Source organism: Schistocerca serialis, chromosome 4 (assembly GCF_023864345.2).
Source record: "Schistocerca serialis cubense isolate TAMUIC-IGC-003099 chromosome 4, iqSchSeri2.2, whole genome shotgun sequence".
NCBI lineage: Eukaryota > Metazoa > Arthropoda > Insecta > Orthoptera > Acrididae > Schistocerca > Schistocerca serialis.
This window is the reverse complement of record NC_064641.1, coordinates 854,388,720-854,524,538: the sequence shown is the minus strand read 5'-3', so window position 1 is coordinate 854,524,538 and position 135,819 is coordinate 854,388,720. Positions and strand designations below refer to the sequence as shown.

Here is a 135,819-nt window from a genome sequence, read left to right as displayed (position 1 = left end):
CGGTATAGTTTGCGTCTATCTTCAAGCGTTTGCCAGTTCAGTATCTTCAGCATCTCTGCGACAGTCGCCCACGGCTCAAACAAACCTGTAAGCTTTTGTGCTGCCCTTGTCTACATACATTCAGTATCTTCTGTTAGACTTTTTAGTACAGGTGACACACTTGAGCAATATTCTAGGATGGTTTGCGCGAGCGATTTGTAAGCAATCTTCTTAATTTCATTTCGCTGGTATTCAACCAAGGAACAAAAGTTTCCCATCTGTTTCACCTTAAACTGAGGCTATATGATCGTTCCTGAATTACTCCCTGGTATTTGTATGAGTTGACAGATACTAACTGTAACTCGCTGAGAGGATTTTTTCGTTCTGTGAAGCATACAGTTTTACATTTTTCATTATTTGAAGCAAGTTTCCAATCTTTGCACTAGTTTGAAATCTTATCAAGATCTGGCTGAATATTTGTGCAGTTTTTTTCAGATAATACTTAATTATCGATAACTGCGTGTTCCTGATTTCTTTGTTTCACGGGTCTCAGGATGTGACGTGAGAAAACCACAATTTGAGTTTCATGTGGTCATCTTTTGGGGGCTCCGTGTTGGTTGGCATGGAGGAGGTCGTTCTGTTCGAGGTACCTCATTATATTTGAGGTCAGAATATGTTCTAGAATTGTCCGCAGCTCGTGGTCGTGCGGTAGCGTTCTCGCTTCCCACGCCCGGGTTCCCGGGTTCGATTCCCGGCGATTCCCAGGGATTTTCTCTGCCTCGTGATGACTGGGTGTTGTGTGATGTCCTTAGGTCAGTTAGGTTTAAGTAGTTCTAAGTTCTACGGCGATTCCCAGGGATTTTCTCTGCCTCGTGATGACTGGGTGTTGTGTGATGTCCTTAGGTTAGTTAGGTTTAAGTAGTTCTAAGTTCTACGGCGATTCCCAGGGATTTTCTCTGCCTCGTGATGACTGGGTGTTGTGTGATGTCCTTAGGTCAGTTAGGTTTAAGTAGTTCTAAGTTCTACGGGACTGATGACCATAGATGTTAAGTCCCATAGTGCTCAGAGCCATTTGAACCATTTGTTCTAGAATTTTATAATAGGTGGCAGTCAATGAGATTGGGCGGTAATTTCGTCGATTACATCTGTTACTCTTCTTGTGGATGGCTGTGACCCATGTTTTTTTTTCGGTCACTGGACACAGTTGTTTGTTCATTGGATCTACAGTGTATGATGATAATAATGGGAACTAACTCAGGTGGAGATTCTATATAGAATCGGAGAGGAATCCCATCGGTGCCTATGTAGCTTGTTGAAATAAATGGATGGCAGACGATCACCAGATAAATGTTTGAATGTTTCTTGATGATTCCTCAGCTAGAGTAGCAGCTTACATCAATTGAAACATTACGAAGGCAAGTCAAAAAGTGAAGACAAATATTTAAAGAGAAACATTTTTATTGGGAAAACTGCATCCCAAGTAGCATCATTTTTCGACATTTCCTCGACCCCTTCAACCTCTAAGCGCTTTCCCCATGTTGTGAAAAGCTTCTTGATTCCGTTCCCGAGGAAGCTACGTGACATCATTCACGTCCATCCCTGCACCACCTCCACATCCTTGTCATCCAATAAAAAGTTGGATTCACAAAGGTACTGCCTCATCGGACCAAACATTTGAAAATCACATGGAGATATCAGTCAAAAATCATAACTTAGAAAGCACTCCCTTTTTCCAAGCGGTAAGAGACCAGGCGTTGCCCTGGAGCAACATCATATCTACATCTACATCTACATTTATACTCCGCAAGCCACCCAACGGTGTGTGGCGGAGGGCACTTTACGTGCCACTGTCATTACCTCCCTTTCCTGTTCCAGTCGCGTATGGTTCGCGGGAAGAACGACTGTCTGAAAGCCTCCGTGCGCGCTCTAATCTCTCTAATTTTACATTCGTGATCTCCTCGGGAAGTATAAGTAGGGGGAAGCAATATATTCGATACCTCATCCAGAAACGCACCCTCTCGAAACCTGGCGAGCAAGCTACACCGCGATGCAGAGCGCCTCTCTTGCAGAGTCTGCCACTTGAGTTTATTAAACATCTCCGTAACGCTATCACGGTTACCAAATAACCCAGTGACGAAACGCGCCGCTCTTCTTTGGATCTTCTCTATCTCCTCCGTCAACCCGACCTGGTACGGATCCCACACTGATGAGCAATACTCAAGTATAGGTCGAACGAGTGTTTTGTAAGCCACCTCCTTTGTTGATGGACTACATTTTCTAAGCACTCTCCCAATGAATCTCAACCTGGTACCCGCCTTACCAACAATTAATTTTATATGATCATCCCACTTCAAATCGTTCCGTACGCATACTCCCAGATATTTTACAGAAGTAACTGCTACCAGTGTTTGTTCCGCTATCATATAATCATACAATAAAGGATCCTTCTTTCTATGTATTCGCAATACATTACATTTGTCTATGTTAAGGGTCAGTTGCCACTCCCTGCACCAAGTGCCTATCCGCTGCAGATCTTCCTGTATTTCGCTACAATTTTCTAATGCAGCAACTTCTCTGTATACTACAGCATCATCCGCGAAAAGCCGCATGGAACTTCCGACACTATCTACTAAGTCATTTATATATATTGTGAAAAGCAATGGTCCCATAACACTCCCCTGTGGCACGCCAGAGGTTACTTTAACGTCTGTAGACGTCTTTCCATTGATAATAACATGCTGTGTTCTGTTTGCTAAAAACTCTTCAATCCAGCCACACAGCTGGTCTGATATTCCGTAGGCTCTTACTTTGTTTAACAGGCGACAGTGCGGAACTGTATCGAACGCCTTCCGGAAGTCAAGAAAAATAGCATCTACCTGGGAGCCTGTATCTGATATTTTCTGGGTCTCATGAACAAATAAAGCGAGTTGGGTCTCACACGATCGCTGTTTCCGGAATCCATGTTGATTCCTACATAGTAGATTCTGGGTTTCCAGAAATGACATGATACGCGAGCAAAAAACATGTTCTAAAATTCTACAAGAATCTCGTAGTTTGACAAAGCATTACTTGGTAACAGTGTGATGAAGCTTTCAATAGTTCTGATGATGGTCGGTACTGGTCAACCGATATTCAACGTTTTCTGTGACTGTGTAAATTAAGGTGATAAGTATACAATTAAAGATTCAGTCATTGACTCGGCTATAAAATACGTGTTTCTCCCAGAACTCATCTGTGCTACTTATGTCTAAAATTCAGAGCGGTTTTAGTAAGAATTTTGTCCACTGTATACAATCTTCATATTGCTAAAATCGATTCCAAGACCTAAGTCGAAACAAGGCACCGGGAGTAGACAACATTCCATCAGAACTACTGACAGCCTTGGGAGAGCCAGTCGTGACAAAACTCTACCATCTGGTGAGCAAGATGTATGAGACAGGCGAAATACCCTCAGACTTCAAGAAGAATATAATAATTCCAATCCCAAAGAAAGCAGGTCTTGACAGATGGGAAAATTACCGAACTATCAGTTTAATAAGCCACTGCTGCAAAATACTAACACGAATTCTTTACAGACGAATGGAAAAACTGGTAGAAGCCGACCTCGGGGAAGATCCTACGACTTATCTTAGAAAATAGATTAAGGAAAGGCAAACCTACGTTTCTAGCATTTGTAGACTTAGAGAAAGCTTTTGACAATGTTGACTGGAATACTCTCTTTCAAATTCTGAAGGTGGCAGGGGTAAATTACAGGGAGCGAAAGGCTATTTACAATTTGTACAGAAATCAGATGGCTGTTATAAGAGTCGAGGGACATGTAAGGGAAGCAGTGGTTGGGAAGGGAGTGAGACAGGGTTGTAGCCTCTCCCCGATGTTGTTCAATCTGTATATTGAGCAAGCAGTAAAGGAAACAAAAGAAAAATTCGGAGTAGGTATTAAAATCCATGGAGAAGAAATAAAAACTTTGAGGTTCGCCGATGACATTGTAATTCTGTCAGAGACAGCAAAGGACCTGGAAGAGCAGCTGAACGGAATGGACAGTGTCTTGAAAGGAGGATATAAGATGAACATCAACAAAAGCAAAACGAGGATAATGGAATGTAGTCGAATTAAATCGGGTGATGCTGGGGAATTAGATTAGGAAATGAGACGCTTAAAGTAGTAAATGAGTATTGCGATTAGGGGAGCAAAATAACTGATGATGGTCGAAGTAGAGAGGATATAAAATGTAGACTGGCAATGGCAAGGAAAGCGTTTCTGAAGAAGAGAAATTTGTTAACATCGAGTATAGATTTAAGCGTCAGAGGTCGTTTCTGAAAGTATTTGTATGGAGTGTAGCATGTATGGAAGTGAAACATGGACGTTAAATAGTTTAGACCAGAAGAGAATAGAAGCTTTCGAAATGTGGTGCTACAGAAGAATGCTGAAGATTAGATGGGTAAATCACATAACTAATGAGGAGGTATTGAATAGAATTGGAGAGAAGAGAAATTTGTGGCACAACTTGACTAGAAGAAGGGATCGGTTGGTAGGGCATATTCTGAGGCATCTCGGGATCACCAATTTAGTATTGGAGGGCAGCCTGTAGGGTAAGAATCGTAGAGGGAGACCAAGAGATCAATACAATAAACAGATTCAGAAGGATATAGGTTGCAGTAGATACTGGGAGATGAAGAAGCTTGCACAAGATAGAGTAGCATGGAGAGCTGCATCAAACCAGTCTCTGGACTGAAGACCACAACAACAGCAACAAATTATTTATTGGAAACTAATATTTATCCAACGTGATATACCGCAACCACAATTCCTGTAACTATATTGTTGTTGTCCAAACTGGTTAGATCCACTACTGCAAGCTAGTTTATCCTGTACAAACTTCTTCATTTCAGAATAATTATTGAAACCTACATCCATTTGAACATGTGTGCTATATTCTTTATGCTTCGGTCTGCTTCGACCCCCCCCCCCCCTCCCCATCCCCAATGCCTCGGAATGTGTCCTATCAACCAATCACTTCTTTTATTCAAGGTGTGCCATAGATTTCGTTTTCCCCAATTATCTCCAGCACCTGTGCATTAGTTACCTGAACTACCCATCTAGTCTTCAGCATTATTTTCTAGCACCACATTTCAAAAACTTATGTTCTTACTGTCCGAACTGTTTATCGACTACTTTTCGCCTCTGAACAAAGATACATTATATACAAGTACTTTCAGAAAAGATTTCGTAACATTTAAATTTATTTTCGATGCTAAAAAAAATTCTCTTTTTTAGAACGCTTTTCTTACTGTTACCAATCTGTGTTCCATGCCTTCACAGTTTCGACCATCATCAGGTACTTTTCTGCTCAAATACCAAAACTTCTTTATTGCTTTCATTGTCTCACTTCCTAATCTAATTCCCTTAGCATTGCCTGATTTAATTTGACTACATTCCATTGCCCTTGTTTTACTTTTGTTGATGTTCATCTTACAACCTATTATCGAGACACTATCCATCCTGTTCAACTCCTCTTCCAAAGTCATTTGCAGCCTCTGACAGAAATAGTGTCATCGGTAAATCTCAACCTTCACAGTTTTAAAGATTGTGTTCCAGTCAACATTAACGTGACATTTGTTTAAATATAGAAGTGCTTCAAACGTAGGATTGCACGTCTTGGCCGGCCGCGATGGCCGAGCGGTGCTAGGCGCTCAGTCCGGAACCGCGCGACTGCTACGGTCGCAGGTTCGAATCCTGCCTCGGGCATGGATGTGTGTGATGTCCTTAGGTTAGTTAGGTTTAAGTAGTTCTAGTTCTAGGGGACTGATGACCACAGATGTTAAGTCCCATAGTGCTCAGAGCCATTTGAACCATTTTTTTGCACGTCTTGTCCAATAACTGAACCTACCCCCTTAAGAGATTCCTGGTGATGGGAAACCTGTTACACAAAAAAATTAATAATGACAATGGAAGGTCTAGGATCATCTGGAAGAAAAATCTCTGTGAAGATAAGAAATTCATATCTTCTTCTTCGTCTTCTTCTGGTTCCTATCCGTTCCGGATGTTGGCAACCATCTTGGCAGTGCTTTTCCTGTCACTTGCAGCTCTAAATTGCTCTGTAGTTGTTTTAGAGGTCCACGTTCTGATGTTGTTAAGCCATGATATTCTTCTCTGGACAACGCTTCTCTTCCCCGGTATTTTTCCCTGCAAGATGGTCTGGAGGTGATGGTATATGTTGTTGTTCCGCATGATGTGTCCCAGGTACTGGATCTTTCTTGCTTTCACGGTGACCAATACTTCTTTCTCTTTCTTCATTCTTCGTAGAACCTCGACATTTGTGACACGCGCTGTCCACGGTATTCTTAAATTCTCCTGTACAGCCACATCTCAAAAGCCTCCAGTCGCTTACCCAACCATTCTGCCAGAGTCCATGTTTCAACACCGTAGAAGAGGGTGGAAAATACGTAGCGGCGTAGAAGTCTGATCTTCGTCGTCATTGCTAGGCCATGATTCTTCAAAAGGTTACTCATCTTATTGAAGACAGCCCTGGCTTTTCCAATTCGAGTTCTCACTTGATCAGAAAGATCCCACTGGTTATTTATTGTAGTGCCAAGTTACGTGTATTTATGTTCCATATGATTTTAGCCTTTCTTAATGTGACATGCAGGGACTCTGTTTTTACTGATTATCATTGGTTTCGTTTTTTGAGGGTTGACATCTAGACCATATTCAGAGCTTTTATGCGCCTCCCCAGGTGGCGGATAGGGGAAAGCCTCTCAGATATGGGTGGCACCGGGGAAATGAAGTAGCCGGGGTGGACCAAAACTATCAGCGTGGTGGCGTCTGTACTCTAGTGGAGCGGCCTACCAAAGGTGTCTGTACCCCATGTCAGGGGCGGCCTGGAAATTATATCGCCAATCCGTTCTGAAGCAAGCGTGGCGATTATGCTTCTCACCTTCGAGTTATGTTGTGTGACATTAATGTTAAATTTTCCGGAGTAATAGCCCCACAGTCGGATCTCCGGGTGGGAGCAACTTTGATGTCCCAAACACCAAGTGGTGCTGAGAAGAAGATACAGACTCTTCAAGTCTGTACATATAACTGTCGCTCTCTAATAGACAACGACAGACTAGAAGAGATCGAGAAAGAGCTTACAAAAATCAACTGGAGTATTGTCGGTTTAAGCGAAGTACGCCGAAAAGGGGAAGACTGTCTCCGTTTGCAGTCTGACAACTTGTTTTACTTTTGTGGCGACCCAGAAGGAAAACTCAATGGAGTTGGGTTCTTAATCAACAAGAATATTGCTGATAGAGTATCTGTCTTAGAAGGAACTTCCAGCAGGACAGCTCGAATGGTCCTGAAGGTGTCGAGTAGGTACAAAATACAGATTGTTCAGGTGCACGCTCCCACCTCAAGTCACCCTGACGAAGAAATTGAATCCTTTTATGAAAGTCTGGATAACACCTGTAAAAAAGGTAGCGATTGTCACTTCCAGATGGTCATTGGCGATTTCAATGCAAAAGTTGGCACCAAGAAACAAGGCGACACAGTGGTGGGCAACTATGGGATTGACGACCGAAACGATAGAGGTGAGAGATTAGTCCAGTTCGCTGAGTACACCAGTATGTCCATCATGAACACGTTCTTTAAGAAGCACCCTGACCGAAAATGGGCTTGGAGGAGCCCAAATTTCAGTGTCAAAAATGAGATAGACTTTATTCTGTCAGACATTCCACAGATTATAAAAGACGTATCAGTGCTAAATCAGTTCAACACTGGCAGTGATCACCGTCTTGTGAGAGCAAGGGTCGAACTCAATGTAAGAAATGAAAGGAATAAACTTATGAAAGGGAAGAGAAGGGTAATCAACCTCAAAAATCTGGAAGAACGTTCCGCGAAATTCCATGAAGTCCTCCAAAGCAAGTTCCACGTAACTAAAGATGGTGATTTGGCAGAACTGATTGTTTCAAGTGCACAAGAAGTCGGTGGCCTACGCCAAAAAAATAAACAACCAAATAAATTCAGTGCCAAAACTGAAACCCTTTTGCAACAGAGGAGAGAAATGAAAATCCAAACCGATCGTGACATGGTAGCGTATTCTGAACTATGTAATGCAGTGCGATGAGAAATGAAAACTGACATACAGAAATTCACTGAAGACACCTTACGGGCAAGCTTGGAGAACAAGACAAGGTTAAAGTCAGCCAAACGCAAACTCACAATCGGTAAAAAGCAGATTATCGCACTCGATGGAAATGACAGTCGAATCACTGAAAAGGAGGAGGTTTCGAAGTTCATCAGAGACTTTTATAGCAATTTGTATAGCAATCCTAGGAAAAATTTGAGTGTATCTAAATTAAATGATGTACCTAGTCTTCCAGATATACTCCCATCGGAAGTCAAGTGTGCTCTAGATACCATGAAGAAGGGAACAGTGCCGGGTGATGATGAGCTCAGCGTTGACATCCTCAAACTGGCAGGAGAGGTAACAATAAACCACTTGGCAAAAGTATTTTACTTCCTGCCTGCACTATGCTTCAATCCCATTATCGTGGAACAAGGCTAAGATTATATTGATACACAAGAAAGGAAGTAGTCACAATATTAAAAACTACCGTCCTATCAGCTTGCTCTCAATTTTGTACAAAATTTTCACAAAGATCTTGTTAAACCGAATTAGTTCCACCCTAGACTCAGCCCAACCTATAGAACAAGCAGAATTCCGAAGCAATTTCAGCACTATTGACCACATTCTGACCGTTAGTGAAGCGATAAGCAGAGCGAATGAATACCAACTGCCTCTCTGCATTGCCTTTGTTGACTCTGAAAAGGCATTTGACTCCGTTAGCCATGTAGCTGTCCTCCAAGCTTTGAGTGAGCAAGGAGTGGGAGCAGCATACATTGAAGTGCTCAGGAAAATCTACGAGAATTGTTGAGCTTTTGTTAACATCGGCGAATCAACTAAAGAATTCCGCATCATGAGGGGTGTCAAGCAAGGCGATCCCATCTCCCCAAAACTGTTCTCTGCTGTATTGGAAATGGCTATGCCAAAGCTGAGCTGGGAAGGTAAGGGAATTAGAGTTAATGGAAGAAGGCTTACCAACTTGAGATTTGCTGATGATATTGCCTTACTGGCCAAAGACTTCGCAGAGCTCCAAAACTTAGTTATAGATCTTGCATCGGAATGTCAGCTGGTTGTCTTGAACATGAACCTTTCCAAAACAAAAGTAATCTCCAACAAATGGGTCCCAGCTGGAGATGTGAAAGTCAAGGACAGTCTACTAGAAGAGGACAGTGAAGATGTCTACCTTGGCCAGATTATAAATATGAAGGGAGACATAAGGCCAGAAATCTATCGACGCATCAAGCTTGGCTGGCAAGCATTTGGGAAGAATTCAAAAGTATTCAGATCAAAAATGCCAGTAAATTTGAAGAAAGCAGTATTTGATCAATGCATTCTTCCTGTGATGACGTATGGCTGCGAGACATGGACACTGAACTCATTTACAAAAGGGAAACTTAGGACAGCACACAGAGCCATGGAGAGATCAATGCTCGGCTATACAAGAAAGGATAGGAAAAGGGCAGATGACATCTGGTCTGTGACGAAGGTTAATGGCATCTTAGAGAGAGTAGGTTCCTTGAAATGGCTGTGGGCTGGCCACGTTGCAAGAAGAAAAGACAACAGATGGACGAAGCTAGTACTGGAGTGGAGTCCGAGAGAGCACCGGAGGCCTAGAGGAAGACCACCAGACAGATGGGACAAAGACATCAAGAAGATCGCTGGTAACACCTGGCAGAGAACTGCCCACGACCGTCCCACTTGGAGAAGACTGCTGAAAGCCTACCTGAATCCACGACTCGAAGAGGCCACATCATTTAATGATTGAATTGGCTGATGATGATGATGATGATGTGCAAGAATATCAACAGGCTACTGCAAACTATTCTCACTGTCAGAAAATATTACTGTGTCGTCAGCATATCGGATGTTGTTGATATATTTTCTTTTTAAGAGCACTCCCATCTCTACTTCATCAAGAGCTTCCTTAAAGATGTGTTCTGAATAGATGTTGAAAATCAATGGGGATAATATACAACCCTGCCCTACACGCCGTAAATTATCTATGTCTTCTGTACTTCCTCTGTCCAGCCTCACAGAAGCCGACTGGTTCCAATATAGCTTCATTATTATACGTAGGTCTTTACCATCCAAACCAATGCTTCTTAAAATGTCATAAACCTTCTGGTGTTTTACTCTCTCGAAACATACATATGATAAATATGTAATAAGAACACGTCCAAGGAGATATTATTTTTGCAAATAAGTTCTAAATATCCACAATGTCGGCTTTCACGGGATGATTGTAACAACAGAAAATTGACACTTAAATGATTATCGCATTTCTGCAAGTTTTCTCCGTATTAACATGCCAGATGTTACAGAAGATTTTGGAGAGAAGTTACCCTGTTCGTATATGTGCAGTGCATTACCTTTCGACATCGATGAGCGCGATTGGTTGACAGGAAGTTGTCTAAATACAATATAAAAAAATAACCAAACTAATTATACTTCACAGGCTACTTCTATTATAGGTCGTATCAACTTGGGCTCTTTTGGTCGCAAAACTAAAAGAAAACGATGCGGAATACGGCGCTATTTCATACAGAAGGGACAGGTACTGTCTATTAGTTTTACACAGCTCATTTATTCTCTAAGAAAGTACCACAATGTGTCTGGCAACTTAACTGTGCTCACAATGCGTGCTAAGAGCAGCTGATATCTCATGCGTGCGCACACAACTAGGGCCTGTGTGAGCATGAGATTCGTCAAATGGCGGCTTTAAGAGCTTTCATGCCACCACTCATAATAGGTGGCAGTTTAGTCGGAAATTAAAAGCATTTTACTAGTGTTTCCGGATCGATGTATTGTGTTCAATGATATGCATTCGTTTGTTGTAAGCGCTCTCTATGACATTAAGGAATTTCTTAGGGCCAAAGCATACTTACCTGGCACAGGGGATACCGTGATCATGAAGGCGGTTCCTCTAGGACGAGGCTCCTCCATTGCTCATCGGTTTTGCTGACCCCTGCGTGCTCTTGATAGATTGGATTGCCTTCGCGCAGACCCGGTCTAATAATAAATAAACATAGTTAATTCCACATTATGGAAAATCAAGGATTGGTTATAACAATGAAACGAAGCGCAATGGAAGAGCTTCGTCCTTGAGGAACCGTCTTCGTGATGACGGTATCCCCTGTGTCAGGTAAGTATGCTTTGACCTCGAGAAACTCGCTCCTTTATGTCATACAGAACGCATCACAACAAACGAGTGCATGTCATTTTACACATTGCGTGTGGCCAGTTGTGCAATACATCGAGCCGGAAACGCTAGTAAAATGCTTTTACTTTCCGACTAAACTGTCACATATTATAGTCGTGGGATGAAAGCAATTAAAGACGCCATTTGACGAAACGGCGCTTACACAGGCCCTAGCTGTTTGGTCAAATTGGGCCGCGTAGTTCCCTATAACGATAGCAGATGGCTCCCATATCGAGGGATGCGCACGCATGAGATATCAGCTGATCCCAGCGTGCATTGTGGGCACAGTTAGGTTAGAGCTCTGTCTTCGCCAAGCCAGACACATTGTGGTACTTTCTTAGAAAATAAATGAGGCGTTCTTAATGGCTGTGTATAACAAATAGATTGTACGTGTCCCTTCTGTGTGACACAGCGCCGTATTCCGCATTGTTTCCTTTTACTTTTGCGACTAAAAAGGCACAAGTTGATATGAACTGTATTAGAAATAGCTTGTGAAGAATAAGTCTTTCGGTTTTTTTTAAATTCTATTTAGACAACTGTTCATGTTAACCAATCACGCTGATCGGTGTCGAAAGGCAATGTACTGCACAGATAAGAACAGGGAAAATTTTCTCCAAAAACGTCTGTAGCATCTGGTGTGTTAATATGTTGAAAACTTTCACTAACGTTTGCAGTTAATGTCATGTTCTATGGAGATGTATTGTTTCGTGGTGGCTCGTTAACACGTATCGCGGCAACTTTATTTTCTAAGACTGGTGTAATAATGAGAAACGGAAGTGCAGTGAAACATTTCTTAATATTTTGATGAAGTGGAGAAAATATGGAGCAGCTAAGGGCGAAACATGTTACTTCTTACGATCCATGCAGCATTATGATGATTGTCACTTTAGGACGACACTTCTCAATATAATGGAACCATGTAACAACCATAAAGCCCAACACTGTAAAAAAAAAAGGATTATGTAATTGATACGTGTTACAGCATTTTGACACTTTTTTACTCAGAAATTGGTTTGGTTCACGTCCTACACAACTTGAGACCAAATAAGTAAAAGACATGTCATGTATGATGATACATAATTAGTTAAATTACCACACTGTGTGTTCAGCCAGCACAGTATAGCTGCTCAGGTGTGTGTGTGTGAGAGAGAGATTACGCCAGCTCATTTAAGAATTTGTCCAAAAGCTAGCAACGTTTCCTTTCTTTCTTTGTGCCCCTGTCGACGACTCAATCATCCTACTGTATGATGGGTTATCTTCTTTACTCGTAAATTATTTAAACTAACATGTACAAACAAATAAAAAGAATATTTGTGGTACCATAATAATTCAAGAGGAACAAGTCATTTGCAGGTTTTTGTTCTGCATCCAAGATTCAATAATGTATACAGAGTAAATGTGGCTTGATTTACAATGGAGTGAAAGAATACACATTACAGAATAATCAGTAGTAAAAGTGGCTGGATTTACAGAGGAGTGGAAGGATATATACTACGTAATAATTAGTAAGAGTCACTCTGTGTGTGTGTGTGTGTGTGTGTGTGTGTGTGTGACATAAGCCTTTGATGAACTGACAGATGGCTATGATTCGGTTGTTTCTTCTCTTGATAGTATGTCGAGTCTTCATAGAATTGTTTTATTTGGTCGATGTAACGACGAGTTAGAAAAGGTTATCCACCACTGTAAGTAAGTGGACAAGTAAACTCTTTGCATGCTGCTTACATTAAAACGCCATGGTCGTTTCTTCAAGCCTGATGTTTGCCCTTGTAATGCTTCGTTATTGTACAGAATAGGACGCAAGAATAGTCACACCGACGATTCGGAATTCTCACTGTAGAGCACATATCAGTAAATCGTTACGTGGATGAGTATGTCAGGTGCTGTGAAATGGTCAGGACCACCACAACAAGAAGGTGACATGATATGGATGATTTAGTAACTGTTTAACATTACTTCTGCGAGCTGTATAAATGCACTGACAAGACAGCAATATTGTTTAGTTGAACTATAAAAAAACTTTGTATGGAATTTCTCTCACTGTTATATGAACACTATTATATGCATACTGTCTTAAAGTATCTTGAAATTGTTCAGTGATATAGTTATTTTATAACAATATTAAGGTAAGGGAAGAGGAAGCAGATGAGATGGCACAGTTCGGTTTATTTATTTACCTTAATTATCGAGTGATCATCTAACAGTGATATAGGAATTGTCAAGGTAGTGCAGTGCACATCAATAGCTCTAAATACACATAGAATATATAACATGATTTAGAAGGACAGGAACAGCTGGTCATCAGGACCGGACAGTAGTCAGCTGTGGCCTTGATTAGAAAACAATCTCGGTATTCGCCTGAGTTATTTAGTACTACCTCAGAATACCAACATCAGGAAGGTCCAACAGAGTAACACCATCCTCCCAAATATGGGGTCAGTGTACAGTAGAATTGATACGTAAGGACATGTAGGATGCAAGGGGCTTGTGATGGAAGGAAATAAAAGTAAAATGAGAAAAAATATTTGTGCACCTGGGAAGTTTAATGACATGTAATGGAAGCTGAACAGAAAATTTAAAATGAAGGAAATATATGGGAAAGAGAGCTTCGCAAAAGGTGAAGTTGTTACTAACATTAAACGGAATTCCAATGGAGCTGAGGCAAAGATTAGCTAAAACTTATGTCTGAAGTGTAGTACTGTACCCAAGCGAATCATATACAGGTAAAAAGAAATATAATATGTGTTGTCTGAAGAAGGAAGATATTTAGAAAGTTTCGAAATGCAACTACAGAGAAGAAAGTTTTCAGGTAAAGTGGGGTGACAGATTTAAGCCTGGAGAAGTAAGGAAGACAATAGGGGAAGAAAGATGATAGTTGGAAGCTATCAAAACAAGGAAAAAATCTTGATGGGGCATTTACGGCATAGGAATTGTCTGCATCAAGGAGTTATAGAGGGAATAATGGAAGAAATCAGAGGAAGAACATTGGAATGATGAAGACATTTCAAGTGACTGACAGATAAGGGAGATCTTCAGATCTGGACAAGAAGGAGAGAATTTGGTAGACTGTTCCTTATAATACAACTATGTTCATAAAGCTATCTTTACGGGTGATAATCTGTTTGTTGTGTCTATCAGCGACTCTGCTTCCCCGCTATATAGCGAGCACGAGCAGCAACTTTCTTACTCAAAATGTTGTTACAATCCACCCCAGATTTACCATGATTTGAATTTAACTACGTTAATTTAATATTACACCATATGTTTATTTATTATTAGACCGGGTCTGCGCGAACGCAGTCCCGACTACCAAAAATTATGCACCCGAGTTACCCACATTAGGGGTAATCGCAGGGGTCAGCCCAACCGAAGTGCAATGGAAGAGCCTCGTCCTGGAGGAACCGCCTTCATGATCACGGTATCCCCTGTGCCAGGTAAGTATGCTTTAACGCCCAGAAACTCGCTCCTTTATGTCGTACAGAGTGCATCACAACAAACGAGTGCATATCACTGTACACGTTACGTGTGGCCAGGTGTGCAATACATCGGGGCCGGACACGCTAGTAAATTGCTTATTTTTTCCGACCAAACTCTCCCATATTGTCAGTGGTGGCATCAAAGCTCTTAAAGACGGCATTTGACGAAATGACGCTTACACAGGGCGTAGCTGTTTGGTCTAATTGGGCCGCGTAGTTCCCTTCAGAGATAGCAGATGGCTCCCATATCGAGGGATGCGCACGCATGAGATATCAGCTGCTCCCAGCGTGCATTGTGGGTACAGTTAGGTTAGGTCTTCGGCAAGCCAGACGCGTTGTGGTACTTCCTTAGAAAATAAATGAGGCGATCTTTATGGCTGTGTAAAGCAAATAGATTGTACCTTTCATTTCTGTATAACATAGCGCTTTATTCTGCATCGTTCCCTTTTAGTTTTGCGACTGCAAGTGTACAAGGTGGTACAAGCTATATTAGAAATAGCCTGTGAAGAATAATTCTTTCGGATATTTTATTTCATTCTATTTAGACAACTGTGCCTGTCAACCAATCAAGCTGATCGATGTCGAAAGACAATATACTGCACGGAAAGAACAGGGTAAAACTTTCTACAAATACTTCTGTAACATCTCGTATGTTTATATGTAGAAAAATTCCACTAACTACTGCAGCAATACGATAAACAATTAAGTGTCAGTTTACTGTTCTTTACAATCATCCTGTTAAAGCCGAACTTGTCAATATTTAGAATTTATTTGCGAAAAGAATATCTCTTTGGACGTGTTCTTATTACATATTTATTATATGTATGTTTGTAGCATACTGCGAGTGTTTGCAGCTGTCGATGTGTTGATAATTAAGGTTTACCTTACCATATTCTATTGCAATAAAATACGTGTATATATGCAACAAAACATAGGTGTTAGGAGTTTCCGTGTTCTGATGTTCCATATGTAAAAAGTATGGTACTTCAAAACAAACATCTTTAAGAAATAAACCGGCCTATTACCCCTTGTTAAACGATTATTTCTTTATTCCAAGTCTGTGAAGGAAAATAAAAACAGTTGTTTTTATATAAAACTTAACAGTATACAAATTGCTTGGTATATTCATTTTCATGTTCACAACTATAATAATGTAAAACTAAAGTTGATTATAAAAGATACAATCTAGTTTCCTTTCCTAGATCAAACAATAAATAAGCAATAGGGGCATTTCTGTTTAGAGCAAGCAAGGTTGACTGTAGGATAAATATGATGACCATGTGTTCACTGTGCACTAATTAAGAAGAATTATACTGTGATTCGTTGATTCTAGTCGAAAAAGTCCAACACTGACCAAGTTACTTCCAATATTTTAAAATGTCACCTCCTTCCCACGTCCTCTTTAGGGAGTGAAACATCCTGGATATGTTACTGATTAAATTAGCTACCCCAGAAACTAATAATTTTGTCTGTTTATATGGATTTCTTATCCTCACAGAGATTTAGATAAACCTAGACCTTCCAAGCTGATGATTAATTTGTTTTTTGTAACCAGGTTCCCGTCACCAGGAGTCTTTTAAGAGGGTAGGTGCTCATCACACAATATAGTTAGGGTACACTCCAGCTTTATTCCTCAGAAAATGTGAGAGGTAATTCCATGAGGTAATATGCATACAGGCAGCCAGGAACACATCCACTTGTTTAGATAACTAGTTTGCAAGTATCTTAAATAACAATCTGTTATCAACATGCTAAAATGTTGATTTTCATGGTTTTCTTGATAACTCAATAACGAAAAAAGCGTAGTGTGTATATTCTAATTGGATTTTATTGCTATAAAACATAGATAGAATATTCACTAGGTCGTCACCACACTCCATGTAGAAACTGATCTATAATGAGTCGAGTTATTTAAACCCTTACTGTACCATTTTTACTTGATGAAAAATTTATAACTTATAATTTTTCAGTCTTCAACAGAAATTGTGATGTATGTTGTAGACCATCGTAAGTAGAATATCCTCTGAAAATTATTAGAAGATTCATGCATTAGACATAAATTTATCACTGAGTCCAATTTGTAAAAAGGCGAAATGATAAAAAGAGCGTTAAAGTATGTAAAATGCTTTAGTATACCCTATGATGTCTTCTATGAACTAAAATTCCCTGGTGAATACTATATTCCATGATCTTATTCATTCCTTGCTTCATTCTGTGCTTTCAGTTTCTTTCCCATTTTCCTTGCCTCCTTGGTGAATCATTCTGCCCATCTTTTTCTCTTTTTTGATGAGTTTAATCTTCACATGTATTCCTTCTTCAAAAAATGTATTGTGTTTTGGTCTTCGGGTATTTTAAGTCTGTTAGTTACTTTTAATTTGTCATTGATTGCTGAAAGTAATCACAGATTCATAAGTTTGTATTTGCACTATTCTTCTCCCAGAAAACCAGTCACCAGACATGTCTTCCCATGTTTGGAATCTAATGACTCAATCATATTGTGTGAATCCATCCACACACATTTTAATTTTCTTAAATATTAAATCTGTATTATAAATTGCATATAAACGACATACCTTAGATTCTATAGGACTAAAACATGTTTTTATTTTTTTCATCGAAGAAATCGGTGTATGGTATTGATTATTAGCACTCCGCTGTAAATTACTATGTCTGTTTTCATAGAAAAATCCCTCGTTATTTTATAAAATGTTTTGAGCCCTCCCCCATTCCTAAAAAAAATAATCACCTCAGAGCCATGTGAAAACTCCAATTGAAACTTGTCTGCACTGTCAATAACACAACACAATTCAAGCAACAAACAGTTCTAAGGCAAACAATCGAAGCACTGAACTGGGCCTAACTAATGTGAGAAATTAACAATGCTCTTCTGTGACACAGAAGTATGTGAAACAGATGCCAAAGTGAAACTGACAGTTAAGTTAGGAACTAATTGATGAAGTGTGTGTGTGTGTGTGGAGTGTTCAGCCCACACACACCAACATACATATTTCTCTGTAAGAGGTAGAAGGATTTTATCTTGCCATCTTCACTTGTGTAAGGCTAAAGAAATGAGGAATTATTTGGGACAAGTTTTGTAAATTGCTTTTTTGGAGCCCAGCTAATCGTGTCCACCCTCTTAATTCAACAGTATTTTTCAAAGATATTTAAGTCTATACTAGCTGGAATTGCTCAAAGAGAACCCATCAGCAATCAGAGAAGAATTACTCATCTTAATTCGCCATTGACCCTATGTGTAAGAAAACAGGCCTGATGCCTTGTACCTAATATAGATATACTTAATGGCATGGACAATTAAAGACATCCCACTACAGAAATTTTTACAGAAAGTTAATCGTATGTTGGACGAAGTTTCTTCAGAATTCTTAGTCTCAAATGACTGCAACTTGGAGTAATCTTTTAAGACTTGAAGACATTAATGAAGGAACATGAGAATACATGAGTATATCTTCTTTTTGCTTCACAAGTTCAGAAAGTCTGATGATGAATAAGCAGTATATGGTTTCTCAGCAGGAAAGACGCAGTGGTGTACAAGATCTGGACATTGGTCCAAAAAGGATTAGAGACTGAAAAGTGTGTTAGGTCTGTAGAAGTCACCTAAGCGTTAAAACTGTAAAAGTATTTATGGTAAAAACAAGGTTGCTCAGTCCAAATGTACTATGAGTCGATTAAATCGTGTATTCTAGATCTGCCCTTGTGAGATGGTTCACTCTCACACTGAGCAGTGGGCATCCAGCTGGCTCATGGTGATATTATGATGCGGAAAGGTGGGATGAGTGAGTGGGAGGCAGGGGCGGGATGGGTCAAAAGAAGACAACTTTGCTACGAGTCTTAGCTCTACTGTCGTTAATGTCATGTTCTATGGAGATGTATGTTTTGTAGTGGCTCATTAATGCGTATCGCGGCAAATTTCTTTTCTAAGACTGCTGTAATAATGCGAAAAGAAACATATCTTAATATTTTGATGAAACAGCGATACGATGGAGCAGCTAAGGCCGAAAAATGTTGTTTCTTACGATCCATGCAGCATTGTGACAAATGCCATTTAAGGACGACACTTCTCAATATGATGGAACCATGCTGCAAACATCAAGGCCAATATTATGAAAAGGGATTATGTAATTGATACGTGTTACAGCATTTTGACACTTTTTCACTCAGATAATTGGTTTGGTTTAAGTCCTACACAACTTGAGACCAAATAAGTAAAAGACATGTTATGTGTGATGATACATAATTAGTTAAATTACCACATTGTGTGTTCTGCCAGCACAATATAGCAGCCCAGGTGTGTGTGTGTGTGTGTAAGATTACTCCCGCTGATTAACGAATTTGTGCAACAGCTTGCAAAGTTTCCGACAGGAGAACTGTCGACGATTCAATCCTCCTACTGCATGATAGTTTATATTCTTTACTCTTAAATTATTTGAACTAATATGTACAAATAAATAAAAAAGCCATTTTGTGGTACCATAATAATTCAAGAGGAACAAGTCATTTGCAGCTTCTTCTTCTGGATCCAAGTATCAATAATGTATACAGAGTAAATGTGGCTTAATTTACCAAAGAGTGCAAGAATACACATTGCAGAATAAGGCAAAGATTAGTTAAATATTACGTCTGAGTGTAGTATTGTACAGGGGCGAATCATGGGAAGGTAAAAGGAAATATTATAGGTCTTGTCTGAAGAAGGAAGATATTTAGAAAGTTTCGAAACGTAACTATGGAGAAGAAAGTTTTCAGGTAAAGTGGGGTCACAGATTTAATCCTGGAGAAGTAAGGAAGACAATAAGGGAAGAAAGATGATAATTGGAAGCTATCAGAACAAGGAAAAAATCTTGATGGGGCATTTGCAGCATAGGAATTGTGTGCATCAAGGAGTTATAGAGGCAATAGTGGCAGAAATGAGAGGAAGAGCATTGGAATGATGAAGACATTACAAGTGAGCGACAGATAAGAGAGATTTTGAGATCTGAACAAGGAGAGCATTTGGTAGACTATTCCTTATAATACATTTACGCGTGAAAACCTGTACGTTGTGTCTATCTGGGACTCAGCTTCTCCACTATATGGCGAGTAGCAACATTCCTTCTCAAACTGTTGTTAAATTCCATCCTGCATCTTCCATAATGTGGATTTAACTATGTTTATTTATAATTAGACCGAGTCTGCGCGAACGCAGCCCCGACTACCAAAAATTATGCACCCGAGTTACCCACATTAGGGGTAATCACAGGGGTCAGCCCAACCGAAGTGCAATGGAAGAGCCTCGTCCTGGAGGAACCGCCTTCATGATCACGGTATCCCCTGTGCCAGGTAAGTATGCTTTGACGCACAGAAACTCGCTCCTTTATGTCGTACAGAGCACATTACAACAATCGAGTGCACATCACTGTACATGTTATGTGTGGGCAGTTGTGCAATACATCGAGCCCGAAACGCTAATAAAATACTTATATTTTGCGACTAAACTCTCCCATATTGTCAGTGGTGTCATCAAAGCTCTTAAAGACGGCATTTGACGAAACGGCGCTTACACAGGCCGTAACTGTTTGGTCTAATTGGGTCGCGTAGTTCCATTCAGCGACAGCAGATGGCTCCCATACCGAGGGATGCGCGCGCATGAGATATCAGCTGCTCCCAGCATGCATTGTGGCCACAGTTAGGTTAGAGTTCTGTCTTCGCCAAGCCAGACACTTTGCGGTACTTTCTTAGAAAATAAATGAGGCGTTCTTTATGACTGTGTATAACAAATAAATTGTACATGGCCCTTCTGTATGACATAGCGCCGTATTCCACATCGCTATCTTTTAGTTTTACGACTAAAAGAGCACAAGATAGTACGAACTATACTAGAAATATCCTGTGAAGAATAATTCTTTCGGATATTTTGTTACATTGTATTTAGACAACTGTTCCTGTCAACTAATCACGCTGATCGATGTCGAAAGGCAATGTACTTTCACTAACTACTGCAGCAATGCGATAATCAATTAAGTGTCAAATTACTGTTCTTCACAATCATCCTGTGAAAGCCGAACTTGTCAATATTTAGTATTTATTTGCGAAAAGAATATCTCTTTGGATATGTTCTTATTACACATTTATAATATGTATGTTTGTAGCCTACTGCGAATGTTTGCAGCTGTCGATGTGTTGATGAACAGAAAAATTATCTTGGACATAATTAAGATTTACCTTACCATATGCTATTGCAATAAAATACGTGTATATATGCAACAAAACAGAGATGTTAAGAGTTTCTGTGTTCTGAAGTATGGTTCCATATGTAAAAAGTACGTTACTTCAAAACATAACCATCATTAAGAAATAAACCTGCCAATTACCCCTTATGAAACGATTATTTCTTTATTCCAAGTCTGTGAGGAAAAATAATAACAATTGCATTTATACAAAACTTAACAGTACACAAATTACATAGTATATTCACTTTCATGTTCACAACTATATTAATGTAAAACTAAAATTGATTATAAAAGATACAATCTAGTTTCCTCTCCTAGAGAAAACAATAAATAAACGATAGGAGCATTTCAGTTGAGAGCAAGCAAGGTTGACTGGAGGATAAATATGATGACCATGTGTTCACTGTGCACTAATTAATAAGAATTATCCTGTCATTCGTTGATTCTAGTCGAAAAAGTCCTACACTGACAAAGTCACTTCCAATATTTTAACATGTTACCTGCTTCCCACTGCCTCTTCAGGGAGTGAAACATCCTGGGTACGTTACTGATTAAATTAGCTAACCCAGAAACTAATAATTTTATCTGTGTATATGGATTTCTTCTCTTCACGGAGATTTTGGCGATCCTAGACTTTCGAAGGTGATGATTAATTTTGTTTTATGTGACAGGGTCCCATCGCCAGGAATCTTTTAAGAAGGTAGGTGCAATTATGACACAGTAAAGTTATGGTTCATTCTAGCTTTATTCCTCAGAAAATGTGAGAGGTAATTGCGTGAAGAAAAATGCATACAGGCAGCGAGGAAGACATCCACTTCTGTAAATAACTAGTTTGCAAATATCTTAAATAACAAGTAATTATCACCTTGCTGAAATGTTGATTTTCATGGTTTTCTTGATAACTCCAGAAAAAATTAGTTTTTGTGTTTATTAAAATTGGATATTATTGTTATAAAACATAGATAGAATATTCACTAGGTCGTCACTACACTCCATGTAGAAACTGATCTATAATGAGCCGAGTTACTTAAACCCTTACTGTATCATTTTTACATGACGAAAAATTTATGACTTAAAATTTTTCAGTCTTCAACAGAAATTGTGATGTGTGTTGTAGACCATCATACGTAGAATATCCTCTGAAAATTATTAGAAGGTTCATGTGTTAGACAGAAATTTATCACTGAGTCCAATTTGTAAAAACGGGATATAATAAAAACAACGTTTAAGTTTGTAAAATGCTTTGGTGTACACCTATGATTCTTCTATGAACTAAAATTTCCTGGTGAATACTATATTCCATGATCTTATTGTTTCTTTGCTTCATTCTGTGCATTCAGTTTCTTTCCCATTTTCCTTGCCTCCTTGGTGAATTATTCTGCCCATTTTTTTCTCGTTTTTGATGAGTTTAATCCTCAAATGTATTCCTTGTTCAAAAAATGTATTGTGTTTTGGTCTACAGGTATTTTAAGTCTGTTAGTTACTTTTAATTTACCATTGATTGCTGAAAGTAATCACAGTATCATAAGTTTATATTTACTCTATTCTTGTCCCAGAAAACCAGTCACCAGATGTGTCTTCCAAATTTTGGAGTTTGTTTATTTCATACGTGTTCTGTAGACTCATTAGCGATAAATCACTTGCGTGTAGATCGTGTCATTTACATAGATTTGAGACATTTGTTTATAGTAATAGGTTGAACAATGAATAATGTATTTAAAAAAAAATGTTTACAAGAATTGTTTTTTGTAAAAAGTTACAAATTGAATTGAGCAGACTTACAATAGATCAAAATCAGTTCGCATATTCTCATACATAAATTCATCCAGCGAGTAAATGGTTTTACTTAGAAGATACTGTTTCAGTTGATCTTTAAAAGTAGGTGGATGAGTAACTGACATTTTTATTGCCTGAGGAAGAGCATTGATTATTTTTATGCAAGAGTAATGTACTCCTTTTTGCACCATATTTAGATTCTTTTGCTCAAGATGTAGAGCATTATTTACCCTAGTGTCATAGTTATGATACATGCTGTTCATTTCAAAAAGGGAATGGTTTTTACACAAGAAACACATGAGAGAGAAAATATACTGAGATACTGTTCTGAGTATTATCAGTTCTTGGAAGACTTTCCTGCAGGAATGTCTGTAATGGACACCACACAGAATCCTAATGACTCTTTTCTGGGCTATGAGGATTTTATTTTCCTTTGGCTGGTTTCCCCAGAATATAATTCCATAGGCGATCAGGGCATGAAAATAACGAAAATAGGCAGCTTTCAAAGTATTTAAGTCACTGAAGGAAGCAATCGCACAAATAGCGAAAATTGCTGAGCTTAGTTTTTTATATAGGTAAGGAATGTGTAAGGACAAGTTTAGATTGCTATTAACAAGTAGACCCAGGAACTTTATTTGACTCCACTCTTGCTAAATTCCCATCATTCTATTTAACATTAATCTCTCCTTCGATACTTTGGCTTGTATGGAGTTGAATCAATTGAGTTTTTTCAAAATTTAGTGATAATCCATTAGAGGTAAACCAGTTAAAGGTCTCCTGAAAAATTTCATTTAGATTGATTTCAAGATTAGTATTTGTTGAATTGTCTACCAGAGTCGTCGTGTCATCGGCAAACAAAGTAAATTTTATCTTAGCTGTTGTACATGTTGGAAGGTCATTTATGAAAATAAGTAGAGGAGCCAGAATACAGCCCTGTGGGACTCCACAGTTTATTGTGCACCAAGAAGACGCCACTGGTTCCCCATTAGTGTCGTTTATCATGACTTTCTGTTTCCGGTCCTTTAAATAGGAGGCAAGCCACATCCCTGCTTCTCCAGTTAACACTTAAAATTCTGCCTTTCTCAGAAAAATCTCATGGTAATCGCAATCGAACGCCTTAGAAAGGCCACAAAAAATTCCAGTTGGAGCCATTTTATTATTGATTGATTCAAGAATTGAATTGGTGCAAGAATATATTTCATCTTCTGTTGAGATGTTTTTCTCGAAATCGTGTTGTGTGAATCCATCCACACACGTTTTAATTCTCTTAAATATTAAATCTGTATTATAAATTGCATTTACACGACATACTTTACATTCTGTAGGACTAAAATAAGTTTTTACTTTTTTCATCGAAGAAATTGGTGTATGGTAATGATTATTAGCGCTCCCCTGTAAATCCCTATGTCTGTTTTCATGAAAGAACCCGTTTTTCATTTTATAAGATTCTTTGAGCCCTCCCCCATTTCTAAATAAAAAATAATCAACTCAGAGCCATGTGAAAACACCAATTGAAAGTTGTCTGCACTGTCAATAACTCAACACAATTCAAGCAACAAACAGTTCTAAGTCAAACAATCGAAGCTCTGAACTGGGCCTAACAAGTATGAGAAATTAACAATGCCCTTCTGTGACACAGAAGTATGTGAAACAGATGCCAAAGTGAAACTGACAGTTACGTTAGTAGCTAAATGATGAAGTGTGTGTGTGTGTGTGTGGAGTGTTCAGCACACACACACACCAACATACATATTTCTCTGTAAGAGACAGAAAGATGTTGTGTTGCAATCTTCATTTATGTAAGGTTAAGAAACGAAGAATGTTTTGGGACAAATTTTGAAAATTGCTTTTTTGTAGCCCAGCTAACCATGTACACCCTCTTCACTCAACAGTATTTTTCAAAGATATTTAAGTCTATACTAGCTGGAATTGCTCAAAGAGAACCCATGAGCAATCAGAGAAGATTACTCATCTTAATTCACCATTGACCCTATGTATAACAAATCAGGCCTGATGCCTTGTACCTAATATAGATATACTTAATGGCATGGACAATTACAGACATTTATCCCATCACAGAAATTTTTACAGGATGTTAATCGTATGTTGGACAAAGTTTCTTCAGAATTCTTGGTCTCAAATTGACTGCAACTTGGAGTAATCTTTTAAGACTTGAAGACATTAATGGAGGAACATGAGAATACATGAGTATATCTTCTTTTTGCTTCGCAAGTTCAGAAGGTTTGATGATGAATAAGCAGTGTATGGGTTCTCAGCAGGAAAGACACAGTGGTGTACAAGATCTGGACATTGGTCCAGAAAGGATTAGAGACTGGAAAGTTTTTTAGGTCTGTGAGAGTCACCTAACCATCAAAACTGTAAAAGTATGTATCGTAAAAACAAGGTTGCTCAGTGCAAATGTACAGTGAGTCGATTAAATCGTGTATTCTATATCTGCCCTTGTGAGCTGGCTCGTTCTCATGCTGAGCAGTGAGCAGCCGGCTGGCTCATGGTGATATTATGATGGGGAAAGGTGGGATGATTGGAAGGCAGGGGTCAGACAAACACAACTTTGCAACGATTTACAAAAGAGTGGAAGAATACACATTATAGAATAATGAGTAGGAAAGGTCGTTGAATTTACAGAGGAATGGAAGGCTACACACTATGTAATAATTAGTAAGAGTCACTCTGTGAGTGTGTGTGTCATAAGCCTTTGATGAACTATCAGATGGATAGGATTCAGTTGTCAGGGCTTTCTTCTCTTGAGAGTATGTTAAGTCTTCATAGAATTGTTTTATTTATTCGATGTAACGACAAGTTAGAAAATGTTATCCACAACCGTAAGTAAGTGGACAAGTAAACTCTTTGCATGCTGCTTACATTAAAACTCCAAGGTTGTTTCTTCAAGACTGATGTTTGCCCTTGTAATGCTTCATTATTGTACAGAATAGGACGCTAGAATAGTCACACCGACGATCCGGAAATCTCACTGTAGAGCACATATCAGTAAATCATTACGTGGATGCATATGTCATATGCTGTGAAATGGTCAGGACCACCACAACAAGAAGGTGACATGATATGGATGATTTAGTAACTGTTTAACATTACTTCTGCGAGCTATATAAATGCACTGACATGACAGCAATATTGTTTAGTGGAACTATAAAAAAGCTTTATATGACATTTCTCTCACTGTTATATGAACACTATTATATGTATACTGTCGTGAAGTATCTTCAGATCGTTCATTGATATAGTTATTTTATAACAATATTACGGGAAGGGAAGAGGAAGCAAATGAAATGTCACAGTTTGGTTTATTTATTTACTTTGATTATCCAGTACTCATCTAACAATGATATAGGAATTGTCAACGTAGTGTAGTGCACATCAATAGCTATAAATACGCAGAGAATATATAACATGTTTTAGGAGGACAGGAACAGGTGGTCATCAGGATCGGAGAGTAACCAGCTGTGGCCTTGATTAGAAAACCATCTTGGTATTCGCCTGAGTTATTTAGTACTAGCACAGAATACCAACATCAGGATGGTCCAACAGGGTAACACCATCCTCCCAAATATGAGATCAGTGTGCAGTAGAACTCATAGGTAAGGACATATAGGATGCAAGGGGCATTAGATGGAAAGAGATAAAATAAAATGAGAAGAATCGTCTCCGTACCTAAGAAGTTTAATGACATGTAATGGAAGCCGAACAGAAAAATTAAAATGAAGGAGATGTTTTGCAAAGAGAGCTTTGCAAAAGATGAGGTTGTTACTAACATTAAACCGAATTCCAGTGGAGATGAGGCAAAGATTAGCTAAATCTTATGTCTGAAGTGTAGTGTTGTACAGGAGCGAATCATGGACAGGTAAAACGAATTATGTGTTGTCTGAAGAAGGAAGATATTTAGAAAGTTTCGAAATGTAACTATGGAGAAGAAAGTTTTCAGGTAAAGTGGGGTGACAGATCAAAGACTGGAGAAGTAAGGAAGACAATAGGGGAAGGAAGATGATAATTGGAAGCAGTCAGAAGAAGAAAAAAATCTTGATGGGGCATTTACAGCATAGGAATCGTGTGCATCAAGGAGTTATAGTGGAATAAATGACAGGGAGAGCATTGGAATGATAAAGACATTGCAAGTGAGCGACAAATAAGAGAGATTCTGAGATCTGGACAAGAAGGACAGCATTTTGTAGACTTTTCCTTATAATACTACTATGTTCATAAATCTATCTTTACCTGTGAAAATCTGTTTGTTGTGTCTATCTGCTATTCAGCTTCCCTGCTATATGGCGAGTAGCAACTTTCCTTCTCAAAATCCTGGACCTTCCATAATTTGTATTTTACTATGTTGTGTCTATCTGCGATTCAGCTTCCCTGCTATATGGCGAGTAGCAATTTTCCTTCTCAAAATCCTGGACCTTCCATAATTTGTATTTTACTATGTTTATTTGATATTAGACCGGGTCTGCGCGAACGCAGTCCCGACTACCAAAAATTATGCACCCGAGTTACCCACATTAGGGGTAATCGCAGGGGTCAGCCCAACCGAAGTGCAATGGAAGAGCCTCGTCCTGGAGGAACCGCCTTCATGATCACAGTATCCCCTGTGCCAGGTAAGTATGCTTTGACGCACAGAAACTCGCTCCTTTATGTCGTACAGAGCACATTACAACAATCGAGTGCATATCCCTGTACACGTTATGTGTGGGCAGTTGTGCAACACATAGAGCCCAAAACGCTAGTAAAATGCTTATATTTTGCGACTAAACTCTCCCATATTGTCAGTGGTGTCATCAAAGCTCTTAAAGACGGCATTTGACGAAACCTTGCTTACACATGCCGCAGCTGTTTGGTCTAATTGGGCCGCGTAGTTCCCCTCAGCGACAGCAGATGGCTCCCATATCGAGGGATGCGCGCGCACGAGTTATCAGCTGCTCCCAGCGTGTATTGTGGGTACAGTTCGTTAGATCTTCGATGAGCCAGATACGTTGTGGTACTTTCTTAGAAAATAACTGAGGCGTTCTTTATGACTGTGTATAACAAATAAATTGTACATGTCCCTTCTGTATGACATAGCGCCGTATTCCACATCGCTTCCTTTTAGTTTTATGACTACAAGAGCACAAGATGGTGCGAACTATACTAGCAATAGCCTGTGAAGAATAATTCTTTCGGATATTTTGTTACATTGTATTTAGACAACTGTTCCTGTCAACTAATCACGCTGATCGATGTCGAAAGGCAATGTACTTTCACTAACTACTGCAGCAATGCGATAATCAATTAAGTGTCAAATTACTGTTCTTCACAATCATCCTATGAAAGCCGAACTTGTCAATATTTAGTATTTATTTGCGAAAAGAATATCTCTTTGGATATGTTCTTATTACACATTTATAATATGTATGTTTGTAGCCTACTGCGAATGTTTGCAGCTGTCGATGTGTTGATGAACAGAAAAATTATCTTGGGCATAATTAAGATTTACCTTGCCATATGCTATTGCAATAAAATACGTGTATATATGCAACAAAACAGAGAGGTTAAGAGTTTCTGTGTTCTGAAGTATGGTTCCATATGTAAAAAGTACGGTACTTCAAAACATAAACATCATTAAGAAATAAACCTGCCAATTAGCCCTTATGAAACGATTATTTCTTAAATCCAAGTTTGTGAAGAAAAATAAAGACAATTGCATTTATATAAAACTTAACAGTATACAAATTACATAGTATATTCATTTTCATGTTCACAACTATATTAATGTAAAACTAAAATTGATTATAAAAGATACAATCTAGTTTCCTTTCCTAGAGCAAAGAATAAATAAACAATAGGGACATTACTGTTGAGAGTAAGCAAGATTGACTGGAGGATAAATATGATGACCATGTGTTCACTGTATACTAATTAATAAGAATTATCCTGTGATTCGTTGATTCGAGTCGAAAAAGTCCAACACGAACGATGTCACCTCCTTCCCACGTCCTCTTCAGGGAGTGAAACAACCTGGGCATGTTACTGATTAAATTAGCTAACCCAGACACAAATAACTTTATCTGTGTATATGGATTTCTTATCTTCACAGAGATTTAGATGATCCTAGACCTTCCACGGTGGTGATTAATTTATTTTATGTAATGAGGTTCCCATCACCAGGAATCTTTTAAGATGGTAGGTGCAATTATGACACAGTAAAGTTAGAGTACATTCTAGCTTTATTCCTCAGAAAATGTGAGAGGTAATTCCATGAGGAGAAAGATGCAACCAGGCTGCCAGGAAGACATCCACTTCTGTAAATAACTAGTTTGCAAATATAATAAACAACAATTAAATATCACCTTGCTAAAATGTTGATTTTCAAGGTTTTCTTGATAACTCAAGAAGAAATAAACTTTTTGTGTTTATTAAGATTGGAGTTTATTGTTATAAAACATAGGTCGTCACTACACTCCATGTAGAAACTGATATATAATGAGTGGAGTTACTTAAACCCTTTCTGTACCATTTTCACATGATAAAAAATGTAGAACTTAAAATTTTTCAGTGTTCAACAGAAATTGTGATGTGTGTTGTAGACCATCATAAGCCGAATTTCCTCTGAAAATTATTAGAAGATTCATGCATTAAACAGAAATGTATCACTGAGTCCAATTTGTAAAAAGGCGAAATGATAAAAGCAGCGTTAAAGATTGTAAAATGCTTTAGTGTACCCTATGATGTCTTCTATGAACTAAAATTCCCTGGTTGATATTATATTCCATGATCTTATTGATTCTTTGCTTCATTCTGTGCTTTCAGTTTCTTTCCCATTTTCCTTGCCTCCTTGGTGAATCATTCTGAACATCTTTTTCTCTTTTTTGGTGAATTTAACCTTCACATATATTCCTTCTTCAAAAATTGTATCGTGTTTTGGTCCACAGGTATTTTAAGTCTGTTAGTTACTTTTAATTTGCCATTGATTCCATTGCTGAAAGTAGTCACAGAATCATAGGTTTATATTTGCACTATTCTTCTCCCAGAAAACCAGTCTCCAGACACGTCTTCCAAATTTTGGAATTTAATGACTCAACCATTTTGTGTGAAACCATCCACACAAGTGAAACTGACAGTTAAGTTAGTAACTAGTTGGCGAAGTGTGTGTGGAGTGATCAGCACAGACACACCAATATACATTTTTCTCTGTAAGAGATAGAAAGATTTTGTGTTGCAATCTTCACTTGTGTAAGGCTAAATGAACGAAGAATTTTTTGGGACAGATTTTGAAAACTGGTTTTTGGAGCCCAGCTAACCGTGTCCACCCTCTTAAAAGCATTTTTCAAAGATATTTCTATCTATACTAGCTAGAATTGTTCAAAGAGATCCCATCAGCAATCAGAGGAGCTCATCTTAATTCGCCATTGGCCTTATGTATAGCAAAACAGGCCTGATGCCTTGTACCTAATATCCATACTTAATAGCATGGACAATTACAGACAATAACTCCCACCACAGTAATTTTTACAGAAAGTTAATAGTATGTTGGACGAAAATCCCACCACAGTAATTTTTACAGAAAGTTAATAGCATGTTGGACAAAGTTTCTTCAGAATTCTAGGTCTCATATGGACTGCAACTTGGAGTAATTTTTAATACTTGAAGACATTAATGGAAGAACATGAGAATAGATGAGTATATCTTCTTTTTGCTTCGCAAGTTCAGAAGGTTTGATGATGAATGAGCAGTATACAGTTTCTCAGCAGGAAAGACACAGTGGTGTACAAGATCTGGACATTGGTTGAGAAAGGATTAGAGACTGAAAACTGTTTTAGGTGTGTAGGAGTTACTTAACCATCTAAACTGTAGAAGTGTTTATGGTAGAAACAAGGTTGCTCAGTGCAAATTTACAACGAGTCGATTAAATCGTGTATTCTAGATCTGCCCTAGTGAGCTGGTTCACTCTCACGCTGAGCACTGGGCAACCGGCTGCCTCATGCTGATAATATGATGTGGAAAGGTGGGATGAGTGAGTGGAAGGCAGGGGCGGGAGGGGTCAAAACAAGGCATGTTCTATGGAGATGTATTGTTTCGTGGTGGCTCATTAATGCGTATTACGACAGATTTATATTCTAAGACGGGTGTAGTAATGAGAAATTGAAGTGAAATGATACATATTTTAATATTTTGGTGAAGTGGCGTTAAGATGGAGCAGCTAAGGGCGAAAAACGTTGTTTCTTACGATCCATCCAGCATTATGATGAATACCATTTTAGGGCGACACTTCTCAATATGATGGAACCATGCTGCAAACATCAAGGCCAATATTATAAAAAAAGGATTATGTAATTGATATGTGTTGCAGCATTATGACACTTTTTTACTCAGATAATTGGTTTGGTTCAAGTCCTACACAACTTGAGACCAAATAACTAAGAGGCATGTTAAGTGTGATGATACATAATTAGCTAAATTATCACATTGTGTGTTCAGCCAGCACAATATAGCTGCCCAAGTGTGTGTGTGTGAGAGATTACTCCAGTTCGTTAAAGAATTTGTCCAAAAGCTAGCGAAGTTTCTTTTCTTTATTTGTGCTCCTGTCGATGATTCAATCCTCCTATTGTATGAGGGTTTATCTTCTTTACACCTAAGTTGTTTAATCTGAAATGTACAAACAAATATAATGAATGTTTGTGGTACCACAATAATTCAAACAGAACATGTCATTTGCAGGTTCCTTTTCTGGTTTCAAGGTTGTATAATATATTGAATCTTTACAAAAGAGTGGAAGAATACACTTTACAGAATAATCAGTAGTAAAGTGGCTGGATTTACAGAGGAGTGGAAGGATACACACTATGTAATAATTAGTAAGAGTCAGTCTGTGTGTGTGTGTGTCATAAGCCTTTGATGAACTGACAGATGGCATTGATTCAGTTGTCAGGGCTTTCTTCTCTTGACAGTATGTCACGTCTTCATAGAAATGTTCTATTTGGTCGATGCACGATGAGTTAGAAAAGGTTATCCACAACCGTAAGTAAGTGGACAAGTAAACTCTTTGCATGCTGCTTACATTAAAACTCCAAGGTTGTTTCTTCAAGACTGATGTTTGCCCTTGTAATGCTTCATTATTGTACAGAATAGGACGCTAGAATAGTCACACCGACGATTCGGAATTCTCACTGTAGAGCACATATCAGTAAATCATTACGTGGATGCATATGTCACATGCTGTGAAATGGTCAGGACCACCACAACAAGAAGGTGACATGATATGGATGATTTAGTAACTGTTTAACATTACTTCTGCGAGCTGTATAAATGCACTGAAATACAGCGATAATGTTTAGTGGAACTATAAAAAAGCTTTATATGAAATTTCTCTCACTGTTATATGAACACTATTATATGCATACTGTAGTGAAGTATCTTCAAATCGTTATTTTATATCAATATTACGGGAAGGGAAGAGGCAGCAGATGAGATGGCACCGTTTGGCATATTTATTTACCTTAATTATCAAATGATCATCTAGCAAATGATCTAGGAATTGTCAAGGTAGTGCAGTGCACATCAATAGCTCGAAATAGGCACAGAATATATAACATGTTTTAGAAGGACAGGAACAGGTGGTCATGAGGATAGGAGAGTAGTCAGCCATAGCCTTGATTAAAAAACAATCTCAGCATTCGCCTGAGTTATTTAGTACAACCACAGAATACAAACATCAGAGTGGCCCGACAGAGTAATACCATCCTCCCAAATATGAGGTCAGTGTGCAGTAGAACTGATGGGTGCAAGGGGCATTAGATGGAAAGAGATAAAATAAAATGAGAAAATTGTCTCTGTACCTGAGTTGTTTAAAGACGTGTATTGGAAGCTGAACAGAAAAATTAAAATGAAGGATATGTATGGGAAAGAGAGTCTTGCAAAAGGTGAAGCTTTTACTAACATTAAACGGAATTCCAGTGGAGCTGAGGTAAAGATTAGCTAAATCTTATGTCTGAAGTGTAGTGTTGTACAGGAGCGAATCATGGACAGGTAAAAAGAAATATAATATGAGTTGTCTGAAACAGGAGGATATTTAGAAAGTTTCGAAATGTAACTATGGAGAAGATAGTTTTCAGGTAAGGTGGGGTGACATATTTAAGCCTGGAGAAGTAAGGAAGACAATAGGGGAAGAAAGATGATAATTGGAAGCTATCAGAACAAGGAAAAAATCTTGATGGGGCATTTACTGCATAGAAATTGTCTGCATCAAGGAGTTATAGGGGGAATAATGGAAGAAATGAGAGGAAGAGCATTGGAATGATGAAGACATTGCAAGTGAGCGCCAGATAAGGGAGATTCTTACATCTGGACAAGAAGGAGAGCATTTTGTAGACTGTTCCTTATAATACAGCTATGTTCATAAAACTATCTTTACGGGTGAAAATCTTTTTGTTGTGTGTATCTTCGACTCAGCTTCTGCACCATATGGCAGGTAGCAACTTTGGTTCTAAAAATGTTGTTGCATTCCATTGTGGATCTCCCATAATATGCATTTATCTATGTTTATTTGATATTAGACCGGGTCTGCGCGAACGCAGTCCCGACTACCAAAAATTATGCACCCGAGTTACCCACATTAGGGGTAATCGCAGGGGTCAGCCCAACCGAAGTGCAATGGAAGAGCCTCGTCCTGGAGGAACCGCCTTCATGATCACGGTATCCCCTGTGCCAGGTAAGTATGCTTTGACGCCCAGAAGCTCGCCCCTTTACGTCATACAGAGCGCATTACAGCAATCGAGTGCACATCACTGTACACGTTATGTGTGGGCAGTTGTGCAATACATCGAGCCCGAAACGCTAATAAAATGCTTATATTTTGCGACTAAACTCTCCCATATTGTCAGTGGTGTCATCAAAGCTCTTAAAGACGGCATTTGACGAAACGGCGCTTACACAGGCCGTAGCTGTTTGGTCTAATTGGGCCGCGTAGTTCCATTCAGCGACAGCAGATGGCTCCCATACCGAGGGATGCGCGCGCATGAGATATCAGCTGCTCCCAGCATGCATTGTGGCCACAGTTAGGTTAGAGTTCTGTCTTCGCCAAGCCAGACACTTTGCGGTACTTTCTTAGAAAGTAAATGAGGCGTTCTTTATGGCTGTGTATAACAAATAGATTGTAGCCGTCCTTTCTGTATGACACAGCGTCGTATTCCGCATCGTTTCCATTTAGTTTTGCGACTAAAAGGGCACAAGTTGGTACGAACTATAATGGTAGTAGCCTGCGAAGAGTAATTCTTTAGGATATTTTTTAAAATTCTGTTGAGACAACTGTTCCTGTCAACCAATCACGCTGATCGATGTCGAAAGGCAATTCACTGCTCGTATAAAAACGGAAAATTTTCTCGAAAAACTTGTCACATTTGGTGTGTTAATATGTAGAAAACTTTGACTAACATTTGCAGCAATGCGATAAAAAATTATGTGTCAATTTTCTGTTGTTCACAATCATCCCGTGAAAGCCGACCTTGTCAATATTTAGAATTTATTTGCGAAAAGAATCTCTCTTTGGACGTGTTCTTATTACATATTTACTGTATGTATGTTTGTAGCCTACTGCGAGTGTTTGCAGCTGTCGATGTGTTGATGAACAGAAAAATTATCTTGCATATAATTAAGGTTTACCTTACCATATGCTATTGCAATAAAATAAGTGTATATATGCAACAAAACAGAGATGTTAGGAGTTTCAGTGTCCTGCAGTATGATTCCATATGTAAAAAGTAAGATACTTTGAAACATAAACATCCTTAAGAGATAAACCAGCCAATTGCCCCTTATGAAACGATTATTTCTATATTCCAAGTCTGTGAAGTAAAATAAAAATAATTTCATTTATATAAAAATTAACAATATACAAATTATATAGTTTATTCATTTTCATGTTCACAACTATATTAATGTAATACTAAAATTGATTATAAAAGGTACAATCTAGTTTCCTTTCCTAGAGCAAAGAATAAATAAACAATAGGGGGATTTCAGTTTTGAGAAAGCAAGATTGCCTGTAGGGTAAATATGATGACCATGTGCTCACTGTGTACTAATTAATAAGAATTATACTGTGATTTGTTGATTTTAGTCGAGACAGTCCAACACGAACAATGTCACTTTCAATATTTTAACGTGTCACCTGCTTCCCACTGTCTCATCAGAGAGTGAAACATCCTGGGTATGTTACTGATTAAATTAGCTACCCCAGAAACTAACCATTTTATCTGTGTATATGAATTCATTATCTTCACCGAGATTTAGATGATCCTAGACCTTCCATTGTCATGATTAATTTTTTTATCTAACGAGGTTTCCATCACCAGGAATCTTCTAAGAGGGTAGGTGAAGTTATTATACAATAAAGTTAGAGTACATTCTAACTTTGTTCCTCAGAAAAGATGAGAGGTAATTTCATGAAGAAATATGCATACAGTCAACGAGAATGACATCCACTTGTAGAAATAACTACGTTGCAAATATCTTAATTAACTATTAATTTTCATCTTACTAAAATGTTAATTTTCATGATTCCTTGAAAACTCAGGAAGAAATAACCATTTGTGTTTATTCAAATTTGATTTTATACTTATAAAACATACTTAGAATATTTACTAGGTCGTCACTGCACTCCATGTAGAAACAGATATATAATGTGTCGAGTTACTTAAACCCTTTCTATACTATTTGTACACGATAAAAAATTTATAACTTACAATTTTTCAGTGTTCAACTGAAATTGCGATGTGTGTAGTAGGCCATCATAAGTAGAATATCCTCTGAAAATTACTGTAAGATTCATGCATTAGACACAAACTTATGACTGAGTCCAATTCGTAGAAATGCGAAATGATGAAAACAGCGTTAAAGTTTGTAAGATGCTTTAGTGTACCCTATGATGTCTTCTATGAATTAAAATTCCCTGGTTGATATTATATTCCATGATCTTATTGGTTCTTTGCTTCATTCTGTGCATTCAGTTTCTTTCCCATTTTCCTTGCCTCCTTGGTGAATCATTCTGAACATCTTTTTCTCTTTTTTGGTGAATTTAATCTTCGCATGTATTCCTCCTTCAAAAATTGTATCGTGTTTTGGTCCACAGGTATTTTAAGTCTGTTGGTTACTTTTAATTTGCCATTGATTCCATTGCTGAAAGTAGTCACAGAATCATAGGTTTATATTTGCACTATTCTTCTCCCAGAAAACCAGTCTCCAGACATGTCTTCCAAATTTTGAAATTTAATGACTCAATCATTTTGTGTGAAACCATCCACACAAGTGAAACTGACAGTTAAGTTAGTAACTACTTGACGAAGTGTGTGTGGAGTGATCAGCACAGACACACCAATATACATTTTTCTCTGTAAGAGATAGAAAGATTTTGTGTTGCAATCTTCACTTGTGTAAGGCTAAATGAACGAAGAATTTTTTGGGACAGATTTTGAAAACTGGTTTTTGGAGCCCAGCTAACCGTGTCCACCCTCTTAACAGTATTTTTCAAAGATATTTCTAACTATACTAGCTAGAATTGTTCAAAGAGATCCCATCAGCAATCAGAGAAGCTCACCTTAATTCGCCATTGGCCTTATGTATAGCAAAACAGGCTTGATGCCTTGTACCTAATATCCATACTTAATAGCATGGACAATTACAGACAATAACTCCCACCACAGTAATTTTTACAGAAAGTTAATAGTATGTTGGACGAAAATCCCACCACAGTAATTTTTACAGAAAGTTAATAGCATGTTGGACAAAGTTTCTTCAGAATTCTAGGTCTCATATGGACTGCAACTTGGAGTAATTTTTAATACTTGAAGACATTAATGGAAGAACATGAGAATAGATGAGTATATCTTCTTTTTGCTTCGCAAGTTCAGAAGGTTTGATGATGAATGAGCAGTATACAGTTTCTCAGCAGGAAAGACACAGTGGTGTACAAGATCTGGACATTGGTTGAGAAAGGATTAGAGACTGAAAACTGTTTTAGGTGTGTAGGAGTTACTTAACCATCTAAACTGTAGAAGTGTTTATGGTAGAAACAAGGTTGCTCAGTGCAAATTTACAACGAGTCGATTAAATCGTGTATTCTAGATCTGCCCTAGTGAGCTGGTTCACTCTCACGCTGAGCACTGGGCAACCGGCTGCCTCATGCTGATAATATGATGTGGAAAGGTGGGATGAGTGAGTGGAAGGCAGGGGCGGGAGGGGTCAAAACAAGGCATGTTCTATGGAGATGTATTGTTTCGTGGTGGCTCATTAATGCGTATTACGACAGATTTATATTCTAAGACTGGTGTAGTAATGAGAAATTGAAGTGAAATGATACATATTTTAATATTTTGGTGAAGTGGCGTTAAGATGGAGCAGCTAAGGGCGAAAAATGTTGTTTCTTACGATCCATCCAGCATTATGATGAATACCATTTTAGGGCGACACTTCTCAATATGATGGAACCATGCTGCAAACATCAAGGCCAATATTATAAAAAAAGGATTATGTAATTGATATGAGTTGCAGCATTATGACACTTTTTTACTCAGATAATTGGTTTGGTTCAAGTCCTACACAACTTGAGACCAAATAACTAAGAAGCATGTTAAGTGTGATGATACATAATTAGCTAAATTATCACATTGTGTGTTCAGCCAGCACAATATAGCTGCCCAAGTGTGTGTGTGTGTGAGAGAGATTACTCCAGTTCGTTAAAGAATTTGTCCAAAAGCTAGCGAAGTTTCTTTTCTTTATTTGTGCTCCTGTCGATGATTCAATCCTCCTATTGTATGAGGGTTTATCTTCTTTACACCTAAGTTGTTTAATCTGAAATGTACAAACAAATATAATGATTGTTTGTGGTACCACAATAATTCAAACAGAACATGTCATTTGCAGGTTCCTTTCCTGGTTTCAAGATTCTATAATATATTGAATCTTTACAAAAGAGTGGAAGAATACACTTTACAGAATAATCAGTAGTAAAGTGGCTGGATTTACAGAGGAGTGGAAGGATACACACTATGTAATAATTAGTAAGAGTCAGTCTGTGTGTGTGTGTGTGTGTGTGTGTGTGTGTGTGTGTGTGTCATAAGCCTTTGATGAACTGACAGATGGCATTGATTCAGTTGTCAGGGCTTTCTTCTCTTGACAGTATGTCACGTCTTCATAGAAATGTTCTATTTGGTCGATGCACGATGAGTTAGAAAAGGTTATCCACAACCGTAAGTAAGTGGACAAGTAAACTCTTTGCATGCTGCTTACATTAAAACTCCAAGGTTGTTTCTTCAAGACTGATGTTTGCCCTTGTAATGCTTCATTATTGTACAGAATAGGACGCTAGAATAGTCACACCGACGATTCGGAATTCTCACTGTAGAGCACATATCAGTAAATCATTACGTGGATGCATATGTCACATGCTGTGAAATGGTCAGGACCACCACAACAAGAAGGTGACATGATATGGATGATTTAGTAACTGTTTAACATTACTTCTGCGAGCTGTATAAATGCACTGAAATACAGCGATAATGTTTAGTGGAACTATAAAAAAGCTTTATATGAAATTTCTCTCACTGTTATATGAACACTATTATATGCATACTGTAGTGAAGTATCTTCAAATCGTTATTTTATATCAATATTACGGGAAGGGAAGAGGCAGCAGATGAGATGGCAGCGTTTGGCATATTTATTTACCTTAATTATCAAATGATCATCTAGCAAATGATCTAGGAATTGTCAAGGTAGTGCAGTGCACATCAATAGCTCGAAATAGGCACAGAATATATAACATGTTTTAGAAGGACAGGAACAGGTGGTCATGAGGATAGGAGAGTAGTCAGCCATAGCCTTGATTAAAAAACAATCTCAGCATTCGCCTGAGTTATTTAGTACAACCACAGAATACAAACATCAGAGTGGCCCGACAGAGTAATACCATCCTCCCAAATATGAGGTCAGTGTGCAGTAGAACTGATGGGTGCAAGGGGCATTAGATGGAAAGAGATAAAATAAAATGAGAAAATTGTCTCTGTACCTGAGTTGTTTAAAGACGTGTATTGGAAGCTGAACAGAAAAATTAAAATGAAGGATATGTATGGGAAAGAGAGTCTTGCAAAAGGTGAAGCTTTTACTAACATTAAACGGAATTCCAGTGGAGCTGAGGTAAAGATTAGCTAAATCTTATGTCTGAAGTGTAGTGTTGTACAGGAGCGAATCATGGACAGGTAAAAAGAAATATAATATGAGTTGTCTGAAACAGGAGGATATTTAGAAAGTTTCGAAATGTAACTATGGAGAAGATAGTTTTCAGGTAAGGTGGGGTGACATATTTAAGCCTGGAGAAGTAAGGAAGACAATAGGGGAAGAAAGATGATAATTGGAAGCTATCAGAACAAGGAAAAAATCTTGATGGGGCATTTACTGCATAGAAATTGTCTGCATCAAGGAGTTATAGGGGGAATAATGGAAGAAATGAGAGGAAGAGCATTGGAATGATGAAGACATTGCAAGTGAGCGCCAGATAAGGGAGATTCTTACATCTGGACAAGAAGGAGAGCATTTTGTAGACTGTTCCTTATAATACAGCTATGTTCATAAAACTATCTTTACGGGTGAAAATCTTTTTGTTGTGTGTATCTTCGACTCAGCTTCTGCACCATATGGCAGGTAGCAACTTTGGTTCTAAAAATGTTGTTGCATTCCATTGTGGATCTCCCATAATATGCATTTATCAATGTTTATTTGATATTAGACCGGGTCTGCGCGAACGCAGTCCCGACTACCAAAAATTATGCACCCGAGTTACCCACATTAGGGGTAATCGCAGGGGTCAGCCCAACCGAAGTGCAATGGAAGAGCCTCGTCCTGGAGGAACCGCCTTCATGATCACGGTATCCCCTGTGCCAGGTAAGTATGCTTTGACGCCCAGAAGCTCGCCCCTTTACGTCATACAGAGCGCATTACAGCAATCGAGTGCACATCACTGTACACGTTATGTGTGGGCAGTTGTGCAATACATCGAGCCCGAAACGCTAATAAAATGCTTATATTTTGCGACTAAACTCTCCCATATTGTCAGTGGTGTCATCAAAGCTCTTAAAGACGGCATTTGACGAAACGGCGCTTACACAGGCCGTAGCTGTTTGGTCTAATTGGGCCGCGTAGTTCCATTCAGCGACAGCAGATGGCTCCCATACCGAGGGATGCGCGCGCATGAGATATCAGCTGCTCCCAGCATGCATTGTGGCCACAGTTAGGTTAGAGTTCTGTCTTCGCCAAGCCAGACACTTTGCGGTACTTTCTTAGAAAGTAAATGAGGCGTTCTTTATGGCTGTGTATAACAAATAGATTGTAGCCGTCCTTTCTGTATGACACAGCGTCGTATTCCGCATCGTTTCCATTTAGTTTTGCGACTAAAAGGGCACAAGTTGGTACGAACTATAATGGTAGTAGCCTGCGAAGAGTAATTCTTTAGGATATTTTTTAAAATTCTGTTGAGACAACTGTTCCTGTCAACCAATCACGCTGATCGATGTCGAAAGGCAATTCACTGCTCGTATAAAAACGGAAAATTTTCTCGAAAAACTTGTCACATTTGGTGTGTTAATATGTAGAAAACTTTGACTAACATTTGCAGCAATGCGATAAAAAATTATGTGTCAATTTTCTGTTGTTCACAATCATCCCGTGAAAGCCGACCTTGTCAATATTTAGAATTTATTTGCGAAAAGAATCTCTCTTTGGACGTGTTCTTATTACATATTTACTGTATGTATGTTTGTAGCCTACTGCGAGTGTTTGCAGCTGTCGATGTGTTGATGAACAGAAAAATTATCTTGCATATAATTAAGGTTTACCTTACCATATGCTATTGCAATAAAATAAGTGTATATATGCAACAAAACAGAGATGTTAGGAGTTTCAGTGTCCTGCAGTATGATTCCATATGTGAAAAGTAAGATACTTTGAAACATAAACATCCTTAAGAGATAAACCAGCCAATTACCCCTTATGAAACGATTATTTCTATATTCCAAGTCTGTGAAGTAAAATAAAAATAATTTCATTTATATAAAAATTAACAATATACAAATTATATAGTTTATTCATTTTCATGTTCACAACTATATTAATGTAATACTAAAATTGATTATAAAAGGTACAATCTAGTTTCCTTTCCTAGAGCAAAGAATAAATAAACAATAGGGGGATTTCAGTTTTGAGAAAGCAAGATTGCCTGTAGGGTAAATATGATGACCATGTGCTCACTGTGTACTAATTAATAAGAATTATACTGTGATTTGTTGATTTTAGTCGAGACAGTCCAACACGAACAATGTCACTTTCAATATTTTAACGTGTCACCTGCTTCCCACTGTCTCATCAGAGAGTGTAACATCCTGGGTATGTTACTGATTAAATTAGCTACCCCAGAAACTAACCATTTTATCTGTGTATATGAATTCATTATCTTCACCGAGATTTAGATGATCCTAGACCTTCCATTGTCATGATTAATTTTTTTATCTAACGAGGTTTCCATCACCAGGAATCTTCTAAGAGGGTAGGTGAAGTTATTATACAATAAAGTTAGAGTACATTCTAACTTTGTTCCTCAGAAAAGATGAGAGGTAATTTCATTAAGAAATATGCATACAGTCAACGAGAATGACATCCACTTGTAGAAATAACTACGTTGCAAATATCTTAATTAACTATTAATTTTCATCTTACTAAAATGTTAATTTTCATGATTCCTTGAAAACTCAGGAAGAAATAACCATTTGTGTTTATTCAAATTTGATTTTATACTTATAAAACATACTTAGAATATTTACTAGGTCGTCACTGCACTCCATGTAGAAACAGATATATAATGTGTCGAGTTACTTAAACCCTTTCTATACTATTTGTACACGATAAAAAATTTATAACTTACAATTTTTCAGTGTTCAACTGAAATTGCGATGTGTGTAGTAGGCCATCATAAGTAGAATATCCTCTGAAAATTACTGTAAGATTCATGCATTAGACACAAACTTATGACTGAGTCCAATTCGTAGAAATGCGAAATGATGAAAACAGCGTTAAAGTTTGTAAGATGCTTTAGTGTACCCTATGATGTCTTCTATGAATTAAAATTCCCTGGTTGATATTATATTCCATGATCTTATTGGTTCTTTGCTTCATTCTGTGCATTCAGTTTCTTTCCCATTTTCCTTGCCTCCTTGGTGAATCATTCTGAACATCTTTTTCTCTTTTTTGGTGAATTTAATCTTCGCATGTATTCCTCCTTCAAAAATTGTATCGTGTTTTGGTCCACAGGTATTTTAAGTCTGTTGGTTACTTTTAATTTGCCATTGATTCCATTGCTGAAAGTAGTCACAGAATCATAGGTTTATATTTGCACTATTCTTCTCCCAGAAAACCAGTCTCCAGACATGTCTTCCAAATTTTGAAATTTAATGACTCAATCATTTTGTGTGAAACCATCCACACAAGTGAAACTGACAGTTAAGTTAGTAACTACTTGACGAAGTGTGTGTGGAGTGATCAGCACAGACACACCAATATACATTTTTCTCTGTAAGAGATAGAAAGATTTTGTGTTGCAATCTTCACTTGTGTAAGGCTAAATGAACGAAGAATTTTTTGGGACAGATTTTGAAAACTGGTTTTTGGAGCCCAGCTAACCGTGTCCACCCTCTTAACAGTATTTTTCAAAGATATTTCTAACTATACTAGCTAGAATTGTTCAAAGAGATCCCATCAGCAATCAGAGAAGCTCACCTTAATTCGCCATTGGCCTTATGTATAGCAAAACAGGCCTGATGCCTTGTACCTAATATCCATACTTAATAGCATGGACAATTACAGACAATAACTCCCACCACAGTAATTTTTACAGAAAGTTAATAGTATGTTGGACGAAAATCCCACCACAGTAATTTTTACAGAAAGTTAATAGCATGTTGGACAAAGTTTCTTCAGAATTCTAGGTCTCATATGGACTGCAACTTGGAGTAATTTTTAATACTTGAAGACATTAATGGAAGAACATGAGAATAGATGAGTATATCTTCTTTTTGCTTCGCAAGTTCAGAAGGTTTGATGATGAATGAGCAGTATACAGTTTCTCAGCAGGAAAGACACAGTGGTGTACAAGATCTGGACATTGGTTGAGAAAGGATTAGAGACTGAAAACTGTTTTAGGTGTGTAGGAGTTACTTAACCATCTAAACTGTAGAAGTGTTTATGGTAGAAACAAGGTTGCTCAGTGCAAATTTACAACGAGTCGATTAAATCGTGTATTCTAGATCTGCCCTAGTGAGCTGGTTCACTCTCACGCTGAGCACTGGGCAACCGGCTGCCTCATGCTGATAATATGATGTGGAAAGGTGGGATGAGTGAGTGGAAGGCAGGGGCGGGAGGGGTCAAAACAAGGCATGTTCTATGGAGATGTATTGTTTCGTGGTGGCTCATTAATGCGTATTACGACAGATTTATATTCTAAGACTGGTGTAGTAATGAGAAATTGAAGTGAAATGATACATATTTTAATATTTTGGCGAAGTGGCGTTAAGATGGAGCAGCTAAGGGCGAAAAATGTTGTTTCTTACGATCCATCCAGCATTATGATGAATACCATTTTAGGGCGACACTTCTCAATATGATGGAACCATGCTGCAAACATCAAGGCCAATATTATAAAAAAAGGATTATGTAATTGATATGAGTTGCAGCATTATGACACTTTTTTACTCAGATAATTGGTTTGGTTCAAGTCCTACACAACTTGAGACCAAATAACTAAGAAGCATGTTAAGTGTGATGATACATAATTAGCTAAATTATCACATTGTGTGTTCAGCCAGCACAATATAGCTGCCCAAGTGTGTGTGTGTGTGAGAGAGATTACTCCAGTTCGTTAAAGAATTTGTCCAAAAGCTAGCGAAGTTTCTTTTCTTTATTTGTGCTCCTGTCGATGATTCAATCCTCCTATTGTATGAGGGTTTATCTTCTTTACACCTAAGTTGTTTAATCTGAAATGTACAAACAAATATAATGATTGTTTGTGGTACCACAATAATTCAAACAGAACATGTCATTTGCAGGTTCCTTTCCTGGTTTCAAGATTCTATAATATATTGAATCTTTACAAAAGAGTGGAAGAATACACTTTACAGAATAATCAGTAGTAAAGTGGCTGGATTTACAGAGGAGTGGAAGGATACACACTATGTAATAATTAGTAAGAGTCAGTCTGTGTGTGTGTGTGTGTGTGTGTGTGTGTGTGTGTGTGTGTGTGTGTGTCATAAGCCTTTGATGAACTGACAGATGGCATTGATTCAGTTGTCAGGGCTTTCTTCTCTTGACAGTATGTCACGTCTTCATAGAAATGTTCTATTTGGTCGATGCACGATGAGTTAGAAAAGGTTATCCACAACCGTAAGTAAGTGGACAAGTAAACTCTTTGCATGCTGCTTACATTAAAACTCCAAGGTTGTTTCTTCAAGACTGATGTTTGCCCTTGTAATGCTTCATTATTGTACAGAATAGGACGCTAGAATAGTCACACCGACGATTCGGAATTCTCACTGTAGAGCACATATCAGTAAATCATTACGTGGATGCATATGTCACATGCTGTGAAATGGTCAGGACCACCACAACAAGAAGGTGACATGATATGGATGATTTAGTAACTGTTTAACATTACTTCTGCGAGCTGTATAAATGCACTGAAATACAGCGATATTGTTTAGTGGAACTATAAAAAAGCTTTATATGAAATTTCTCTCACTGTTATATGAACACTATTATATGCATACTGTAGTGAAGTATCTTCAAATCGTTATTTTATATCAATATTACGGGAAGGGAAGAGGCAGCAGATGAGATGGCACCGTTTGGCATATTTATTTACCTTAATTATCAAATGATCATCTAGCAAATGATCTAGGAATTGTCAAGGTAGTGCAGTGCACATCAATAGCTCGAAATAGGCACAGAATATATAACATGTTTTAGAAGGACAGGAACAGGTGGTCATGAGGATAGGAGAGTAGTCAGCCATAGCCTTGATTAAAAAACAATCTCAGCATTCGCCTGAGTTATTTAGTACAACCACAGAATACAAACATCAGAGTGGCCCGACAGAGTAATACCATCCTCCCAAATATGAGGTCAGTGTGCAGTAGAACTGATGGGTGCAAGGGGCATTAGATGGAAAGAGATAAAATAAAATGAGAAAATTGTCTCTGTACCTGAGTTGTTTAAAGACGTGTATTGGAAGCTGAACAGAAAAATTAAAATGAAGGATATGTATGGGAAAGAGAGTCTTGCAAAAGGTGAAGCTTTTACTAACATTAAACGGAATTCCAGTGGAGCTGAGGTAAAGATTAGCTAAATCTTATGTCTGAAGTGTAGTGTTGTACAGGAGCGAATCATGGACAGGTAAAAAGAAATATAATATGAGTTGTCTGAAACAGGAGGATATTTAGAAAGTTTCGAAATGTAACTATGGAGAAGATAGTTTTCAGGTAAGGTGGGGTGACATATTTAAGCCTGGAGAAGTAAGGAAGACAATAGGGGAAGAAAGATGATAATTGGAAGCTATCAGAACAAGGAAAAAATCTTGATGGGGCATTTACTGCATAGAAATTGTCTGCATCAAGGAGTTATAGGGGGAATAATGGAAGAAATGAGAGGAAGAGCATTGGAATGATGAAGACATTGCAAGTGAGCGACAGATAAGGGAGATTCTCACATCTGGACAAGAAGGAGAGCATTTTGTAGACTGTTCCTTATAATACAGCTATGTTCATAAAACTATCTTTACGGGTGAAAATCTTTTTGTTGTGTGTATCTTCGACTCAGCTTCTGCACCATATGGCAGGTAGCAACTTTGGTTCTAAAAATGTTGTTGCATTCCATTGTGGATCTCCCATAATATGCATTTATCTATGTTTATTTGATATTAGACCGGGTCTGCGCGAACGCAGTCCCGACTACCAAAAATTATGCACCCGAGTTACCCACATTAGGGGTAATCGCAGGGGTCAGCCCAACCGAAGTGCAATGGAAGAGCCTCGTCCTGGAGGAACCGCCTTCATGATCACGGTATCCCCTGTGCCAGGTAAGTATGCTTTGACGCCCAGAAGCTCGCCCCTTTACGTCATACAGAGCGCATTACAGCAATCGAGTGCACATCACTGTACACGTTATGTGTGGGCAGTTGTGCAATACATCGAGCCCGAAACGCTAATAAAATGCTTATATTTTGCGACTAAACTCTCCCATATTGTCAGTGGTGTCATCAAAGCTCTTAAAGACGGCATTTGACGAAACGGCGCTTACACAGGCCGTAGCTGTTTGGTCTAATTGGGCCGCGTAGTTCCATTCAGCGACAGCAGATGGCTCCCATACCGAGGGATGCGCGCGCATGAGATATCAGCTGCTCCCAGCATGCATTGTGGCCACAGTTAGGTTAGAGTTCTGTCTTCGCCAAGCCAGACACTTTGCGGTACTTTCTTAGAAAGTAAATGAGGCGTTCTTTATGGCTGTGTATAACAAATAGATTGTAGCCGTCCTTTCTGTATGACACAGCGTCGTATTCCGCATCGTTTCCATTTAGTTTTGCGACTAAAAGGGCACAAGTTGGTACGAACTATAATGGTAGTAGCCTGCGAAGAGTAATTCTTTAGGATATTTTTTAAAATTCTGTTGAGACAACTGTTCCTGTCAACCAATCACGCTGATCGATGTCGAAAGGCAATTCACTGCTCGTATAAAAACGGAAAATTTTCTCGAAAAACTTGTCACATTTGGTGTGTTAATATGTAGAAAACTTTGACTAACATTTGCAGCAATGCGATAAAAAATTATGTGTCAATTTTCTGTTGTTCACAATCATCCCGTGAAAGCCGACCTTGTCAATATTTAGAATTTATTTGCGAAAAGAATCTCTCTTTGGACGTGTTCTTATTACATATTTACTGTATGTATGTTTGTAGCCTACTGCGAGTGTTTGCAGCTGTCGATGTGTTGATGAACAGAAAAATTATCTTGCATATAATTAAGGTTTACCTTACCATATGCTATTGCAATAAAATAAGTGTATATATGCAACAAAACAGAGATGTTAGGAGTTTCAGTGTCCTGCAGTATGATTCCATATGTAAAAAGTAAGATACTTTGAAACATAAACATCCTTAAGAGATAAACCAGCCAATTACCCCTTATGAAACGATTATTTCTATATTCCAAGTCTGTGAAGTAAAATAAAAATAATTTCATTTATATAAAAATTAACAATATACAAATTATATAGTTTATTCATTTTCATGTTCACAACTATATTAATGTAATACTAAAATTGATTATAAAAGGTACAATCTAGTTTCCTTTCCTAGAGCAAAGAATAAATAAACAATAGGGGGATTTCAGTTTTGAGAAAGCAAGATTGCCTGTAGGGTAAATATGATGACCATGTGCTCACTGTGTACTAATTAATAAGAATTATACTGTGATTTGTTGATTTTAGTCGAGACAGTCCAACACGAACAATGTCACTTTCAATATTTTAACGTGTCACCTGCTTCCCACTGTCTCATCAGAGAGTGAAACATCCTGGGTATGTTACTGATTAAATTAGCTACCCCAGAAACTAACCATTTTATCTGTGTATATGAATTCATTATCTTCACCGAGATTTAGATGATCCTAGACCTTCCATTGTCATGATTAATTTTTTTATCTAACGAGGTTTCCATCACCAGGAATCTTCTAAGAGGGTAGGTGAAGTTATTATACAATAAAGTTAGAGTACATTCTAACTTTGTTCCTCAGAAAAGATGAGAGGTAATTTCATGAAGAAATATGCATACAGTCAACGAGAATGACATCCACTTGTAGAAATAACTACGTTGCAAATATCTTAATTAACTATTAATTTTCATCTTACTAAAATGTTAATTTTCATGATTCCTTGAAAACTCAGGAAGAAATAACCATTTGTGTTTATTCAAATTTGATTTTATACTTATAAAACATACTTAGAATATTTACTAGGTCGTCACTGCACTCCATGTAGAAACAGATATATAATGTGTCGAGTTACTTAAACCCTTTCTATACTATTTGTACACGATAAAAAATTTATAACTTACAATTTTTCAGTGTTCAACTGAAATTGCGATGTGTGTAGTAGGCCATCATAAGTAGAATATCCTCTGAAAATTACTGTAAGATTCATGCATTAGACACAAACTTATGACTGAGTCCAATTCGTAGAAATGCGAAATGATGAAAACAGCGTTAAAGTTTGTAAGATGCTTTAGTGTACCCTATGATGTCTTCTATGAATTAAAATTCCCTGGTTGATATTATATTCCATGATCTTATTGGTTCTTTGCTTCATTCTGTGCATTCAGTTTCTTTCCCATTTTCCTTGCCTCCTTGGTGAATCATTCTGAACATCTTTTTCTCTTTTTTGGTGAATTTAATCTTCGCATGTATTCCTCCTTCAAAAATTGTATCGTGTTTTGGTCCACAGGTATTTTAAGTCTGTTGGTTACTTTTAATTTGCCATTGATTCCATTGCTGAAAGTAGTCACAGAATCATAGGTTTATATTTGCACTATTCTTCTCCCAGAAAACCAGTCTCCAGACATGTCTTCCAAATTTTGAAATTTAATGACTCAATCATTTTGTGTGAAACCATCCACACAAGTGAAACTGACAGTTAAGTTAGTAACTACTTGACGAAGTGTGTGTGGAGTGATCAGCACAGACACACCAATATACATTTTTCTCTGTAAGAGATAGAAAGATTTTGTGTTGCAATCTTCACTTGTGTAAGGCTAAATGAACGAAGAATTTTTTGGGACAGATTTTGAAAACTGGTTTTTGGAGCCCAGCTAACCGTGTCCACCCTCTTAACAGTATTTTTCAAAGATATTTCTAACTATACTAGCTAGAATTGTTCAAAGAGATCCCATCAGCAATCAGAGAAGCTCACCTTAATTCGCCATTGGCCTTATGTATAGCAAAACAGGCCTGATGCCTTGTACCTAATATCCATACTTAATAGCATGGACAATTACAGACAATAACTCCCACCACAGTAATTTTTACAGAAAGTTAATAGTATGTTGGACGAAAATCCCACCACAGTAATTTTTACAGAAAGTTAATAGCATGTTGGACAAAGTTTCTTCAGAATTCTAGGTCTCATATGGACTGCAACTTGGAGTAATTTTTAATACTTGAAGACATTAATGGAAGAACATGAGAATAGATGAGTATATCTTCTTTTTGCTTCGCAAGTTCAGAAGGTTTGATGATGAATGAGCAGTATACAGTTTCTCAGCAGGAAAGACACAGTGGTGTACAAGATCTGGACATTGGTTGAGAAAGGATTAGAGACTGAAAACTGTTTTAGGTGTGTAGGAGTTACTTAACCATCTAAACTGTAGAAGTGTTTATGGTAGAAACAAGGTTGCTCAGTGCAAATTTACGAGTCGATTAAATCGTGTATTCTAGATCTGCCCTAGTGAGCTGGTTCACTCTCACGCTGAGCACTGGGCAACCGGCTGCCTCATGCTGATAATATGATGTGGAAAGGTGGGATGAGTGAGTGGAAGGCAGGGGCGGGAGGGGTCAAAACAAGGCATGTTCTATGGAGATGTATTGTTTCGTGGTGGCTCATTAATGCGTATTACGACAGATTTATATTCTAAGACTGGTGTAGTAATGAGAAATTGAAGTGAAATGATACATATTTTAATATTTTGGTGAAGTGGCGTTAAGATGGAGCAGCTAAGGGCGAAAAATGTTGTTTCTTACGATCCATCCAGCATTATGATGAATACCATTTTAGGGCGACACTTCTCAATATGATGGAACCATGCTGCAAACATCAAGGCCAATATTATAAAAAAAGGATTATGTAATTGATATGAGTTGCAGCATTATAACACTTTTTTACTCAGATAATTGGTTTGGTTCAAGTCCTACACAACTTGAGACCAAATAACTAAGAAGCATGTTAAGTGTGATGATACATAATTAGCTAAATTATCACATTGTGTGTTCAGCCAGCACAATATAGCTGCCCAAGTGTGTGTGTGTGTGTGAGAGAGATTACTCCAGTTCGTTAAAGAATTTGTCCAAAAGCTAGCGAAGTTTCTTTTCTTTATTTGTGCTCCTGTCGATGATTCAATCCTCCTATTGTATGAGGGTTTATCTTCTTTACACCTAAGTTGTTTAATCTGAAATGTACAAACAAATATAATGATTGTTTGTGGTACCACAATAATTCAAACAGAACATGTCATTTGCAGGTTCCTTTCCTGGTTTCAAGATTCTATAATATATTGAATCTTTACAAAAGAGTGGAAGAATACACTTTACAGAATAATCAGTAGTAAAGTGGCTGGATTTACAGAGGAGTGGAAGGATACACACTATGTAATAATTAGTAAGAGTCAGTCTGTGTGTGTGTGTGTGTGTGTGTGTGTGTGTGTGTCATAAGCCTTTGATGAACTGACAGATGGCATTGATTCAGTTGTCAGGGCTTTCTTCTCTTGACAGTATGTCACGTCTTCATAGAAATGTTCTATTTGGTCGATGCACGATGAGTTAGAAAAGGTTATCCACAACCGTAAGTAAGTGGACAAGTAAACTCTTTGCATGCTGCTTACATTAAAACTCCAAGGTTGTTTCTTCAAGACTGATGTTTGCCCTTGTAATGCTTCATTATTGTACAGAATAGGACGCTAGAATAGTCACACCGACGATTCGGAATTCTCACTGTAGAGCACATATCAGTAAATCATTACGTGGATGCATATGTCACATGCTGTGAAATGGTCAGGACCACCACAACAAGAAGGTGACATGATATGGATGATTTAGTAACTGTTTAACATTACTTCTGCGAGCTGTATAAATGCACTGAAATACAGCGATATTGTTTAGTGGAACTATAAAAAAGCTTTATATGAAATTTCTCTCACTGTTATATGAACACTATTATATGCATACTGTAGTGAAGTATCTTCAAATCGTTATTTTATATCAATATTACGGGAAGGGAAGAGGCAGCAGATGAGATGGCACCGTTTGGCATATTTATTTACCTTAATTATCAAATGATCATCTAGCAAATGATCTAGGAATTGTCAAGGTAGTGCAGTGCACATCAATAGCTCGAAATAGGCACAGAATATATAACATGTTTTAGAAGGACAGGAACAGGTGGTCATGAGGATAGGAGAGTAGTCAGCCATAGCCTTGATTAAAAAACAATCTCAGCATTCGCCTGAGTTATTTAGTACAACCACAGAATACAAACATCAGAGTGGCCCGACAGAGTAATACCATCCTCCCAAATATGAGGTCAGTGTGCAGTAGAACTGATGGGTGCAAGGGGCATTAGATGGAAAGAGATAAAATAAAATGAGAAAATTGTCTCTGTACCTGAGTTGTTTAAAGACGTGTATTGGAAGCTGAACAGAAAAATTAAAATGAAGGATATGTATGGGAAAGAGAGTCTTGCAAAAGGTGAAGCTTTTACTAACATTAAACGGAATTCCAGTGGAGCTGAGGTAAAGATTAGCTAAATCTTATGTCTGAAGTGTAGTGTTGTACAGGAGCGAATCATGGACAGGTAAAAAGAAATATAATATGAGTTGTCTGAAACAGGAGGATATTTAGAAAGTTTCGAAATGTAACTATGGAGAAGATAGTTTTCAGGTAAGGTGGGGTGACATATTTAAGCCTGGAGAAGTAAGGAAGACAATAGGGGAAGAAAGATGATAATTGGAAGCTATCAGAACAAGGAAAAAATCTTGATGGGGCATTTACTGCATAGAAATTGTCTGCATCAAGGAGTTATAGGGGGAATAATGGAAGAAATGAGAGGAAGAGCATTGGAATGATGAAGACATTGCAAGTGAGCGACAGATAAGGGAGATTCTCACATCTGGACAAGAAGGAGAGCATTTTGTAGACTGTTCCTTATAATACAGCTATGTTCACAAAACTATCTTTACGGGTGAAAATCTTTTTGTTGTGTGTATCTTCGACTCAGCTTCTGCACCATATGGCAGGTAGCAACTTTGGTTCTAAAAATGTTGTTGCATTCCATTGTGGATCTCCCATAATATGCATTTATCTATGTTTATTTGATATTAGACCGGGTCTGCGCGAACGCAGTCCCGACTACCAAAAATTATGCACCCGAGTTACCCACATTAGGGGTAATCACAGGGGTCAGCCCAACCGAAGTGCAATGGAAGAGCCTCGTCCTGGAGGAACCGCCTTCATGATCACGGTATCCCCTGTGCCAGGTAAGTATGCTTTGACGCCCAGAAGCTCGCCCCTTTACGTCATACAGAGCGCATTACAGCAATCGAGTGCACATCGCTGTACATATTATGTGTGGGCAGTTGTGCAATACATCGAGCCCGAAACGCTAATAAAATGCTTATATTTTGCGACTAAACTCTCCCATATTGTCAGTGGTGTCATCAAAGCTCTTAAAGACGGCATTTGACGAAACGGCGCTTACACAGGCCGTAGCTGTTTGGTCTAATTGGGCCGCGTAGTTCCATTCAGCGACAGCAGATGGCTCCCATACCGAGGGATGCGCGCTCATGAGATATCAGCTGCTCCCAGCATGCATTGTGGCCACAGTTAGGTTAGAGTTCTGTCTTCGCCAAGCCAGACACTTTGCGGTACTTTCTTAGAAAGTAAATGAGGCGTTCTTTATGGCTGTGTATAACAAATAGATTGTAGCCGTCCTTTCTGTATGACACAGCGTCGTATTCCACATCGTTTCCATTTAGTTTTGCGACTAAAAGGGCACAAGTTGGTACGAACTATAATGGTAGTAGCCTGCGAAGAGTAATTCTTTAGGATATTTTTTAAAATTCTGTTGAGACAACTGTTCCTGTCAACCAATCACGCTGATCGATGTCGAAAGGCAATTCACTGCTCGTATAAAAGCGGAAAATTTTCTCGAAAAACTTCTGTCACATTTGGTATGTTAATATGTAGAAAACTTTGACTAACATTTGCAGCAATGCGATAAAGAATTATGTGTCAATTTTCTGTTGTTCACAATCATCCCGTGAAAGCCGACCTTGTCAATATTTAGAATTTATTTGCGAAAAGAATCTCTCTTTGGACGTGTTCTTATTACATATTTGCTGTATGTATGTTTGTAGCCTACTGTGAGTGTTTGCAGCTGTCGATGTGTTGATGAACAGAAAAATTATCTTGCATTAAATTAAGGTTTACCTTACCATATGCTATTGCAATAAAATAAGTGTATATATGCAACAAAACAGAGATGTTAGGAGTTTCAGTGTCCTGCAGTATGATTCCATATGTAAAAAGTAAGATACTTTGAAACATAAACATCCTTAAGAGATAAACCAGCCAATTACCCCTTATGAAACGATTATTTCTATATTCCAAGTCTGTGAAGTAAAATAAAAATAATTTCATTTATATAAAAATTAACAATATACAAATTATATAGTTTATTCATTTTCATGTTCACAACTATATTAATGTAATACTAAAATTGATTTAAAAGATACAATCTAGTTTCCTTTCCTAGAGCAAAGAATAAATAAACAATAGGGGGATTTCAGTTTTGAGAAAGCAAGATTGCCTGTAGGGTAAATATGATGACCATGTGCTCACTGTGTACTAATTAATAAGAATTATACTGTGATTTGTTGATTTTAGTCGAGACAGTCCAACACGAACAATGTCACTTTCAATATTTTAACATGTCACCTGCTTCCCACTGTCTCATCACAGAGTGAAACAACCTGGGTATGTTACTGATTAAATTAGCTACCCCAGAAACTAACCATTTTATCTGTGTATATGAATTCATTATCTTCACCGAGATTTAGATGATCCTAGACCTTCCATTGTCATGATTAATTTTTTTATCTAACGAGGTTTCCATCACCAGGAATCTTCTAAGAGGGTAGGTGAAGTTATTATACAATAAAGTTAGAGTGCATTCTAACTTTGTTCCTCAGAAAAGATGAGAGGTAATTTCATGAAGAAATATGCATGCAGTCAACGAGAATGACATCCACTTGTAGAAATAACTACGTTGCAAATATCTTAATTAACTATTAATTTTCATCTTACTAAAATGTTAATTTTCATGATTCCTTGAAAACTCAGGAAGAAATAACCATTTGTGTTTATTCAAATTTGATTTTATACTTATAAAACACACTTAGAATATTTACTAGGTCGTCACTGCACTCCATGTAGAAACAGATATATAATGTGTCGAGTTACTTAAACCCTTTCTATACTATTTGTACACGATAAAAAATTTATAACTTACAATTTTTCAGTGTTCAACTGAAATTGCGATGTGTGTAGTAGGCCATCATAAGTAGAATATCCTCTGAAAATTACTGTAAGATTCATGCATTAGACACAAACTTATGACTGAGTCCAATTCGTAGAAATGCGAAATGATGAAAACAGCGTTAAAGTTTGTAAGATGCTTTAGTGTACCCTATGATGTCTTCTATGAATTAAAATTCCCTGGTTGATATTATATTCCATGATCTTATTGGTTCTTTGCTTCATTCTGTGCATTCAGTTTCTTTCCCATTTTCCTTGCCTCGTTGGTGAATCATTCTGAACATCTTTTTCTCTTTTTTGGTGAATTTAATCTTCGCATGTATTCCTCTTTCAAAAATTGTATCGTGTTTTGGTCCACAGGTATTTTAAGTCTGTTAGTTACTTTTAATTTGCCATTGATTCCATTGCTGAAAGTAGTCACAGAATCATAGGTTTATATTTGCACTATTCTTCTCCCAGAAAACGAGTCTCCAGACATGTCTACCAAATTTTGAAATTTAATGACTCAATCATTTTGTGTGAAACCATCCACACAAGTGAAACTGACAGTTAAGTTAGTAACTACTTGACGAAATGTGTTGGAGTGATCAGCACAGACACACCAATATACATTTTTCTCTGTAAGAGATAGAAAGATTTTGTGTTGCAATCTTCACTTGTGTAAGGCTAAATGAACGATGAATTTTTTGGGACAGATTTTGAAAACTGGTTTTTGGAGCCCAGCTAACCGTGTCCACCCTCTTAACAGTATTTTTCAAAGATATTTCTATCTATACTAGCTAGAATTGTTCAAAGAGATCCCATCAGCAATCAGAGAAGCTCATCTTAATTCGCCATTGGCCTTATGTATAGCAAAACAGGCCTGATGCCTTGTACCTAATATCCATACTTAATAGCATGGACAATTACAGACAATAACTCCCACCACAGTAATTTTTACAGAAAGTTAATAGTATGTTGGACGAAAATCCCACCACAGTAATTTTTACAGAAAGTTAATAGCATGTTGGACAAAGTTTCTTCAGAATTTTAGGTCTCATACGGACTGCAACTTGGAGTAATTTTTAATACTTGAAGACATTAATGGAAGAACATGAGAATAGATGAGTATATCTTCTTTTTGCTTCGCAAGTTCAGAAGGTTTCATGATGAATGAGCAGTATACAGTTTCTCAGCAGGAAAGACACAGTGGTGTACAAGATCTGGACATTGGTTGAGAAAGGATTAGAGACTGAAAACTGTTTTAGGTGTGTAGGAGTTACTTAACCATCTAAACTGTAGAAGTGTTTATGGTAGAAACAAGGTTGCTCAGTGCAAATTTACAACGAGTCGATTAAATCGTGTATTCTAGATCTGCCCTAGTGAGCTGGTTCACTCTCACGCTGAGCACTGGGCAACCGGCTGCCTCATGCTGATAATATGATGTGGAAAGGTGGGATGAGTGAGTGGAAGGCAGGGGCGGGAGGGGTCAAAACAAGGCATGTTCTATGGAGATGTATTGTTTCGTGGTGGCTCATTAATGCGTATTACGACAGATTTATATTCTAAGACTGGTGTAGTAATGAGAAATTGAAGTGAAATGATACATATTTTAATATTTTGGTGAAGTGGCGTTAAGATGGAGCAGCTAAGGGCGAAAAATGTTGTTTCTTACGATCCATCCAGCATTATGATGAATACCATTTTAGAGCGACACTTCTCAATATGATGGAACCATGCTGCAAACATCAAGGCCAATATTATAAAAAAGGATTATGTAATTGATATGTGTTGCAGCATTATGACACTTTTTTACTCAGATAATTGGTTTGGTTCAAGTCCTACACAACTTGAGACCAAATAACTAAGAGGCATGTTAAGTGTGATGATACATAATTAGCTAAATTATCACATTGTGTGTTCAGCCAGCACAATATAGCTGCCCAAGTGTGTGTGTGTGAGAGATTACTCCAGTTTGTTAAAGAATTTGTCCAAAAACTAGCGAAGTTTCTTTTCTTTATTTGTGCTCCTGTCGATGATTCAATCCTCCTATTGTATGAGGGTTTATCTTCTATACACCTAAGTTGTTTAATCTGAAATGTACAAACAAATATAATGAATGTTTGTGGTACCACAATAATTCAAACAGAACATGTCATTTGCAGGTTCCTTTTCTGGGTTCAAGATTCTATAATATATTGAATCTTTACAAAAGAGTGGAAGAATACACTTTACAGAATAATCAGTAGTAAAGTGGCTGGATTTACAGAGGAGTGGAAGGATACACACTATGTAATAATTAGTAAGAGTCAGTCTGTGTGTGTGTGTGTGTGTGTGTCATAAGCCTTTGATGAACTGACAGATGGCATTGATTCAGTTGTCAGGGCTTTCTTCTCTTGACAGTATGTCACGTCTTCATAGAAATGTTCTATTTGGTCGATGCACGATGAGTTAGAAAAGGTTATCCACAACCGTAAGTAAGTGGACAAGTAAACTCTTTGCATGCTGCTTACATTAAAACTCCAAGGTTGTTTCTTCAAGACTGATGTTTGCCCTTGTAATGCTTCATTATTGTACAGAATAGGACGCTAGAATAGTCACACCGACGATTCGGAATTCTCACTGTAGAGCACATATCAGTAAATCATTACGTGGATGCATATGTCACATGCTGTGAAATGGTCAGGACCACCACAACAAGAAGGTGACATGATATGGATGATTTAGTAACTGTTTAACATTACTTCTGCGAGCTGTATAAATGCACTGAAATACAGCGATATTGTTTAGTGGAACTATAAAAAAGCTTTATATGAAATTTCTCTCACTGTTATATGAACACTATTATATGCATACTGTAGTGAAGTATCTTCAAATCGTTATTTTATATCAATATTACGGGAAGGGAAGAGGCAGCAGATGAGATGGCACCGTTTGGCATATTTATTTACCTTAATTATCAAATGATCATCTAGCAAATGATCTAGGAATTGTCAAGGTAGTGCAGTGCACATCAATAGCTCGAAATAGGCACAGAATATATAACATGTTTTAGAAGGACAGGAACAGGTGGTCATGAGGATAGGAGAGTAGTCAGCCATAGCCTTGATTAAAAAACAATCTCAGCATTCGCCTGAGTTATTTAGTACAACCACAGAATACAAACATCAGAGTGGCCCGACAGAGTAATACCATCCTCCCAAATATGAGGTCAGTGTGCAGTAGAACTGATGGGTGCAAGGGGCATTAGATGGAAAGAGATAAAATAAAATGAGAAAATTGTCTCTGTACCTGAGTTGTTTAAAGACGTGTATTGGAAGCTGAACAGAAAAATTAAAATGAAGGATATGTATGGGAAAGAGAGTCTTGCAAAAGGTGAAGCTTTTACTAACATTAAACGGAATTCCAGTGGAGCTGAGGTAAAGATTAGCTAAATCTTATGTCTGAAGTGTAGTGTTGTACAGGAGCGAATCATGGACAGGTAAAAAGAAATATAATATGAGTTGTCTGAAACAGGAGGATATTTAGAAAGTTTCGAAATGTAACTATGGAGAAGATAGTTTTCAGGTAAGGTGGGGTGACATATTTAAGCCTGGAGAAGTAAGGAAGACAATAGGGGAAGAAAGATGATAATTGGAAGCTATCAGAACAAGGAAAAAATCTTGATGGGGCATTTACTGCATAGAAATTGTCTGCATCAAGGAGTTATAGGGGGAATAATGGAAGAAATGAGAGGAAGAGCATTGGAATGATGAAGACATTGCAAGTGAGCGACAGATAAGGGAGATTCTCACATCTGGACAAGAAGGAGAGCATTTTGTAGACTGTTCCTTATAATACAGCTATGTTCATAAAACTATCTTTACGGGTGAAAATCTTTTTGTTGTGTGTATCTTCGACTCAGCTTCTGCACCATATGGCAGGTAGCAACTTTGGTTCTAAAAATGTTGTTGCATTCCATTGTGGATCTCCCATAATATGCATTTATCTATGTTTATTTGATATTAGAACGGGTCTGCGCGAACGCAGTCCCGACTACCAAAAATTATGCACCCGAGTTACCCACATTAGGGGTAATCGCAGGGGTCAGCCCAACCGAAGTGCAATGGAAGAGCCTCGTCCTGGAGGAACCGCCTTCATGATCACGGTATCCCCTGTGCCAGGTAAGTATGCTTTGACGCCCAGAAGCTCGCCCCTTTACGTCATACAGAGCGCATTACAGCAATCGAGTGCACATCGCTGTACATATTATGTGTGGGCAGTTGTGCAAGACATCGAGCCCGAAACGCTAACAAAATGCTTATATTTTGCAACTAAACTCTCCCATATTGTCAGTGGTGTCATCAAAGCTCTTAAAGACGGCATTTGACGAAACGGCGCTTACACAGGCCGTAGCTGTTTGGTCTAATTGGGCCGCGTAGTTCCATTCAGCGACAGCAGATGGCTCCCATACCGAGGGATGCGCGCGCATGAGATATCAGCTGCTCCCAGCATGCATTGTGGCCACATTTAGGTTAGAGTTCTGTCTTCGCCAAGCCAGACACTTTGCGGTACTTTCTTAGAAAGTAAATGAGGCGTTCTTTATGGCTGTGTATAACAAATAGATTGTAGCTGTCCTTTCTGTATGACACAGCGTCGTATTCCACATCGTTTCCATTTAGTTTTGCGACTAAAAGGGCACAAGTTGGTACGAACTATAATGGTAGTAGCCTGCGAAGAGTAATTCTTTAGGATATTTTTTAAAATTCTGTTGAGACAACTGTTCCTGTCAACCAATCACGCTGATCGATGTCGAAAGGCAATTCACTGCTCGTATAAAAACGGAAAATTTTCTCGAAAAACTTCTGTCACATTTGGTATGTTAATATGTAGAAAACTTTGACTAACATTTGCAGCAATGCGATAAAGAATTATGTGTCAATTTTCTGTTGTTCACAATCATCCCGTGAAAGCCGACCTTGTCAATATTTAGAATTTATTTGCGAAAAGAATCTCTCTTTGGACGTGTTCTTATTACATATTTACTGTATGTATGTTTGTAGCCTACTGCGAGTGTTTGCAGTTGTCGATGTGTTGATGAACAGAAAAATTATCTTGCATATAATTAAGGTTTACCTTACCATATGCTATTGCAATAAAATAAGTGTATATATGTAACAAAACAGAGATGTTAGGAGTTTCAGTGTCCTGCAGTATGGTTCCATATGTAAAAAGTAAGATACTTTGAAACATAAACATCCTTAAGAGATAAACCAGCCAATTACCCCTTATGAAACGATTATTTCTATATTCCAAGTCTGTGAAGTAAAATAAAAATAATTTCATTTATAAAAAAATTAACAATATACAAATTATATAGTTTATTCATTTTCATGTTCACAACTATATTAATGTAATACTAAAATTGATTTAAAAGATACAATCTAGTTTCCTTTCCTAGAGCAAAGAATAAATAAACAATAGGGGGATTTCAGTTTTGAGAAAGCAAGATTGCCTGTAGGGTAAATATGATGACCATGTGCTCACTGTGTACTAATTAATAAGAATTATACTGTGATTTGTTGATTTTAGTCGAGACAGTCCAACACGAACAATGTCACTTTCAATATTTTAACATGTCACCTGCTTCCCACTGTCTCATCACAGAGTGAAACAACCTGGGTATGTTACTGATTAAATTAGCTACCCCAGAAACTAACCATTTTATCTGTGTATATGAATTCATTATCTTCACCGAGATTTAGATGATCCTAGACCTTCCATTGTCATGATTAATTTTTTTATCTAACGAGGTTTCCATCACCAGGAATCTTCTAAGAGGGTAGGTGAAGTTATTATACAATAAAGTTAGAGTGCATTCTAACTTTGTTCCTCAGAAAAGATGAGAGGTAATTTCATGAAGAAATATGCATGCAGTCAACGAGAATGACATCCACTTGTAGAAATAACTACGTTGCAAATATCTTAATTAACTATTAATTTTCATCTTACTAAAATGTTAATTTTCATGATTCCTTGAAAACTCAGGAAGAAATAACCATTTGTGTTTATTCAAATTTGATTTTATACTTATAAAACACACTTAGAATATTTACTAGGTCGTCACTGCACTCCATGTAGAAACAGATATATAATGTGTCGAGTTACTTAAACCCTTTCTATACTATTTGAACACGATAAAAAATTTATAACTTACAATTTTTCAGTGTTCAACTGAAATTGCGATGTGTGTAGTAGGCCATCATAAGTAGAATATCCTCTGAAAATTACTGTAAGATTCATGCATTAGACACAAACTTATGACTGAGTCCAATTCGTAGAAATGCGAAGTGATGAAAACAGCGTTAAAGTTTGTAAGATGCTTTAGTGTACCCTATGATGTCTTCTATGAATTAAAATTCCCTGGTTGATATTATATTCCATGATCTTATTGGTTCTTTGCTTCATTCTGTGCATTCAGTATCTTTCCCATTTTCCTTGCCTCCTTGGTGAATCATTCTGAACATCTTTTTCTCTTTTTTGGTGAATTTAATCTTCGCATGTATTCCTCCTTCAAAAATTGTATCGTGTTTTGGTCCACAGGTATTTTAAGTCTGTTAGTTACTTTTAATTTGCCATTGATTCCATTGCTGAAAGTAGTCACAGAATCATAGGTTTATATTTGCACTATTCTTCTCCCAGAAAACGAGTCTCCAGACATGTCTACCAAATTTTGAAATTTAATGACTCAATCATTTTGTGTGAAACCATCCACACAAGTGAAACTGACAGTTAAGTTAGTAACTACTTGACGAAGTGTGTGTGGAGTGATCAGCACAGACACACCAATATACATTTTTCTCTGTAAGAGATAGAAAGATTTTGTGTTGCAATCTTCACTTGTGTAAGGCTAAATGAACGAAGAATTTTTTGGGACAGATTTTGAAAACTGGTTTTTGGAGCCCAGCTAACCGTGTCCACCCTCTTAACAGTATTTTTCAAAGATATTTCTATCTATACTAGCTAGAATTGTTCAAAGAGATCCCATCAGCAATCAGAGAAGCTCATCTTTATTCGCCATTGGCCTTATGTATAGCAAAACAGGCCTGATGCCTTGTACCTAATATCCATACTTAATAGCATGGACAATTACAGACAATAACTCCCACCACAGTAATTTTTACAGAAAGTTAATAGTATGTTGGACGAAAATCCCACCACAGTAATTTTTACAGAAAGTTAACAGCATGTTGGACAAAGTTTCTTCAGAATTCTAGGTCTCATACGGACTGCAACTTGGAGTAATTTTTAATACTTGAAGACATTAATGGAAGAACATGAGAATAGATGAGTATATCTTCTTTTTGCTTCGCAAGTTCAGAAGGTTTCATGATGAATGAGCAGTATACAGTTTCTCAGCAGGAAAGACACAGTGGTGTACAAGATCTGGACATTGGTTGAGAAAGGATTAGAGACTGAAAACTGTTTTAGGTGTGTAGGAGTTACTTAACCATCTAAACTGTAAAAGTGTTTATGGTAGAAACAAGGTTGCTCAGTGCAAATTTACAACGAGTCGATTAAATCGTGTATTCTAGATCTGCCCTAGTGAGCTGGTTCACTCTCACGCTGAGCACTGGGCCACCGGCTGCCTCATGCTGATAATATGATGTGGAAAGGTGGGATGAGTGAGTGGAAGGCAGGGGCGGGAGGGGTCAAAACAAGGAATGTTCTATGGAGATGTATTGTTTCGTGGTGGCTCATTAATGCGTATTACGACAGATTTATATTCTAAGACTGGTGTAGTAATGAGAAATTGAAGTGAAATGATACATATTTTAATATTTTGGTGAAGTGGCGTTAAGATGGAGCAGCTAAGGGCGAAAAATGTTGTTTCTTACAATCCATCCAGCATTATGATGAATACCATTTTAGGACGACACTTCTCAATATGATGGAACCATGCTGCAAACATCAAGGCCAATATTATAAAAAAAGGATTATGTAATTGATATGTGTTGCAGCATTATGACACTTTTTTACTCAGATAATTGGTTTGGTTCAAGTCCTACACAACTTGAGACCAAATAACTAAGAAGCATGTTAAGTGTGATGATACATAATTAGCTAAATTATCACATTGTGTGTTCAGCCAGCACAATATAGCTGCCCAAGTGTGTGTGTGTGAGAGAGAGATTACTCCAGTTCGTTAAAGAATTTGTCCAAAAGCTAGCGAAGTTTCTTTTCTTTATTTGTGCTCCTGTCGATGATTCAATCCTCCTATTGTATGAGGGTTTATCTTCTATACACCTAAGTTGTTTAATCTGAAATGTACAAACAAATATAATGAATGTTTGTGGTACCACAATAATTCAAACAGAACATGTCATTTGCAGGTTCCTTTTCTGGGTTCAAGATTCTATAATATATTGAATCTTTACAAAAGAGTGGAAGAATACACTTTACAGAATAATCAGTAGTAAAGTGGCTGGATTTACAGAGGAGTGGAAGGATACACACTATGTAATAATTAGTAAGAGTCAGTCTGTGTGTGTGTGTGTGTGTGTGTGTGTGTCATAAGCCTTTGATGAACTGACAGATGGCATTGATTCAGTTGTCAGGGCTTTCTTCTCTTGACAGTATGTCACGTCTTCATAGAAATGTTCTATTTGGTCGATGCACGATGAGTTAGAAAAGGTTATCCACAACCGTAAGTAAGTGGACAAGTAAACTCTTTGCATGCTGCTTACATTAAAACTCCAAGGTTGTTTCTTCAAGACTGATGTTTGCCCTTGTAATGCTTCATTATTGTACAGAATAGGACGCTAGAATAGTCACACCGACGATTCGGAATTCTCACTGTAGAGCACATATCAGTAAATCATTACGTGGATGCATATGTCACATGCTGTGAAATGGTCAGGACCACCACAACAAGAAGGTGACATGATATGGATGATTTAGTAACTGTTTAACATTACTTCTGCGAGCTGTATAAATGCACTGAAATACAGCGATATTGTTTAGTGGAACTATAAAAAAGCTTTATATGAAATTTCTCTCACTGTTATATGAACACTATTATATGCATACTGTAGTGAAGTATCTTCAAATCGTTATTTTATATCAATATTACGGGAAGGGAAGAGGCAGCAGATGAGATGGCACCGTTTGGCATATTTATTTACCTTAATTATCAAATGATCATCTAGCAAATGATCTAGGAATTGTCAAGGTAGTGCAGTGCACATCAATAGCTCGAAATAGGTACAGAATATGTAACATGTTTTAGAAGGACAGGAACAGGTGGTCATGAGGATAGGAGAGTAGTCAGCCATAGCCTTGATTAAAAAACAATCTCAGCATTCGCCTGAGTTATTTAGTACAACCACAGAATACAAACATCAGAGTGGCCCGACAGAGTAATACCATCCTCCCAAATATGAGGTCAGTGTGCAGTAGAACTGATGGGTGCAAGGGGCATTAGATGGAAAGAGATAAAATAAAATGAGAAAATTGTCTCTGTACCTGAGTTGTTTAAAGACGTGTATTGGAAGCTGAACAGAAAAATTAAAATGAAGGATATGTATGGGAAAGAGAGTCTTGCAAAAGGTGAAGCTTTTACTAACATTAAACGGAATTCCAGTGGAGCTGAGGTAAAGATTAGCTAAATCTTATGTCTGAAGTGTAGTGTTGTACAGGAGCGAATCATGGACAGGTAAAAAGAAATATAATATGAGTTGTCTGAAACAGGAGGATATTTAGAAAGTTTCGAAATGTAACTATGGAGAAGATAGTTTTCAGGTAAGGTGGGGTGACATATTTAAGCCTGGAGAAGTAAGGAAGACAATAGGGGAAGAAAGATGATAATTGGAAGCTATCAGAACAAGGAAAAAATCTTGATGGGGCATTTACTGCATAGAAATTGTCTGCATCAAGGAGTTATAGGGGGAATAATGGAAGAAATGAGAGGAAGAGCATTGGAATGATGAAGACATTGCAAGTGAGCGACAGATAAGGGAGATTCTTACATCTGGACAAGAAGGAGAGCATTTTGTAGACTGTTCCTTATAATACAGCTATGTTCATAAAACTATCTTTACGGGTGAAAATCTTTTTGTTGTGTGTATCTTCGACTCAGCTTCTGCACCATATGGCAGGTAGCAACTTTGGTTCTAAAAATGTTGTTGCATTCCATTGTGGATCTCCCATAATATGCATTTATCTATGTTTATTTGATATTAGACCGGGTCTGCGCGAACGCAGTCCCGACTACCAAAAATTATGCACCCGAGTTACCCACATTAGGGGTAATCGCAGGGGTCAGCCCAACCGAAGTGCAATGGAAGAGCCTCGTCCTGGAGGAACCGCCTTCATGATCACGGTATCCCCTGTGCCAGGTAAGTATGCTTTGACGCCCAGAAGCTCGCCCCTTTACGTCGTACAGAGCGCATTACAGCAATCGAGTGCACATCGCTGTACATATTATGTGTGGGCAGTTGTGCAATACATCGAGCCCGAAACGCTAATAAAATGCTTATATTTTGCGACTAAACTCTCCCATATTGTCAGTGGTGTCATCAAAGCTCTTAAAGACGGCATTTGACGAAACGGCGCTTACACAGGCCGTAGCTGTTTGGTCTAATTGGGCCGCGTAGTTCCTTTCAGCGACAGCAGATGGCTCCCATACCGAGGGATGCGCGCGCATGAGATATCAGCTGCTCCCAGCATGCATTGTGGCCACAGTTAGGTTAGAGTTCTGTCTTCGCCAAGCCAGACACTTTGCGGTACTTTCTTAGAAAGTAAATGAGGCGTTCTTTATGGCCGTGTATAACAAATAGATTGTAGCCGTCCTTTCTGTATGACACAGCGTCGTATTCCACATCGTTTCCATTTAGTTTTGCGACTAAAAGGGCACAAGTTGGTACGAACTATAATGGTAGTAGCCTGCGAAGAGTAATTCTTTAGGATATTTTTTAAAATTCTGTTGAGACAACTGTTCCTGTCAACCAATCACGCTGATCGATGTCGAAAGGCAATTCACTGCTCGTATAAAAACGGAAAATTTTCTCGAAAAACTTCTGTCACATTTGGTATGTTAATATGTAGAAAACTTTGACTAACATTTGCAGCAATGCAATAAAGAATTATGCGTCAATTTTCTGTAGTTCACAATCATCCCATGAAAGCCGACCTTGTCAATATTTAGAATTTATTTGCGAAAAGAATCTCTCTTTGGACGTGTTCTTATTACATATTTACTGTATGTATGTTTGTAGCCTACTGCGAGTGTTTGCAGCTGTCGATGTGTTGATGAACAGAAAAATTATCTTGCATATAATTAAGGTTTACCTTACCATATGCTATTGCAATAAAATAAGTGTATATATGCAACAAAACAGAGATGTTAGGAGTTTCAGTGTCCTGCAGTATGATTCCATATGTAAAAAGTAAGATACTTTGAAACATAAACATCCTTAAGAGATAAACCAGCCAATTACCCCTTATGAAACGATTATTTCTATGTTCCAAGTCTGTGAAGTAAAATAAAAATAATTTCATTTATAAAAAAATTAACAATATACAAATTATATAGTTTATTCATTTTCATGTTCACAACTATATTAATGTAATACTAAAATTGATTATAAAAGATACAATCTAGTTTCCTTTCCTAGAGCAAAGAATAAATAAACAATAGGGGGATTTCAGTTTTGAGAAAGCAAGATTACCTGTAGGGTAAATATGATGACCATGTGCTCACTGTGTACTAATTAATAAGAATTATACTGTGATTTGTTGATTTTAGTCGAGACAGTCCAACACGAACAATGTCACTTTCAATATTTTAACATGTCACCTGCTTCCCACTGATTCATCAGAGAGTGAAACATCGTGGGTATGTTACTGATTAAATTAGCTACCCCAGAAACTAACCATTTTATCTGTGTATATGAATTCATTATCTTCACCGAGATTTAGATGATCCTAGACCTTCCATTGTCATGGTTAATTTTTTTATCTAACGAGGTTTCCATCACCAGGAATCTTTTAAGAGGGTTGGTGAAGTTATTATACAATAAAGTTAGAGTACATTCTAACTTTGTTCCTCAGAAAAGATGAGAGGTAATTTCTTGAAGAAATATGCATACAGTCAACGAGAATGACATCCACTTGTTGAAATAACTATGTTGCAAATATCTTAATTAACTATTAATTTTCATGTTACTAAAATGTTAATTTTCATGATTCCTTGAAAACTCAGGAAGAAATAACCATTTATGTTTATTCAAATTTGATTTTATACTTATAAAACATACATAGAATATTTACTAGGTCGTCACTACACACCATGTAGAAACTTATCTTTAGTGAGTCGAGTCACTTAAAGCCTTTCTGTACCATTTTTACATTATTAAAAATGTACAACTTAGAAATGTTTCAATCTTCAGCAGAAATTGCGATGTGTGTTGCAGGCCATCATAAGTAGAATATCCTATGAAAATCATTAGATGATTCATGTATTAGTCAGAAATTTATCAGAGAAACCATTTTGTAAGAATGTGAAATGTTAAGTTTGTAAAATGCTTGAGTGTACACTTTGATGTCTTCTATAAACTTAAATTCCCAGGTAAATACTATATTGTGTGATCTTATCCATTATATCCTTCATTCTGTGCTTTCAGTCAGTTTCACATTCTCCTTGCCTCCTTGGTGAATCATTCTGCCCATCTTTTTGTCTTTTTTGATGATTTTATTCTTCACATGTATTCCTTCTTCAAAAACTGTAACGTGTTTTGGTCCACAGGTATTTTAAGTTTGTTAGTTACTTTTAATTTGTCATTTATTCCGTTACTGAAAGTAATCACAGCATCATAATTTTATATTTGCACTACTCTTCTTCTAAAAAAAACCGTCTCCATACATGTCTTCCATATTTTTGAATGTATTGACTGAATCATTTTGTGTGAATCGAACGACAGACATTTTAATTTTCTTAAATATTAAATCTGTATTATAGTTTGCATTTGCAGTATGTACTCTATATTCTGTAGGACTAAAATAGATTTTTACTTTTTTCATAGAAGAAATTAGTGTATGGTTATGATTATTAGCACTTCCCTGCAAATTACTATGACTGTTCTTATAAAAAACAGCCCTATTTCGTTATATAAGATGTTTTTAGCCCTCCTCCATTCTAATTAAAAAATAATCACCTCAGAAGCCATGTGAAAAACACCAATAGAAAGTTGTCCGCACTGTCAATAGCACAACACAATTCAAGCAACAAACGCAACAAACAGTTCTAAGGTTAGGTTAGGTTAGGTTAGGCAAACAATCGAAGCACTGAACTATGCCTAACAAATATAAAAAATTTACAATGCCTTTCTGTGACACAGAATATTAGAAACAGATGCCAAAGTTAAACTGCTAATTAAGTTAGGAACTAATTGATGACGTGTGTGGAGTGTTTGGCAAGCACACACACACCAGCATACATATTTCTCTGTAATAGATAGAAAAATTGTGTAAGTCAAAAGAAACGAAGAATTTTTTGGGACAAATTTTCAAAATTGCTTTTTGGAGCCCAGCTAACCGTGTTCACCCTCTTAACTCAACAGTATTTTTCAAAGATATTTAAGTTTATACGAGCTGGAATTGCTCAAAGAGAACCCATCAGCAATCAGAGAAGAATTACTCATCTTAATCTGCCATTGACCCTATGTATAATAAGGCAGGCCTTATGTCTTATACCTAATATAGACATACTTAATTACATACGTAATTACTGACATTTATCCCACCACAGTAATTTTTACAGAAAGTGAATAGTATGTTGGATCAAGTTTCTTCAGAATTCTAGGTCTCAAATGGACTGCATCTTGGAGTAATTTCTTAAGACTTGAAGACATTAATGGAAGAACATGAGAATACATGAGTATATCTTCTATTTACTTCGCAAGTTCAGAAGGTTTGATCGTGAATAAGCAGTATTCGGTTTTTCAGCAGGAAAGACATAGTGGTGTACAAGATCTGGACATTGTTCCAGTAACGATTAGAGACTGAAAAGTGTTTTAGGTGTGTAGGAGTCACCTAAGCATCAAAACAGTAAAAGTATGTATGGTAGAAACAAGGTCGCTCAGTACGAATGTTTAATGAGTCGATTAAATCGTGTATTCTAGACCTGCCATTGTGAGCTGTCTAGCGCTCATGCTGAGCAGTGAGCAGCCGGCTGCCTTATAGTGATATTATGATGGGGAAAGGTGGGATGAGTGGAAGGCAGGGGTGGGAGGGCTCGGAACAAGGCAACTTTGCAACGAGTCTTAGCTCTACGACCGTTAATGTCATGTTCTTTGGAGATGTACTGTTTCGTGGTGGCTCATTAATGCGTATCGCGGCAAATTTATTTTCTAAGACTGGTGTAATAATGAGAAATGGAAGTGAAATGAAAGACTTCTTTATATTTTGATGAAACAGAGATAAGATGGAGCCGCTGCTGGCGAAGCATGTTATTTCTTACGATCCATGCAGCATTATGATGAATGCCATTTTAGGATAACATTTAAATTAACAAACATGTTTCGTTAACATTATATTTAAATGTCAAACACAGAAACACGTTAAGTCATTTAATATTACTTGTTTTGGTATTCAGTGAAGTATGAATGTTTGGTACCACTCTCTGTGCACGTGTAATTCGATGACATGATTTTGACCTGAAGTCTCTCAGTGAATTTCTGCCTTTAGATTTCGTTTTCTTTGTTATGGGAATACGTTGTTCTGTCAAGTATGTACACAGATAGTAACATTCGATGTAATCGTAGCTTCAGACTTGTAAAATCGTGGAAATTTGTGTTGAGGAAATAAATGTTGGCGGGATTAATTTATTATAAAACTTACCACGGAACAGTCACACTATATTTTTATTAAGTTCAAATTGTAGCTCAATTTCCACACCGTCAACATCAACTGAAAATCAATGAAACTGCGAAAAGCATCATGGTAACAGCTCGAACTGCAGATTCATTTGTCGCGTCTTCCTCCAGATAGTAAAAATATATTTTCGTTGCGAAAATGTTGGGGAAAGTTACCCAGATGTTTATTCATCTGCTACCGGATGATGAATACTTATTTCCGTCACATCGCTTAACAGTGCTCTATAATTTATGCACCACTTCTTCTCGCTTTTCGTTTTTCAGTCGTCCATAATCGTTTGCACGGAAGATATTGACTGTCGTTGTAAAATGAATTTTTTCATTGTGTTCAGAGTTTTGCAGCACACATAAACATTTCAAAACACCACTGCGTACTACCATACAGGCATCGTGTACTGATGTGTTGTAAATTGATGTTGGTTTGTCTGACCTTCACATGGAAGTTCCTAATCCAGCTATAATGCTACTTTTCATCGATATTACCCTTAGCCATCCAGGTACAATGTCACTCAAAACCACCCAGGTGTTGTCTAGAAGATATCAAGAAGTATATGTTACATAGAATGTAAATAATTTGCCTTGGAATATTTAACTGTTTTTTTAATAGCTTCAAAAAGAATAATAACATAGAAACTTCGAAAACAAATTAACGAAATAACTGAAAGTATTAACAATCATAAGTGACAAAAATTAAGAATTTGTTTCATACATTTATAAAGACAGTGACTTACCATGCGATCCTCGTCGTCAAGGTGTCTTATAATATCTCCAAGTGTATTTCTGGATATTTTCAGGAATTAGCACTGTTTCTGCGACCCTTCACACGCTGAGTGATATGTCGCTGTCGGAAGTCGAATTAGTTCTGTAGCATCCTGCTTGCTGTCTCATAGTCCATGAGACAACACGAAGCCATATTAAGCCAAGCAAATTAGAATTTTTCTTCCTAAAATTGGTGGAATTTTGGAAACTGTTTTAACCACCCCAGTTGACCTCAGATAAGAAAAATTTGAGTTTGCCCCGATTTCTGAGTGGAGCTTCAGCCGAAATGAAACAAAAAACACAAAAACTTCGTATTTTTCAGTTTTTTCTTGTTTTTTCCCCCCAAAGTCCCCCAAAACTAAGCATTTAATCGAAAAAGCTGAGATTACCAAAAATGTAGAGCATTAAACTGTGGATCGATGGAGTTCCAAAACTTCGCTATTTGCTCAAATTTTGCGACAGAAAAGGCACGCCATAAACCGGGAATTTCTCACACTTTTCGAAAAAGACTCGTTTCATCGCAATAAAACGAGCAGCATTTGAGAATTGGCCAATTTGAAGCAAAATGTTATGGGAGAAAAGTTGTAGAGCATCAGACGTGAAATTTCTAAGAAGAAATCGAGTCCTACCTTTAAAGTGCATAACATCTAAAATCACAGTGCGCTGCAAAGTCATCCCGACTTTCTCAGAATCGCGTTCGCTTCAGCTCTTCGAGCTTGTCCCATGCCCTGTATCTATGTTTAACTACGTAGGTATGCAGAAAATACAAAACGCTGTTTTTGCAATGTGTTTGATGCCTTTAAAGATCCAGTTTACTTATAAAAGGCAGAGTTCTATTGCACAGAGAGGCGTGGGAGGCAGAAGAATTATTTTCTTCCACAGGTACGAAGTATTTCGATTATATCATAGAAAGATCGCCATTGTGTTTGATGGATACCCTGATGAAACAAATCATAGCAGCACGGAATCAGCTGAGCGGCTGCGTAGAACCATCAAAAGAACTGCGCCAATTGTCACATTTAATGAAAAACGTCATTAACCATGGAAAAAGATTTTGTATCTGTCAAATGAATAAAATAAAGAGAGCCTCATTTGTTTAACGATCGAACAGATTAAAGGTGAGTACTTTAGTATTAATCAACCGCTGAGAAAGCAAATACTGCAGTCGTAGCTTCTGCTGTTGACGTTGCTCGGCACACTGTGATGCTAGTGAGGTCAGCGATGTTCTTGTGGTTCTAACCGCTTGAGCCCCATTGGCTCCCAACATTTTTGTATTGAAGCCAGGCAAACACAGACAAGGCGACGTAGTCTACAGAACCCTAAAAGTTCGAATTGTCTCTAGTATTGAAAAACGACATTCTATTCTTACATGCCTTCAGTGGCTGCGACACGATCGTTTAGCGGCAGAGGAAAACTGAAATTCCTCACGACACTGGAGACGAAAAACGACCTATAGATAACAACAGAGACATTCCGCAACTCCAGTGCTACTGCTGATGTGAGTGTTGAGACTGGACAAAAAGTTATAGCAGGTCTAAAAATATTCCAGCTGGTAAATGCTGATTATAGCTTAGATGAGTAATAAAGTTAGTAATTAAACTTTATATGATTTAAATATTATGTAATGATATATAATATTAAAATTATTTAGAAGTCTGGTCGCTAATGCTGTTATTTACATTCCACTCCCTATCCTTTTTTCTGTATAGTTTTAAAGTGTCTATGAAAACATAAATTTAGTATCTACACTGATTATGTTGAATTCGCTGTAAATGTTGTATGTGAAAGTAACTGTACTGAAAAATTGACTAGTTTCACACAATGCAGTACCGCCTATGTATGGAACATGAAACAAAATTAGAATTTTTGGAAACAATTTTGAATGTTACCGCTACGAAGAGTGCATCAGAGTAAAGTCGGGCGGAGACATGTATCGTTTCGTTCGGTAGTCCAGGGTCCTGACTATTACGCTGCCTGTCTTATGTACGTCTTAAATGTTAGCCAAACAGGAGAACATAAACATGAGCCAGTCTCTGATGAGTGGCGACTGGGGTAGGGCATTTTGTGTGTTGATGTAACCCGCCATAAGCAACAAAGGGAAGTCAAAATATTATGATTGGACTGTGCGTGTCTTGCTGTGCGATACATCAAGATAAGAACTTGAATTCGTGGAAAAAATGATTACCTGGGCAGCCTATGGATTCACAAAAAGAAGCGCAAAGTCAGCTATTACTGTCCACAGATAAAGGCTTTTGCGGCGGCAAGTCGTGGCCGAGCGGTTCTAGACGCTACAGTCTGAAGTCGCTCGACCGCTACGGTAGCAGCTTCGTATCCTGCCTCGGGCATGGATGGTTAGTTAGGTTTAAGTAGTTCTAGGGGACTGATGACCGTAGAAGTTTGTCCCATAGTGCTCAGAGCCTTTTTAAATCCTTTTGCCAAACTAATACTTTTCGTATGGAGTGTTTATTGCAATAGTTACGCTTGCCGTTTTCAAACTGTCACCCTTATAATATATATGTTTTCGAAGGACAGCACAAGGAAAAGATTTTGGGCCGAATCATTACACAATTAATACAGAACCAACAAAATGTGGCAGAATATGTTCAGAGTATCGACCTTTGATGCCGTGTGTTCTCATCAGACGGCGCTGTGCCTCGCATTTTCTCTTCGACTCCGTCATGCGTGCAAAATGTGATCATCGCCCTCGGTTTAGTGTCTGTGCCTCAGTGTTTTTCGCCGTCCACGCTCCTTCGTTCACGTGTGTCATCTACCTCGTCAGTGTTTGTGCCCAGTGCCGACGGTTTTTCTTGTTTGTTTCGTCAAGTGTGAACGGCTTCATGTTTTTTAACTATTGTATCTCCTGTTTTTTAAACCGCCATTCTGTTACTTGTTAGAGTTGTGGCGATTCGTGAATGAGTCGTTCATTTGAACGACTCTAAATAAAGAATCGTAAGAATCGAATCGTGATACGGACGAATCGTCGTTCAAAAGAATCGTAAGAACGATTGCGTGTTTCCGAGTCGTGACGATTCCAAGTTCCAACGATTCATCGATTCTTAGTACGCTATGCTTCACAGGCAACTTCCGAATCATGCCGAGTCGTGCCAAATGATTACGACCGCCAGATGGCAGTCAGATGGAGGATGCGTGTGAACAAAGGAAGCTCGGAACGAACAAACGAAGTAATACCGTCTTTAAACAAAAGCTTTTTAATTAATAATTTCAAGTTCGAGTTTTCGAATGTTATCGTGTTCAGATTCACATTAAATTTTACTGAAGTAATGTCGCTGTATACGATTGAATCTTATTGTTTAGAAGTACATCTTCTCACGCAAATAATAGTGACAGCGGCAATTTCTCAGACAAATTGCAAGCAAAATACCTATGCTTTGTATTTAGAAGAAATGAAAGTTAAGCTAAATTTGCTGTGTGGGAGGGCTGTCAGCTGCGTTATGAATTACAAGGGTGATGTGGACTTGGAAAGACATCTTAACACAGAAAAACATAGGACGATATGAGTCAAACCACGTCTGCCTCACTGCTAGATTTTGTTACTATAAAACAGACGTCTGTAGTTAAATACGTTCAAGCCACACAACGAAACTGGCATACCACGTAATGGTGCACCACCTTTCGCACAAATCGACTCCTCTGTCCTGGCATACTGAAATAAAACAATAGATGCAATCAAATCAAACGTGACATTTCATCAATTAAGGCATTACACGTATAAATCGAGAATCACACTTGTAACGTCATATGCATGTTTACTCATAAATAAACTGTTTCTGGCATATCATGACACAGTTCGATTCTAACCCCATTGACAATTTCAGACATGTCCTGCCATCTGTGAGTAAGATGTAGAACTTTTTGCACTCCGTAAGAATCGTGCCATCGCAGACTAGAATGAATCGTGAACGAATCGTAGGAATCGATTCGCAATGTGAGATTGAATCGTAGGAATCGAATCGGGAAAAAGAATCGTGTTGCCCAACTCTATTACTTGTCTGTCTCCCTTTCTTTTTTCTTGTACTGCTTATGGCTGAAGAGCGGAGTACACTGTTCCGCTGCCAGCCCACCTTGTATGGGGTGTCCAAATTACAATAAAGAAAAAAAAACAAAAAAAAAGCAAAATGTGAGCTGCGTTGGATCTTTTATAAATCGTTGTTATGTCCCCGTGTGTGAGACCTCTTTATTTGACAGAATTTGGTGTTACAGGTTTTTTTCATGTGCAGTTGGCACCCGGTGTCGCCCGAGCTGTCCATGCCGTGTATAGTTTTACTTCAGCGTTTGCGTCTGCGGTAACCTAAAGAATGAATTTTATGACTAGAAAAAAAAATCATTAATTTATTGTTCTCAACGCATTACTTCTTTTTGGGGTGCCTGTGTGAGTTGTGCTTGTTGAGCGTAATAGTCTGCAGATGAACTGTTCAGCCCAGGAATTTCATTCTGAAAATTGTTCAATAAACAGTCCAACACAATACATTGAGATGCTTTTCTTTTAGCAGTAAACGCTACCAACCTTGCACCATGCTTATTTAATATAAACATGTATAACTGTAACACTTGCCCTTATTTAATTAAGAGTGAAAGGGAGAAAAAACACACATCAATATATGATATCCATTTTATGACATAAATCTTAGTCTTGGTTTTACCAGGAGCTTCAGCAATATATCTGCTAGCTGCTCTACATTCGAAATACGCCAGATGGCTAACTGCCCTGTAATCTGTGCGTCTCGCTGTTGCCTTATTATTAACTTTAAGGACTGGAACTTCCATGTGCTTTCTCATTCCTCTAACAAGTCTGCATGCATAAATTATTTCTGTAACAGCTTATGTTGCAGCTACAAAATTTGCTTCAGTTGTAGATTTGGCTGTCATTGCCACTCTACCTGCATGTGTAGTAAGGACACCAGATGCCGACTGACCAGTTTTGCTGCACCCTCCAACATGTGCAACACCATAGACATGTTATATACCACTGCACAAACTTGGATAATAGATGATAGTAAGGTCACATATACCTGCTACGTACCAGAATACTGATTTTAGTATCACATCTGTTGATGTTGAGTCCAGCGTCCAGACAGTAAGCCAGCACTGTAATCCAAAGCAGATCTCACTCCAAGAATCAGAGTCACCAGTTCTCCAAATGCTTGTTGATAAAAAAAAAGTTACACTTGTGTGCATTATTTGTTTCTGCTTGTGATGTATCTGGTTCCTTTACTATAGGTGTTGAAATAGGTTTACACTCATGAAAATCGAAACAGACCAGAATCTTCCTTGCATATACTCATTGACCTAACTTCATTGCACCAACAGCAAAGCGTTTGAACCTCAAACCCAAGGAAATACTACAGGCTGGTTCCACAGTGATCTTGAATTCAGTTTTCACATTCTCAGTGAACTTTCTGGAATCTTGATGATCACTCACCACAACTAATATCTCATTACCAAAAGCTTCTACGTGATGTATAGGGATGGATATGCGTCGTTTTGCCTTGAAACCAGCTGACGAGAGAAATGCTCAAAAATGTTTGTTCCAAGATTTCTGTGTTTGCTTTAAATTCATACAAACTTCACCTTAATTTGGAAATACTTGCTGACCCATCACTGTGCGCATTTGGCTATTGCATATGGATTCCTTTTTCTAATTCTCCGTACAAGAAAACAGAGACACATCGAACTACATCAGATGCATCTACTCAGCTGCAACAATTCTTAGCATTGAATTGTGCACAGCTTAGCTATTAGACTGAAAGTTTCACTGAAGTGTTCACTTATCCCCTTGATGACAAGCCATGCTTTATATTTTTCTATACTCCAGTCTGAATTAGTCCTTACAGACAAATCCTCTTGCTTGGTATGGCTGTTGCTCCTTTTGGTAGAACAGTTACTTCTCATGTCTTATTCTGTTATAGTGACTACAATTCATTTTTCATACATTGCTTCCAGTGAACACTTGTATAATATTGACATTTTCTTCATATTACTATGGATTTGCTTTTGTTCCTCTCTCATCAGTGGCATTACAAGTTTAGTTATCTGTGAAGACTTCATTAATGTTGAATGATTTTGCAATTGTTGATGGGGTGGAATAAACATTTGCCCTTGTCTGTTACCAGCACTGTCCTCTTTACTCTTTGGTTCATAAGACTCTTCTTCACCCGAGTTTGTCTCATGGGTCATTCCATGTCAAGTGTCCCAATTTAGAGGATGATCCCAGCTCAACCATCTTCAATTTTGATGAAATTTGTACAGGATGTACCTTAGGGCCCTACATGAACTTATGCAAAGTTTCAGGCTCACCTGTAACTTGGTTGAGGTGCTAGAGCCATTTTCGTGAAGACCACTTTTACAGAGACTGAAAAGTAGTGAAGAAATCATCAAGTTCGGCATTCCACTGTTCCTAATGTAAAAGAGCTAGACTCTTGCTTCTGGGTATAGACGTACAACTTTGTGTGCTCTACACACAAATGTTGCAAGTAGAGTTCAGAAAGCAATGCATTTGGCATAATTGCAGTTCAAAGTGGGCAACAAATCATGTCACGAAAAATTTGCCTCATAGTTTAACAAGGCAAAAGTAATGGAGAAAGTGCGCTATGGACCTGGTCTTTTGCCACACTACTGTCTGTCTGGGTGTTTAGCATATAATAAATTTTGGCCTGACTTGTATGTTTAATTACTGTGCTACCATACTGTAAATCTGCTAAAACACATGAATGTATCAAAATATACCCATGTTCAGAGTCACGTATCTCAAAGTGGACACCTACCACATTACATTCATTAACGCCATTCAACTCATTTCATTCTATTAGAGAAATGTATTTTCATTTTGGTGTATCTTCGGATAAGGTGCAAAAATGTCGCCTAAAATTTGGAATTTTGTTGTTTATGTCTTCATTGTTTAAATATTTATTTTGCTGTTTATTCAGTGATTTTAAACCTGTTTGTGACAGGTTCATTGCTAAATTTAACCATTTAACTGTACTAGAGACTGCTACTTCTTGGGAAGCTGAATGCTTATTAATTTTATTTCTTTTCTTTATTTTGGACTCGACAATTTTATTTTAGTGTCCGAAGGATATCAAGTTGTTGCTAAAATGGAAGAACAAGATCAAGTTAATGTATGCAGTTTTGGATGTACTGATTCCTCATGCCATTTAACGACATACGGTGAGTTACATTGATTTACTTCTTGTATCTGATGGATTCATGTGTGATCTTGGACTTAATAATGCTGTATATTTTTTATGGTTGAAGGTTTAATATAATTTTTCTTTTCTTGTCAGTTTGGATATGACAGAAATTTGTGAGTGCTGCTTATTGCAGAGGTGAAAAGATAGGTTGTATGCAGTCATGTTGTTACAGTTATTTGGACTGATTACAGATGATTTTTGTGTGTGTGTGTTGTGTGTGTGTTTAAGTATTTGGTTGGTAGTTCTGTTGGATTGTGGTTGTTAGGTATCATGCATATTGGTTTACCATTGTTAGTTAGGTATGTTTTTGATATTAGATATGTGTGTGTTATTTATACTGTAGGTGTTATTTATACTGTTGGGTTCGTTTTAAGTAGATAGGGTAAGTGAAGGCGGGGGTTACAAATTTGGCAATTTGGCCAAGTGAAATTTGCGGTATTGCGTTTTGGGGTTGGGGTGAGTTTATGGTATTGAAAGCTTCATGTGAAAGTCAATCCATATTAAGTGATACAATGAGGGTTGCTTGAGCATTTTTAAATAGTTTGATTTTTTTTACATGTGATTACCATATAATGGTAATGACAGTTTTCAGAAAAATTTTACCTTGCATTGTTACTAAGTGCACAACAGTTTTTCAATTTGGAGACATTGGCATTAATTTGAATATCTCTCTACAGGGTGAAGTTACAACATTGCTATTGACTTGATTGTTTTAAGAGACGTCTCCTCTACAACACCAACTGAGGTGGTGCAGTGGTAGCACACTGGACCCACATTCAGGACGACGATTGTTCAAAATAGCATCTGGTCATCCTGATTTAGGTTTTTCATAATTTCCCTAAATCATTTCAGGCAAATGCTGGGTGGTTCCTTTGAAAGGACACGGCCAATTTCATTCCTTATCCGATGACCTCACTGTTTGATCCCCTCCCCCCAAATCAGTCAATCAATCAGTTAGTCCTCTACAACATTGTTTATAACCAAAATACCCTAAATTCCAAAATAACTAATTGAAATTACCTCCAAATTTGGTATTGAAAAGTTAGAAAATCTACTTTTTAGACCCAAGAATAACAACCAGGAAGTGACTTACCGGAGTGTATTTTTTCCTCTAGTTGGATATCATAAACTATTAGCCTTACATAGAGCAAGAACACTGACAAATGTTTCCCTAATTTTTTATAATTTTTTTAAAATTTGAAAACCTTTATTTTTTGTAAAGTTTGGGGGTAGTTATCTCTGGAGGGACTGAATGTAAAAATTTTGAGTTTTGCACATTTTGTACACCTGTATGATAGCAAAGTACTGTAAAAAATTCAACACTGGTATTTGATTATGAACAAAGATATGAATTTTTGAAAATGATGAAATAATGGACATTATGCTACAATTGATCATATGGTTGTTGTCTGTTTAAATGGTTTATTGTTTCACTGTAATAACATTTAGTTATAACTTATTTTAGTTAACATAATCATCCTACATTTAATTAGTATTATTTATTTCAGTAACAAAATTTCAAACAACAGGAGATTTGCTTTATTTCTATGTTAAAAGATTTGCCCATTTACATCTGGGTTTATCCTCAATTAAGCAGAACATTATTGCCTCTTCAAAATGATAAAAGTAAAATAATAAACATGTGAAATTTTCGTGTTATTGGGAAGGCTACAGTTTTGTGCATGAGTTTAGTCCTCAAGACAAGTGTTTACAGCAGCTCAGTGGACAGTGCGGAGCTTATGAGTTGGTTGTGTTTGTAGAAGTTGTCTTGTTACGTTTGATGGTGTGTGTGTGTGTGTGTGTGTGTGTGTGTGTGTGTGTGTGTGTGTGTACTTTGTTGTACTGGGATCATTTTAGCCTTGGTGTTGGATGTGTGATGTCTTTGGCAGTGTTCGTAGTTCCAAACGTAAAGTTTGTAATATTTTTCAATGAGTTATCAATTTTTTTTTTGGTTGGTTTATGGGTTTGGCTTTTTCGTTACATGGGGGGTGGGGGGGGGGGGGGGGGAGTTGGGGTGACTAGCCTAGTTTGCAGTGCTGGAATTTGTTGGTGGTAACTTGAGTTGTGAGGTTTTGTGTATTGAATGTTTTTAGTTTGCATAGGGATGATTGGTTTTTGGATTTTTGAGGTGTTGTGGTTTTTCGTAGTTGTAGATGTTTTTCTGGTATCAATAGTTGAACTTGATCTACACTCCTGGAAATGGAAAAAAGAACACATTGACACCGGTGTGTCAGACCCACCATACTTGCTCCGGACACTGCGAGAGGGCTGTACAAGCAATGATCACACGCACGGCACAGCGGACACACCAGGAACCGCGGTGTTGGCCGTCGAATGGCGCTAGCTGCGCAGCATTTGTGCACCGCCGCCGTCAGTGTCAGCCAGTTTGCCGTGGCATACGGAGCTCCATCGCAGTCTTTAACACTGGTAGCATGCCGCGACAGCGTGGACGTGAACCGTATGTGCAGTTGACGGACTTTGAGCGAGGGCGTATAGTGGGCATGCGGGAGGCCGGGTGGACGTACCGCCGAATTGCTCAACACGTGGGGCGTGAGGTCTCCACAGTACATCGATGTTGTCGCCAGTGGTCGGCGGAAGGTGCACGTGCCCGTCGACCTGGGACCGGACCGCAGCGACGCACGGATGCACGCCAAGACCGTAGGATCCTACGCAGTGCCGTAGGGGACCGCACCGCCACTTCCCAGCAAATTAGGGACACTGTTGCTCCTGGGGTATCGGCGAGGACCATTCGCAACCGTCTCCATGAAGCTGGGCTATGGTCCCGCACACCATTAGGCCGTCTTCCGCTCACGCCCGAACATCGTGCAGCCCGCCTCCAGTGGTGTCGCGACAGGCGTGAATGGAGGAACGAATGGAGACGTGTCGTCTTCAGCGATGAGAGTCGCTTCTGCCTTGGTGCCAATGATGGTCGTATGCTTGTTTGGCGCCGTGCAGGTGAGCGCCACAATCAGGACTGCATACGACCGAGGCACACAGGGCCAACACCCGGCATCATGGTGTGGGGAGCGATCTCCTACACTGGCCGTACACCACTGGTGATCGTCGAGGGGACACTGAATAGTGCACGGTACATCCAAACCGTCATCGAACCCATCGTTCTACCATTCCTAGACCGGCAAGGGAACTTGCTGTTCCAACAGGACAATGCATGTCCGCATGTATCCCGTGCCACCCAACGTGCTCTAGAAGGTGTAAGTCAACTACCCTGGCCAGCAAGATCTCCGGATCTGTCCCCCATTGAGCATGTTTGGGACTGGATGAAGCGTCGTCTCACGCGGTCTGCACGTCCAGCACGAACGCTGGTCCAACTGAGGCGCCAGGTGGAAATGGCATGGCAAGCCGTTCCACAGGACTACATCCAGCATCTCTACGATCGTCTCCATGGGAGAATAGCAGCCTGCATTGCTGCGAAAGGTGGATATACACTGTACTAGTGCCGACATTGTGCATGCTCTGTTGCCTGTGTCTATGTGCCTGTGGTTCTGTCAGTGTGATCATGTGATGTATCTGACCCCAGGAATGTGTCAATAAAGTTTCCCCTTCCTGGGACAATGAATTCACGGTGTTCTTATTTCAATTTCCAGGAGTGTATATAGGTCAAGGGAAATGACTGACTTCAGTTTTTGTAGTTTTAGTTGTAGGTGTTTTTTTTTTTTTTTTATCATTTCGTGTGTTTTGGGCTCGTGGTGTGCTTTCTTTACCATTATATTTAGCTTGTTCCCACCATAAAACCCCTAATTTCCCACTGTTGTCCCATTTGTTTGATTGTATTTTTGGAGGGAGATGATATTGTCTTATTTATATGTATTTTCGTGTTTGTTGCCATGTATATGTAGTGCTGTCATAGGTGCCATATTGAAGACACTTAGAATAGCAATTTCCGCCACATTGATGACGTCATGGGTCAAAGCAGATGGGTGGAATCAGACACTTCTGTAATCCCCAAGTCTGCACAGGAGCTCAGTAGTCAGTGACAAGTCTCTATATGAACTGTGTACTCCCACTACATTTGATGGGTGTGTCATTCTTGTAGTCTGTACAGAAGCCTCTGTTAGAGTGTAATTTTTAATTAACTGAAATAATTTTAAAACTTAATAACAAATAAATTTGAAAGACTGATTGGTATGCACTAAAATGGATGAACAGTGCTGTATTGGACATATAGTAAGTGAAGTGTGTTACAAAAGAGTGTTTTGTTCATTTTCAAAAAACTTAAAAGATGTTAATGACTTTGATGAAGATCGACAGACTTTGTTTAAATTATGAGTAGGTTCTTCTGTATTATAAGTATCATTAGAAAAAATGTATTCTGAAATACAGTCACATTTTTGGAAAAAGAAAATATAATAAAAATCCAGTTATTAAAGGTTTATGGGACATACCTACATCTGTGTAGATACTCGGCAAGCCACCGTAAGGTGCGATGCGGAGGGTACCCTGTACCCTTGCTTCTCATTTCTCCTCCTGTTCCACTCACAAATAAAGCAACAGAAAAACGTCTGTCTGTATGTATGCCTCTGTATGATCCCTGATTTGCGGCATAGTGTATCCCAAAAAGAAAGCTGCCTTCCCTCCAGCATTTCCCAAAGCATCTCCATAACACTTATGTTTTTTTTGAAGCTAGCAGTAACAAATCTAACAGCCCTCCTCCGAATTGCTTCGATGTCTTCCTTCAATCTGACCTGGTATGGATCCCAAACACCCGAACAGTACTCTTTCCTAAAATTCTCCCAGTAAATCAAAGTCGACCATTTGCCTTCTCTACCAAAGTTTTCACATGCTTGTTCAACCTTGTGTTGAACGTTACTCCCAGATATTGAAACAACTCGACTATGTTGAGCTGAACACCACTAATACTGTGTCTGAACATTACAAGTTTGTTCTTCGTACTCATATGCATTAACTTAACATTTTTCCACATTTAGTTCTAGTGCATTCATCACACCAACAGGAAATTTTGTCTAAGTCTTCTTCTATCTTCCTACAGTCACCAAATCATTTATGTATATAGAGAACAACAGCAGTCCTATCACACTTCCCTGGGGGACTGATGTTACCCTTGTCTCTGATGAATACTCACCTTCGCGGACAACATAATGGGTTCTATTACTTAAGAAGTCTCCTAGCCACTTACGTATGTATGAACTTATTCTATATGCTTGTACCTTCATTAACAGCCTGCAATGGAGTACGGTTTCAAATGCTTTCTGGAAATCTAGAAATATGGGATCTGCCTGATGCCCTTCATCCATAGCTCTCAATATATCATGTGAGAAGAGGGCAAGCCAAGTTTCCCACCAGTGATGCTTTCTAAGACCATGGTGATTCGTGGGCATAAGCTACTCAGTCTCAAGAACATTTATTATATTTGAACTGTAAATGTGTTCAAGGATTCTGCAGCAAACAGAAGTTAGGGATATTGGTCTATAATTTTGCAGGTCCTTTCTTTTACCTTCCTTACGTGCTGGAGTCACCAGTGCTTTTTTCCAGTTGCTTGGGACTTTGTGCTGGGTGAGAGATTCACAATAAATACAAGCTAAGTAAGGGGTCAATGCCATAGAGTACTCTTTGTAAAATCGAACTGGGATTCCATCTGGACCTGGTGATTTGTTTTCAAACCTTTAAGTTGCTTCTCTGTGTGACGATCAAATGATGGTATGTTTGTACGGTTCTCCTGTGTGAACAATTTCTTGAACGTGAAATTTAAAATTTCAGCTTTTGTTTTGCTATCTTCAACTGCCACACCAGACTGGTCAACAAGGGACTGAATGGAAGCCTTAGACCCGCTTAGCAAATTTACGAATGGCCAGAATTTTCTCAGGTTCTCTGCCAGATCTTTTGCTAAAATGCGACGCTCATAGTTGTTGTGTACTTTGCGCATAGATCTTTTCACAGATGCACGAATCTCTACTGACATTTGCTTGTCATCATTTGTGCATCCCCTTCTGAACCTAGAGTGCAACAGCCTCTGCTTCCTCTGCATCTTATGAATTTTGTTATTAAACCATGGTTGGTCTTTTCTATCCTTTATTCACTTACTAGGCGCTTAACTCTCCAGACCATGATTAACAATCTGCTTAAACTTTGCCCATAATTCCTCTACATCCATCTTACTGGCATTAAGTGATGCCAATTCACTGTTGAAGTAAGATGTTAATAACTGTGTATCTGCTCTATCTAGCAGAAACACTCTCCTAGCCTTATTGACTGATTTATTAATTTTTGTAATCATAGTTACCAAGATGACATCATGATTGCTAATCTCCGTTTCTATACTCACATTGTCGATAAGGTACAGCCCATTTGCAGCGACAAGGTCTAAGATATTTCCATTGCGTGTGGGCTGCTGAGCTAGCTACTCAAGACAGTTTTCAGAAAATGTGTTCAAAAGTATTTCGTATGACTGTCTGTATGTACTCCCAGCAATGAATCCATAGACATCCCTGTCTACACTCAGCAACTTAGTCGCCTCCTACTAGTATTGAATGATCTGAGTATTTATACACTATTGATCATAGACTTTGTTTGAATGCTGGTAAAAACATCCAACAATTAACTTAGTTTCACATACACCTGTTATGTCTACGATTAGCACCTCTGATGATGAAAAATTAAAAATATTTGGAATATTGTTAAAGGGGAAACAGGCCAACCGGGAGCACAGGAAGACTGCATTTCTATCAAATTTGATGAAAAGTTTGTTGATAAAAAATCAGAAGTAGAAAATATTTTTAATAATTGTTTATATGTTGTAGAGAAAATAGGATACACCTGTTCATTAGAAAATGCAAGACTGTATATGGAAGAGGCAATACGTATTTAATTTGACAGAAGTGAAATTCAACCAATCTCTCCTACTGAAATTAGGAAAATAATAAATCCACTCAAAAGAAAAACCTTGCATGGAATTGATGGGATTTACAACAGAGTACTAAAAGCTTGTTCCCAACAGATAAGTAGGAATCTCAGGCTCATGTGTAGTAGTTCACTGAAACGGGGCATTTTTACGGGTAGAATGAAATGTGCTGCTGTTAAACGATTGCATAAAAAAGGGGATCGGTCTGATGCTAACAGCTACCACCCAATGTCATTTCTGACAGCATTATTCAAAATTCTTGAAAAAGTAATGGCATAGTCCATATCAATTCAGGCAGGCTATGAAAAAAATCTTACATTCATAGTCTCGGATGTTATTGAATTTAGCATATGTAAAAATGAATGACTAAGTTTTCTCCAAAAAAATTTCTGCTCAGAGATACAGCCCTCCAAAGATGACATTGTGCATACTTTTTTGATGATGCAAATTTTGGAAAAAATTTTAAAATGCTGTATCTCTGGGGCAGTTCCAGATATTTTGTTGGTTTTTTTTAAAGATAACTGCTTTATGATTACAAAGAAATCCTCCATTCGGACTTATCTGTCAAAGTTATTTTCTATAGTGTTATGAACTTTTCTATAATTTATGGAATTTTTTTTTTCAAAAATGCCAATCCATAAAATGTTTATTCTGTTTATTAGTACCATATAGTTCTACATTCCCTGAAAAGGAGAGCTTCCATTTTTAGGCTGAACAGGTTTTATAAGAACTAAAATTTTTGCCATACATAAAAACTGCCGTGTTACCACATTATCACACAACAGGCTCATAAAAATCAAAACCTAGCCTTATTTAACATAATTTTGGTTTTGAAAGATGAGTAAGAAACTCATTTTTCAAGCATTTTAAATGGTTCCAAAATGTATGTTAAAGATCCAAAGACTTAGAGGTTTCAGTATATACAAATTCTGTGCACTCTGTTTTGTACTGAAATGAGCCAGTCAACAAACTAAAAATGTGTTCCACTGCTTCAGTATCTACCTTTGATGTAGAGGGTGCCCTCCTGTTGAACCAGTAGGAACTGGAGCACTTACAATCTTCAAAACATTGTGAACAGGAAGTCAGCACTGATGGTGTTGTTGCTGTACTTCAGATGGAAACCTATAACCAGCAGCTGGTCCATGTGGTAGCATAAAGTTCACTGCAGTTTAATTTAACCCATAACTGGTGTCTATAATCTATGCAATCCACCATTCACAGTCATACACACACGCCACAGACAACCTCCTTCTCGGGTTGTGAAGCTGAATATTATCCTGCTGTTTCTGAGGTGTTGGCCAAACAAACAAATTTCCTTCTTCCTTGCTCTTTAAAGTGTGTGCTATATGAGTTCATCCATCACTTTGAGTCCAAAAATGTGCCTTCTGAATGTCTTTCACAGCAGTAGTTTGTTTGGACCATTCTTCTTTTTTTGCTCACGGGATTCTTCGATTTCCTCTTTGGACAAAAGAATGAGAGCTGTGGATGTGTACGATTTCACGACTCTCATAAAATCCCCAGCATTCTGAATCACAGCTGTATTTGGTCTGGAAAGATTATATTTCGTAGCATGGTGCTTCAGCAGACCTCCTACAAAATCACAAGGTTCCTTCCCGTGACCAGCAGCACTGTGTACCCAGTCGGTTGGCACAAGTGACTTACTCAATTCAAACTGGTGGTAATGATTTTTAAAATGACTAGGAGCACCGTAAGAAATAATGATGATCTTCTCTTCCCCTGTTTGCAGGTGAAGAATTTTCCACATTGCTACCAAAGCATGTGCTGGGTCATGTCCTGTATCATAAGTTATGACTGCAACACTTGTGGTCTTGTTTTGACAATATGTTACTCCTGTAAAAATTGAAACCTGGTAATTACTCCAACGACACCCTTGTATGTCTTGTGGGAGAATTACAGACCAGTTCTCAGCAAAATCACAGTGAAGCACTAAACATATTCCTTCAGACTGTACACACCCTTTCACTTCTGCAATGTGTTGTTTCAATTTCTTCAGATGCTGATGTGTTACTACTTTCACTGACCATTTACCAAGTTCATCAATGAAACTTTCAAAGGCAACAGGTTCCTTAATTAGTATATTTTCCTCCCATCTTGCATATGTTATTTCTGCATAGTTATCCGCTGCATCTTCCAGGCCAACTGTCAAAGACAGTCTTCCCTTTCCAGGGCAGTCACCACATTCTTGAAACAAACAAGTCTCTTGCTTTACATCACAGACTAGTGACTTCACATGCCCAACCAAGGTGTCATATGTCATGTGCTCCAGTAAGTTCCTCAAACTTACCACGTGAAGTTCAAGATTTGCGCAGTACACACATAAATGGACATCTCTAGGTGGGTTTGGAACTACCCACTTAGGTCATAGCGCATAAAATTTTGATCTTCCAATATGTGAAGTAGTATAGTTTCTCGTATAAGTGGCAAAAGTTTCTTTAATACTGTGAGTCATGTACCTCTTCACCTTCACAACTTTTTGACTTTCAACTGTTACAGTTATAGTGTCTTTTGTTGGCACTCTGGCGAGAACAGTCCTATTTATCTTCCATATTAAATGATTGCACTATTTGAACCTGAGCTGCTTCTACAGGATGACCATAATAGGGATCTGGTGTTCCAAAGACTCCTTTTACAGACCTCACATTTCTTGATTTGCCTACCAAGTACTTTGATATTGATGGAATGTGATTCAAAATTGCTTTCTTTGAAAATGTCTCTGGAATAATAGTTAAAGCTTGCACCTTTTCACTGGAGAATGCACAATTTTCAACAGCTTAATTGATATTTGTGAAAAATTCCTGGTGAGAGGCACAAGAATGTTTTGTTTCAATTTCTTCTGAAGGTGGAATTTCTACTTTGAAGAGTGGTCAGTTTTACTGTAGTGTATTCATCCATAGCTTAAGTAATTTCTCTGCACTTTCTTGATTCATTGAGCTTACTTCACTGACAGCGGTTTCTTCACAGGACTAACATCTCCCTGTGTAGTTGACTGATTCAGGGTATTTAATTCTTGCTCTATTGATAAAAAATCTGCATCATCTGCACCACTGGAGGCTTCACCTTGTTCAAATACTGTCAGTTTTGTGTCAAAACATTTAGAACACACAAAGTTGTCACTGGAAACATCTTCACTTTGAAACAGAGTCTTCAAATGAGAACACTTATTCCCAACGTGGACAAAGTCTGTTTTTTTTGTTTCTCTTATATATCACTCTTTTATGGATATGCAAATAGTCAGCACATTTCTCACTTGTAGCCCCAGGCAGAGAACATTTCAAACAGTCCTTTTCACAAAACTCATTGTAACTGTGTCAACTGGCAAATTCCCACGAGAACACAGAACTCACTGGATGGTGTCAGGTTTCTTAGAAGTCTCTTCAGTAAACAAATTAGCACTGGACAACTACAGTACAGAAACCTGCATTGAACAACCACAACAAAGAAACTGACAAAAAACTACAACAAAGTGTAAGAAATATCTGCAACAATGAGAGTAAAAAGAAATAACTGCAACGAAGAAAGTGATAAGAAATAATTGCAACAAAGACAATAGAAATAAACATTGTAACAAAGAAATCGGTAAGAAACAACTTCAGTGAAGACTTACCCCTTACCCTTCAAAGTAAAAATTTTCTGTAAATTATAAAAAATTCAAAAGGCGACAGTAAAAGAACTTTCACAGATATGTCCAACAGAGGATACCATTGTAATCATTAAGCAATTATCTTTCTAATAAAAAGAACTCTAACAAAATATCCAGAACGGTTACAGAGATACAGGTGTAGTGGATGGGTGCCAGGAGGTGCCGTATTAAAACTCGTCCGAGCTTTTCAAATTATTTATTTTATCCACTACAGAGCTTCGTTGACCTAGGTCCGCATCACAGGCCATGCGTTGCTGTGGTAGTACCCCCAGCAGCCCGTGCAACGCACTATGTCGAGCCGGCCTTGTACCTCAGCTGTAGAGTTCCAATTACGTCAGGATGGCTGCGCTAGCAGCTGACTCAATGGCCACCGTCCCCGTTGACTCTGCACTGCTCTACCGGGAGCCATAGTTGGCCGCGCTGCTGCTTCTTTCTCGGCTGGCGTAGCTGGGAATGCGGCGGCAATGACCGCTCCCGTTCCGGCGTCCAAACCTGCGGGCCTCGCCTTGTAAGTCTCCTGCGTGCGTCAGGAGCCGAGACGACTGTCCGCGGTGGCGACCCAAGTGGCCTGCCATGGCTGGCTGCAGACCCCACGTCGGCCTCAAAGGGTCGAAACAATGACCTGCCGTGGACTGGGACGCTGTCGCCCCATCTGTTGCCTTGTGTTGCCGGTAGTGTGACACGCCCCGCCGTCCAGGAGAGCTGCCACACTTGAATGAATCTCGTTAGAAAACCACACCTATTTATACTCGGCTTCATGGCTCTGTTTCGCTAACGCATCACTCCGAGTCCCGTACGCCCCACACCACGGTTGCGCCAGTGGGCCCCTTCTTCCTATAGCTTGCGACATGCAAACCGCTGCATTTATTCTTTTCGGCAGTTCGATGGCCCCTGTGGCCTCCATTCCACTTTGCAACCGCTGGTCAGCGTAACTTACTGCAATCCTGCCCGCACCTGGCTGTAACTTGTGCGCTCCAAAATATTGCAAGCAAATCTAACTTCCCTATCTTAAACTGTGGTGCCGCTACATTATTCCCCTCTTTGGAAAGACCTGGTCCCCGGGTTGTCCTTTAACTAACTCTTAAACTGTTTGGATTGACACTTATGACATGCTTACTTATTACTAGAAAACTTAAATGTGGTCTAGTGCCCCCTTAAAATCAAAAACGATGACATAAAACAAAACGTAAAAATTCCTTACTGGACGACCACGGCTTGATCAACCCGTTACCTACTCGTCTCACGCCCTCGGTATCCAATCCTCTGGGACTTGGAGTACCCTTGGTTCCCTTTTGCAATTAGCTCTCTGCCTGATCAGAAAGAAAACAACACACAACAAAGTTAAGGCTGTGATGACACTTGGCACAGAGGCGCTCAAAATGATTATTATTTGCTGTTGCCTTTCCCTATACTGCGCGACATGTTGAACAAGCTGTTCGGCTGATATGCAATCCTCTTGCTGTATAATGAACTGGTTTACAAATCTCAACAGGCTTGGCTCCAAGAGTTTGATTTAACAAGGGCAGATTCTGCCTTGGCAAAACTCCAAAGTGGTTTCTGGCCAGTACAGCTGTGGCTGCGTAACATTCAATTGTGTGACTCCTGAAATTGACGCTGGCAGATGGAAAGTTGGTCCTATTAGTTCCATTGATTAAAATTCCGCTCCCCTCGAGCTCTACACATTTCGCTTCCGTAAACACTCCTTGCTCAAAACAACTTGCTAGTACTACCAAATTATCATAGGTGGAGAAGATCCAATGCGTCCCGACTTGCTGCAAGTTCAATTTTGGCTCCATGATGTCCTTTGGACAAACTATTCCTTTCCCCCTAGCTAAAAATAACTGCACGGTGCACGTGTCCCATATTTGTAGCTTCACAGATCTTCCTCCAACATTCACTATTTTTGATGTAAACTCAACACTGATTGTGTGACTACTTTTATCCTTAAATTTACATTATAGGAACTGGTGCAATAAACACGACTTTCCTGACCTAGCACTGTCAATAACTAAAAATTCAAACAAGAAATCGTATGACTCTGACATCGTTCAACGCATATTTATTACGGTTTTGCTGCAAAATTTACTCCCAACGTATTTATTTCTCCAACAGAGAGAGAGAGAGAGAGAGAGAGAGAGAGAGAGAGAGAGAGAGGGGGGGGGGGGGGGGAACACTACAAATACTCTACTAATTTCTAGAAAAAACATACAGTACTTCATGTTGTACTCTATCTTCATGGTTTCCTCTGTGTGTAGCACCTCTCTTCACTCTCTCTTTCTTCCTGTGACACGCCTGGAATCACATCCGGGCAACCCTTAAATGGCTGTAATCGCCCAACGCGTACTATCGTCGTTCTAGTTGGCAGCTGAAGCTTAACATTAACGGGAGATATGATTTCAACAACTTGGTATGGCCCTTGATACCTCGTGAGGAACTTCTTCGTTTGTTCCTTTTTGCATATAGGGACTGGACAGCATTACCCATTGCCCCACCCTATACTGCGGTAAACTTCCTTTCCACTTTCCTGCATCTTCCTGCCTTTCCAAAGCCTTTGTATTCACTTCGAGTCTTTGGTCTTTGAGTGCCAACCTGTTCAAAAAAGAATCTGGCAATGATGGATGTACCTGTGAAGCCACACCATACGGTGACATTTTTACTATACAGGGGAACTTCATGCACAGTGACTGGAGGGGAAGAGACCCACACTTTATAATTCTGTGTGTTCACCGCACCCGTTGAAGAAAAATTGGCTTCTTATGTCCATAGGATGGTCCAGGGCCAGTCCTCATCAACTTCAATCCTTGCGAGAAAGTGGAGAACGAAGTCAACATGTTGTTGTGCACCCTCTGGTGCAAGCTGCTGTATGATATAGATCTTGTATGGATACCATTTGATAACGGTACAAAGCACCTTCCGTACAGTGGACCATGGTATGTTCAACTGTTGTGACACAGCATGCACTCTGCCTGACTATCAGGAATTGTGTGCAATGTTGCCTGCCATAAGTACCATGATTTCATCAACACCTGTGGTGCAGCCAGTGGTCGGCCTTTTCCTGGAGCGACGCCCAGTTCTCCAGTTGATTCGAACTTCATTGTGCTCTGCACGGCAGGTGGAGAGAGAGGATCTGTCAGTAATCCTTTCAGTCAGCGATGTTCTCAAAGTGCAGCTGCAGCATTACTGTTGTTTTGATAATAGAGCTTCACCAATAATGCCTTGCTGCTTTTGTCTAAGCTTATGTCGCCACATCAAAAAGTGCACTGTGACTGGTCAGGTGTATGAGACTATGAATCACAATGACTGATCACGGCATCTGGTGGCTATAGTTGGAACTGGACAGTGGCACTGTGATGCATGGAAATTGTGCACCCCATACTCAATAGACATTAATGTTGCTAAGTGTGATACTCGTATGGTAATTACTTTCTGTATTATAACATGTTAAATTATAACTATGCGGTATTTCAGTAATTACATTCATATTTAAATCATTTCTTTCTGTGATATTCACAAAGCAGTTACTGTCTTTCACGACTAAAAAATCTTGTCCTCTTATTGTAATTTGTGTGTTGGCAGCAATGAGCAGACTGCAAATCACTGACCATAGGCCAGTGCTGATATTCGTTTAGCCATTTATCATAACATGGTGTATTATGTGGTCTGTAAATGTTGTTTGACGGCTCTTTAGCATATCCATATAGGTTTCATAGACCTTAAGGTGAAAAAATAAGTGCTTCTCCAATAACTTTTTAGAAGGCCGGAAGATTCATTCATGAATGCAGTTTGTCAAAAGACAAACACAGATAAATATTGCGTTTGACATCTTACTCTTGTCCTCTTCTCACAATTCATTTGTTTGCAGCAATGGGCAGATTGCACATCATTGACATTAGGCCAGTCCCAGTATCTGTAAAGTCTCTTATCATAACATGGTGTACTAGGTGGTCTACAACAGGTGTCTGGGGGATCTTTATCATATCTACTTACATTTTTTTTTTACCTAAAGCTGAAGAAGTAAGTGCTTCTCCAATGACTTGGCAGAAAGCCAGAAGATCTGAATCATTTTTCTTTTATACTTTCACAATTTCACATTCACCCCTGTATTACGTTCACACAAGGCACATCAAGTAAATTAAGCAAAATTTTTGAAGTCGACCTTTTTGTCTTCAAGGAAGTCCGATGTGTCTCCATCATTTGATCACAGAGATAAACTCCCCTCATACTCTGCTTGTGCCTCATTACAGCTGCAGGACATGACACTGAGATGTACTACTTTTCTGATTTACTCTATCTCTGAACATTGTTTACAGGTTGACATCCTGTACAAGTGAAGGCAAGGGTAACAGCTTTTGAATCTTTCCACTGGACAATAACCATTTTGTCCTTGCTCCTGCAGAATTCTTCACTGTGTCCTCTCTTCAGCCTTTTTTTCTGTCAGGTGAAAAGGCTTCATGTTCCTTCCATCACAATGGTCAAGAAGCTGTTGCAATAATGGCAGAATTGTGAAATACCTGCCTCAATACAGTCCTACACATTGAGGTAAAGTTTGTGTAGGGTGAAGTATTACAAATCATCCAAGAAGATCTAACTAACATCTGGCAGAGAAGTTGATTTACGTTGATAAAATTCAAATTCAAGTGCTAAACCTTTTGTCGTTGCTAAAACAAAGTTTGTTGGGAACAGACTGGGGCAGTGTGCAGCATCGGGTAAATGGTTTTAATCATTTTCTGAAGGGCATGGTAGTCCCAAAAAAGCAGTGCATACAAAGCTAACTGCAGCTTGTACTTTCCACAGTCTGTCAGTTTATGACCTTTTTTTTTCCCTAGCAGCATGGAACACTGTAGGGCGAAAAACCTGTCTCTAGGTGTGCAACCTGCACGTGTTCAGGGATATCTAATCCGGCTCACAATTACATGCATGCCATATAATTTCATAGTTCTTGAGGATTTGTAAGCAGCATCCTAGCTTTCTTGGTAAAGTAATACAAAGAAATGTCAGAGAGAGTCGCGTCCAAAGTGTGGATTTTGCTTGAGATTGAGCAACACGGTTCATAACCATGGCTTGACTGGTTGGCCGTAAGGCGAGGCAGACTCCTGACGTAGCTAAGAAAGGCTGAGGGGTGATTGAAGTAACTCTCCAGAATGTTTAACAATCTGAAGTTTATTCAGAAATATAATGAATGAAATCCTAACTGCTCTGGCTGAGATGTTTCCAGTGAGCAGCCAAGTGCGATACAGAGATGGCGAATGACAACTGTCGTTCTGTCTGCTCTGAGAATGCAACCCACACGACTAACTCAGTCCCACAGCTGCTGCCTACCTGACCATCAGCGCCAGAATGAACCCTGGCTCTCCCTGCAGCACCTCACGTCAGACCTCTCTCTACCACTCTCCTGCCAATCTGTGCCCCAGACCGTCTTGCTGCTTAGTTTTGTGAACTTTTCCTCTTCGACTCTGAAAGCTATTGCCATGTTGAGGGCTACTTGCCTCCTTATTAACTATATATGTGCACTATTCTTCAGTGGTTCTTCAGAGGCTGGGTGGAGGGGTAGAGACAGCTCTCTTAATATGGTCGTTCACTGTGTCCTAAGCGCTGTTTTGGCTTCTTGGGACATAGTGCTGTCCCCACCAGAAGGCCCTGTGTCTTTTTCCCTCTCATCCCACACTCTCTGTCTAAGGAGAAGTGTTGTTTGCCTATTAACTTTAGCTCCAATTCTTATCAAGGACCCCATTGTCAGAAGTACGAGGGTATATCGGAAAGTAAAGATACACCGTATGCCAGAGGAACAGAAGAGTTTTGGCGAGCAAGTTGGCGACACTGGTGTTAACCATGAGCTGTTAGCTTTCTCATCGCGGTCATTCAGCAGTTGAACGCTGCTTCTGGTTGGAGAAGGCTATGTTTAAAATGGCTGTGCCGATTCAGAATCCCACCAAATGCGAAGTGCACTCCGTCATACGTTTTCTTCATGCCAGAGGTCAGCGACCAGCGGATATTCACAAAGAAATTGTTCCTGTTTATGGGAACATTATGAATCGACAAAATATAATGAAATGGTGTCGTCATTTCTCTGAAGGTGAGACCGATGTTCATGATGAACAAAGAACAGGTCGGCCATCGGTGACCTCTGATGCCCTTCTTCAGAGAACGGAGGAAGCAATTCGTGTGAATATACATCTCACATTGAAAGAATTGCATCAGATCATACCAGACATGTCAATGACAACTATTTATGATGTTGTGACTGTCAAGTTAGGGTACAGGAAATTGTGTGCGTGCTGGATTCCAAAACTGTTAACGAAAGAACACAAAAAGAAAAGGATGGGCTTTGCACTCGATTTTCTCACACACTATGCTGAAGCAGGTGATTAGTTCCTTGATCACATTGTGGCAGGTGACGAGACATGGGTTTATCACCATACACCTGAATCCGAGCAACAATCAATGCAATGGGGCCATTCGAATTCACCAAAAGCCCAGAAATGCAAAACGTCGATTTCAGTGAAGAAAATCATGGCTTCTGTTTTTTGGGACAGACAAGGCATTCTTCTGTTGGAATTTATGCCTCCTGGAACGACAATTAATGCTGCTGCATATTGCCATACTTTGAAACGTCTTTGAAGGGCAATTCAAAACAAACACAGGGGAATGCTGACAAGTGGAGTCCGCTTGCTTCATCACAACACTCGGCCTCACACAGCGCACGTAACCAAAGCACTACTCAAACAATTCAAATGGGACATACTGCACCATCCGCCATACAGCCTGGACCTTGCGCCCACCGACTTCCACGTCTTCCGTTACCTGAAGTCACCTCTTGGTGGAAAATCATTCCACGACGATGAAGATATCAAAGATGAAGTTGAAATGTGGTTCCGACAACAGGCGCAACCTTCTACGACTGTGGGATACAAAAGCTTGTGCACCGACTTAACAAATGTTTGGATAACGGGGGTGATTATGTCGAAAAATAACAAAAAATCCAGTTAATAAGATGTAACTGACATTTTCTAAATAAATGTTCTATTTAACGACTGCGAGCCATTGTATCTTTACTTTTTGAAATGCCCTCATACACAGAGGCCTCTTTGTGCCTTTATAGCTTTTAGCTTGTTATCAAACACGGCTTCCCATCAACCTGACAGTAGCCAGCAAACCCACTTCCAGGTCTGTGGCTCCTATCACTATGCCTAAATATCTTACTGTTGCCTCTCTTCTTATTAACAGTTATCCATTTTGTTATCAGCAATGTGGTTCAGATTTGGCTTTACTCACGGTTATAACAACTGCCCCGCCAGCAGAATTGGCGTTACTCTTCAGAGTAGTGTCAGTTATGAGTCTTTTTATTCACCTTTGATAAAATACATTACATATCTTACATTTCTTTTGCCTTTTTTTTACATATTTTGGTTAAATTATTTTACATTAACAGAGTGAAATTAATAGATTTACATTAAAACATTGATAATTGACATTAACACTTTGATATTAATCATTAACATTGAAAATGACATTCATTTCATAATTTACACTTGTTTTGTATGGTCGCATTTATTTCACTTGGTTTCCTCAGTGTTTACTTTTACCTATATTTTAACAAATAAAATTTTACATACATTTTTTACAATTTCTGTCTTAATGTCTGTTTCTAAATGATATTGACACATCTTGGTCCTTTGCACACCTTTTGTAAGTCACCACATCTTTAGTCTCTCTATTGAGCTGTCTTTTAGCCAAACTGGTTTCGGGATACTGGTTCACAATAATGTTTCTTATTCATATTTTCCCCACTACAATCAGTGTTCTCAAAATATTTCCATTTACATTCCTTACAGCATTTACACTGTTTGCAACAACATGTTACTATAATTATGTAGCGGAGATGCTGAGTCGCAGATAGGCACAACAAAAAGACACTCACAATTATAGCTTTCGGCCAACTAGAACCACACTGTGAGCAGCAGTACCAGTGCATGATGGGAGTAGCAACTGGGTGCGGGTAAGGAGGAGGCTGGAGTGGGTAGGGGAGGGATAGTATGGTGAGGGTGGTGGACAGTGAAGTGCTGCAGGTTAGACTGAAGGCAGGGGAGAGGTGGGGAGGGGTTGGGGGGAGTAGTGGACAAGGAGAGAAATAAAAAGATTGGGTTTGGTGAGTGGTGAAATTTTGTGAACTATTAGGCCTCATCCCTGAACTGGTGGGGAAGGGCGGCAGACTTCAGTATGTCTGCATGTGGGGACAGCCTTTGTCCCCACCCATGAGGTTTTATGTTGACTTTTCATCAGGGTGCTGATGACCGTGATCTCGAGCGCCCCCTCAACCCAATTCATCATATGGGTTTGGTGGTGGAATGACGGCTGTCTAGTGCTGGAATGGGAACGGAGAAGGGGCTGGATGGGTGAGGACAGTGACTAATGAAGGTTGAGGCCCGGAGGGTTACAGGAACGTAGGATATATTTCAGGGAAAGTTCCCACCTGCACGATTCAGAAAAGCTTGTGTTGGTGGGAAGGATCCATTATGGCACAGGCTGTGGAGCCATCGTTGAAATGAAGGATATCACGTTTGACAGCACGTTCAGCAATAGGGTGGTCCACTTGTTTCTTGGCCACAGTTTGTCGGTGGCCATTCATGCAGGCAGACAGCTTGTTGGTTGTCATGCTCACATAGAATGCAGCACAGTAGTTGCAGCTTAGCTTGTAGACCACACGACTGATTTCACAGGTAGCCATGCCTTTGATGGGGTAGGTGTTGTTAGTGACCGGACTGGAGTAGGTCATGACAGGGGGGGACGTTTGGGATAAGTCTTGCATATAAGTCAATTACAGGGGTATGAGCCATGAGGTAAGGGATTGGGAGCAGGGGTTGTGTAAGGCTGGAAGAGTACGGTATATTGTGTAGGTTTGGTGGATGGCGGAATACCACTGCGAGAGAGGTGGGAAGGATAGTGGCAGGACATTTCTCATTTCAGGGCACAATGAGAGGTAATTGAAACTCTGGCAGAGAAGGTAATTCAGTTGCTCCAGTCCTGGGTGGTACTGAATTACGAAGGCCAATGCTGCTCTGTAGCTGGATGGTGGAACTTTCTACATCTACATCTACACCCGTACTCCGCAAGTCACCTGACAGTGTGTGGCGGAGGGTACCTTGAGTACCTCTATCGGTTCTCCCTTCTATTCCAGTCTCATATTGTTTGTGGAAAGAAGGACTGTCGGTATGCCTCTGTGTGGGCTCTAATCTCTGATTTTATCCTCATGGTCTCTTCGCGAGATATACATAGGAGGGAGCAATATACTGCTTGAATCTTCGGTGAAGGTATGTTCTCAAAACTTCAACAAAAGCCCGTACCGAGCTACTGAGCGTCTCTCCTGCAGTGTCTTCCACTGGAGTTTATCTATCATCTCCGTAACGCTTTCGCGATTACTAGATGATCCTGTAACGAAGTGCGCTGCTCTCCATTGGATCTTCTCTATCTCTTCTATCAACCCTATCTGGTACGGATCCCACACTGCTGAGCAGTATTCAAGCAGTGGGCGAACAAGCATACTGTAACCTACTTCCTTTGTTTTCGGATTGCATTTCTTTAGGATTCTTCCAATGAATCTGTCTGGCATCTGCTTTACCGACGATCACCTTTATATGATCATTCCATTTTAAATCACTCCTAATGCGTACTCCCAGATAATTTATGGAATTAACTGCTTCCAGTTGCTGACCTGCTGTATTGTATCTAAATGATAAGGGATCTATCTTTCTATGTATTCACAGCACATTACACTTGTCTACATTGTGATTCAATTGCCATTCCCTGCACCATGCATCTATTCGCTGCAGATCCTCTTGCATTTCAGTACAATTTTCCATTGTTAAAACCTCTCGATGTACCACAGCATCATCTGCAAAAAGCCTCAGTGAACTTCCGATGTCATCCACAAGGTCATTTATGTGCATTGTGAATAGCAACGGTCCTACAACACTCCCCTGCGGCACACCTGAAATCGCTCTTACTTTGGAAGACTTCTCTCCATTGAGAATGACATGCTGCCTTCTGTTATCTAGGAACTCTTCAATCCAATCACACAATTGGTCTGATAGTCCATATGCTCTTACTTTGTTCATTAAACGACTGTGGGGAACTGTATTGAATGCCTTGCGGAAGTCAAGAAACACGGCATCTACCTGTGAACCCGTGTCTATGGCCCTCTGAGTCTCGTGGACGAATAGTGCAAGCTGGGTTTCATACGACCGTCTTTTTCGACACCCATGCTGATTCCTACAGAGTAGATTTCTAGTCTCCAGAAAAGTCATACTCGAACATAATACGTGTTCCAAAATTCTACAACTGATCGACGTTAGAGATATAGGTCTATAGTTCTGCACATCTGTTCGACGTCCCTTCTTGAAAATGGGGATGACCTGTGCACTTCTCCAATCCTTTGGAATGCTACGCTCCTCTAGAGACCTACAGTACACCGCTGCAAGAAGGGGGGCAAGTTCTTTCACGTCCTCTGTGTAAAATCGAACTGGTGTCCCATCAGGTCCGGCAGCCTTTCCTCTTTTGAGCGATTTGGGAGGTGGTGGGAGACTGGAAACATAAGGCATGGGAAATTTGTTTTTGTACAAGGTTGGGAGGATGTTTGCAGTCAGTGAAGGCTTCAGTGAGATCCTCAGTTATATCCCATTCTGGATTTCTCATTGTTTGTTACTATAATTAGAATGAATAGTGTTACTGTTACATATGTGGTTATTGAATAATGTGTAAGATACCGGAAGTATTTCAGATCTTCCTCCTGTGTATCTGCCATTTTCTGGACATTGTCCAGTCATTTGCCTGTGATTTTTATATCACCCATTTGTGTTACTACATGTTCTAAAGGTAAATCTAAATGTAACACTGAAATGTTTTTCTTTTCCTCATTCACAGTACAACATTCAAATTCTACATTTATGTTACATTACTGTGGATTATTCGGTCTGTTTATATAAATACTCTTGTTCTGTACCCTTTGCACTTACTATAAAAACTAATTCTGCCTACGCCTTTCATTACTAGGTCCTTAGGAACCTATCTCTCACATAAAACAGTTAGTCCTTCTTCTTTTGGAGATCCATACAAGCAGTTATTACTGTTGTAGATGCGCCAAAATCCTTTGATTCAGTGCAACTATCCTTCACACATGATCTTCTGGAATTTCTCCCAGCAGTTGCAACGATTTTGCTTCATACACTTCATGGTCAAATGTTGATAACAATGCAGAGGACTGTCTGCACAGTCACCTATTCTTACTTAAATGTTTGCAGCTTAACTGCTCATAGTATTGCCTTTTGGACTCATCTATCAGCACGAATACTTTTTCTGGCTGTATGTACACATGCTTCCCTTTCATTTCTGGGATCTCTTTCGGTAGTGAAAGTGCTCTACACATGTTAAAATTGTTGTTATCTATCAGTGGGATGTTAATTACGTATCCTAATATATTACAAGGAATGAAAACATCCAAGTCAATTATTCTTAATAGTAAATAAGTGAGGATTCAGCTAGAGGAACAGGAATCTTTACATCTTTTAGCTCATCATGTATTCAACTTAAATACTTAATAATTTGGGCAAGGTTGATAATGTGAGGCTGTAGTATGCCTTTTTTTTGCATTTGCAATGGCATTTATCATTTGCTCATATTCTTCCCCGATCTGGTCAAATACTGCTGACATCTGTAATACCTGCTCTGTTACAGTTACGAAGGGTGCTACCCGTGTAAATCTCATGTCTATTTCTTTCACATATTCTTTCATGACACATCCTAGTCGTTCTGTACCCATCTTTAAATCCTGCTCATTTGACTCTTAACATATAGACAGTCACGTTCACTCCTGCCAATGTGACTCTTACTTCTGCCACTTGTTCTTTTCAAAATGGTTCAAATGGCTCTGAGCACTATGGGACTCAACTTCTGAGGTCATCAGTCCCCTAGAACTTAGAACTACTTAAACCTAACCAACCTAAGGACATCACACACATCCATGCCCGAGGCAGGATTCGAACCTGCGACCGCAGCGGTCTCGCGGTTCCGGACTGTAGCGCCTAGAACCGCACGGCCACTCCGGCCGGCACTTGTTTTTTTGTCAACCTTAATAGCCCCTTTGAGTTTCTTTCCACAGCGTCTATTATTTCTTTATAATATGTTATGCTGCTTTGTCTCATGTGCCAAAAAGTATTTTACTTACCTGGCCTCCTTGTTTTCTTCTGGTCTCGTGTTTTGTCAGCTGTTGTACTAGTCACTGCAGACCTGTGACTTTCTCTATGTGATGTGTTTCTGTTGGTCTAATAAATGACACTCTGTTAAATCTATATTTAGTTGTTGTAGTGTGTCTTGGCACCTTTGTACTGCTGCTTTACTGTATCTTTCTGCCTTTTGAAGTGTTTCTGTTATAGAATCCAAATTTACATAAGTAACAATTCTCCAAGTAGTGCTGTATATTTCTACTTGTCCTACATTGTCATAGTATAACCCGGAAGAAGTTGGAAACTGTGTCACTTGAAAGTAATTAGGTGCATATTCTGATGTAGATTTGTTGTATGTTGCTATCACTATGAGGAGTTGGACGTTTTTCCTCTTGAGTGCCCTACCTGAAATTTAAAAGAATTGTTTCAATCTGTTTGCATGTACCTTTTTTCCTTTTAATCTTTATGACTACTGTCTTACTAATTCATAGTGCAGTAACACTTTAACCCCTACCTTGAATTTTTTTTTTACATTTTGTTATGTACTGGACTGTTACTTGCTAACTTTCTTATGTTTCACAATTGATTCTCTTGCTATTCAGTGGGCTTCTTGAATTCTCACTTTTAGCCTATTAATATATGGTTCGTAATCGTAACTTATCTGTGTTGATTTGTTCTGCAGTACTCCTGGTACATTTACTTTCCTCCCATGCAGTAATTCAAATGGAGTGTACCCTTTTGATGTGTGTTGTACTGTTAAATATGAAAATTGCATACAGTACCCAGTTGTCCCATGAACTTTGATCTGCTGTGATAAAGTGTCTTAGATATTCAACAAGTATTCTTTGACTTCTTTTCAAAGCACCATTAGATTCTGGGTGGTAAGCTGTAGTCCTTATATGTTTAATCTTAAAATTTTTCACACTCTTTTAAATTCATCACTTGAGAAATTTGATCCTTGGTCTGTCAGAAGGACTGATGGAATTCCATATCTTAATATTGTGTGTTCCACAAATGCTTTGGCTACTGTTTCAGTGTCTTGCGTTTCAATTGGAACTGCTAGGGTAAATTTACTTAAATCGTCGTGAAATGTTAACATGTACCTCTTACTCGTACTTGATACATCTAGAGGACCTACAATTTCCATAGAACATTTCTCAAACACTGTCTCCGCTGTGTCTGTAAAGGCATTCTTGTTTTTACTTGCATGTGTGTATTTTTCTAACAGGATAAACACTTCCGAATGTAATCTTCAGTATCATGCTTCATCTCACACCACTGCTCGTAGGCCTTTATTCTTTCTAACATCCTATGCATTGCCTGGTGTCCTTGTAAAGGGTTATCATGCATTTCTTTCAGTATGTTCTCTTTCTCCTCAACACTAATTTCCTCTTCACTACCTGTTTCCTTTTCTATTTCTGGCGACACTTGTGCTTGTCGCACATTTATGGGATTACTTTCTACACTTGCTTCTGCTATAGAAATCTTCTTTGTCTCCACGTCCTGTTTCGTGCCTATGTCTTCTGTCTCTTCAGCCCTTACTACTGTTTAACCTCCCTGGTTTTTATACCACCTCATAATCATATTCTTGAGTTTGTCTCCACTTTGAGAGTCTCAAACTCTATTCCTTGACACTGAATATCCAGGTTAATGGCTTACGGTCTGTTACCACTGTAAATCTTCGTCCATATATGTATGGTCAGAACTATTTCACCACATATACTGTAGCCAACAATTCCATTTCAGTAGTGCTATAGCTTACTTCTCCCTTATTCAGTGCTCTGAACACATGCGCAATGGACAAGTCTTCACCAACTTTGTTTCCTAGCAACAACACTGCCCTAAGGCTGCATTGTTAGCATATGTTGTGACATTAAACGGTTTTGTAAAATCTGGGTACTGACATAGCGGGGGATTTATCAATTTCTCCTTCAGCTCTTTGAATGCACTGTTCTGTGGTTTGCCCAATTGGTACACCACTCCTTTCTTTAACAGCTAGTGGAGCGACTTTGCAATTTTGCTAAAGTTTGCGATACATCTTTAGTAGTACCATATCAACCCTAGAAGCCCTTTCAACTTTTTCATTGTTTTTTGGCTGTTGTAAGAAGTTTACCTTCTCCACCTTTGCCTTTCCAGTGAGACCCCCTTGTCAGTAATACAATGACCTAGGAAAATTACTTCCTTCCTCATAAAACTGTCACTTATCCAATTGCAGTTTAAAGTTCTGCTCTTGCAACCTGTCAAAGATATTGCGGAGCTTCTCATTATGCTCCTGCAGATTTCTTCCTTAGCACACTATATGATCTAGGTTGTTGTTGTTGTTGTTGTTGTGGTGGTCTTCAGTCCTGAGACTGGTTTGATGCAGCTCTCCATGCTACTCTATCCTGTGCAAGCCTCTTCATCTCTCAGTACCTACTGCAGCCTACATCCTTCTGAATCTGCTTAGTGTATTCATCTCTTGGTCTCCCTCTACGATTTTTACCTTCCATGCTGCCCTCCAGTACTAAATTGGTGATCCCTTGATGCCTCAGAACATGTCCTACCAACCGATCCCTTCTTCTAGTCAAGTTGTGCCACAAACTCCTCTTCTCCCCAATTCTGTTCAATACCTCTTCATTCATTATGTGATCAACCCATCTAATATTCAGCATTCTTCTGTAGCACCACATTTCGAAAGCTTCTATTCTCTTCTTGTCTAAACTATTTATCGTCCATGTTTCACTTCCATACATGGCTACACTCCGTACAAATACTTTCAGAAACGACTTCCTGACACTTAAATAAATACTCGTCATTAACAAATTTCTGTTCTTCAGAAACGCTTTCCTTGCCATTGCCAGTTTACATTTTATATCCTCTCTATTTTGACCATCATCAGTTATTTTGCTCCATAAATAGCAAAACTCCTTTACTACTTTAAGTGTCTCATTTCCTAATCCAATTCCCGCAGCATCACCCGACTTAATTCGACTAGATTCCATTATCCTAATTTTGCTTTTGTTGATGTTCATCTTATACTCTCCTTTCAAGACACTGTCCATTCCATTCAACTGCTCTTCCAAGTCCTTTGCTGTCTCTGACAGAATTACAATGTCATCGGCAAACCTCAAAGTTTTTATTTCTTCTCCATGGATTTTAATTCCTACTCCAAACTTTTCTTTCGTTTCCTTTACTGCTTGCTCAATATACAGATTGAATAGCATCGGGGAGAGGCTACAACCCTGTCTCACTCCCTTCCCAACCACTGCTTCCCTTTCGTGCCCCTCGACTCTTATAACTGCCATCTGGTTTCTGTAAAAATTGTAAATAGCCCTTCGCTCCCTGTATTTTACCCCTGCCACCTTTAGAATTTGGGAGCATTCCAGTCAACACTGTCAAAAGCTTTCTCTAAGTCTACAAACGGTAGAAACATAGGTTTGCCTTTCCTTAATCTTTCTTCTAAGATAAGTCGTAGAGTCAGTATTGCCTCACGTGTTCCAACATTTCTATGGAATCCAAACTGATCTTCCCCGAGGTCGGTTTCTACTAGTTTTTCTATTCGTCAGTAAAGAATTCGCGTTAGTATTTTGCAGCTGTGACTTGTTAAACTGATAATTCGGTAATTTTCACCTCTGTCAACACCTGCTTTCTTTGGGATTGGAATTATTATATTCTTCTCGAAGTCTGAGGGAATTTCACCTGTCTCATACATCTTGCTCACCAGATGGTAGAGTTTTGTCAGGACTGGCTCTCCCAAGGCTGTCAGTCGTTCTAATGGAATGTTGTCTACTCCCGGGGCCATGTTCCGACTTAGGTCTTTCAGTGCTCTGTGAAACTCTTCACGCAGTATCATATCTCCCATTTCATCTTCATCTACCTCCTCTTCCATTTCCATAATATTGTCCTCAAGAACAATGCCCCTGTATAGACCCTCTATATACTCCTTCCACCTTTCTGCTCTCCCTTCTTTGCTTAGAACTGGGTTTCCATCTGAGCTCTTGATATTCATGCAAGTGGTTCTCTTTTCTCCAAAGGTCTCTCTAATTTTCCTGTAGGCAGTACTATCTTACCCCTCATGAGATAACCCTCTACATCCTTACATTTGTCCTCTAGCCATCCCTGCTTAGCCATTTTGCACTTCCTGTCGATCTCATTTTTGAGACGTTTGTATTCATTTTTGCCTGCTTCACTTGCTGCATTTTTGTATTTTCTCCTTTCATCAATAAAATTCAGTATCTCTTCTGTTACCCAAGGGTTTCTATTAGCCCCCGTCTTTTTACCTACTTGATCCTCTGCTGTCTTCACTATTTCATTCCTCAAAGCTACCCATTCTTCTTCTACTGTATTTCTTTCCCCCATTCCTGTCAATTGTTCCCTTATGCTCTCCCTGAAACTCTGTACAACCTCTGGTTCTTTCAGTTTATCCAGTCCTATCTCCTTAAATTCCCACCTTTTTGCAGTTTCTTCAGTTTTAATCTACAGTTCATAACCAACAGATTGTGGTCAGAGTCCACATCTGCCCCTGGAGATGTCTTACAATTTAAAATCTGGTTCCTAAATCTCTGTCTTACGATCATATAATCAATCTGAAACCGTCTAGTATCTCCAGGGTTCTTCCATGTATACAACCTTCTTTCATGATTCTTGAACCAAGTGTTAGCTATGATTAAGTTATGCTCTGTGCAAAATTCTACCAGGCGGCTTCCTCTTGCATTTCTAAGCCCCAATCCATATTCACCTACTACGTTTCCTTCTCTTCCTTTTCCTATGGTCGAATTCCAGTCACCCATGACTATTAAATTTTCATCTCCCTTCACTACCTGAATAATTTCTTTTATCTCATCATACATTCCATCAATTTCTTCTTCATCTGCAGAGCTAGTTGGCATATAAACTTGTACTACTGTAGTAGGCGTGGGCTTCGTGTCTATCTTGGCCACAATAATGCATTCACTATGCTGTGTGTGGTAGCTTAACCGCACTCCTATTTTTTTATTCATTATTAAACCTACTCCTGCATTACCCCTATTTGATTTTGTATTTATAACCCTGTATTCAACTGACCAAAAGTCTTGTTCCTCCTGCCACCGAACTTCACTAATTCTCACTATATCTAACTTTAACCTATCCATCTCCCTTTTTAAATTTTCTAACCTACCTGCCCGATTAAGGGATCTGACATTCCATGCTCTGATCCGTAGAATGCCACTTTTCTTTCTCCTGATAAAGATGTCCTCTTGAGTAGTCCCCGCCTGGAGATCCGAATGGGGGACTATTTTACCTCCGGAATATTTTACCCAAGAGGACGCCATCATCATTTAATCATACAGTAAAGCTGCATGCCCCCGGGAAAAATAGCGGCTGTAGTTTCCCCTTGCTTTCAACTGTTTGCAGTACCAGCACAGCGAGGCTGTTTTGGTTAGTGTTACAAGGCCAGATCAGTCAATCATCCAGACTGTTGCCCATGCAACTACTGAAAGGGCTGCTGCCCCTTTTCAGGAACACACGTTTGTCTGGCCTCTCAACTGATACCCCTCTGTTGTGGTTGCACCTACGGTACGCCTATCTGTATCGTTGAGGCACGCAAGCCTCCCCACCAACGGCAAGGTCCATGGTTCGTGGGGGGGATCATCTAGGTAGACAAACCATTTCACACCTTGCACATGTGCCAAGACTGTGTTCATCAGTTGCTGGAAGCATTGTGGGGCTCCCTTCAGTCCCATCGGCATTCTCCTGTATTCATAATGCTGATAATTCAAACTGAACACCGTTTTCTCTCTGTGCTTCTCACCTATCAATATTTGGTGGCATCCACTTGCAAGACCAAGTGTCGAGAAGTAATTTGCTTTTCCTAATTGGTCCACAATGTCATACCGACATTCGGTAGTGGAAATGCGTCCACTGCTGTAATATCATTCAGCTTCCTGTAGTCCACTACGATTCTCTAGTTTTGTTTCACACTGGCATCTATCTTTTTTGGAATTAGGAGCAATAGTGTGTTCCACCCACTCTTCGGCAGTTATACACTACTGGAAAATGAAAAATGTACACCTTGAACTCGTCACCCCAGCAGGGGGAAATTGTATTGACATGTTCTTGAGGAATGAATGAATGAATGAATGAATGAATGAATGAATGGATGAATGAATGAAATGGGCTTCGTCAGGGTTTCCCCCGACCCCTGGGTAGGCGGAGTCCTAGTAGGCAGTGCCTATTTCGCCTCCATGGCTTCTGTGGTTTGTGTAGATGATATTTTTTCTCCTGTCCTTCGCTTTCCTTCTCAGATTTTCTTTCTTCTTTGTTGTTTGATGACAGACCGGATTTGCTGCTTGTGGCATGGACAAGGTTGGGAGCGATTTACTGTGCTGGGCAGCTGCTGGTGTGGTGGTCAGCACTGCCTCGGCAACTCTCTGCAGTGTATTGTTCAGGTGCGAGACCTTTTCGATTACTGCAGAGAGTATGGAGATGACTGCAGAGAGCTCTCCTTCTTGCACAGTGGTTGCTGTGCCATGGCTGGGTCTAGCTGGATTGCAGGTGGTGGCTTGGCTGTTGGCCTCCTGCCGCCTCCCAACGAGCTGGCATCTTCTTTGCGCATTTTGTCCCTGGGGGGATTGATGCACAAATCTTCTGGTGTGTCCTCTCGAGCACATTTGCAATCGCTAGCACGTCATCTTCTGTTGACCCCTTCAGTGGGGGCAGTGGTGGCAGCTTCAGTTGCCGGCGTCGTCCTCGTGTTTGCTGGTCTCCTTGCCACCTGTGTGCCTAGGCACGGACGGGAAAGGGAGCGGTCAGCAGTCGTATTCGTCTGCTGCCCATGTTGGCGAGCAACTGTGGCCTTAATAGCTTCACAGCCGCAATAATTTGCCATGTGTGGGATGCCACAGTTCGCGCACTTGGGCATTTGTGTCCTTGGGAGTGGACATTTGCTGCTGGCATGGGCACCTGCACACTTCATGCACGCCTCCGGGAAGGAGCAGTGGGGAGCCAAATGGCCTATCCCCTGGCAGCAGAAGCACTGCACTATGTGCCTCTTCTGCTCTCCTCAGGGACCTTAGTGTTGGCCACCTGTCTCAGCTGGTAGAGCTGCCTATTCTCTGGGGTGTCGGTTGCGATAACCAACAGGGAAAGTGGTTCCTTGTGGGTGATGTGTGACTTGACGCACGTTATGTTGTGCCCACCGAAGTCAAACTGTGTGTGCTCATCTTTCAAAAGTTCTAATTCCACCACCTTGGGGAAGCCCTTGACGACAATCTTCAGAAACTTTTCGGGGATAGCGGCGTGCATGTACCAGTGCATGCCCCCGTTCAACGCCTCGCTCGTCACCTTTACGTAATCTTCTGTATTGGTGACTTGCAGTCACATACGGTTTCCTGCTGCAGCCCACACTATGAAGTCTGCAGTTGTCCGCTGCTGCACCAGCTGCATGAAACCATTTTATGGTCTTTAGCCACCTTAAAGACTTGGGGAGGCAGCGGTTGCTGCGACCGAGCGGCAGTAGTGTCTGATTGGGAGGGTGCGGCATCTTCTTCTTCCGAATGGCCAGCATGGGCAGTGGCAGTGGTGTCCGTCTGCTTGGTTATTGTTGGCTGCTCTCACTTCTCCTTGTCTGCTAGTGTGCCGTAGCGGTTTGCAATAGCTGTGGGCAGTGGGATAGGCCTCGTCCTGGGTCTGGCTGCATGCTTAGACAGGAAAATAGTCCAAGTTTCACCTTCCAAGCTATCGTCGGTAATGGCGTATCTGCTAGATTCCGGGGTTTACCAATTGCAAGATTCTGGCAGTGGTTGACAAATCTAAGATGGTGGTTGTTTTCGTCAACAATTGCAAGCTCTTGCTTTGGTGTGTAAAAGAAAAGGATCTGACTGACAGGGTGCCATTCAAAATTAATACCTTGAATAAAAATAATGTTCTTGCATAGTAATCAAAAAAGCAGAAAAATGTTAATGAGTATATTCAATTTAATTATGACTGAACCTTGATTTTTGACAAATCCATGACTTTAATAATGGCAAAGATCATGTAAATCAGTTCACTGGGAAGAGCTGTGGTCTAAATAACAACTGATTTATTCTTTATTAATACCAAATGACAAATGATGGCTAAACAAATGCCACACAAACATTTTATCTGACAATCACTCTCAATAACACGTGGTTTATGGTTAACAAAGTGATCAGCTGGGGATCAACGCACCCACACTAACCAGAGCTTATCGCATTATCTGACTTCGTAAGTGTGAATCTGTGATATGGCCCAAAACTACGTTACTATCAAGCATCTGTACTCAACTATTGAAAAAAAAAATGGTTCCAAAGAACAGGGTGCTGAGAAGTGTATGTTGGAGCCCTACACCATAGCAGCCACTACTTTACCCTTCTGCAGGTGAGGGCAGCACAGCATGACGCACTCGCCGACAGCAGTTGCAGACAGCAGCAATCTGTTATTAATGGCATGCGCCTGGAAATATACAAGTACGCAGTCTTGTGTTCGGCTGATTCGGAATGCAGATACTTCCCTAAGAGCCTCTGAAACCAATTTGACTCAGTGACACCACTATGCATGACGGAATACGTCAAATGTTTAGACGGCCGACTCAAAACAAATAAATACAGCCACACACAACTGCTGATGGTTCAGATGGTGACTGGCACAGGCTCTGAGTGGCACACTAGCAAAGGACACAAGTCCCATTGCCTAGGTAAAGACCTGCCGTTCGTTATTAGTGAAGCGCCAGTACAAGAGAGTTCTTCCCTGTTCTCTACAACTTTCCTCCTTGGCTTGGTAGCATAGCACATTTGCATGCTTAGACCATGCCCACTTTAGCACAAGCCAGTTATAAGCTAGAGCTTGGCGTTCTAAGCTGGGAGACCGCCTCCTGCTCTGCATACACAGATTTGACCAATCAGCGACTTTAAAAATTAATTGGAAGAAAAAGGAAAAAAGATTCATCATTGCATCCTCTTTCCCACGCGTTTATGTCATGTCTCTGCTAAAAGCATGACTTGAATGGAACCGCAGCCCTCCATAAAAAGATCGCCATCTCCTCTGTTGCGTCCATTTCAAACTTTCTAAACAGTGGCCACAAACTCCCTGAAAGCCTCATGCCTTGAAAAATATGTTTTGTAGCAGAGTATGGATGCCTGGGCACCACTGCCCTGTCCCTCGGAATTCGTAAGACCCTCATCCATCTTATCTGCTTTCTATCTAACAAGGGCCCACACTCTGCTTGATTGCCGGCCATCGGATCATACAATGTGCAGGTCAAAGCTGCAGCGACTCCTCGAACCTAGTCAGCCTACCTGGACGTGGCCGCCAACCAACCGGCGCCACCCCTGTGTCTGCAAAATGAGGCCATGGGACTTATGGGACTTGGTTGTCGGCAAATGTTTTCACCCAGGTACGCTCGTCTGTTCCGCAGAAAAAAGCTCCCCACAGCTCTCAGCCGCCGTACGCTTTTACTGCTGTCAGTTAACTCGGCACCCTCTCCCTTAGAACACAGGTAAAGCCTAACACTATGCCTTGTCTAGAGCACACAAGCAAGAGCGTTAACTACTGCCAACCATTTCATCATATGAATGAAGTCAGATTGTATCAAATGTAGAAACCAAGTAATAAAGATCCCCTTCCCTGACCTGCAATCTCTTACATCTTCTGCCACCGGTGGTAGAGACAGTAAGCTGCCTCTTCTTCTTGTGCGCTTTTTTGGTGCCGGTTGGTGTAGCGGTGATTGGCTGTTTGTTCCACTCACCAACTAGGTGAGGTAGCACACTGGCCGTGCTTTGCATCCTCTCATCAGTCGGGAGTGACATAGTAGGTGCACATGTACTATTATGTCATCTACACCCGAATCGTCTTCCATGTCGAAGCCCACGGATGGTGGCCAGGTCGTGCTAGGCAGCGGGTCAGATGGGGCCACTGGGTGAGTGAGCTCCCCTGAGCAGCAGTCTGCCACACCAGCATCTCCAGTCGTTATAAGCAGGGGGGAGGGGGGGGCATCGAATGAGCACGCTTAGCTAAAAGGTGATCCGCCACACCCTTCACTCTATTAAGTGCTCCTCTCATCTCCGGGTCCACCCATGATGCCATGATGTCTCTGCTCAGTACTGGGGTGCCATACAATTTCCACTGGTGCTTCAGTTGGGCCAGAGTTCGTGCTGGACATGCAGACTGCGCAAGATGACGTTTCATCCAGTCCCAAACATGCTCAATGAGGGTTAGATCCGGGATCATGCTGGCCTGGTTAATTGACGCACACCTTAAAGAGCACATTGGGTGTCACAAAATACATGTGGATGTGCATTGTCCTGTTGAAAAAGCACGTCACCTCGCTGGTCCATGAATGGTAGCTGATAATGCAGTTCATCTCATGCACTGCCCTCTCCTAGTGTCCAGTGCAAGTATGGTAGTCTTTCTCACTTGCGTCAATATGTTCGTTTTTCATTTTTCAGAAGTGTATTATCTTTCAGCATTTGTTCAATTTGCTCCTTTAAAACTTATTTTTGAGCTTAAGGGATTTGATATGGTCTGGCATTCACTACCTTCCCTGCATGTGTTCTAGTGCTGTTGGAACTATGTGCTGCACTGTGGTTGTGTATGACAATTTGTCACCTGATAGATGGAACACGTCTCCAAACTCAATGAATATTTCCACCAATGCGCTCAATTCTTCAGCATTTAAAAGGTCTACCCTTAGCTGTTTCTGTAAGGTACAAGTGTGACTTTCAATTTAGCTCGTGGCTTCCTTGCTGCTTTTTACTTCACATATTTTTAATATTGGTCTCAGTTCCTCTGTCAGTAATCTGACATTCTGCAGCTGAACTCCTCCTCTTGTAATGCCGCACATTGTCTGAGGATGTTCATGTAACCTAAACAGACTCAGAATCTGACGCTTTCAATGTGCTCACTATGCATTTACTCTTTCGAACTTTCACAAGATGCATACACTTCTTGTGCAATTCCCTGTCTTAGGATAACCATTTCCCTTTCTCGCTGTCTTGGCACCTTAACAACATTACCTTTTCTTCTCGGGGATCCATTTCCCCAATGGAGCCTTGATCTGTTTTGAACTCATAACCTGTTGGTTTTTCCTTTGCTATTAGAGCTATGTCTCGCCTTTGTAGTCTTACAACCTTCCCTGCATTGTCTAACCTGACCTATACACATGAAATTTCTGTTAAACTCTTACAGCACCTTCCACAGGTAAGTGTATTTGCTCTGTACCTATTGTGCTTACTGCTTTGCTCGTTATGTCTTTTAACTGAAGACTTTCTGCTTCATTTACTTTAATTGCACTCTTCACTGGAGTACTTGCCCACAAAAGCCCAATTGTGCTCCAGTATCTACCAATAACTTTAAGTACGTTTCTACTTCTATACAATATAATACTAGAACATTGTTCTCCATTGTACAGTTTATTACCCTATCTGTGGGGTTGCTTACTGTGACAATGCCCGACTGTGCGGCCTTGCCACTCTTTAGTTTCCCTGTACTACTTTGCTTGTTTTGCTCGATAACTGGCACCTTGCCTTTTGTCCAGGTGTGCCAGGACCCTTCTTGACAGTCCTTAGCATAACGACCCTGAAGCTTGCACTTGGAGCAAGCTATGTCTTTTACTCTCATGCGTGGGATGCCACAATTACCCGGTAGGTTGCATTGTGGGCATCTCCATTCCTGTAAACCTCCATCGGTTCCTCTGTGATTTCCTTTGAATTTCCTGATATCTATAGGAAGTACTTTCCTTAGTCTTACCTGACATTCTGCGTCGGTGTGACCTGGCTTGCCACAACCATAACAAAAGTTAGTGAAGTCTTTACCAGTCGTTGCTTGTACTTTGCCCTTTGGCTTATTCTTTCTACATTTACTCACAATATGACGTCTAAAACTGAATGTAAAAGATTTTAAGTCCATAATCTCTCTTGAGCCCTTTACCGTTTCTCTTCCATTGTTACCCTCGGGGCCAGCCCCACTCTTTCATTGATAATCACACTTTCCTCTTGCGCTGCAAACTCCGCTGCCGCTGCCAAGCCAATTTCGCCTCGGCTTTGAACTATTGTTTGAATTCTATCGTTGCTTAGGCCCTGAAGGAAACAAGCTCTACCTAACAAATCAACCAATTCTATGGCACCTTCTACATTCTCCCGACATGTAACCTGACTTATGGCTTCCCTGAAATCTCCCTGCATTTCGTAAATTCTGCTTCTCCACAACGAGATTGGCCCATCTTGTCCTTACCTTGCCTGAAACATTTGGCATGCATAGTAGTCTATAGTGTGTTTATTTACACAATTCTCTTCTAGAACGCACTACACATCTTCCCATGTACCCATTCTTTCGCGCACTTGCAGTCTAGACCTGGTCTCACTGGTTATCTTTGCTTTTACAAATTTCAATAACTTTCTGCATTGCTCTGGCTTAACTAACTCGAACGACGCATCCAAATTCCTCAGTTTCCTGAGGTCTCGTTTGTTCCCTTCAAATGCTTTTGAAACGGTACACAAAACCTCCTTAACTGACGTTCTACCACTACTGGAGGACGAAGAAGCCTCATTAGTTTGGGGAATTTTAACAATGTTAACACTCTTAAAGATAAACTATAATTATAACAAGCTTGGTAGGTACCACTTGTTGTAGTGTGTCATTTGGTGCTTGTGTGCTGCCTGTGTGTCTGCACTGTTGTGATGTGTTGGCCGCTGTCCTCTGCTGCGCTGACCCCATTGCTCACCTCGGCGGCTGCTACTGATACGGGTTGCTGCTGCCTCTGCTGCTATGGAGCTCAGACTCTATCTCAAACCTGCGAACCTTTGCCTGCTCAGGCACCCCTGTGCCCTATTGCTCTGCGCCGTGCTTTCATAGACCTTCATAGCCCAGCATCTGCTCGGACTTCTTGGACTCTGCTGTCTTGGGGCTGATTACCTACTTGCTCTGAAAGTTGCAGGTTGCTGCAGTTGCTGTAGGAATGCCTACTGGCTTCCTTCAGTGGATCCTATCTCCCGGTTGCCTAAGTGCCTTTGTGGTACCTGACACCTGGTATCAAAATTTATTTATGTGACGCCCCTAGTGTGGATTCAGAGTCCCACCAACTACAGTTGTTAACTCTGCAATGAAGCCTGGCTCTCTCCGAGGCATAGTGATACCTCTCTTAATATGGTTACACATTGCATCCTAAGCCCAGTATTGGCTTCTCATGATGTAGTGCTGTCCCCACCTGTAGGCCCTCTCTCTTTCTCCCTCTCATCTCATGCACTCTGTCTAACCATAAGTGCTGTCACCTTGAGCTCCAATCCTTATCAAGAACCCCATTGAAAGAAGTATGCACAGCCTTCTTTGTAGCTCATAGCTTTTAGCTCATCGAACGGAGCTGCGCGTCAGCCTGGCATTGCCAGCCTGCCTGCCTCCAGGTCTGTGGCTCCTCTAACCATGCCTAAATACCTTACTGTTGTCTCTTATTACTAACAGTTATCTGTTTTGTTATCAACACTGCAATTCAGACTTTGCTTTACTTATGGATATAACAAGAGGACAGCTCAGAAAATTTGTCTGAAAAATTCTCAGTAAAATGTCTCATTGGTGTTTTAATGGTATTTTCTACCTCACTGTGTGCTTGCATGAAAACTTTGGAAGCGAATGGCCTTTTTCTCCACCTGAACTTACAATAAGCATCATATGTTTGTTCAGAATTCTTTCCATGGAGCTGACTGGGGAAGTTGTCCTGAACTTCCGAAGTAACTGGTATTTTTGCCAATGTATTGTTGATGTTTCGTCATCATCTAAAGATGCTGAGTTTTCTCCCAATCTGGGTCTTTTTTGGGAGAATTCCAGCTTGTATGACAATTCACTGCGATCGTCCACTTTGGAATCATTTAATAAGGCTTGAATTTTCTCACCATTAAGCTCTAATAAAGAAAAAGAAAAAAGATTTTCTGTGACAACAGTGTGTAATGCCAGTGGTATCCCAACCTGCGACGTCAACTGAAAATGAGCATACTGGAAGTTAGTCACTGTAACTATGAAAGTGCTAAAATTTTTTTGGCAGACTAATGTTTAATTACTTCTGTAGACCTTTCATATTCCCAAACACATTTTTCAAATCTTAAAACATAATAAATAATGTGCAATTACGACCTACCTCAACGTAGATGCTCGCACTCTGATATCTTGAAAATTTCCAAAGATTAAGACATTACATCTTGCATCTGGAACAGGATATCAACATGTTTAGAGTTGTATTCGATGCAGCAATTCATGCACAATCATTTCACTCATGACCCAACTACACAACGTAGTAATATGATGCTACATGACAAATAAACCACACCCACACAATTGTGCATACTGGATCTGAAAGGGACATAACCATTAGGAACAGTTCGCATTACAAAGTGTTCTCCTCTTCTATCCCTACCTCTTGAAACACAGTTCGAATAAAACCATAGGCATAGGAGGAGAGATGTCGCAATACCTCAGACATTTCCCACCTGCCCATCAGCACCTGATTAATTTCATTCATTGAGTCTGTATCAAATGCACCCCCACCCCACCCCCTCACCTCCTTCCCATGACACTCACCTCTCATCATGCCATGGTTTCTGGCTGGTGCAGTGCTGCTGCTAGTCAGTTAAGCCACTGCCTTCAGCATTCTGGTAGCCTCCATAAGAACATCAGAGGATTTACCCCTTTTATTTCACAGAGACTGCGCTTGGGGCTGGGGCTCATTCTGGCCATCTTTACATTTCCCCTCCTTGTGCTCTTGAGCCTCTGTATCATGCTATAATATTACCAAACGAAAGCGATGGCACGTTGATAGACACACAAACAAACACAAACATACACACAAAATTTAAGCTTTCGCAACAAACTGTTGCCTCATCAGGAAAGAGGGAAGGAGAGGGAAAGACGAAAGGATGTGGGTTTTAAGGGAGAGGGTAAGGAGTCATTCCAATCCCGGGAGCTTACTAAGGTAAGTCTCTCCGCTCCCGGGATTGGAATGACTCCTTACCCTCTCCCTTAAAACCCACATCCTTTCGTCTTTCCCTCTCCTTCCCTCTTTCCTGATGAGGCAACAGTTTGTTGCGAAAGCTTGAATTTTGTGTGTATGTTTGTGTTTGTTTGTGTGTCTATCGACGTGCCATCGCTTTCGTTTGGTAGGTCACATCATCTTTGTTTTTAGATATATTTTTCCCATGTGGAATGTTTCCCTCTATTAATGCTATAATATTAGTTACATATTACATCTGACATAACAAAAATTTGTTTACTCACAAGCAGAGAATGATGGGAGCAAATTGCAAATGATTTTGAGGAAAAGTGGAAAGCTTGTAACACAATAGCAGCAAGAGATGTAAAGCATATTTGGATCAAATGTTCACACACCAGTGATTCTCACTTTTTCAATCACAAACCTTTCAACAGCATAACTTTTCCCCCCTGCAGATGTTAACTGCAAGTTCTCGTATGTGTATGTAGGAACTAATGGTCCTGTTGGTGATGCTGGACTCTTTTTTCGGAAAGTAAGCTCCAACAGTGTCTTTATAGACAAATATATTTTGTGATGTGTTGGCAAATGTGCCAACACCTTGTAGATAGAGGAGGCCGAAATGCACGCTATCTAATGCAGATGGGCGTGAATTCTGGAACAGGATAAGTAGTGAATGGTAGCAAGAAAAGTACGTTGCTTTGGGAACACTTAACTTTTATATAGTCCTTTGGTTTACAACGTTCTTGATGAGACATTTCATACGATAACTATCAAACTATGTAAGGCTAATGGCGCCTTGCTAGGTCGTAGCCATGGACTTAGCTGAAGGCTATTCTAACTGTCTCTCGGCAAATGAGAGAAAGGCTTCGTCAGTGTAGTCTCTAGCAAAGTCGTCGTACAACTGGGGCGAGTTCTAGTCCGTATGTCGAGACCTGCCTTGTGGTGGCGCTCGGTCTGCGATCACACAGTGGCGACACGCGGGTCCGACATGTACTAAATGGACCGCGGCCGATTTAAGCTACCACCTAGCAAGTGTGGTGTCTGGCGGTGACACCACATTTTGAACATTCTTGTAGGCAGAAAGCTAGGGAACAGGAATATAACAACTCCAACAGTTGGCTAGCAGACAGTGCTTTTCTTCTAAGTTGCAACTCATGAGGCCGCATTCCTTGCAGAGAATCATTGAGGAAGAAAAATTGTTTAATTACGGCTGTCATGAGGAAGAGGACTAGTGGAAAGCACCTTCAGTATTCTTGCCAGTCGCTTCAGGGTTTTTCTTACTTCTATAAACCTACCTCCAGAAAACAGCTATTATAGTAAAACTTGCTAACCGAGAAGCGAAAATATATGTTCACTCATCAAGAAACTGTGTCTACACTACTAGGAACTATGTATATAGAGTCACAAAGCACTGAGAACCTACAGGAAAACTTGTAGGTTGCCAAGGTGCCTCTGGATGTACAGTACATGTGAGAGCGATTAGAGATGCGTTTGAAACATTTTATAATGGTACTGGGAAAGCATATTGGTAAGGCAGCCACATTTCCTAACCAAATGTACACATGCACCTACCCCAAAACGTGGTTGAAGGTGGGAGTCTCTCTGTCTCTCTCTCTCTCTCTCTCTCTCTCTCTCTCTCTCTCTCTCTCTCTCTCTCTCTCTCTCTCTCCAACTTACAATGTTGCTGACACTTTTGTCAGATGTAGTTTATTGAACCAAAATTTTACTCTTAGTTCCAGTTTTGCCAATACTTTGCCTTATCTGCAATAAACAAAAATATGTAAAATATTTGTATGTTAAGTAAACATTATTTACAGAAATAAATATAAAGTGTGAAGAAAAAATGCCACACTAGACAGTTAGCATGTGATTTGTCAACCCACTCCAAAACAAAAAGTGCATCTAGAGAAATACAGTCCTTTCAATAGGTTTAATAGAAATGTGATTTAAAAAACGAGGCTCTGCCAATAGTTTAACTGTGTGGAGTATGGCTAAGAACAGGTTACAGGCATTCACACTGTGCCTGAGCTGTCCCATAGCGCAGTGAGATGGGTCAGTGTCATGGGAAATGGATATTGAGACTCACCGATGTTTTTGGCATATAAGTCATATGTTTGAAACCCCCCTCCCCCCATTACTAGCTGATGTTTGAGTCATGTTCATACCACACTCCCCCGCCCCCCCCCCCACCCCTCCTCCTCCCAATGTAGCTAAAGCATCAAATTGTATCAAATTTACATCTCTGGGTTGTAGCATCTTACTGATATCCATATTTAAACATAAAGACATAACAGAAGTAAACAACCATGTTGTTTCATCTATGACACAAATAAATCGAATAGAGGATATTGGTGGACACAATAAAATCATCTGTATCCAGTAGGGTGCAAAAAAAATACAATAGGCATGCTTCACTAGATTACACATTATGCTATGCATAATAATTCCATTCTGTACATTTGACATCCAGGCTTATCTTCACACAGCCAGTACGTACATGTACAAGCAATGTTCACTTTACAGATGATGTTCAGAGTGACCACCACACATTTGCAAACACTTCGCCACTCCTTGGTTCATACTTTACAACACACCTGAATCCACCATTCTGAAAGTGGCGTTCATGTGAGCTGTTAGGTTGTGTACGTCCTTGGGTGGAGTACTATCAACTTGTTCCCTAAGTGTCCCCACAAATAAAAAGCTTGTGGATCCAGATCTGGAGAATGTGGAGGCTAGAACATGGGACCTCCACAACCAATCCATTTCCATGGAAATGTTTCATTTAAACAGTTATGCACGTTCGTTCCAAAGTGTGACAGTACGCCATCATGCTAAAAATGTAGCTGTTGCTGAACACCAAGTTGAATGTTTTCTACTGCATCAGGTAAAGTATCACAGAGAAATTTACAATACAGGGGCGCATTCAATGTATCTGGCAATAGATAAGAACCCAAAAACACTCATCCCATATTCCAACCCATAGGTTTATGCCAAAGCGTGCATGAAAACCACATTCATGAGTGGTGTGGATTGTGTTACACTTTATGAAGCCACTAGGCTTCCTAAGGATCAAGGTGAACTTGTGAAAGACTTAGTATTTTGTATAATTTCTTAATTAAAAGAGCTGGAAAGCACATATTTATTGACCAAGGAATTCAGAAACATTGAATTGGTTACTGTAGAAGAAGACTCATGGCTAGCAAGTTATTCATTGGGTTGTATACATCAGATTTATATGTTGACAATGGGAACATATATTCAGACAAAATAAAAACTTACAAACTTTATTAGTTTGTACTAATTAAACATAAAATTTCTTTTTCTCTGAGATTCTTTTATTTGTGCCCCCACTATAGCTTGCAGAATCCTGTGCATTGCCATCCTGACATTGACATCATTGTGCATTCTGTCAAGCTCTGGGATGAGCAAGCATATGTTGTGTACTGGTTTGGTGACAAACATTGAGTTATTGTTTTCTGGCACCGCATTTGGCAATCTGTCATCTCTTTTCATTTTTTTGGTACTTGGTGTTGCCATCCAATTGGTGGAAGTCTATGGTGTTGTCGGTGAAGTATCTACTTCCCCTACATCAACAAATCTAACCTGTAAATGTCATCAGCCGAAGTGTCATGCACCTTGTGAGCCATGGTGATGTATTTCCATGAATAGCTACACACTTTGCTGAAATTAAAGAACCTCTACATTGAGTAAAAGAATCTATGTGTTATTTTTAACTGCTTCATTCCATATTGAATCCAATTGTACACCACGCTCTGGAGTACTTTATTTTACTTGCAATGAAACTGGTCTCTGAACCTTTAAAAATTGATTGTGTGTGTATTGGGCTATCTATCTGGAGACATTTTTGATTTTATTTAAATTACTTTTTTGTAAGAACGAGGGAAGGTAGTACAGAATGGAGTTTAATTTTGCTGAGTTTTTGGATTTGTTAGTTAATAATTACTGCTAGAGGTTCAGTTTATTTAAGTTTTTATTCAAATACATGACTACTTCAAAGTTTGTGACCCTGGTTCTTTGCATGTTTACCTGAAAACTAACCCTCTGTTCACTTGCACATTAAACAATGGGGTTACTGAGCACAGACTAGTAGTAGTAAGTGAGAAGGATGTATTGGGAGCATAACAGAAGTATCTGCCATTGTGTCGAAGTCAGGTATGTAAGATTATTTTGCATATTTTCACTAAGTGCAGTTAAAGTAAAGAAACTATCTATTCATAAAAAATGAGCATTAAGAATATTGTGGAAAGTACCAGTACATAACTCTGTATCTTGCAGAGGCATCTTCAAAGACTGGAAATTCTTACTCAGTCCCGGTATATTTTACTCCTTATTGTGTTGGTTCCTAACAGAAAGCTTCAGTTTGAGATCAACTGCAACTCACACTACTGTAATCGAAGACACTATTGTAATTTTCAGGTAGACTTTGACTCCTTGTTCAGGGTGGAGTTATGTATTCTGATGCAAATCTATTCAGCAACTTCCTATCAGCTATAAGGCAAGAATTTGAGAATACAAATAATTTATAAAGACTATAAACATACCTTCTTAGTCATTCCTGCCACAAATTATTGGATTATTTAGATTACAGTATTTTCAATTTCTGTAAGCTGCATGACAGATGGCATTGTTCATTCTAAAAGATACACGGTAAGTAACTTTGTTTGTTGTAAACAGTCCTACACTGTTGTACAGATTTAAAGGTGTTTGCATTGATAAATATCAATGTGAATATGGATATATTAAGTTAGTAGTGAGAGGAAAACATCGTGTAGCTAATGTAAATGGGGAAGCAGCAGCTTTTAAAAGTAGTGGCTTTCCTTCTAATTTTATTGTGGTAGCGGTAGCTTAAATAAGCATCATTCATTAGAGTAATATCGATATATTAATGTTAATGCAGTTTACAGGTTTAGTTTGTAACAATTTGCTGCTTCTTTTTTTTTTTTTTTTTTTTTTTTTTTTTTTTTTTTTTTTTTTTTTTTTTTTTTTTTTTTTTGCAATGTGTACATTCACTTGTTCTGCATTATGAAACACAAAGAATGAGTAAATCAGTATATGTGGAGGATATAGAATGTTAGGACACCATTACCTGTACACAGTGTGTGTGTATACTTCAGCTAGTAGTTAAAATTGCAGAAGTAGGGCTCTAAATGTTAATTGTATTCTGCTGTAATGAAGCGGGCACACCTGAATACAAATCTGATTGGTATATAAATTTCATAACAGAAATGCTGGAAAACAAATACTTATGATACTTTGTGTTGAATATGATTGCTTTTTGCATGGTTTTACACAATCCATAAGAAAACACACAAGGGGAAACCACTAAACTTTAGGTTATTTGTGCTTTCTCCAAGAAAGTGATGTGTTCATGGTTTCATGAACAGAGAAAGGAAGAGCACATAGATATGTTCACAGATGAAACAAGATTCAAAGAAGTTACCTCCCTAAAATTGTTGGGAATAACAGTTGACAGTAACCTCCAGTGGACACACACACACACACAGACAGTGCCCTTTGTAATTTAAGCACAGTAATATTTATTACAAAACAATTTACACATTATGCTAACAAAATACTTCTACGTGTAGTGTGCCATGCTGTATTTGAACTGTACCTACAGTGTGGAATTACTGTTTGGAAAAACTCCAGCAGCAATAAGGTAATTAGAACCATTTTCAAAAAAAAAAAAAAAAGACACTCATGCCGCACTACATTCTGGAATCTAAAAATATTGACTTTTCCATCCATGTACGTATGCAGAAAAATTGTTTCATTAATCAAAGGTATTAAATTACTAGAAAAAATGCAGATGTTCATCCATATGACACAAGAAATAAAGGCCAGCTAAGTACACCATGCTGAGAGCTGCTGAAAAAGTCCTCAGTACTCAAGTGTACAATTGGTAAAGCATCTCCCTATAAGTCTACAGGACTGTATGAGTAAAAGGAAATTCCAGACACTTCTAAAGGATTACTTAATGGAAAAATAAATATATACTGTAGAGAAGGATTTGTGTAAAGAATGAGCAATGGCCTTATTATTTCTATCTATGTACTGTGATCATGTGAAAATGTTGCGGTACGTAAATTACACGTAGTGTGTTTTCTTTTGTAATATGTAGGCAAAATATTTTAAGATGTTAGATTAAGTTGACCTGTCTTATATTATAAGTACACTCTCTGTACATAATGTAATCAAACGGGGCCAAATAAAAATCAATCAACTCTGTTGAATTACTTTTTTTCCCTTTCCATTTCTAGTATATAGTGTAACCACAGTGCAAATACATTTGCTTTACATTTTTATGTGGTGATTCTCACAAGACTTGCGGTGGAAGTTCCATTGATACAACCTACTAGTTTCTCTCCCTTGATGTCCTAGTAATTAAAGAATGTTTCAATAAACCACTTCTTTACACATACATTCTTCCGCCTTTATACATCTGGCCATAACATAAAGATGTAAAGACCACAAATGAATATTAAAGGAATTGCAGAATTACTTTATTGTGACAGAGGATGTTCTGTTCTAAACAGAACACGCGATTTTTAAAATGCACTGATCAGTGCTCCTCTTGCACTCTTTGGCCATTCAGTTTCTACAAAATGCTGAATAACTATAAAATATAAATTATTAATCATATAAACCTCTTGCAGTTGCGCCAATAGCTTGATACATTTATCATACCAGCTACCCAGTAGCTGAGTTCTCTTATAATTCACACAACATCAGGAAGGTGCATTCTGCTGCAGCAAATCTCTCTGAATGAGGAAAAAAAGAACTAGTGTCTGCAAATGCCCAATTCTGTGTATACTCTGATGTCACACCGACCCATTCACAGGTGATGTACATGTAGCCATATCATGTTCACCTATCATGAGAAGTCGACATCTACATTTATGCACCACAGGCCATCTTATGGTGAGAGATGGTATCACTTGAAAATGGAAGTGATCTGCACTTCTTTCAAATCACTTTGCACCCTTCATAGCTTCTATGTCCTCTAATAAACTGCTGCTGGGACAGGAATTAGCTATTATGCATAATCTATGTAGATTCTTACAGGTATCTCACCAGATGTGGATATCTTAAGCTGTAAACAAGAATACTACTCATGTAAAATTAGTATAGAACTGGTTAATTTTAACCAACAGTAAAGAAGCTATTTGAGGTGCAATCATCATAAACCACAATTTCAGCAGGTCATATATTCCAAACATGAGTAAAAAGAGACGTGAAACTATTAAGAAACTTTGTCAGGCACTTAGTCAGAAATGTAGATTATGAGGATTTATTTAAGAGTAAAAAGTTATGTCAAACTAAATTCAACAAGTTCAGCACTGTAGAAGTTTCTGGACATTTAGACAAATTGGGTAATTATTCATCAGCTCAGCAAAAGATTCTGTGAAGAGAGCAAAAGGAGAGAAAATCTTGAATGTGGTATCTATCAAAAATATACTGAGTGTCACTATAAATAATAGAAATGTTGCAAAATAATTTCAAAATGCATTTGAGTGTATGTGATAAGATGCTATGAAAATATGAATAAACTGACAGCATTGAGAGTAAGGGAAAGTTAAAAGAAAAATTTCTGTTGGACAGTCATCGTTTTATCTCTTAAGATGACAAATGGTGCAGTAATTAGCAAGTTAGAAAATTGTCCAGGTAAGTACAAGAGATGAATGAGAAACACAGTGACAGTTAGTTATGTGTTCCATTGATCAATAGCGTGGAAAAACTGTTATGATGTGGAACGTGTCACATGCACAAGAAATGCACACAGGAAACAATTTTTTTTCTTTTTGTTTACATTATAGTGTTACACCTAAATATTTCTGTTATCTATCCCATTCCCTTAAACGGCACAAAATTCATATATTATTATCTCCAGATTTATTTACTCATATTCAAGAATTCATCTATGGTGTAGAAGGTGCTGTCAATGAGGTATGATTTCAATTTGTTTTTGAAACTATTACTGCTGTCTGTCAGACATTTTATTTCATCTGGTAATTTATCAAAACGTTTTATAGCAGCATATTTTACCCCTTTCTGTGCCATAGATAGGTTAAGTAAAGGATAGTGTAGGTCTTTCTTTTTCCTGGTTTTGTAATCATGAATGTCGCTGTTGATTTTAAACTGGTCCATGTTGTTGAGAAAAAATTTCATTACTGAGTAAATGTACTGTGAAGCACTTGTAAGAATTCCTAACCTTTTAAACAGATGCCTACAAGATGTGCGACTGTGAACCCCACACATTATTCTAACTACTTTCTTTTGAGCAGTGAATACCTTTTGCCTAAGTGTTGAGTTGCCCCAGAATATTGTTCTATATGATATCAGAGAGTGGAAATATGAAAAGTATGCTAACTTACTAATTTCTAAATCCTCAAAATTGGCAATTATTCTGATTGCAAACTTTGCTGAACCTAGTCACTTTAGGAGATCCAAAATATGAATTTTCCAATTAAGATTCTCATCTATATGTACACCCAAAAACTTAGTATGCTCTACCCTGGTTACTGACTTCTTTTGATGTGTTATGTTTATTGGAGGAATTATACTTTTTGCAGCAGAAAATAGGATATACTGTGTTTTTTCAAAGTTCAGAGCAAGCCCATTCGCTGAAAACCAATTTATAACTTTTCCAAATACCTTATTTGTTTCATTTTCTATCAGACTTTCTTTTCTTGATTAATAATTGTGCTTGTATCATCAGCAAACAGTGTCAGTTCAGCATCTTGTTTCACATAAGAAGGAAGGTCATTCATATATATCAACAACAGGAGGGGACCCATGATCGAACCTTGTGGAACACCTCATGTAATTTCACCCTAGTTAGATGAAGTGACAAACTCCTTTGAATCACTTGAAGCATGTAAAGAGACTTTTTGCTTCCTGTTCTGTAGATATGACTCAAACCACTCATATGCTGTTTCATTTATACTATAGAATTGTTATTTCTCTAACATAATGTCACAGTTCACACTATCAAATGCTTCAGATAAGTCACAGAATATTCCTACTGGTGACATTTTACTATTTAAAGACTCTATTATGTGGATAGTGAAATTGTATATTGCTGTCTCAGTGGAACAGCATTTCTGAAATCCGAACAGTTATTTACTAAGTATCCCATTACTGTTAAGATGGCTAAACACTCTTGAGTACATTACTTTCTCAAAGATTTTTGAAAATGCTGTAAGCAAGGATACTGGCCGGTAATTATTGACATCTATGGTTTCCCCCTTTTTGTAGAGAGGCCTGACAATGGCATATTTTAACCTGTCTGCAAAAATACCCTGAGTCAGTGATGCATTACATATCTGACTCAAACCATCAGCTGTAATTGCTTCACATTGTTTTAATAACTTGTTAGAGATGTCATCTACACCAACAGAACATTTATTTTTCAAAGATGTAATAATTTTCCTTATTTCACAAGAGGTTGTTAGATGAAACTTAATCTGACTAAGATTTTTCAAAACTGACTCTTCCATGTACCGCCTGGCTTTTCCTTTTCAACTATTCTCACCAATTTCTTCTTCTACACTTAAGAAGTGATTGTTAAATACATTGGCTACCTGTGTACTGTTGGTTAAGATGGTCTCATTCTCTTTAACAGTAATACAACCTACCCCAGTGGTTACTTTTCCTGTCTCCCTTCTAACAACATTCCCTATTGATTTGATTTTATTGCTGGAGTTGTTAATTTCTTCTCTAACATGCATATTTCTTGATTTCCTTACAACTTTTCTCGGTATGTTACAAAAATTTTTATAGTGTAAAACTACTGGATCTTTACTAGTTCTTGCTGTCTGATACAGTTTTCTTTTTCTTTCTGAAGACACTTTAATACCTGTAGTAATCCAAGGTTTCTTTGAAAAGTTTGTGGTGTTACATTTAGTAATTTTCTTTGGAAAACAGTGTTCAAAAAGGGATATATACAGGGTGTTTCAAAAATCACCGGTATATTTGAAACGGCAATAAAAACTAAACGAGCAGCGATAGAAATACACTGTTTGTTGCAATATGCTTGGGACAACAGTAAATTTTCAGGCAGACAAACTTTCGAAATTACAGTAGTTACAATTTTCAACAACAGATGGCGCTGCAGTCTGGGAAACTCTACAGTACAATATTTTCCACATATCCACCATGCGTAGCAATAATATGGCGTAGTCTCTGAATGAAATTACCCGAAACGTTTGACAATGTGTCTGGCGGAATGGCTTCACATGCAGATGAGATGTACTGCTTCAGCTGTTCAATTGTTTCTGGATTCTGGCGGTACACCTGGTCTTTCAAGTGTCCCCACAGAAAGAAGTCACAGGGGTTCATGTCTGGCGAATAGGGAGGCCAATCCACGCCGCCTCCTGTATGTTTCGGATAGCCCAAAGCAATCACACGATCATCGAAATATTCATTCAGGAAATTAAAGACGTCGGCCGTGCGATGTGGCCGGGCACCATCTTGCATAAACCACGAGGTGTTCGCAGTGTCGTCTAAGGCAGTTTGTACCGCCACAAATTCACGAAGAATGTCCAGATAGAGTGATGCAGTAATCGTTTCGGATCTGAAAAATGGGCCAATGATTCCTTGGAAGAAATGGCGGCCCAGACCAGTACTTTTTGAGGATGCAGGGACGATGGGACTGCAACATGGGGCTTTTCAGTTCCCCATATGCGCCAGTTCTGTTTATTGACGAAGCTGTCCAGGTAAAAATAAGCTTCGTCAGTAAACCAAATGCTGCCCACATGCATATCGCCGTCATCAATCCTGTGCACTATATCGTTAGCGAATGTCTCTCGTGCAGCAATGGTAGCGGCGCTGAGGGGTTGCCGCGTTTGAATTTTGTATGGATAGAGGTGTAAACTCTGGCGCATGAGACGATACGTGGACGTTGGCGTCATTTGGACCGCAGCTGCAACACGGCGAACGGAAACCCGAGGCCGCTGTTGGAGCACCTGCTGCACTAGCTGCGCGTTGCCCTCTGTGGTTGCCGTACGCGGTCGCCGTACCTTTCCACCACGTTCATCCGTCACGTTCCCAGTCCGTTGAAATTTTTCAAACAGATCCTTTATTGTATCGCTTTTCGGTCCTTTGGTTACATTAAACCTCCGTTGAAAACTTCGTCTTGTTGCAACAACACTGTGTTCTAGGCGGTGGAATTCGAACACCAGAAAAATCCTCTGTTCTAAGGAATAAACCATGTTGTCTACAGCACACTTGCACGTTGTGAACAGCACACGCTTACAGCAGAAAGACGACGTACAGAATGGCGCACCCACAGACTGCGTTGTCTTCTATATCTTTCACATCACTTGTAGCGCCATCTGTTGTTGAAAATTGTAACTACTGTAATTTCGAAAGTTTGTCCGCCTGAAAATGTACTGTTGTCCCAAGCATATTGCAACAAACGGTGTATTTCTATCGCTGCTCGTTTAGTTTTTATTGCCGTTTCAAATATACCGATCATTTTTGAAACACCCTGTATTTATCAAGAAATATGCTGCATTTATCATTAGCATTTGTCTCATTATATACATCTTCCCGTTTACATTTCCTAAACTTTCTCTGAAGTGATCTACAGATAGGGGGTTGAGCACCCTCACACTTTTACTTGATGGTTTCTGAGGTGTACACCCTGTTACGTTTTGTAAGTTGATCAGTTGTGCACCATGGTCAGATAAACCATTTACCACAGGGAAAGCATGTGTTTGTTCTACATCCTCTTGCTGTATTTCTTATCTATTGGAGTACTACTGTCCTGAGCTATACGTGTAGGGAAATTGATCATTGATTCTAAGTTATATGTTGTTAAAAACACTTCTAGTTCACTTTTCCTATCAGAATTGCTTAGAAAGTTAACATTGAAATCACCACAGATTAATAACTTCTTCTTTTTGTCTGTAAGAAACAATTTCATCAATATCATCAAAACTATAACTTTTTGTTTCACTGTGTCGCTAAATGGACATTATTTTGCAGACATAATATTTTTTACATAAAATAAGGAAACATGATACAGAACAATTTTACGTTGGTTAGGCCACTACATTTTTGGCGAAATTGTCAGTTGGGTGTGAAACCATCACATTAGACTTAGTGGACTACAGCTTTCATTCAGAATGTTCGATCAAAAGACAGTTACATTTTGGACAATTGTCACCAGTGTCATTAAGCAGGATGATATCAGCAACTTATCTGGGGGTGTTTGCATGTTTCGGCAATAGTTGGCGGGGGCTGGGGTGAGGTGATGGGAATGTACGAATTTCAAATAGGAAATCAAATCTTTTTTCTTTCGTTCAGTCATAATGTGCCTATTAGGATACAATAAATTCAAGGCCATAACAACTTGGGCCCATGTTCTGCAAAATTAACTTCATCAAATGCAACTACTTGTTTGTTGGAATAGGTAGCGTACTTGGAATACAAAAGCCAGTTTATCTTCATCCATACAACTTGGGAACAACATTGGGATAGTTTTATGTTAATTTACATTCTTCTCTAAACATGACTTTGAAAAGAAATCATTCTCTCTTACGATTATGGCACTTAATGGGTTGTTTCTCATTGCAATCGGTCTTATTAACATAATTAATCTTAGGCTGAAAATACCTCAGACTGGGGGTTTATAACATTTGAATAGCTGCAGGGGTCAGTATTAGGCCCATCTTGTATCTAAACTGTTATAAATGATCTACCAATGATGTAAGTTCGTAGGTTTCCATGGCCAGTGTCATTTCGAAAAAAGTAGTTTTGGGTATTAGGCCACATCAGTATGAAACATTAAAGCGACTAAACTGCTGAAGTTTCGATCGACTTGGAGCGACCACTTCAGGTCAGTTAACTCAAGGTAGTCACTCTGAAGTGGACTGCTGCAAGTTGGTCATAATGTTGACAGCAAAATTCGGAAGTGCGTAACGCAACTGTTGACACAAGCGTGCTAGTGAAAGTTCTAAACCCAACCCTAGCAGACACAGTTGAGATGGTAGCTGAACAGGGCTAAAAGTAGTTCACAGCTATTCAAAATAGCAACATCGATCTTTTAGTACCAGAAGCAGACATTACTCATGTGGAATTTTATTGTATTTGAGCGTCTAGTGATCATAGGGAGTTATGTAGCGAATTGTTATTCAGTTTACTGTGATTTGTCATTGCTGCTGGGATGGTAAGGGACAAATTATACATAAACAAGCGAGGGACATAATTTTCAGGATGCACGTTCACTCCAAGGGCAAAATTCGTGTAAGCGCGTAACGCAACTGTTGACACAAGCGTGCTAATGAAAGTTCTAAACTCAACCCTAGCAGACACAGCTCAGATGGTAGCTGAACAGGGCTAAAAGTACTTAACAGCTATTAAAAAAAAAAAAAAATCGACCTTTTAGCATCAGAAGCAGACATTACTCATGTGGAATTGATGGAATACAAGGTGCGATTATTAAAAAATGATGTCTTGCCTTAGTTGAACACTTGACACACTAGTGCAACAGCTCTCTGGCATCAAGAACTCTCCCTTCATGCTTAAAACAGCAAAACTGAAACTACTGCACAAAAAAGGAAATCCAGAAGACGTTTCAAATTATAGGACAATATCCCTACTGCCTGTATTTTCAAAAATTTTAGAATTTTTTTTTATAAGAGGTTATCCGATTTTCTAAATAAACATAAAATTCTTTCTTCCTCGCAGCATGATTTCAGGAAAGGCTATTCAAATGAAAGTGCACTATTTGAATTTCTTAATGAAATCTATGCTAAACTGGATGCAAATGAGTTGGGAACAGGCATATGTCTTGATTTATTCAAATGACCAATTAGGAATTAGAGGTATATCCAATGAGTGGCTCATGACATACCTATGTGGCCGTGAACAGGTTGTTGATGTGCAATATACTGACCATTACAAAATCAGCTACTACTATTCAGGATATGAAAATGTGAAATACAGTGTCCCTCAAGGGTCAGTATTAGGACCCATTCTGTTTCTCTTCATGTTAATAGTCTTATATACGACAAGTATTGCAAAACTACCCTCCAATTTGCAGACGATACAAGCTTTCTTATTAGTGGGAAAACAGAAGAAAAAGTAAAGGACTCTGCTATCCAAACAATGAACAGTGTAGAACAGTGGTTCAGCTATAACAAACTAATTATAAACAATGAAAACACAGTAACACTGAACTTTTACAATCTAAAAGGAAGGCAACATACAAACAGAACTAAGGGATCCAGCTCTTGAAAGTGTTGACAGAACAAACTTTCTGGTACTCTGGCTCCAGAACAACACAAAATGGGAGGTACACAATGAATATCTGCAAAGAAAACTAAGCAAAACGTGCTACATGATCAGGGTCCTAAAAAGTTGTTGCAGCAAAGCCAGCCTGTTAAATGTATACTACACCTATGTGCATTCTGTAATTAAATATGGCAAAATCTTCTGGGGCAATGTAACAACGAATATTAAACTTTTCAGGATCCAAAGGAGAATATTGAGAATTATTGAAGGGGTAAATAATAGGAAGTCATGCAGACCCATATTCAAAAAAATGTCCTTGCATTTTTATCTATGAAACGTTAGTTTTCATAAAACAATATAGGCCTATTGACACACACCCAGATATCTTATTGAAAAATGAAGATATACATGCATACAATACAAGACAAAAATATGATTTCCGTATGAAACAGGTGAGATCATTGTGCTAAAAAAGCACTCTGCATATTGGGATAAAAATTTACAATAATCTGCCTAACCATATTAAATCAGCAAGGAAACTCAGCGATTTTAAGTTTAAACTAAAGGCATATTTAATTGATCATTGCTTTTACAGTCTGACAGAGTACCTAGAAACCAAACAACAAATGGCTCTGAGCACTATGGGACTTAACATCGATGGTCATCAGTCCCCTAGAACTTAGAACTACTTAAACCTAACTAACCTAAGGACATCACACAACACACAACACCCAGCCATCACGAGGCAGAGAAAATCCCTGACCAAACAACAAAAATAAATATGTCGTCTCTAATGTTTGTTATGTATACGATAAATTACTTAAATATCTAGTCCTTAGGAACGCAATACAAACTGTATTTTATGTTGCAAAGAGTTAATCATGTCCAATATCCTTGTGTATATTCTATACACTTAGGATTAGAAGGACTAAATAAATAAACTAAAGATGAATGAAACAGAATGAGTAAAAGTCCTTGTTCAGCTCGATAACAAGTTGTTATGGAGACCATAGATGGATAAACTATGTAAGACGCTTAGTTCAGTGTGTTGTATCCTTAGAAAAATGTCACTTGTGTTGTCAAAAGGACAAGAATGGTGGCTTATACAACATATTTTCATTTACTGTTTTATGGAATTATCATCTGGTGCAGCACACAGTAGCGAACAGTAAGAATATTCTGTAAAGTGGATAGCTGCACATTTTGAGATGCCTTTTTAAGGATCATGGAATTATTACAACCATTTCCAAATAAGTTTATTCTGTAATGGTTTTTGTTCCTGATAATAAAAACCATTTTCAGTTGGACTGTGCTATAAACAGTCACAATAACAGGAAACAGTAATAATTTTCATGTACACTTTGCCTCCTTGGCTCGGGTTCAGAATCGATTTATGCCTGAAATAAACAATGAACTGGGAATCCCTACCGATTCAAGACAAAGTGAAAGCAATCTCATTAGCAACTCTTTCCACAAATTATCTGAGCAGCTAGATTCAGAGGTTGAAATTTCCTGTGAGCCGCATGGAGAGCAACAAAGTTTGTTATATAGCTGTATTTGTTCGTAGCGCTGGGTGTCACATGAAACACGTTATGAACGGTATTTGTTTGGGCTCGCTCCAGACACACACTGCGAAAACGAAATGCAATTATCTGTTGAAACGCGGGAGGAAAAGTACCCAATGATTCTTAGAGAAACATTCTATATAGGGTGATTCACGAGCATATGCAAATATTTTAATATGTTATTCTACAAGCAAAGCTAAAGAAAAAAGTTCATACAAACATAGGTCCACAAATTTCTAGTTACGGAGTTACGGCTAATAAAAGAGTTCGCCTGAAATTTAGCAACTTCGCCAATCTGAAGCCATCGCAAAACTGTATGGGGTTAAAGTAAAGCACGATTTCCATTTATTTTCTTATTACTGACCTGGCGAATCTAATAAAACATGTCCGAGACGCGTATCTGCAGTAGTTTTCCAGAATATCCTGAGAAACAAAGACGTAATTCCGTAAAATTTTGAATTTAGTAACTACTTGGCCCTGTTTTTTAAATTCCAGACAATTGCACAAAGTTTTCATCAGAAGTTGTAGAGAACGTAATGTTGGAAAAATGATGGTAATAACGTTAGCTGAAACTGTATAAATGTTTCAGATAATTTGCTTTTATTAATACCATAGTACACGTGAATTCATGTTAAAATACAGAAACAAAGCCCAGTGTTAAGTAAGTTATATACTGTACATAGAATTTCACAATAAATTAACAATAAATGTTCAAAAATGTCTTCACCGAGTTATTATGAACACTAGGTAGAGAACCTGTCTCCCGTAACATTCGAAATACTCCGCTAATGGTTCGTGCATTCGGGATCCTCCGAGTTGGATAACGTACGCGATATTCGTTAACCGCAGCCGTAGCAGTACCATCACATTTGCCGTAAATAAACACCATATCGTCTTATTCCTCTGTTGTAATTTTGAAAGGCATCTCTATTTTTTAAATAATCAACAAAGTACAACAGTTACTATGTGGTTTCATTTAAATACACTGTTATTATTATGTTCTCTCACTGAACAATACAGAAAACTAACTCGTTTCAAGGTTAGAAAACGACTGAAAGAACTCATTAACGGTTGCCAACAATGACATAAAAGTTTTTACATTCTTAATGGAAAGTAAACATATTTACTTGTATAATAATCTTTGCTCCTCTGGATGTTCTGGAAAACTACTGCAGATATACGTCTGGGACATGTTTTATTATATTCAGCAGACCAATAACAACAAAATAAATGCTTTAGTTTAACCGCGCACAGTTTTGCGAAGGCTCCATGTTAGAGAAGTTGCTAAATTCCAAGCAAAATCTTTTATTAGCCCTAACTCCGTAACTAAACATTTGCGGACCTATGTTTATATGAACTTTTTTCTTTAGTTTTACTTTTAGAATAACATATTAAAATATTTACTTCATGAATCACGCTGTACAGTTGCTGTTTATTAGTCTATTAGTAGCGTTATACACTACTGGCCATTAAAACTGCCACACCAAGAAGAAATGCAGATGATAAACGAGTATTCATTGGACAAAATATTATACTAGAACTGACATGTTATTACATTTTCACGCAATTTAGGTGCGTAGATCCTGAGAAATCAGTACCCAGAACAACCACCTCTGGCCGTAATAACGGCCTTGATACGCCTGGGCATTGAGTCAAACAGAGCTTGGATAGTGTGAAACAGGTACAGCTGTCCATGCAGATTCAACACGATACCACAGTTCATCAAGAGTAGTGACTGGCGTATTGTGACGAGCCAGTTGCTCGGCCACCACTGACCAGACGTTTTCAATTGGTGGGAGATCTGGAGAATGTGCTGGCCAGAGCAGCAGTCGAACATTTTCTGTGTCCAGAAAGGCTCGTACAGGACCTGCAACATGAGGTCGTGCGTTATCCTGCTGAAATGTAGGATTTCGCAGGGATCGAATGAAGGATAGAGCCACGGGTCGTAACACATCTGAAATATAACGTCCACTGTTCAAAGTGCCGTCAATGCGAACAAGAGGTGATCGAGACGTGTAACCAATGGCACCCAATACCATCACGCCGGGTGATACGCCAGTATGGTGATGATGAATACACCCTTCCAATGTGCGTTCACCGCGATGTCACCAAACACGGATGCGACCATCATGATGCTGTAACCAGAACCTGGATTCATCCGAAAAAAATGACGTTTTGCCATTCGTGCACCCAGGTCCGTCTTTGAGTATACCATCGTAGGCGCTCCTGTCTGTGATGCAGCATCATGGGTAACCACAGCCACGGTCTCCGAGCTGATAGTCCATGCTTCTGCAAACGTCGTCGAATTGTTCGTGCAAACGCCCCCATCTGTTGACTCAGGGATCGAGACGTGGCTGCACGATCCGTTCCAGCCATGTGATAAGATGCCTGTCATCTCGACTGCTAGTGATACGAGGCCGTAGGGATCCAGCACCGGCGTTCCGTATCACCCTCCTGAATCCATCGATTCCATATTCTGCTAACAGTCATTGGATCTCGACCAACGCGAGCGGCAATGTCGCGATACGATAAACGCAATCGCGATAGGCTACAATCCGACCTTTATCAAAGTCGGAAACGTGATGGTACGCATTTCTCCTCCTTACACGAGGCATCACAACAACCTTTCACCCGGCAACGCTGGTCAACTGCTGTTTGTGTATGAGAAATCGGTTGGAAACTTTCCTCATATCAGCACGTTGTAGGTGTCGCCAGCGGCGCCAACCTTGTATGAATGCTCTGAAAAGCTAATAATTTGCATATCACAGCATCTTCTTCCTGTCTGTTAAATTTCGCGTCTGTAGCACGTCGTCTTCGTGGTGTAGCAATTTTAATGGCCAGTAGTGTAACTGTCCTAGACTCAGATACAGAGACAAATATTTGCGTTTATCAGGTTTATTACTTTTATAATGCGATTGGTGTGTTGGGAAACGTATAAATTCGTGTACCTCAGGCGTCTTTCCCACTGGTGTTTTATATTTGGCAGGACATTTGCCTCCCTTACTGTTATCAATAAATGTCGATTGGTGAGTAATTTTACGTGCAACAACTCTTGAAATTCGTCCATCCGATATCTGTAATTTTTTTTAAAATGAGTGCTTTACAAATCTTAACTGTCTGTCCACCTCCATTTTGAAAATACGTTGAAGAGCCAAAGAAAGTGGTACACCAGCCTAAATATTACATCTGCCTAAATATCGTGTAGAACGTCCGCGAGCACGTGGAAGTGCCGCAACTCGACGCAGCATGGACTCGACGAATGTCTGAAGTAGTGCTGGAGGGAACTGACACCATGAATCCTGCAGGGCTGCCCATAAATCCGTAAGAGTACGAGGGGTGGAGATCTCTTCTGAACAGAACGTTGCAAGGCAGCCCAGATATGGTCATTAATGTTCATGTCTGGGGGGGAGAGGGGGGAAGGAGTTTTGTGGGTAGTGGAAGTGTCTAAACTCAGGAGAGTGTTCCTGGAGCCACTGGGTAACCTCGCTGACACTTGTTGATGGCCTAGCATTGAAATATGCAGCAATTTGCGGAAGGTTTGCACTTGTGTCACGTTGAACGATTCTCATCAGTCGTTGTTGGTCCCGTTCTTGCAGGATCTTTTTCCGGCTGTAGCGATTTCGGAGATTTGGTGTTTTTCCGGATTCCTGATATTCACGGTATACTCGTGAAATGGTCGCACGGGAAAATCCCCACTTGATCGCTATCTCGGAGACACTCTGTCCTATCACTCGTACGCCGACTATCTATTGTAGCAGCAGTATCCGATCTGTGGAGATACGAACAGTTATTCCTAAAAAATACAGGCTGAACATTTCTATGAAAACATGAAATCATTTATTGATAAATTTGAAACTAGAGATTCCCCAACAGATGAATTATACAATATTCCACAAGTAACCAAAAAAGTTTTAGGGAAAATGAAAGATGTGTGTAACTGAAGAATTTTGTGGTTCGAGAGCAAAAATTTGTGCTTATAAAGTTGGTGACAAGTAGGAGAAAAAATCTGAAGAAGTCAAGAAATGTGTGGTTAAAAATGAAATATGCTTAGAAGATTATAGAAAAAATGGTTCAAACGGCTCTGAGCACTATGAGACTTAACAGCTGAGGTGATCAGAACCCTAGCACTTAGAACTACTTATACCTAACTAACTTAAGGACATCACACACACCCATGCCCGAGGCAGGAAGCGCTTATGACCGCTCGGTCACAACGGCCGGCGAAGATTATAGAGATTGTTGTTTCACAATATTGAGCAATACAGAACTATGAATGTAATATGAAGCTTTTAATACAAAATTTACTCAGTTGAGGTAAATAGCCAGCCGTTGTGGCAGAGCGTTTCTAGGCGCTTCAGTCTGGAACCGCGCGACCGCTACGGTCGCAGGTTCGAATCCTGCCTCGGGCATGGATATGTGTGATGTCCTTAGGATAGTTAGGTTTAAGTAGTTCTAAGTTCTAGGGGACTGATGACCTCAGATGTTAAGTCCCATATTGCTCAGAGCCATTTGAACCATTTTTTGAGGTAAATAAAAAATCATGTTGGTAAATTATATGTTTTGAAAGATAAAGTAGATACATTACCATAGGGACATTACGCAGTCGAAAAACTGCTTCAGCTGCCGCTGTCATCTTCTTCTCCTTCTTTTTCACCTTCAAAAAGTGAATAATGTAATGCATGTTTATTACATATCATTTCTGCTACGTCTTTATCAGTAAAAACCCTTACAAGTTTTTTATTGTTTTCTGAGTTACCCATTTATAAAATTTAAATTTTATTAATAAAAATTTTTTCTATATAAATGGGGTCCTTACACAAGAAGTCAATAACGCAAGCAATTCTATTTTGTTTAAAAAATAGTGAGCTAGAGGTAAATGTTTTCTATAACATCACTGGAAGCGAATATTTCAGTTGTAGATATGGAGAAAAAATTTGTACAGAGCTTAATAACCAGTTTAAGAGTCTTTTACCAGACATATATTTGAAAATAAGAACTAATTGGGATCTTAAATTTTCTGAAGATGGACGGGGTAAATTAAGACACAATGGACTGAAGGAAATGAGAAATATTAATAATGAATTTCATGATTTGGAATTTTTAGTTTAATTGAAACTTTTTGTTATTGTAACTCGTACACATTGGCGCGCTGGCGCCATTTTTTTCTCCCCCACGTGCGCTGAATGTGCCCACTTACTACAGATAAAATATAAAGTAAAATAATATATAT

The 135,819-nt window shown here is 39.1% G+C and overlaps 1 long non-coding RNA gene, 9 other non-coding genes and 1 pseudogene across 11 annotated transcripts; 2 read left to right on the top strand and 9 right to left on the bottom strand.

Annotated features, from left to right (window-relative positions):
• Nucleotides 1-10,960: 10,960 nt before the first annotated feature.
• LOC126476523 (U1 spliceosomal RNA) lies at nt 10,961-11,092 on the top strand (annotated as a pseudogene).
• A 3,466-nt stretch (nt 11,093-14,558) lies between these two features.
• On the bottom strand, nt 14,559-14,721 carry LOC126476515 (U1 spliceosomal RNA). Its single transcript, XR_007587021.1, has one exon. It is a non-coding gene; the product is annotated as a U1 spliceosomal RNA (small nuclear RNA).
• Nucleotides 14,722-19,934: 5,213 nt separating this feature from the next.
• LOC126476520 (U1 spliceosomal RNA) lies at nt 19,935-20,097 on the bottom strand. The gene has a single exon (XR_007587026.1). It is a non-coding gene; the product is annotated as a U1 spliceosomal RNA (small nuclear RNA).
• Nucleotides 20,098-27,228: 7,131 nt separating this feature from the next.
• On the bottom strand, nt 27,229-27,391 carry LOC126476519 (U1 spliceosomal RNA). Its single transcript, XR_007587025.1, has one exon. It is a non-coding gene; the product is annotated as a U1 spliceosomal RNA (small nuclear RNA).
• Nucleotides 27,392-33,314: 5,923 nt separating this feature from the next.
• Nucleotides 33,315-33,477, bottom strand: LOC126476513 (U1 spliceosomal RNA). The gene has a single exon (XR_007587020.1). It is a non-coding gene; the product is annotated as a U1 spliceosomal RNA (small nuclear RNA).
• A 6,061-nt stretch (nt 33,478-39,538) lies between these two features.
• Nucleotides 39,539-39,701, bottom strand: LOC126476512 (U1 spliceosomal RNA). Its single transcript, XR_007587019.1, has one exon. It is a non-coding gene; the product is annotated as a U1 spliceosomal RNA (small nuclear RNA).
• Nucleotides 39,702-45,770: 6,069 nt separating this feature from the next.
• On the bottom strand, nt 45,771-45,933 carry LOC126476511 (U1 spliceosomal RNA). Its single transcript, XR_007587018.1, has one exon. It is a non-coding gene; the product is annotated as a U1 spliceosomal RNA (small nuclear RNA).
• Nucleotides 45,934-51,987: 6,054 nt separating this feature from the next.
• Nucleotides 51,988-52,150, bottom strand: LOC126476518 (U1 spliceosomal RNA). Its single transcript, XR_007587024.1, has one exon. It is a non-coding gene; the product is annotated as a U1 spliceosomal RNA (small nuclear RNA).
• Nucleotides 52,151-58,188: 6,038 nt separating this feature from the next.
• LOC126476516 (U1 spliceosomal RNA) lies at nt 58,189-58,351 on the bottom strand. The gene has a single exon (XR_007587022.1). It is a non-coding gene; the product is annotated as a U1 spliceosomal RNA (small nuclear RNA).
• A 495-nt stretch (nt 58,352-58,846) lies between these two features.
• On the top strand, nt 58,847-78,353 carry LOC126475010 (uncharacterized). 2 transcript variants are annotated; one of them, XR_007586639.1, is made up of 3 exons: nt 58,847-59,036; nt 76,935-77,036; nt 77,737-78,353. It is a non-coding gene; the product is annotated as an uncharacterized LOC126475010 (long non-coding RNA). The 2 variants fall into 2 exon arrangements; XR_007586638.1 differs by lacking the exon at nt 58,847-59,036 and adding an exon at nt 65,115-65,249.
• Nucleotides 64,402-64,564, bottom strand: LOC126476510 (U1 spliceosomal RNA). Its single transcript, XR_007587017.1, has one exon. It is a non-coding gene; the product is annotated as a U1 spliceosomal RNA (small nuclear RNA).
• Nucleotides 78,354-135,819: the final 57,466 nt, after the last annotated feature.